Here is a 140063-nt window from a genome sequence, read left to right on the forward strand (position 1 = left end):
AAGATGAGCTCACAAACCAAAATTAAAACACTCATTCTAAAATATTCCTCCAAGAGTCAGGGTCAGCAACCCATAATAATCAGGAGGATTAGAACCCTGGAAACTACAGATAGAACGATCTGGAAAAGGCTCTAGAATAAGATATTAGAAATGAATAAAAACATAAAGGAATTGAATGCTTAAAAAATACTAGTTTAAGAAAAAAATTTAAAAATAGAAGCAAGTCGAACTCTTTGAAACTCTTCATCCGAGAGATAAAAACTAAAAATTTCTCGGAATTGGTAAAAGACACCAACCCTCAGATTCAGGAAGCCCAATAAATCCTGGGCAGAATAAAGGAAAATAAACCCATACCTAGATAAACTATATGAAATCCAGAACACCACAGGCAAAAAGCTTATCTTAATAGTGCCAGAGAGAAAAAACAATTACCTACAAAGGAACGGCAATTTGCCTTACAGCTGGCTTCTCAACTCCACCAATGGAAATCAAAAGTCCTTCAAATAGGAATAGTAGCTCCATATTGCTAAGAATGTAATTGCCATCTTAGAATTCTAAATTCAGCAAAGCCTATTCAAGAATGAGGTGGAATAAAAGCATTTTAAGATGAGGACTGAGAGAATTTCCCACTTTTAGCTCTATTAAAAAAGAAAATCCCATCTATAAAAAGGTCTGAGATTCAAAAAGGAATAGTAAGTAAAGAAATTTAAAAACAGGCTGTTAATCTAAACAAATTCAACTGTATAAAACAGAAATAATGACAAGGTTTGGATACAAAAATAAGGGCTAATTAAAATCCTAAAACTCTATCCAACAATGTAATATTATGTAAGAAGGGGGAGGGGTAATTGGCATTAAAATTTTTCTATTGTTTGGAAGGAGGATAGAGGCACTAATTTTATATTTTACTTCTTTTCTTTTCTTCTCTCTTCTTTCTTTTTTATTTCTTCTTTTCCCTCCCTTTCTCCTTCCTCCATCTTTCAGAATTGAACTATTCTAGATTCTTCATTCATGGCTCATTATCATAATTGGTCCATGAGAGGCCCCTCTCTTGCAGGTATATGTATATACATTTGCATATATTCCCTTTTATTCCCCTTATTCCCTTCCACTCTCTTCCCCGCCATAGATAACTACTGTACCATTTGATCTAACCTTAAATTTGCATGTGTCCTTATAAAATGACACTAGTGTCATTTTGTGTGTGTATTTATTTTAATTCACATACATGGTATAGTACATAGTGCTACAGACAGCTTGATCCTACAATTAGCTGCCCAATCCAGAAACACTTTTGAGAGTGAACAGAAGTGCTCTTATTATTAATACTTCCAGAACAACAGGGAAACCCTGTTGGACCTATAATCATCTTAACTGCAGACCTTGTTCTTTTACTTAGTTTTTTTTTCACTTGGTAGCATGTTTTTAAGATATAATAATGACAATGACAATAATATTACTTGCTATATGGAAAACATCTTTGCAATTCTGTAAGGTAGACATTGTTATTATCCCCATTTAATGGGTGTGTGAACTGAAGCACAGAGAGATTAAGCATATTGTACAAAGTCACACAACCAAAGAGGACTGAGTCAGTTTTGAACCTAAATTAGTCAGCCTGGCTCTGGAGTCTCTGCTATTAACCATAAGACCATAGCTGCCTCTGAATACAAAGAGAATATTCTGAGGGCCTTTGGCAGGACTGGTTGCGTAGTGGTGAGCATAGCTGCCTTCCAACTGTTCTGAGGGTCTTAGTTCATAACTCAGTGGGAAGGCAGCTAAAGTTTCTACATTGCATCTGATGTTTAATATGAGTTTTTGGTATATGACATTTCATTTTCCAAGAATTTTTATTCAAAAATAAGGTTTGATTTCTATAAAATTCTTTTCTGAATTTTTGAGGAAACTATACTTTTCCTTCTTTAGCCTGTCATTTTGAATTACACTGATAGATTTTTCAGAGGTTGTCTTATATTCCTAGAATGAACCTTAACCACGATATATTTACTTTTTTTTTTAAAGAAGATGTTGGGGGTAGGAGTTTATTAATTAATTTATTTATTTTTGCTGTGTTGGGTCTTCGTTTCTGTGTGAGGACTTTCTCTAGTTGTGGCAAGCAGGGGCCACTCTTCATCGCGGTGCATGGGCCTCTCACCATCGCGGCCTCTCCTGTTGCGGAGCACAGGCTCCAGACGCGCAGGCTCAGCAGCTGTGGCTCATGGGCCTAGTTGCTCCGCGGCATGTGGGATCCCCCCAGACCAGGGCTCGAACCCGTGTCCCCTGCATTAGCAGGCAGATTCTCAACCACTGCGCCACCAGGGAAGCCCAATATATTACTTTTTAATACGCTGATTCATTTAGCTGAATTAAGAATTTTTGCCAAATGAGGCTATAATTTACTTTTCTTCTAATGTACTTATTCAGCTTTGAAATATAAGTTACAGACAGCCTCATAAAATTAATTGCACAGTTTTCTCTGTATTTTCTGGAACAACTTGTGTAAGGCAGGAATTTCCCAAAGATGTGGAAAAATCACATCAAACATCTGAGCCTGGAGGTTTGGGGGAGGGACGTCTCATTGATTACCATTTCTATTTCTTTAATTTGTCTATTCCAGTTTCTGTTTCTTCTGGCACCGAAACTGTCATTTCATATTTTTCCAGAAATATGTCCTTTTTGGTCTTGGTTTTCAAAACTTATTAACATATTGTTGTTAATATTTTTATTATAACACATTTTATTATGAACTATACATACAAAGAAGACTATATGTAATGTATATGCACAGGTACACACACACACACACACACATATGTATACAGTTGAAAAAAATAATAGTAAAATGAAGGCCCATATGTATGCATCACCCGTCTTAGGGCTGCTGTGTGCCCCCATCCCTCCCCTCCTGCCAATTCCATACCCCTATATCTCTTCCAGTGATTTAAGAGAGATTTATTCCAGGAATGTAAGATTGGTTTAACATTTGAAAATCAATCAGTAGAATTAACCATTTCAATAGAATAAAAACAAAAACAAAAATATATGATCATCTCAGTAGATGCAGGAAAAGCATTTGACGGAATTCAATTATCCATTCATGATTTTTCTAAACTCTCAGCAAAATAGGAATAAAATATTATTCCTCAATATAATAAAGGCCACTACGAAAAAAATCTATAGCCAAATTCATACTTAATTATGAAGGACTGAATCCTTTCTCCTTAGGCACAAGGTACAGATGTGTACTCTCACATCTTTTATTCAACGTAGTTCTCTGGTGGCTCTCTGGGAGACTAGGTTATTTATGACCCTGGTGATTCTGGTGTTTTTAGTGAGGAAGCTATGGGGATTGCAGCATTATATAGTTATGGTACCTGGTTGGTAATTGTTACGGCTGGTTGCTGTTTATTGGTATTGTGATTATGATGGAGATTATTCGTGGTAATTAAATAAAAGCTAAGGATGAAGGTAATAAGGAATGATAGGAAATATAGTTTGATAAGGGCTTTTTGGCTTGAGACTAGCATGGAGAGCTTTAATTGAATAAGGGATGTGGGTTTTGGTAAAATATTTTCTAGTCAGATTAAGTCTAAGAGGGAGGATGCTGACTTATTGATAGGTTTAGGTAGGGAGATAAACGGTGCATGACAGTGGGGAAATATCCTAAAAGACTAGAGAATTTGAGGGTATTTGAAGGGTAAATAAATTTTAAGTTTTGTGTGTTCAGATTAATTTCAAGTGCTAGTACAAAGCCCAGGATGGTCACTGGAAGGGCAGTTAATTTTAGGTACAGGGGACCGTTGTTGGGAGGATGTTGTTGGAGATAATAAACCTGGCAAAAACACTTCCAATTAATAGGCGTTTGATGGAGTTAATTAGGGGTGGGTTGTTTTCATTTATTGAGGTTAAGGGAGAGAAGTGAGGTTGTCCTAGTAGTGGGAAGAAGATAAGGCAAGCACTATAGACAGCTGTGAGGGAAGTGGCGACTAGAATTATTAGCAGGGCTCAGGCATTGGTATAAGACGTGTTAGCAGTTTCAGCGATCAGGTCTTTAGAATAGAAGCCGGTGAGGAAAGGCATTCCTGTCAGTGCTAAACTTCCAATAACAAGGGCTGTTGTGGTGAAAGGTACAGCTTTGAATAGGCTTCCTATTTTTCGAATACATTGTTCGTCGTTCAGGCTGTGAATAATAGATCCGGAGCATATGCATAGCATGGCCTTAAAAACAAGCATGTGTGCAGTTGTGTAAGAATGCTAGATAGGGTTGGTTGGTGCCAATTGTTACCATTATTCGGCCTAATTGGCTTAAAGTGGAGAAAGCGACAATTTTTTTAATGTTGTTTCAGGTGAGGGTACCTATTGCTGTGAATAGGGTGGTAAGGGCTCCTAAGAATAGTGCTATTGTTTGAATAAGTTTGTTGTTTTCTGTTAAAGGGTAAAATAAAATAAGCAAGAAGATTCCTGCTACAACTATTATGCTTGAGCGGAGTAAGGCTGAGACAGGAGTAGGGCCTTCTATTGCTGACAGGATTTAGGGGTGAAGTCCAAATTGGGCTGATTTTCCAGCTGCAGCTAGTATGAGTCCTACGAGGGGGAGATTTGAGTGATTTAAGTTGAGTATAAAAATTTGTTGCAGGTCTCATGCGTTTAGGTTAAACAGTAATCATGCTATTGGTACAATAAGTTCAGTATCCCCGATGCGGTTATATAGGATTGCCTGGAGAGCGGCCGTGGTTTGCGTCCGCTCTCCCGTATCACCACCCAATGAGCAGGAAAGATATAATTCCGACTCCCTCTCACCCAATAAATAGTTGGAAGAGGTTGTTGGCAGTAACAAGAATTAGCATGGTGATGAGGAAGAGGCGGAGATATTTGAAGAACCAGTTAATGTAGGGATCGGAGTGTGTGTATTATGTTGAGAACTCCATAATGGACCACGTGACAAGTAACGCTACTGGTACGAATATTATTGAGAAGTAATCTATTTTGAAGCTAAGTGTTAATTTAAGGGTTTGAACGGTGATCCAATGTCAGTTTGAAATAACTATTTCTTGGCCTGTGTGGACAAATAGTATTGTTAGAATTAGGCTGGTAATGAAAGCATATGAGACAGTATTTTTTACATATGATGAATATTTGTCGCTTTTGTAAAGATCTGTATTAGTTATTATAATTGGGATTGTTAGTATAAGCAGTGTGACCAGAGTGAAAGAGGAAAATAGGTTTATTACTTTTACTTGGAGTTGCACCAATTTTTTGTTTCCTAAGACCAACGGATAACTACTATCCTTTAAAAGCTTGAAAAAGCCATACTGTTAGGCATGGGAGCATGCATTAGCACTTTTTGCATACTTTCTCAGTAAATAAGAAGCTTCAGTCTTCTGTTACTAGAATCACAATCCAGTGGTTTTTTTTTTTAACTATATTTACAATACAGAGGGCCTAGGATGGTTTTGGGGTTTAGTGACAAGAGTAGGAGGGGTAGAATACGAAGGGCTCTAAGGGTATTTTCTCGTGTGGAAGAGGGTGTAATGTTAATATGGTGTGTGTATTTGCTGCATTGTGCTGTAATTAATATATAGAGAGAGTATAAGGCTGTAATTACAATGTCGGCTCCTATTAAGATAATGGTAAATTTTGATCATAAGAGAGACGATATAAACAGCTCTCCGACCAGATTAATAGCTGGGGGTAAAGCTAAGTTGGTTAGACTCGCTAACACTCACCAAGTGGCTATTAGTGGGAGGAAGGTTTGTAGGCCTTGGGCTAAGATTATCGTTCAGCTAATGGATTCGCTTGTAATTTGAGTTTGCTAGGCGGAATAGTAGAGATGATGTGAGGCCGTGGGAGATTATTAAAGCGGTGGCTCCTATGTAATTTCAAGGCGTCTGGATAAGATTAACTGCAGTGACAAGCGCTCTATGGCTGATGGAAGAATATGCGATAAGTGATTTTAGGTCTGTTTGGTGCAGACAGATTGAACTGGTTATGATTATTCCTCATAGTGAAAGCATAAGAAAGGGGTAAGCTATGAATTCTGTCAGTGGGTTAAGTATTGCTGTAATTCGGAATATGCCGTAGCCCCCAAGTTTTAGTAATACGGCTGCAAGGACTATAGAGCCTGCGATGGGGACTTCTACATGTGTTTTGGGTAGTCAAAGGTGGAGGCCATAGAGGGGTATTTGTACCATAAAAGCTATTATGCAGGCTAGTCATATGAAGACATTAGATCAGGAATTGGGTAATGCTTGAGTTCAATATTGGAGTACTAAGAAATTTAGAGATCCCGTAGTGATTTGGATATATACTAATGCTACTAGAAGTGGGAGTGACACGACTAGTGTGTAGAATAAAAAGTAGAGTCCTGCATTAAGGCGTTCTGTCTGGTTACCCTGTCGAGTGATGATAATGAGCGTAGGAACTAGTGTAGCCTCAAATATAATGTAAAATAAAATTAGTTCTGTGGCGGTAAGTGTTATGATTAAAAATGTTTGTAATGTGATTACTATAGTGATGCATAGTTTTTTTCGAGTCAGTGACTCTTTGAGCAGGAGAGATTGGCTGGCTATTAATATTAGTGGTATGAATCATATTTTAAGATCAATAGCAGTGTAGATGAATCGGAAAAGAACAGTAATGAGAAATTAAGGCTGTTATCATTAAACTGATTAAGGAGAAGCTGGCTTGTGAGGCTAATTTAGTAGGCTATGGGCTGTAACATTAATTCAAATTATATTATTTTTTGATAATCAAGTCAGGGGTATTAATATAATCAAAGGGACAATAAATTTTAGCATTGGAGGAGGTTAAGGTTTTGTATGTAATCAGTGGCGTATGTGTTCGATACTATTGCTAGTAAGGATAATCCGAGTGTGGCCTCACAGGCTGTGAACACTAACAGGATGATGGGTATTATGCTGGCTAAGGTGAAGTGTGAATTTAGGATCATTAGGGTTGCCATGATGAATAATGATAATATTATGCTTTCTAGACATAATGATGAGGATATTAAGTGGGATTGATATATTAGCAGTCCTACAAGAGATACTATGAAAGCTATAATAATATTTATATATACTAAAGGCACTTGGTAATTATGAATTTAGTCATAATCTAATGAGTCGACATCATTTGTTTCATTTTAAACTAAATACCGTATTCAGTTCATTCTAGTCCCTTTTGAGTTCATTCATAGGCCAGGCTAGTTGCCAATAATGAGATTAGGAGCACGGCTATGGTGAGTATTGTTTTTAGATTATTTGTTTGAGTTGCTTAGGGGAGGGGCAGTAGGAGACAATTTCTAGGTCAAAGAGAAGAAATGTGATTGCTACTAGGAAGAATTTTATAGAAAAAGGCAAGCAGGCTGATCCTATGGGGTCAAATCCACATTCATAAGGACTTGTTTTTTCTGTATAAATATTCAACTGGGGGGAGTCAGAAAGCGATGAGTACGAACAATGAGGCTAGTGCTGTGTTTGTCAATAGGGCCAGTGTTAAGTTTATTATTCTTTTTCGGGCTACACCAAAGCTAACTGATTGGAAGTCAATTGTACTAATTAATACTAAAAGAATTATGAGCCTCATCAATGGATAGATACGTAAAGGAAGAGTCATACAACATCTACAAAATGCCAGCATCAAGCAGCGGCTTCAAAGCCGAAGTGATGGTTGGATGTGCAGTGATATTTTAATAGGCGTAGGAAACAGATAACGAAGAAGGTGGATCCAATAATTACGTGCAGTCGGTGGAATCCTGTGGCTATGAAGAAGGTTGATCCGTATACTCTGTCTGAAATTGTAAAGGATGCTTCATAGTACTCTGAGGCTTGTAGGAGTGTAAAATATACGCCTAGGCTGATTGTAATAAAAAGGGCTTGGGGTATATGCTTGCGGTTCCCCTCCATAAGGCTGTGGTGGGCTCGAGTAGTAGACTCGCCAGACGCTCGTAGCACAGAAGTGCTGAGGAGCGGTACTTCTAGTGGACTTAGAGGGCGAAGCCTGTTGGCGGCCAGCACCCGCCTAATTCAGGTATAGGGGCGAGGCTTGAGTGGTAGATGGCTCAAAATAAGCCAATAAAATAGAGGACTTCTGAGATAATAAGTTGGATGATCCCATATTGAAGTCCTTTTTGAACGATTGGTATGTAATGGCCTTGGAAAGTGCTCTCTCGAATGACATCTCGTCATCACTGATATATTGTTAGAGAGTTAGTAGGCCAAATATTAGTAATATTATCGAGTTGAAGTGGAATCACATGATTAGGCCCCATGTTATTAAGAGGACTGAAAGGGCTCTGTGAGAGGTCAAGGACTGGGGTTTACTATATGGTATACATGGGTCTGGTGGGTCATTATGTATTATCATGTAGGTAAAGGCTTACTAGGAGAGTAAATACATAGGCTTGAATTATAGCGATGGCAAATTCGAGGACAGTAAGTAGGATAAGAATGATGAATGTAATAAAAGCTGTAGCAGTACTGATGCTTGTTGGTGCTAGAGTTGTCCCTCCAATTAGATGGATCAACAAGTGCCCTGCTGTAATATTGGCTGTCAATCGCATGGCTAATGCTACTGGTTGGATAACTAGGCTGATAGTCTCGGTAATTACTAGTATAGGGATGAGGTGGGGGTGGGCGGTGTTCCTTATGGTAGGAAGTGAGCCAATGATGCTTTTGTTTTGGTATGGAAACCTGTAATCATGGTGTGGGCTCACTAGGGAACTGCCATTCCTAAATTCATTGAGAGCTGTGTGGTGGGTGTGAGTGAGGGGGGCAGCAGCCCTAGAAGGTTAGTTGACCCAATAAATAGAATAAGTGACATTAGTATTAATGATCAAGGCTGCCCCTTGTGATTGTGGGTGCTTATTATTTGTTTGGATGTGAGTTGGACTAGTCGTTGTTGAAGAGAGATTATGCGATTATTAATTAGTTGATTTGATGTTGGAAATAAAATACTTGGAAATAAAATAACTAAAATGACTACAGGGAGGCCAATTATCGTTGGGGCAATGAAAGAGGCAAATAGATTTTCGTTCATTTTGTTTCTCAAGGGATGGATTGTTTTTGTACTTTGGTGTGTGTTGATTCTGGGTTAGAGTAATGAGTGTATTTTGAGATTTTTAGTTGAAATATAATAAACAGTGATAGAAACATAGATAAAATGGTAATGAATCATGTTGATGTATCTAACTGTGGCATACCATTAAGGAGAGTCTTAGCTCTCAGTCTTTAATTTAAAAAGTAACGCTACTTAGCTTCTTAATGAGCTTATAATATTGATGGGGATCATCTTTCCAAGTATTTTAACGGTACTAGTTTGAGGACGATAGTCATGAAACTGTGGTTTGACCCACAAATCTCTGAACACTGTCCATAACACAAAGCTGGTCATGTTGATATTAGGGTTGTTTGGTTTAGGCATCCTGGGATTGCGTCTGTTTTTAGGCCTAAGGAAGGTATGGCTCATGAGTGCAATACATCTTCGGAGGAAATTAGAATTCGGATTGTTACCTCTATGGGTAATACTACTCAATTGTCTACTTCTAGCAGTCATAATTCCCCTGGTTTTAAGTCTGATGTTGGGATTATATAGGAGTCGAAACTTAAATCTTCATAGTCAGCATACTCATAACTTCAATACCACTGGTAACCTATAGTTTTTAAGGTAAGGGATGGATTATTAATCTCATCCATCATGCAGAGGATTCGTAATGATGGCAGGGCAATTAAAATCAAAATAATGGCTGGTAAAACCGTTCAAATGGTTTCTATTTCTTGTGCGTCTATTGTGCTGGTATGTGTTAGCTTAGTTGCTAACACTAGTGAAATAATATAAAGAACCAGAGAACTAATTAAAAAGACAATTATTAGTGTGTGGTGTGAAAGTGTGGTAATTCTTCCATGATGGGCGATGTTGCATCTTGAAATCCTAGTTGGAAAGGGTATGCCATAGAGATATAGAGGATTTCCACCTGTGATTTAACTCTGACAAAACTACATAAATTTTTACTAATACCTCGTTTATAGAGAAAGAGATAATGGTTATGGTGTTGGTTTGAAACCAGTAAAAGAGGGTTCAATTCCTTCCTTTCTTGATTATTTTATATTGACGTTAAGTCGGTTCTTCAAATGTGTGATATAGTGGAGGACATCCATTTAACCACTCTAAATTTGTAGTAGTAAGTTCTACTGTTAGGACTTCTCATTTGGATGTGAATGCCTCTTAGATAATGAAAATTATCAACATGACTACTGTTATGAGCCTATTGATGAAATAGTATTTCATGTTGTATAGGCATCTGGGTAGTTGGAGTATTGTCGAGGTATGCCAGATAGACCTAAGAAATGTTGGGGGAAGAAGGTCATGTTGACGCCTACAAATATGATTACAAAGGGAATTTTTGCTTATGTTGAGTTGAGTGTATATCCTGACAATAGTGGGAAACAGTGCACAGACCCTCCTGTGATAGCGAAGACAGCTGCTATTGAGAGTACATAGTGAAAATGCAACTATGTAGTTGGTATCATGAAGAACAATATTTAATGATGAGTTAGCTAGGATAATACCTGTTAACCCCCCAACTGTGAAAAGGAAGAGGAAACCTAGGGCCCACATCATGGCTGGGGACCATTTACTATTGTCCTCGTGAAGTGTTGCTAGTCAACTAAACACTTTTACCCCTGTTGGGATAGCAATAATTACAGTGACTGTTGTAAAATATGCTCGTGTGTCAACATCTATACCTACTGTGGGTGTGAGACAGGGGAAGGGTTATCCATTTGTGATAGTGGATAAGAAAACCAAAACTTTAAAGCATCATTGTTTGGGGATCTTTAGCCATAAAAAAAAGTATCAAAATGTCCTAGAATTAAAACTGCTTCATGAAGACAGTGGTGTTGTTCCCAAAGGAAACAAAATAAATGTGTCCCTCTATCAAGTGTTACTTGGGTGTTCTGTCTGAAACATGGGAGATCAGGAGCCTATTCAGGAAGCAAGGGAACTCCTTTGGGGAATGTGATGGGTTTTCCAACCTTAAGTCCAGACTTCTCTGAAGGAGGTAAGGCCAAAATCACAATGAGAAGTAAGGGTGGGGGCTGGGCAGAGTGGAGCTGAGCATTCCTAGAGGGACAGTGTGAATAACCCAACTAGTCTAAAATATAGGTGTTTTTTTTTTCCCCTTGGGGAGGAGGCAGATTTAAAGACTTTTCTCTGGGTTGTGTTTAGATATTAAAGGGAGTGACTAAAAGGAAACAGTGTCACCTTTGAGGGTGTTTCCTCCCAGAAAGTTGGGATCAGCAGCACAAATTGACATGAAAAGACTATTTCTATTCACTTTAAAAATGGTAAATGAGAAACTGTAAAAGCCATGGAGCAAAGAGAATTGTTAAAAGGTGGGAGTCTGAGGTGCAAAGATTTGAGACGTACATTTCTTATTTTATTTTTAACATCTTTATTGGAGTATAATTGGAGTTTTACAGTGGTGTGTTAGCTTCTGCTTTATAACAAAGTGTATCAGCTATACATATACATATATCACCATATCTCCTCCCTCTTACATCTCCCTCCCACCCTCCCTATCCCACCGCTCTAGGTGGTCAAAAAGCACCGAGCTGATCTCCCTCTGCTATGCAGCTGCTTCCCACTACCTATCGATTTTACATTTGGTAGTGTATATATGTCCATGCCACTCTCTTACTTTATCCCAGTTTACCCTTCCCCCTCTCCGTGTCCACAAGTCCATTCTGTAGTAGGTCTGCGTCTTTATTCCCATCCTGCCCCTAGGTTCTTCATGACCTTTCTTTTTTTTTTTTTTTTAGATTCCATATATATGTGTTAGCATACAGTATTTGTTTTTCTCTTTCTGACTTACTTCACTCTGTATGACAGACTCTAGGTCCATCCACCTCACTACAAATAACTCAATTCCGTTTATTTTTATGGCTGAGTAATATTCCATTGTATATATGTGCCACATCTTCTTTATCCATTCATCTGTTGATAGACACTTAGGTTGCTTCCACGTCCTGGCTATTGTAAATAGAGCTGCAATGAACATTGTGGTACATGACTCTTTTTGAATTTTGGTTTTCTCAGGGTATATGCCCAATAGTGGGATTGCTGGGTCATATGGTAGTTCTGTTTTTAGATTTTTAAGGAAACTCCATACTGTTCTCCATAGTGGCTGTATCAGTTTACATTCCCACAAACAGTGCAAGAGGGTTCCCTTTTCTCCACACCCTCTCCAGCATTTATTGTTTGTAGATTTTTTGTTGATGGCCATTCTGACTGGTGTGAGATGATACCTCATTGTAGTTTTGATTTGCATTTCTCTAATGATTAGTAATGTTGAAAATTCTTTCATGTGTTTGTTGGCAATCTGTTTTTCTTCTTTGGAGAAATGTCTATTCAGGTCTTCTGCCCATTTTTGGATTGGGTTGTTTGTTTTTTTGATATTGAGCTGCATGAGCTGCTTGTAAATTTTGGAGATTAATCCTTTGTCAGTTGCTTCATTTGCAAATATTTTCTCCCATTCTGAGGGTTGTCTTTTTGTCTTGTTTATGGTTTCCTTGGCTGTGCAAAAGCTTTTAAGTTTCATTAGGTCTTATTTGTTTATTTTTGTTTTCATTTCCGTTTCCCTAGAAGGTGGGTCAAAAAGGATCTTGCTGTGATTTATGTCATAGTGTTCTGCCTATGTTTTCCTCTAAGAGTTTTATAGTGTCTGGCCTTACATTTAGGTCTTTAATCCATTTTGAGTTTATTTTTGTGTATGGTTTTAGGAAATATTCTAATTTCATTCTTTTACATGTAGCTGTCCAGTTTTCCCAGCACCTTGTATTGAAGAGGCTGTCTTTTCTCCATTGTATATTCTTGCCTCCTTTATCAAAATAGGGTGACCATATGTGTGTGGGTTTATCTGTGGGCTTTCTATCCTGTTCCATTGATCTATCTTTCTGTTTTTGTGCCAGTACCATACTGTCTTGATTACTGTAGCTTTGTAGTATAGTCTGAAGTCAGGGAGCCTGATTCCTCCAGCTCCATTTTTCTTTCACAAGATTGCTTTGGCTATTAGGGGTCTTTTAGGTTTCCATACAAATTGTGCAATTTTTTTTCTAGTTCTGTGAAAAATGCCAGTGGTAGTTTGATAGGGATTGCATTGAATCTGTAGATTGCTTTGGGTAGTAGAGTCATTTTCACAATGCTGATTCTTCCAATCCAAGAACATGGTATATCTCTCCATCCGTTTGTATCATCTTTAATTTCTTTCATCAGTGTGTTATAGTTTTCTGCATACATGTCTTTTGTCACTTTAGGTAGTTTTATTCCTAGGTATTCTATTCTTTTTGTTGCAATGGTAAATGGGAGTGTTTCCTTAATTTCTCTTTCAGATTTTTCATCATTAGTGTATAGGAATGCAAGAGATTTCTGTGCATTAATTTTGTATCCTGCTACTTTACCAAATTCATTGATTAGCTCTAGCAGTTGTCTGGTAACATCTTTAGGATTCTCTATGTATAGTATCATGTCATTTGCAAACAGTGACAGTTTTACTTCTTCTTTTCCTATTTTGATTCCTTTTTTTAATTTTTCTTCTCTGATTGCTGTGGCTAACACTTCCAAAACTATGTTGCATAATAGTGGTGAGAGTGGGCAACCTCGTCTTGTTCCTGATCTTAGTGGAAATGGTTTCAGTTTTTCACCATTGAGAACAATTTTGGCTGTGGGTTTGTCATATATGGCCTTTATTATGTTGAAGTAAGTTTCCCTCTATGCCTATTTCTGTAGGATTTTTATCATAAATCTGTGTTGAATTTTGTCAGAAGCTTTTTCTGCATCTACTGAGATTATCATATGGTTTTTATCCTTCAATTTGTTAATATGGTGTATCACATTGATTGGTATGCATATATTGAAGAATTCTTGCATTCCTTGGATAAACCCCACTTGATGATGGTGTATAATCCTTTTAATGTGCTGTTGGTTTCTGTTTTCTAGTATTTTGTTGAGGATTTTTGCATCTATGTTCATCAGTGATATTGGCCTGTAGTTTTCTTTCTTTGCGACATCTTTGTCTGGTTTTGGTGTCAGGGTGATGGTGGCCTCGTAGAATGAGCTTGGGAGTGTTCTTCACTCTGCTATATTTTGGAAGAGTTTGAGAAGGACAGGTGTTAGGTCTTCTCTAAATGTTTGATAGAATTTGCCTGTGAAATCCTCTGGTCCTGGGCTTCTGTTTGTTGGAAGATTTTTAATCACAGTATCAATTTCAGTGCTTGTGATTGTTCAGTTTATATTTTCTATTTCTTCCTCGTTCAGTCTCAGAAGGTTGTGCTTTTCTAAGAATGTATCCATTTCTTCCAGGTTGTCCATTTTATTGGCATAGAGTTGCTTGTAGTAATCTCTCATGATCCTTTGTATTTCTGCAGTAACAGTTGTTACTTCTTTTTCATTTCTAATTCTGCTGATTTGAGTCTTTTCCCTTTTTTTTTGAGGAGTTTGGCTAATGGTTTATCAATTTTGTTTATCTTCTCAAAGAAGCAGCTTTTATTTTTATTGATCTTTGCTATTGTTTCCTTCCTTTCTTTTTCATTTATTTCTGATCTAATTTTTATGATTTCCTTCCTTCTGCTAACTTTGAGGTATTTTTGTTCTTCTTTCTCTGATTGCTTTAGGTGTAAGGTATTTTTGTTCTTCTTTCTCTGATTGCTTTAGGTGTAAGGTTAGATTGTTTATTTGAGATTTTTCTTCTTTCTTGAGGTAGGATTGTATTGCTATAAACTTCCCTCTTAGAACTGCTTTTGCTGCATCCATAGGTTTTGCGCCATCGTGTGTTCATTGTCATTTTTTTCTAGGTATTTTTTTATTTCCTCTTTGATTTCTTAGTGATCTCTTGGGTATTTAGTAGTGTATTGTTTAGCCTCCATGTGTATGTATTTTTTACAGTTTTCTTCCTGTAATTCATATCTAGTCTCGTAGCATTGTGGTCAGAAAAGGTACTTGATATGATTTCAATTTCTTAAATTTACCAAGACTTGATTTGTGACCCAAAATATGATCTATCCTGGAGAATGTTCCATGAGCACTTGAGAAGAAAGTATATTCTGTTGGTTTTGGATGGAATGTCCTATAAATATCAATTAAGTCCATCTTGTTTAATGTGTCATTTAAAGCTTGTGTTTCCTTATTTATTTTCATTTTGGGTGATCTGTTCATTGGTGAAAGTGGGGTGTTGAAGTCCCCTCGTATTATTGTGTTACTGTTACTTTCCCCTTTTATGAATGTTAGCATTTGCCTTACGTATTGAGGTGCTCCTATGTTGGGTGCATAAATATTTACAATTGTTATATCTTCTTCTTGGATTGATCCCTTGATCATTATTTAGTGTCCTTCTTTGTCTCTGGTAATAGTCTTTATTTTAAAGTCCATTTTGTCTGATAGGAGAATTGCTACTCCAGCTTTCTTTTGATTTCCATTTGCATGGAATATCTTTTTCCATCCCCTCACTTTCCATCTGTGTGTGTCCCTAGGTCTGAAGTGTGTCTCTTGTAGACAGCATATATATGAGTCTTGTGTTTGTATCCATTCAGCTAGTGTATGTCTTTTGGTTGGAGCATTTAATCCATTTACATATAAGGTAATTATCAATATGTGTCTTCCTATTACCATTTTCTTAATTGTTTTGCATTTGTTATTGTAGGTCTTTTCCTTCTCTTGTGTTTCCTGCCTAGAGAAATTCCTTTAGCATTTGTTGTAAAGCTGGTTTGGTGGTGCTGAATTCTCCATCGAATCTGAATGAGATCCTTCCTGGGTAGAGTAATCTTGGTTGTAAGTTTTTCTCTGTCATCACTTTAAATATGTCCTGCCACACCCTTCTGGCTTGCAGAGTTTTTGCTGAAAGATCAGCTGTTAACCTTATGGAGATTCCCTTGTATTTTATTTGTTGCTTTTCCCTTGCTGCTTTTAATTTTTTTTCTTTGTATTTAATCTTTGATAGTTTGATTAATATGTGTCTTGGCATGTTTCTCCTCGGATTTATCCTGTATGGGACTCTCCATGCTTCCTGGACTTGATTATCTGTTTCCTTTCCCATATTAGGGAAGTTTTCAACTACAATCTCTTCAAATATTTTCTCAGTCCCTTTCCTTTTCTCTTCTTCTTCTGGGACCCCTATTATTCAAATGTTGGTACATTTAATGTTGTCCCAGAGGTCTCTGAGACTGTCCTCAATTCTTTTCATTCTTTTTTCCTTATTCTGCTCTGCAATAGTTATTTCCACTATTTTATCTTCCAGGTCACTTATCCATTCTTCTGCCTCAGTTATTCTGCTATTGATTCCTTCTAGAGAATTTTAAATTTCATTTATTGCATTGTTCTTCATTGTTTGTTTGCTCTTTATTTCTTCTAGGTCCTTGTTAAACGTTTCTTGTATTTTTTTCCATTCTATTTCCAAGATTTTGGATCATCCTTTCTGTCATTATTCTGGATTCTTTTTCAGGTAGCCTGCCTATTTCCTCTTCATTCGTTTGGTCTGGTGTGATTTTACTTTGCTCCTTCATCTGCTGCGTATTTCTCTGTCTTCTCATTTTGTTTAACTTACTGTGTTTGGGGTCTCCTTTTTGCAGGCTGCAGGTTCGTGGTTCCCATTGTTTTTGGTGTCTGCCCCTAGTGGGTAAGGTTTGTTCAGTGGGTTGTGCAGGCTTCCTGGTGGAGGGGACTGCTGCTTGTGTTCTGGTGGATGAGGCTGGATCTTGTCTTTCTGGTAGGCAGGACCATGTCTGCTGGTGTGTTTTGGGGTGTCTATGACCTTATTATGATTTTAGGCAGCCTCTCTGCTAATGGGCGGGGTCGTGTTCCTGTCTTGCTAGTTGTTTGGTATCGAGTGTCCAGCACTGGAGCTTGCTGTTCTTTGAGTGGAGCTGGGTCTTAGCGTTGAGATGGAGACCTCTGGGAGAACTCTCGCCAATTGATATTACATGGGGCCAGGAGGTCTCTGGTGGTACAATATCCTGAACTCAGCTCTCCCACCTCAGAGGCTCAGGCCTGACACCCGGCCAGAGGATCAAGACCCTTTGGGCCACACAGCTCAGAAGAAAAGGGAGGAAAAAAAGAATAAATAAATAAAAATAAAATTTTTAAAATAAAAAATAAAAATATTATTTTTAAAAATCCATAATAAACAAAAAAAGAAGAGAGCAGCCAAACCAATAAACAAATTCACCAATGATAACAAGCATAAAAATCAGAAACTAGTCAGTCACATACAGCGAACCCCAAGTCTACAGTTTTTCCCAAAGTCCACTGCCTCAATTTTGGTAAGGTTCATTGTCTGTCCTGGTATTCCACAGATGTAGGTTACATCAAGTTAATTGTGGGGATTTAATCTGCTGCTCCTGAGGCTGCATGGAGAAATTTCCCTTTCTCTTTTGTGTTCGCACAGCTCCTGGGGTTCAGCTTTGGGTCTGGTCCTGCCTCTGCATGTAGGTTGCCCTCTGGCATCTTTTGGAAAGTCTGAGGTCTTCTGCCAGTGTTCAGTAGGTGTTCTGTAGGAGTTGTTCCACATGTAGATGTATTTTTGATGTATTTGTGGAGAGGAAGGTGATCTCCACGTCTTACTCCTCTGCCATCTTGATGGTCCTCGATGAGATGTACATTTCTATGCATTCTTACTTTACATATATTAGAATTACTACTTTGGAAGGAGTTCAGTGGAGGAAATACTTCACATTAAGTACAAAGATGCCACTCTGTACAAATAGCATATGGAATGTTTTTAAGTTTTTATTTAGAAATCCTAACTAGTAAAATCACAAAACTACAAAGTGTTTGAGCTATAATCTAAGTGCAGAAACTAACTACTTAAAATGTCAAGGAATAAAATTCCAAACAATTTTTCATTAAAAAGTAAATCTGCTTCTTAAGACATTTAAAAATGATATAAATGAAAGGACACACAAAAAGTTTGGGAATAAGGTAAAACTACACTTAGAGGGAAAACCAAAGCCTTAAATCTGTTCATCTGAAAAGAAAGAAAAAGGATGACTCTTTCTGCCATCCAGAGCTGTAAGCCACCACTCAGGACCCACTGACCATGGGTCAGATGAGGGTGTCCTTAGCTGAGGTCGGTAACTCACCAGCTCTGAGGTGGTTGGCAGGGTGCTCTGACCTCAGACACTTTGTAGAACCCAGGCAGTGACTGTACATCTCTTCTTTGGTGCCTGAGGCTTTTATAGACCTTTCTAATCATTTCTTCCCTCTTCCAACAACTAACTTCCAATTGGAAAGTGATACCTGATTAGATACCAGAATATCCAGCAGGTTAATCCTGATACTTATTATCTTTCTCCAGATTGATTGAATCAGATTTTCATTTCAGGAAAGAGAAATACTTAGGTTGGAGGGGAAGTCAAAACACATTCCTGGATTCACTCCACAAACATTGATTGAGTTTTACTAATACAGACAGTTGTAGCCCTGGGTGTGATCAGGGAAGGGACTCATCTCTTCCTGACATTGGACAGAAAAAACAAAACCTGAAAGCATCATTGTTGGGGGACCTTTGGCCATATCAATATTATCAAAACGTTCTAGAAATAAAACATCTTCACAGGGACAGTGGTGCTACCCCAAAGAAAACAAAATAAACATCTCCGTGTATCAAGTTGTCACTCAAGTGTTATGTTGGAATCATAGCAGATCGCGAGCCTATTCTGGGAGCAAGGGCAGTGCTTTTGGGGATGTGGTTGGTCCTCCTGGCTTAAGTCATGGCTTCTCTGATGAAGAGCAGTTCAAAATCACAGTGAGAGTGGTGGTACAGTGGTTAAAAATCTGCCTTCCAATGCAGGGGACACAGGTTCGATCCCTGGTTGGGGAACTAAGATCCCCCATGCTGCAGGGCAACTACACCCACGTGCCACAACTACTGAGCCCATGCATCACATCTACAGAGCCCACGCACTCTGGAGCCTGCAAGCTAAAACTAGAGAGCCTGCGTGCCACAACTACTAAGCCCGTGTGCTCTGGAGCCTGTGCACCACAATGAAAGATTCCACCTGCCACAACTAAGACCCAACGCAGCCCCCCCAAAAAAAATCACAGTGAGAAATGAGAGTGGGGTAATGCAGCGTGGAGCTGGGCATTCCTAAAGGGATCCTGTGAATGACTCAAGACAGTGTAAAATATGGGTATATTGTTTCTCAAATATGATTATATTGTTTCCCAGGAGGGAGATTAAAAGATTTTTCTCTGGGTGGAGTTTAGAAACTAAATGGCTGGGCTAAGAGGAGACCGTGTCACCTTTGAGGGTGTTTCCTCCCAGAAAGATAGTATCAGACGAGCAAAATCATTTGAAAGACTAAACCTGAGAATGTGAGCAGAGGGAGAGAGGTGACCAGCCCTGCAAAGTGAGACATTCCCAAGTCTGAGAACCACTAATGGAGGTGCTGTGGGCTCTTTGGGAACTTGGACCAGGGGGAGAAATAAACATGTATCAGTCACACATAACCCTGTCCTCATCATGGCAGCTGCTACCAGAAGTTATCTTCCAGGTTTTTCCCACAGAGGATGCTTCTCAGAGGGCAAATAACACCAGCCATTTTCCAGGGGCCTTGGATGTGGAACCAAAATCCAGTTGGCCCCTTTCCAAGTGTATTTTGATAATTACTCTTTTCTCAAACTTGGGTAGATTCAGTACAGATATTGATCAAGGTGACGCCATTAGGCACAGAAATAGAATTCTGTTTCCCCTTCATATTAAGCACTGTTCACAAATACCAACACTTTTCCCACACAAAATTTAGAAGTTATATTTGCTGTTTAATGGTCTGCCATGTTCAGGGATGTCCCCCACCCTGGACTGGATCACATGGAGATTTGTTGAAGTTCAGGACCCTAAGAAAGTAAGACCCTCCCTCTATCCCCAGGATTTATTATGCTTCTCTCTCCCCGCTCTGTTCAATGTGATGCCCAAACGATTTTTATATACCACTGGTCACCAAGACTAGGATTCTTTGAAGAGTGTTTGCCATCTTGATAACTTTCTGGAAGATTCCTTCCACCACATTTGTAACCCTTGTAGAGCCTTTGTGTAAAATTGGGTTAAACTGAATTGCACTCAATAGACATTTTAACTCCCAGGCCACCAAACACCTTTATTAATAAGCTGCAATAGAGTGAGATTAGTAACAATGATAATCATCAACATCTCTATTTATTGAACACAAACTGGGTGAGCAATGGTGCCAGTACATTTTTTTTAACACTACCTCAAATAACCTTCACAGAAAATGTAAAGTTCTCTGCTTTTTTCCCAATTGTTAGGTTGGTGGATTCGGGGATGGCCTTGGGAGAGGAACCTGCCCACTTCCACCCAGTGAATAACTGGTAGATTCCCTCAGGTGAGGGGTTCAGAAGGTCACCGGAATTGTCAGACAACCTAAGTGTTAGGAAGGACTGACAGATAGACTTCACATGATGTCACTGGAAATGGGGAAACTGCAGACTCCAAGCTGGGGATGTTTCTATGGGATCCCAGCTTCCATGAGATCCAACTAGGTAAGAAGGGTCAAAGTGTTGGAATGTTCTAGAAGTTATAAAAGCCCAGCAACCTCCCTTCCCCCTGAGGGTGGGGACCACCTCTGTCCTCCTTCACTGAGAGCCTGTTTGCTCTGAGGACACACTGTGTTTCTAGGAGGAGGGAGCACGTGTGCACAGAGGCACCATCCTTCCTGCCCAATTCCGAGTCAGCAGGACTCCCAGGGTCTGATGAGAAGCCTGGGTTTGGCATTTCTACCCTGTCCTGATTCCCTGTCCTCATGACCTCATTTGCTGCCCAGGTCAGAGCAGCTGTCTGAGCCCACCAGGGGGACGTCCTGATCCCCTTCTCCAGTCAAAGGGTCTCAAGTGAGATTCCAAAACATCTGCTCCTGGGTCCCTGCTTTGGGTTTTAGAATATTTCTGTGCATCCAGTTTCCTCTCCCAGCATGGACTCAGTAGCCCTCTCTTTCTGCAGCCCACCAACATCACCTCTCCTGGAACCTGAAGCCTGGCTTCAGTGTTAGGACACCCTTCCACCGGGATCAGCAGAAATCAAGGAATTCTTCTCAAGTTCTACTGAGCTATTATGGAAATATGACTAACCCCAAGGCAAAGAGTTTCCCTGATGCATTTCTGGATCAACTGAAGCACCCAGGAATGTTGGAGGTTGACCCTTCTTGGGTTACAGAGGTGGACCCTGACTCCTCTGGTCTTCCTGGAGGTGACAGCTGATGGGAGACCCTGGGAACCAGCCCCCTGCAGAGGCTCTCCCCTCTGTGACTCTCTTGAGCCAGTCCTTGAGCTGACAAAGTTCTCCTCAGGCCCAGTAAGTCCTTTTTCTTTCCCAAGTTAGATCTCTGCTGGCCCTGAAATGTCTTGCCCTCTGTGCCTTTTAAAATGTCCAGGTCCCTGTGTTGACCATCCTTGCCCTCTCCAGTACTTAACAAGGTCTGGCTACACTTTAGATCCACTGTCTTGCTATAAACAAGGAGCTGTTGATCTTTCTTCCTCATCAATAAAGATTTGATGATGACATCACCCTGAGTCCAAACAATCCCAAAGGACAGGCTTATAGATACATGGTGGGTGGGGTGGATGTCTGTGACTCTCTCCAGGCAGGATTGGGCTACAGAGAATGAAGGAACGGAGAGGTGTTACTGAGTCAAAGCTCATACTGCTCACTGCATGACAGCCTAGAAAATTGAGAGACAAGTTGATGGGGCAAGGAATAGTGACTTTATTGGGAAAGCTGGCTGACAGAGAAGATGGTGGACTCATGTCCCAAAGAACCATCTTGCCTGAGTTAGAATTCAGGCTTCTTTTATATTAAGGGGAGGCAGTAAAGTCGAACATTTCCTGGTTCTGTTCAGACTCTGGAGGGAATGTATTAATTTCTTCTGTTCTGTAGTCATTCACAGGTGGGCCTGGTCAGGATGTTTTCTGTGAGCTAAACAAATGTATTTTAGCTTAATGCTCACTACCTGGGAGACAGTGTTCCCAGAGATGTGCCATTATGTATAATTTAAGTTTATAGGCAACATCGCTTTAGTGATTCACTTGTAATAGAATACAAAGCTTCCACCCTGTTACAGAGGGACAAGAGGAGGGAATGTCCATAGGAGCTGGTGTGTTGCCCAGAATAAGGGGGAAGCAGGGAAATCACAGACAACCTGGAGACCATGTCCTCTGGCTGTCACAGAGCTGTGTCCTTTCAAGTCTTGGGACTTGTGTCTAGGTCACTGGGGATCACTGAGGGCCTGGATTTGGGGCTGTGAGTTCCCAATGAACTGGATTTGCTTGCCCTGACCTGCATTAGGCTCCAGTGGCTGCCCCCACCCCCTGCCCAAGGGCATGGAGTCTGGCCAATGGACAGTCTGGAAAGAGAGAGAGTGAATAGCATCCGTTGTGGATGAAAAGATGAGGGGCAGGTTAGGTGGGAAGTGGAGGGTCCCCATCTTGGCATTTAGGCCAGGAAAGGATGCTCTTTGGAAATTTTTCAGTTTAGTCTCCTTACTCATCACAGCCTCCAGACTTTGAGAACTGTGCTTTTTAGGAGGATGTCTTTCTCATCCAAGTGACACCAGATTGCCTACTTTGATCCGTAGAAAGGTCATGGGAGATGAAAGTCAAACCAAGACCTATTGGCTGCCTGGCACAAATGAAGGAGGAGCACAGTGGTCTCAGCGACACTGGCCTTTTGTGGGAAAAATCTTCTAATGTCAGGGTTGAGGACTTGCAGAACCCCCTGGGGGCAGGGACTCTGTGGACCAGTTCCCTGGGATGTCCCCAACACATGAGACACCCCCTAGTACTCAATATCCAATAATGCCCCCTCACATCTCTCTCCTTGATTCATTTAAAGCTTTTATTTATTCTTTTTATAACTGAAGATTGTACCCTTTGGACCTATATCATTCCATTTCTCCCTTCTCCAGCCCCTAGCAACCACCATTATATTCTGCTTCTGAGAAATTTCTTTTCTTTTCTTTCTTTTTTTAGATTGTACTCATAAGTGATACCATATAGTATTTGCCTTTCTCTCTCTGGCTTACTTCTCTTAGCGTAAAATCCTCCAGGTCCAAACATAATTTTACAAATGACAGGACTTCCTTCTTTTCATGGATAAATAATATACCATTATGTATATATACCACTTTTTCTTTATCCATTCATCCATCAAAGGACATCTAGGTTGTTTCCATATCTCGGCTATTGTGAATAATGCTGCAGTGAACATGGGTGTTCAGATATCTCTTCAAGTACCTAATACACCCGCAGTGACTGTAGCTATTAATATAATATTGTATAGTTGAAATTTGCTGACAGTGGATCTTAAGCATTCTCACCCTCCCCCCGCAACACACACACACAAAAAGTCAACGATATGGTGATGTATATCTTAATTATCCTGATCTTGGTAATCATTTCACAATGTATATGTATATCACATCTTCACATTCCACATTTGATATATCTACAATTATATTTGTCAATTATTACTCAATTAGAAAAATGCATTTACTGAGTATCTAGGGTGTGCCAACTGCTATTCTGGGTGATGGGGAAACATCCAATGAATATAACATCGTCCTGCTCTCATGTTATCTCATATGTACAAACCTTACATTCTACTGAGGCAGACAAAAAAAACACATAATCAGAAAAATAAATTTAATACAGGCAGACCTGTACCTAGACTATAGTAGTTCAGAATGAGCCCCTCCATCCCCAAAATGTGCTACTCTGGTATGCATATTATTTTGAGCTATAGACCCAGCAGACTGAAACAAACAAAGAAAACATTTTACCTCTCTCTGAACTACCTAAATAAATTCAGAAGGGGAGCCTGGGCCAGAGAGAGAGCTATTACCAAGAGATAACTTTATCTGAATGAAGTATCTATATGGCAGGACAACTATCTAATTACCAAACATCTGCTCTTCTGTGAATCACCTTCCTGCCCTTTGAAGCCCAGGCCCCCTCTCCCATTCCGTGTTCTGAGAGCACACATAAGCCTCAATTGCTTGGCTTCTCCTTGGTCTTACTGTGCTGAACACTCCCATTTAAACTTCTTTTTTTCTCCTGTTAATCTGTCCTATGTCAACTTGATTATTAGACCAGTTGAAGAACGTTTAAGGGTAGAGGAAACGTGTCTCCTCCCCAACAATGATAAAAATGAATGTGCAAACTGAAACTACAACCCAATCTTAATAATCAAAAAGAAAAACTATGGTTATCCTGTGGCCTTTAAAAAATTTAAGAACTTTCTTGCTGTGGTTATAAATATATAGGTAAATTAAAACTAGTACTTAGTACACTGTAATTTAAAACATTTAGAGCTAAAGTATTTTGTTTCTTTGTGAGAAAATTACCAAGAGTAGTGTGAAAGGGTGACTGCCTTCTTCTTATGGCATAACTGATGACAGGGAGCCAACATCTCTTCTATGCTTTGGAAATTGTCATCCTCCTTTCTAAGTCTGGATCAGCCTCCCAGATTTGGTCTTTCGTCCATCTGGTATCATGGGTTCTGTGAGTGTGAAGGACAACTATTCCTTAAAAGGCTAAATTCCCTAATTACTTTCAGGGAAAGTCTTTTAAAGACAGGAGAGTGTTGTGGGGCGTATGATTAGGCCCTGGACATTCTTCTGATTGGCTGATGGTGATGTAATTGGGAGTCAGCATCATCAAACTTCTGGTTCCAACTGGTCTGTGGTGTATGTGCTTGTGGTCTGGATACAATTAACTTCTTCCACCTGATGGGAGGTTCTGTATCTGCAAAACAGCTCAAAGGCTATGGCTCAGAATATTATCTATAGCTTGTGAGGAGAAACTAAATGTTCTTTACTTTGTTTAATGGCTAAAGTATTATTATTTTGTCTTGCTTGACTGTTTTCCTTTGTTTCTGCATTTTCTCATATTTTGTTATTCAATTTATTCTTTGTAATTTGGGGAAGTCCTAAGAGGCTAAAGATTTTCTGCAAACAAGAGGCAGGAGGAGAATATGGTGGGGATCTGCCCCGGGAAGGCCCCAGAGAGTCCTGCTTGGTTACACTTTCATGTACAATTTATAGGTTCAAATAGAACACAAGTGCTATTTCTTCCATCTCCAACTTGTTTATGTTATCAGTAGCCTGCTAATGTTGACTTTCCCCAATTTGCATTGCAGTGCAAAATAACATTTGGCTATAAACTGATGTTAAATTGTTCCATGCACCTGCAGTTATAGACATTTACTGCCTCACTGGGCTTCTTGTTCAGTTGTGGGACCACAAGATGATAAAGACACAGTCCCTTCCCTTAATGAGATAATCTCTAACAGGTAAGATTGTCAAGGTAGAAAAATAATTGTAAAACATAACTTTTTCATATGATCCAGCAATCTTGGTATCTACCCAAATGAGTTGAAAACTTATGTCCACACCATTGTGCACACAGATACTCATGGTGGCAAACCAAGAAAGCAACCAAGATGTTGTTCAGTAGATGACTAAATAAACTCTGGTATGTTTAGACAATGGAATGTTATCAAAACATGAAAAGACATGGAGGAAGCTTACATGTATATCATTAACTGAGAAGCCAATCTGAAAAGGCTACATACTGGATGATTCCAATTATATAACATTTTGGATAAAGCAAAGCTCTGGGGAAATAAAAAATATAAGTGGTTGCCAGGGTTGCAGGAATGGAAAGATAAATAGCAGAGTAAAGAGGATTTTTACGGCAGTAAAACTACTCTGTAGGGTATACAATTATGTATTTGCCAAAACTCAGAGAATACACAACACCAAGGGTGAACCTTAGTGTAAACTATGATATTTGGGTGATAATGATGTCTCAATGTAGACTCATGATTTATAGTAAATCTTCTACTCTGGTGGAGATGTTGATAGAGTGGCTGTGCATATGGTGGGGTCATGAGTTAAATGGGAACCCTCTGTACTTTCTGCTGTTTCACTATGAATCAAAAATTGCTCTAAGAAATAAAATCTGGGGCTTCCCTGGTGGCGCAGTGGTTGGGAGTTCACCTGCCAGTGCAGGGGACACAGGTTCGAGCCCTGGTCCGGGAGGACCCCACATGCCGCAGAGCAACTAGGCTCGTGTGCCACAACTACTGAGCCTGTGCTCTGGAGCCAGCGAGCCACAGCTGCCGAGCCCGTGTGCCACAACTACTGAAGCCTGTGCGCCTAGAGCCCGTGCTCCGCGACGGGAGAGGCCGCCTCAGTGAGGGGCCCACGCACCGCAGCGAGGAGTGGCCCCCGTTCGCCGCAGCTAGAGGGAGCCCGCGTGCAGCAACGAAGACCCAACGCAGTCAAAAACAAATTTAAAAACTTAAAATAAAATAAATAAATAAAATCTACTATTATAAATATAATTGTAATCCTTCTAGCTCTAAAATTTTATTATTTTAAATGTGTTCTAAAGGAGAAAAAATTAATGCTCATTTTTTGTTTGTTTTTGGCTGCGTCAGGTCTTAGTTGCGGCACTTGGAATCTTCCTTGAGGCATGCGGGATCTTTCGTTGCAGCGCAGGCTCTTGGTTGTGGCGCACGGGCTTCTCTCTAGTTGTCGTGTTCAGGTTTTCCCTCTCTAGCTGTGGCCCGTGGGCTTAGTTGCCCTGCGGCATGTGGGTGGGATCTTAGTTCCCCAACCAGGGATCAAACCCGTGTCCCCTGAATTGGAAGGAGGATTCTTTACCACTGGACCACCAGGGAAGTCCCAATGCTCATTGATTTTTAAAATCAGTTTTTAAGACCTATTTGTTTTGAGACTCCAAACCAAGTTAAACATTTTTTTAAACCCACATGCATTCTTTAAAATACTAAATTTCCTTTATAGTTTTATAAGAATATTTATAACTTTAATATTTAAATGATTCACAGCACAATTATTTAGTCAACTAGCATTTACATAACAGCAGATTTTTAAAAAAATACTGAACCGTGCTGTCCTGTCTGCCAAACAGGCCAAATTTATATCCTCTGACCTGATCAACCAGCAGGTGGCCTACAAGACTTGAGGCTCAGAATGTCTATAACCAGAGATGAATCCAATCACTCCTATGTCCACGCCCAACCCTCCCTGCACTGGCTACTAGAGCAGCTTGGTAAATCATGATTCATTGGTGGCCACATGTAAATGCTGAGACACATTTCATGTCCTGGGTTTGTTCTCCTCCCCTGTTGCAAGGAATAGAGGGTAAGCTAGAGGGATAAAGAATCCTGGGGGCTTCTGCTATGAAGGAAAAGACTCATTTAATAATGTCTTACTGTTTGCCAGGTTGGGTGCCAAGCCCACAAGTGCATCATCTCATTGGATCCTACACAAATCCCAGAAACTAAAAAAAAAAAAAAAAAAAAGTCCCAGAAACTAGGTTTGTAACATTGTCTTTCTTTCACAAGAAAACTGAGCTTTTACCTAAGGTCCCCCCAACCCTACATCCCCTCCCTTACTGAGTCAACAACACCAGCCCCTGAATCCTCAGCAGGGAGCTTTGCTGTGAATGCCCTTTGTTAGGGTCACTATGATGGTTAAAATTTTTCTCTATGAATATTGCTGTGCAAAAAAATGATGGTAAAGAATGAATTCTGGATGAGGGTGTTTCTGGAAGAAATTAACATTGGAAACAGTAGACTGAGTGAAGAGATCTGCCCTCATCAGTATGGGTGGGCATCATGCAATCCTTGGGTTCTGCATGAAACAAAGAGGACAAGTTCTCTCCTCCTCTCTCTTCTTACCCATGAATATCAAAGCTTCTGGCTCTCAAGTTTCCATACTGTGAAACTTAAACCAGTGGTCCCCTGGTTCTCAGGTCTTTGGCCTCAGACTTGGAGTAACACCATCAGCTTACCTGATTCTCAACCTTAATCCTCAGTCTCAGTTATACCACTGGCTTTGTTGACTCTCTAGTTTACAGACAGCACGCTGAGGGACTTCTCAGCCTCTGTAATCATGCAAGCCCATTCCCATAATAAATCTCCTTTAATATATATACAGGTGACCCTGGAAAACACTGGTTTGAAATGATCAGATTCACTTACACACAGAGTTTTTCAGGAGTAAATATAGTTCTACAGGATCTAGTTAGTGGAACCAAGGATGTGGGAATGAGGCTATGCAGGGCAGACAATAAGTTATATGGGGATTTTTCAACTGAGAAGGGGGTGGTAACCCTCACTGACACATTGCTCAGCAATCAGACGTACCCTGTTGGTTACTCAGGAGAACCCTGACAAATACAGTCTTACCAGAGGCAAGTAGGTCACCTACACCCACAAGTGTTTTGTTATACATTATACATTCTGATTATCTGATGGCAAAACATGCTATTCTAGTCTTCCCTGTTGGTGAGAAATAGGTTTTATGGGAATAAATTTAATCTCTCATTGATATAATCTAGCCCCTGAAAGGATATAATTTTTTTTAAATAAATTTATTTATTTATTTTTGGCTGTGTTGAGTCTTCGTTGCTGCTCTCGGGCTTTCTCTAGTTGCAGCAAGCGGGGCTTCCCATTGTGGTGGCTTCTCTTGTTGTGCAGCTTGGGCTCTAGGTGCACAGGCTTCAATAGTTGTGGCACACGGGCTCAGTAGTTATGGCTCACAGGCTCTCGAGTGCAGGCTCAGTAGTTGTGGCGCACGGGCTTAGTTGCTCCACGGCATGTGGGATCTTCCCAGACCAGGGCTCGAACCCGTGTCCCCTGCATTGGCAGGAGGATTCTAAACCACTACTCCACCAGGGAAGTCCTGAAAGGATATAATTTTTAATGAGGTATAAAAACACTAAAACCATGTTACATGCCTGTATGATTTTAGTAGTTAGCTAAAAGAAATTTGTATAACTTCCCTGGTCCAACTGGATTAATTCAGGAAGGACCATTACTCACCATGGGTCCAGAGGTTCAGCTTATCTGCAGTGTGGATGACCCCTTCCAGAACTGGGAGCCATGCCTTGTGCAGTAAAGCCCATTCCCTCCACCTTGAAAAGTCAAGAACTGAGAGTTATGGACCCACCAGGAGAACCGTGAGGACTGCTCATGTCCAGGGTCACGGCCTGAGCCAGCAGTGAGGGCCCTGCCGAGAACTCTTCACTCCAGTGGTTCACTGACCACGGAGTATGTTCCCCTTTGTGTGTATTAACCCACTGAACAGCCACAGAAATAAGCAAGGAAGTATGAGATGCTCCGGACTAAAGAACTGGTGGGAACGGTAAGATCAGAGATCATAGACAATTCAGAGCCATTGTTTTCTTCCATCAGTATCTGGATTCCTGCAGTATAAACTGAGAAATCAGGATAATACAGCATGGAGGGCAGCAGTCAGTTTACACTGAGGGTCTCTTTATTTCTGACCATTCGTTTACAACCATCTACCCAGGGATAACTCCAACACGTGGGTCTCAAGACTCAATCCACCTCCAGAAATTTAGGTTCATATTTCTGACTCTATAAGACACATGTCCCCAAAAGACCTATTACCTGTCAGAGTCAACTTTTCCCTCTGCAATCCTGCACCCTCCCTTAATCACTTTCTCTTCTCCATTCACATTGAGCAGATGTCTGAAACCATGGGTCTGTTTTCCCTTTACGATTCAACTATGTCCTAGATATCAGTTTCCAAGTGCTCAGAAGAAAGCTTTTAGACGTACCCAAGTAGCTAGGGGTATTTCAGCGGTATACGATGGGCTGGGGATGAGAGAATGTGTCATCTCCACAGTGCAGACGGGGGCTGGAACTAATCCAAATGATCCTGGGACGTCCTAAGACTCGCAGAATCTCAAACAGTTCAGCCCGACACTGTGCAAGTCTCCCAGGTTGGAGGATTCGCTGAGAGCTGTAACTCTCCTGAGGGACAGGATACAGCTCCTGACTTAAACTGGGCAGCCCGGAGGTGTGTCGCAGCAGCTTCTCCATGACGGCCATGGAGATGACGTTTCCACGCAGGCTAAAGAACATGAGCTGGGAGCAGCGGCTCAGGGGCAGCAGGATGGTCTCGAGGTGAGAGTCCATGATCCCACATTGCTCTAAATACAGTTCCTGGAGGGTGGCTGCAACTTTCTCCAACAGAACCGGGAGGAGCTCAGGACTCGAGTAGGTCAGGGTGATGCCACTCAGATCCAGGCCCTTTAGCTGACTGATGTTCGGACACTGGGACAGATGGCTCAGGTCTGAATCCGAAAGGAGGCAGTGAGTTATTGCAAGGTTGTCCAAGGGGTTTGTCAGACACCTGGGGAGAAACAGAGCAATTAGGTCTTGGAAACCGAGGTGGAAGTTGACCTCAAGTAGGGAGACAAGTGATTTGCCCAAGCCCAAGGTTAGTCTGATCATCTGATAACGATCAATACCCAGAATGCCCAGTCTCATTTTAACCTGAGTCCTTTCACCTTCCTGTGTGACTGAGTCAAGTTGAAAGCTCTCTTTCCTCATCAGTCAAGCAGAGAAAAACTTACTACACTTCTTATGAGGATGAACGAAGATAATAGAGTACACTAGAACACGCTCAGGGGAGAGCCTGACACCTTGTCTCAGTAAAGAGTGGGCATGACTGAATTTTAATAGTAAGATACATACATAAAATGCTTCCTACTCAGGTTTCCTTCAGCCCACGTTTGGGCCACAGGCACGCATATCTCAGGCCAGGTAAGGCTTCTGGGTGATGTGCATAGTGGAACCACCAGGGCAACATCTCAGGACATCAATTGAGGTTGCCAGTCTGCAGGGGCTCAGTTACATTCCTGCATCATCTGCAAACCATCTACCAGTTTTTATTCTGCTTTAGGCTCCTGATCTATTACCAGCATCTCCAGAATCACGCATTATCCATATATTAATTACCTTATCAGGAGGAAAAAACAACCTTCTGCAAACAGGGAATTTGAGATAGGCTTATTGTGGTCACAACACTGGTGAGCACAGAGCTTCCATTTAGAAATGCTCAGGCCTGATGGAGTTTTCCCTCTTCAATGCCCCCTTCCCTTAGTTATTTTCTTAATTCATCTAAACCAAGCTATCTCTTCCTAAAGAAGAAATCATATACCCACACCACTAGATCCTAACCCCTAGTCCATAGCTTCCTAGCAGGGTGTCCCTTTCTAGAGGCTCTATCCCAGTTTGGGCCCCTACCTTGATTTGCGTGGTTATGTGATACCACAGTTCAGGATAGAGAAGCAAAAGGGACAGTGCTTTGGATATTCTAGTGTTGTGTTCGCTGTTACCTGAACAATGGTGCACACTCACCTGAGCATCTGGTCCAGGCATCCTTCAAGGAAGGAGTGAGATTCCAGATGGAGATCCCGGAGGTGGTGCAGCCTGAGGAACTGAGAGGTAATTTGGACAAAGTGCTGCTGTTCCTGCCCCCCAAGTGCAGACATGTGGATGTTGGAGAGAAGGAGTCTCTGCACTTTATTCATCTGGCCCAGGAGAGGAGCAAACACGGCCAGGGTGGACAGATGCCAGGTGCAGTTCACTTGCACCTCCTGGATACAGTCCAACTGTACCATACTCAGGACCTTCATAATATTTTCCATGGGAAATGAAAGAATCCTCAGCTTCTTACAGCACAGGTGTATGGAAGCTTTCCTCTGCTCTACCCACCTGATGAGGTAGGTGAGGAATCCATCCAAGGTCCTTTCCTTGAGATGAAGTTCTATGAATACCTCCAAGGGAGCCCCGGGCTGTTTTGTCCTTGACCTGTCCTCAGCCACTTGTGCCATCAGTGAGCTTGAACACCCATGGACCCTGTATCCAGACCACATTCTCCAGAAGTCCTGACTGGTATTTCTTAAATCCAGCACCCGCAGTTTGCACCTCCTGTGGGGAAACAGCAGATTGGCAGCGATGGCTTAAGATCCACACATAATGAAACCACAGTCTCAGCATTTAGGCAACACTCAGACTTCCCACCCAAGCTTTTACTTCTCATCCCTGACATCACCTGCTGTCTTGCCCTCTTCTACCCTCTCTGCCTCACATTCCTCCATCTCCTTTCCCCTTCCATCCTTCCTGGCTTTCTACACCTATTACCCTTATGCATCCCTGGCTGAGACATGTACTTTCAGGCTCCCCTGCATCTTAGGCACTCGTACACTGCTGGAAGGCATTTCCCCAAATGAGCTCAGCAACGGCCAAGTCTCTGTGTCTCCTCATTGGCATCATCGAAGCCTCTGTTCCATCCCTTGTCCATCCACTCTCCTGACTTCAGCTTTCTCTTCAGAGCTGCCCAAAACCTTACTAGGCTCCCTTGATCAGACTCACCTGGGATGATCTTTCTGTGCAAGCAGGATATCAAGTCCATCCAGCACTGCTTGTAAGGTTCCCAGATGAGGCATCTTCATCAGGCCCCCCAGAGGCAGGCGGACAAAGGGCCAGGCTTGCACCATGGCCTTCAGGGTCTCGCTGCATCTCCCATAGAAGGCCTCCATGAACACTGGGGGGAAGAGCTCTGTGGGCAGATCCTTCAGAGCCGTGATGGTCGAGGCCTCATCCCTCAGCAAGCTCATTCCCGCCAGGTCCAGGAGTCTCAGGGGGTTCTGCACACTCATCGTGACTCTGCTCCTAAAGGAATCCTGTGGAAACTTGCAGGGAACAAGGAATCTTTCTCAGGTTAAGCATGAGCACCCCTTACTCGGTCCCCCCCCTTCAGAAGAACCAACTCAGAGCCAAAGTCACTGCTCTGGCAGTGGTGGAAGAGCCTCAGTTTAGCAGAATTCCACTCTGGGCTCAGTGGGTCCAAAGCCATAGCTTTGCCCTTGTGGGCACCAGAACAAGCTTCTCACAAGTACCAAGGAGGAAGAAACCCACCCACTCGTCCATCCATTTCCATTCACTGCTTTGCTCAATTAGGTTGCACTGGGAAGTGGGTACCATGAGCCTGAAGGCTGACCCCGGTCTTTTTGGGGGAAACCTTTCAGACCGCCACTTAGGGCCCTAAAACTATGGGAATAGGAGCATCTTGTGGCCCAACACAGTCTCCAATCTCAGTTTCCACAGTTAACTGCACTGGGAAAGATGAAGCAGATATGCCTAAAATGAGTGCCATTTGTGCAAACTAAATCTTTTTTTTTTTTTAATCTTTTGGCCGCACCACAAGGCATAGGGATCTTAGTTCCCCAACCAGGGATTGAACCCGTGTCCCCTGCGTTGGGGGTGTGGAGTCTTAACCACTGGACCACCAGGGAAGTCCCTGTGCAAACTAAAGCTTTTTAATGTAAAAAAATAAAATTCCAAACAGATGTTTTCATTAAAAAATAAAATCTGGTTGCTTAAGAGATTTTTAAATGATATAAACCGAAGTACAAATCAAGGTGTTTGGGATTAAGGCAAAATTACACTTAGAGGCAAAATCAAAGCCTTACATTTGTACATCTGAAAAGAAAGAAAATCTCCCTGCCACCCATAGCTACATGCCATCATTCAAAACCTGCTGGCCATAGATAAGAGGAGAGTGTCTTTAGCTGAGGTCTGTAACTTACCAGCTCTGATGTGGCAGGGTGCTCAGACCTCAGATCCGGGTGGAGAACCCAGGCAGTGACTCCAGAGAAAGAAGTTTCTGCATATCTTCTTTGGTGCCTGAGGCTTTTATAGGCCTTTTTAATCACATCTTCCCCCTTTGCAACTACTACCATCCAATCAGAAAGCGATGCCTGATTGGATTCCAGACTGTCCATCAGGTTAATCCTGATTGGATCTTTGCCTATAGCCAGATGAATTGATTGAATCTGGTATTCATTCAGGAGGGAATGAATGGGGGGAGGGGATTCGAGGACTCAATCATTGATTCACTGCACAAACACTGATTGAGTTTTACTAATAGGGTCAGTTATAGCCAAGGGTGTGTGACAGGGAAGAGATTATTGGTTCCTGACATTGAAAAGATAAAACAAAACCTGAAAGCATCATTGTTGGGGAATCTTTGGCCAGATCAACTTAATCAAAATGTCCCACAATTAAAGCGACTTTAAAAACACATTGGGGTCATTCCCAAAGGAAAAAACATAAACTCCTATCTGTATCAAGTTGTCACTTAGATTTTACATCAGAAACATAGCAGATCATGAGCCTATTCAGGGAGCAAGGGAAATGCAATTGGAGATGTTCACGACCCCCCAGGCTAAAGTCAGGGCTCTTCTGAAAGAAGTCAGGTCAAAATCACAATAAGGAGGAAGGGTGGGGACTGAGCAGTGTGGAGTAGGCCATTCCTAAAGGCACCCTTTGAATGACCCAAACAGTGTGAAATATTTTTTTTTCTCTTGGGGAAGAGGGAGACTAAATGACTTTTCTCTTGGTGGAGTTTAGCAATTAAAAAGGGAAACAGTGTCATGTTTGGGGTGTTTCCTTACAGAAGGATGGGATCAGCACAGCAAACTGGCATGAAAAGATTAAATATGAGAATGTGAGCAGAGGGAGAGGCTGGGAGCCCTGGGAAGTCAGACATTTCCAAGACTGAGAGCCACTGAGGGTGGGCACTGTGGGCTGTTCGGGAACTTGGATACAAGGGGAGACATGAACATGGATAAGGTGCACCAAACCCTGTCCTCATTGTGGTGACTGCTACTAGTAAACATTTTCTTTTAGGTTCTTCCCACAGAGGACGCTCCCCAATGGCAATTAGCCACAGCCATTTTCCAGGACATCTGGCAGCTGAACCACCACCCCATTGGCTCCTGTCCAAGTATATGTTGATAATTACTATTTCCTCAAAATTAAGAAAGTTCAACACAAGTTCTGATCAAAGTGACACCATTAGGCACAGAAAGAAAATTTTGTTCTCCTATTAAGCACTGTTCAAACATACCAACACCTTTCCCTACAAAATTCAGAAGCTATATTTGGTGTTTAATGATCTGCCACAGTCAGGGATGACTCCCACCTTGGGTTTCATCACATGGAGATTTTTTTGCAGTTTCAGGATGCAAAGAAAGTGTGACCCTCCCTCCACCCCTAAGAGTTCTTCTTGCCTTCCTTTCCTCCATTCACTGTGATATCCAGGTAATTCAATTATAAAACTGCCAAAGAAGGCTAGGAGTTTTGAAGAGTGTTCTCCACCTTGGAATCTTTCCAGAAGATTCCTTTCACCACATTTCTGCTATGGGTATGAATAGCCTTTGCATAAAATTGGGGTAAACTGGATTGTACTCAATAGACATTTTAACTCCCAGGCCACCAAACCCCTTTATTAATAAGCTGCAATAGAGTGAGATTAGTAACAATGATAATCATAAACCTCTCTGTTTATTGAACACAACGTGGTGAGCAATGGTGTCAGCACTTTTTATCCACTACCTCGATTAACCTTCACAGGAAATGAAAGGTTCACTGCTCTTTTCCCGTTTTTATGCTGGTGGATTCAGGTGTGGGCTTGGGATAGAAACCTGCCCACTTCCACACTGTGAATAATTGGTAGATTCCCTCAGGTGACAGGTACAGAAGGCCCCCCGAGTTGTCAGACAACCTAAGTGGTAGGAAGGACTGACTGACAGACTTCAGGTTATGTCAGTGTAAATGGGCAAATAGCAGAGTCCAAGCCGGGGATGTCTCTATAGGATCACAGCTTCTGTGAGATCCAAGGAGCTATGAGGGGTCAAAGTGTTGGAATGTTCTAGAAAAAAGCCCAGACCTCTCCCTTCCCCCTGGGTAGAGTGTAACCTCCTCTGTCCACCTCCACTCAGAGCCTGTTTGCTCAGGGGACACACTGAGCATCGAGGAGGAGGGTGCACAGGTGCATAGAGGTGCCGTCCTTCCCACCCAATTCTGTGCCCAGCAGGACTCCCAGGGTCAGGTGAGGAGCCTGGATTTCGCATTCCTACCCTGTCTTGATTCCCTGTCTTCATGACCTCATTTGCAGCCCAGGTCAGAGCAGCCCTCTGAACCCATCAGGGGCACGTCCTGTCCTGCTTTTCCAGTCACAGGATCTCAAGTGAGATTCCAAAACATTGCTCCAGGGTCTTTGTTCAGGGGGTTAGAATGTTTCTGTGCATCCGGTTCCCTTTCCAGGATGCAGCAACTCGGCAGTCCTCTCTTTCTGCAGCCCACCAACATCACCTCTTCTAGAAACTGGAGCCTGGCTACAATGCTGGGACACCCTTCCACTGGGATCAGCAGAAATGCAGGAATTCTGCTTTAATTCCTCTGAGTTATTTTGGAGTTTATGACTAACCCCAAGGCATAGAGCTCCCCACTGCTCCTCTGGATCCATTGAGGCACCCAGGAATGCTGGGGGGAGACCCCTCCCAGGTTACAGAAGAAGATCTAGACTCTTCTGGTCTTCCTAGAGATGACAGCTGATGGGAGGCCCTGGGGACCAGTCCCCTGCAGAGGCTCTCCCCTCCGTGGCTCTCTTGTTCCAGCCCTTGAGCTGATAAAGTTCTCCTCAAGCCCAGTAAGTCTTTTTTCTCTCCCAACTCAGATCCCTTCTTGCCCTGAGATGTCTTGTCCTCTGCGCCTTTTTAAAAGTTCAGGTCTCTGTGTTGGCCTTCCTTGCCCCCTCTAGTTCTCAGCAGGCTCTGGTTCCACTCTAGATCCACTAATATCTTGCTATAAACAAGGAGCTGTTGCTCTTTCTTCCTCATCAATAAAGTTTTGATGAGAACATTACCCTGGGTCCAGGCAATTAATCCCGAGGGACAGGTTTGTAGAGACATGGTGGGTGGGGAGGATGTCTGGGACCCTCTCCAGGAGGGATTGGACCATAGGGACTGAAGGAAGGAAGAGGGAGAGGGCAGAGAATTTCCAGAGGAGCTGCTGTAGGGCCCAGAATGAGGGGGGAAAAGAGAAATGGCAGCTGAGCGGGAGACCATGTCCTCAGCACTCACAGGGCTGTGTCCCTTCAAGACTGGGGACTTGTGTCTGAGGCCATTGGGAGCACTGAGGGCCAGTGCTTGGGGCTGGGAGTTCCCAAGAGACTGGATTTGCTTGGCCTGACCTGCCTTAAGCTCCAGTGGCTGCCCCTACCCCCAGCCCAAAGTCACAGGGTCTGCCCAATGGGCAGTCTGGAGAGAGAGGGTAAATGGCATCCATTCTTGATGCAAAGATGACGAGCAAGTTAGGTGGGAAGTGGAGGGTCCCCGTCTTGGTATTTAGGCCAAGGACAGGGATGCTCTTTGGAAATTTTGCCATTTAGCGTCGTCACTCCACACAGCCGCCATACTTTGAGAATTGTGCTTTTCAGGAGGAAATGAGAAAGAAGGAGGTCTGACACTGTGTCTTTGTCATCCAAGTGACACCAGATTGTCTACTTTGACCCGTAGAAAGGTCATGGGAAATAAAAGTCAAACCAGGATCCATTGCTTGCCCAGCACAAATGAGGGAGGGGCGCAGGGACGACCTGCAGTGGCATCAGGGGCACTGGCCTCCCGTGTGTGGGAAAACTCCTCTAATGACCGGGTTGAGGACAGCAGGAACCCATCGAGGTGGGGACTCTGTGAGCACTTTCACTAGGAAGTATCTAGCACACATGACACCCCCTAATACCCAATACTGCCTCCTCACTCCTTTCTACTTGATCCATTTACATGTACTTATTTATTCTTCATATAACTGAAAATTTTTACCCTTCTCCCCATTCCCCCTGGCCGAGTGCCTGGCAACCACCATCCTATTCTGTTTCTGTGAAATTGTTCTTTTCTTTTTTGATTCTACATATAAAGATTCCATATAATCGTTGTCTTTTGGCAGGATTTCCTTCTTTTTATGGCTGAATAATATACCATTATGTACATATACCACCTTTTCTTTACTCATTCATCCATCAAAGGACATTTAGGTGTTTCCATATTGTGGCTATTGTGAATAATGCTGCAGTGAACATGGGTGTTCAGTTATCTCTTCAAAAATCTAAGACACACACAGTGACTATAGTTAATAATATAATATTGTATACTTGAAATTGCTGAGAGTAGATCTGAAGCATTCTCACTACACACACAAAAAGAATTAACTATTAGGTGATGGATGTCTTAATTATCCTGATCTTGGTAACCTTTTCACAATGTATATGTGTAATATATCACATCATCATCATTGTGCAATTTAAATATCTACGATTATATTTGTCAATCATTACTCAATTAGAAAAATGTATTTACTTAGTATCTAGAGTGTGCCAACTGCTACTCTGGGTGTCGGGGAACCATCCAATGAATGTGACCCACTCTTATGTTAGGCCACATGTACAGACCTTACAGTCTATTGAGGTAGGCAAAAAACACATAAGCTGAAAAATAAATTTAATACAAGCAGAGCTGTACCTAGACCACAGTAGTGCAGGAGGGTGAAGGGATTAAAAACGCCACCCCCAAAATGTGCCACATTGTTATGCATATTTTTGGAGCTATAGGCTATCAAGACACAGCCAATTGAAACAAAGAAAACCTTTTCACTCTCTCTGCACTACCTAAAAGAATTTAGAAAGGGGGCCTGGCCAGAGAGAGAGAGTTATTACCAAGAGATAACTTTATCTGAATGATGTACCTGTATGGCTGGACAAACATCTAATTACCAAACACCTGCTCTTCTGTGAATCACTCTCCTCCCCTTTGAAGCCTGGGGCCCCTCTCGCATTCTGTGTCATGAGATCACACATAAGCCTCCAAAGGCTTCTCCTGGGGTCTCACTGTGCTTGTGGGACTCCTGAACTTTCCCAATTAAACTTCTTTTTTTCTTGTGTTAATCTGTCTTATGTCAACTTGATTATTAGATCAGTTGAAGAAAGTAGAAGGTTAGAGGAATTATTCTTCCCCAACAATACTAAAAATGAATGTGCAAACTGAAACTACAACACAATCTTAATAATCAGTAGAAAAAATTATGATTACCTCCTGACTTCCCTGGTGGCGCAGTGGTTGAGAGTCTGCCTGCCGATGCAGGAGACACGGGTTCGTGCCCCGGTCCCGGAAGATCTCACATGCCACGGTGCGGCTGGGCCCGTGAGCCATGGCCGCTGAGCCTGCGCGTCCTGAGCCTGTGCTCCGCCACGGGAGAGGCCACAACAGTGAGAGGCCCACATACCGCAAAAAAAAACCAAAAAATAATTAAGAACAATTTTGCTGTGATTATAAATATACAGATAAATAAAAACTAGTAAACTACCATTGACTTAGCACACTGTAATTTAAGATGTTGAGAATTAAAGTGTTTTATTTCCTTGTGAGAAACTTATCAGGAGTAGTGTGAGCAGTGGCTGCCTCCTTCTCATGACTGATGACAGGACATCTGCATCTTTTCTATGCTTTGTAAATTGTCATCCTCCTTACTAAGTTGGTATCAGCCTCCCACATTTGATCCTTTGGACTTCCAATGTCATGAAATTCCCCCAGAGTCCTGTGAGTGTGAACTTTCTGAACAGCGTCACCTCGTCTGGAGCTTCTTCATTCTTTTCTTCACACACTTTCCTCTTTCCTGCATCTCTGGGAGATACGGGCTGTGAGCCTGAGAGGAACAGAGGCCATGGAGAGAGGGGATCCCTTGACTGGTTCAAGGTCACACATGGGAAAATGGAGGGAGAAGGGTCTGGATTTACCTGCATTTTATCCACATGAGGCGCCTCACCAGTGCAGGTTGGCTCCATTTGAAGCAGAAAGGTCCTGGATAAGCAAGTCCCTGGAACAGCAGATGGGAAACATTCCTAACAGTATTAATATGGTGTACCTGATCAAAGCTGGCTTCTGTTTCCCGGCGGAAACTCAGGACCGTGGGGATCAAGGACCAGATTGACCAGGGAGTTGGGAGGAGTTTGTTCTCCTTGGGCTGGGAACCCAGGGGATCGGAGTAAGGTTTGAGGCCACACCCACTGGACTCTGGATCTCGGGAAGGGAGAGGATGAGACGCTAAGACCAGGACCCACACCAGGGCCTGCAGTGCAGGTGAGCCCTTTCCCTCTATCAGGCGCAGAGTCAGAGAACAGCTGGCTCTGGGTTCCTCACATATTCCTGTTTCCCTCCTCTAGAGAAGTCTCAGCTGCAGGACAGCTGCACCTGTCCCTGTGCAGGAGAGGACCCCAGCACCCACCTGGGTGCAAAGTCCTTAAGGGGACCAGAGGCATTTGGCAGTGGGTGGGGGAGTGCGGGAGAGGTTGTCTCCCTGGCGCTTTCCCCTCCCTTGAGTTCACGGCAGGTTTCCTTCCCTCCAAGTCCTCCTGGGATACTTGCACCTGGAAGTCAGGCAAGGGTCAGCCAAGGCCCAGTGTGGAGGAGAACTCTACTCAATATTCTTTCATAACCTATATGGGAAAAGAATCTGAAGAAGAATGGATGTATGTGTAACTGAATCACTTTGCTGTACACCTGAAACTAGCACAACATTGTAAGTCAACCATACTCCAATATAAAATAAAAATTAAATTACCGAGAAAGATGAACTGCATAGTAATAAATTATATCCCAATAAAGAGTTTATATTTTTAAAATAAGACGCTTCACATTACTTTAAAAAATTTTTTTATCTATCTATTTATTTATTTATAGTTTTGGAAAACATAAGAACTTTTGGTAAAAATGTGTTATTTATGTCACAGGTTGGTATTGTTATGCATAATTGAATTGATAAATGAGTTTTAAATATTTTCCCATTGTAACTAGATGACAAATATTGATAAATATAACCCAGATACTCAAAAGCTCTTTAGGATCATCGATATATTTTTAAAATATAAAGGCATCTTGAGACTGAAAATTTGAGAACAGTGGCTCTAGGATGAAAATTTACCAATAATGAAAGCAGTGGTTTTTCCCTACTGGTGAGAAAAGTGAAGTTTCTTTCCCCCTTATACTGTCATTTAATCCTGCACACACCATCCAAACACACGTGTTATGGTCTGTGTGGTGAGGGTGAGCACAGGGTGACACAGCCACACTCTCTCTACTGCTTCTCCACTGGCTATCGTAGTTTACACAGCTAAGTCAGTCAGACATGCAAATATTTGTGGGGTTTTTTTCTTTTTCACTGTAAAAGCCCTGTCTCCTTATATTTTTTTTTCATTTTTCTTTTGGCATATTTTCCTAGAAGAATTTTTCCAGTTTTATTGAGGTATAATTGACCTATAACACTGTATTCCTTTTCCAGTGTACAACATAACGATGTGACATGTATACATTGTGAAATGATCACCACAAGAAGTTTAGTTATCATACATCACATCACATAAATGTGTTTTTTTCCATGATGAGAATTTTAAAGATCTACTCTCTTAGCAATTTTCATACACAACGCACAATGTTTTTAACTTTTGTCACTGTGCTATGACAGACACATTCCATCCCCTTGACTTATTTATTTTGTGACTGGAAGTTTGTACCTTTTAACCACTTTATGTCTTTCCCCATAGGTCTTTCTTTACTTATTTCACTTAGCACAATGCTGTCACGGTCCATCCATGTTACCGAAAGTGGCAGGACTTCTTTTTTTTATGGATTTATGGCTGAGTAATATTCATATATATATATATATAAATATATACATTCATATTTTCCCTGTCATCCATTGATGGACCTTCGATTGTTTACATGTCTTGCTACTGTAAACAATGCTTCAGTGAAACGGTGGCTGCAGATATTTTTTGAGATACCGATTTCATTTCACTCATATATGTACCCAGAAGTGGAATAGCTGGATTCTATGGTAGTTGTATATTTAATTTTTTGAGGAACCTCCGTACTGTTTTCCACAGTGGCTGCATCAACTTACATTCCCAGCAACAGTTTCAAGGGCTCCCTTTTCTCCATGTCCTCATCAACGCTTGTTATCTCTTGTCTTTAGAGCAGCCATTCTAAATGTTCCGAGGTGATATCTCCTTGTGGAGTTTTTTCTCTTTTTTAAATTTTTATTGAAGTATAGTTGATTTACAATGTTGTGTTAGTTTCAGGTGTACAGCAAAGTGATTCAGTTATACATATACATATGTCCATTCTTTTTCAGATTCTTTTCTCATATAGGTCATTACAGAGTATTGAGTAGAGTTCCCTGTGTTATTCAGTAGGTTCTTATTAGTTATCTTTTTTATATATAGTAGTGTGTATATGTCAATCTCAAACTTCTAATTTATCCCTCCCTACCCCTTTCCTCCTTGACAACCATAAGTTTATTTTCTACATCTGTAACTCTATTTCTGTTTTTAAAATAAGTTCATTTGTACCCTTTTTTTTAGCTTCCACATATAAGTGATATCATATGATACTGGTCTCTCTCTGTGTGACTTACTTCACTCAGTATGACAATCTCTAGGTCTATCCATGTTGCTGCAAATGGCATTATTTCATTCTTTTTTATGGCTGAGTAATATTCCATTGTATATATGTACCACATCTTCTTTATCCATTCCTTTATCAATGGATATTTAGGTTGCCTCCAGGTCCTGGCTATTGTAAATAGTGTTGCAATGAACACTGGGGTACATGTGTCTTTTCGAATTATGGTTTTCTGTGAATATATGCCCAGGAGTGGGCTTGCTGGATCATATGGTAGCTCTATTTTGAGTTTTTAAGAAACTTTTATGCTGCTCTCCGTAGTGGCTATGCCAATTTACATTCCCACCAACAGTGTAAGAGGGTTCCCTTTTTTCCACATCCTCTCCAGCATTTATCATTTATAGATTTTTTTGATGATGGCCATTCTGACTGGTGTGAGGTGATACCTCATTGTAGTTTTGATTTGCATTTCTCCAATAATTAGTGATGCTGAACATCTTTTCATGTGCTTTTTGGCCATCTGTATGTCTTCTTTGGAGAAATGTCTATTTAGGTCTTCTGCCCATTTTTTGATTCAGTGATTTGTTTTTTTGATATTGAGCTGCATGAGCTCTTTGTATATTTTGGAGATTAATCCCTTATTGGTTTCTTCATTTGCAAATATTTTCTCCTATTCTGTGGGTCGTCTTTTCATTTTGTTTATGGTTTCCTTTGTTGTGCAGAAGCTTTTAAGTTTAATTAGGTCTCATTTCTTTATTTTTGCTCTTATTTTCATTACTTCATGAGGTGCATCAAAAAGATCTTGCTGTTATTTATGTCAGAGGGTGTTCTACCTGTTTTCCTCTAAGAGCTTTATAGTATCCAGCCTTACATTTAGTTCTTTAATCCATTCTGAATTTATTTTTGTGTATGGTGTTAGGGAGTGTTCTAATTTCATTCTTTTACATGGAGCTGTCCAGTTTTCCCAGCAGCACTTACTGAAGAGACTGTCTTTTCTCCATTGTGTTGCTATACTCTTGCCTCCTTTGTCATAGGTTAGGTGACCATTGGCACATGGGTTTATCTCAGGACTTTCTGTCTTGTTCCATGGTTCTATATTTCTGATTTTGTGCCAGTACCATACTGTCCTGATTACTGTACCTTTGTGTATAGTCTGAAGTCAGGGAGCCTGATTCCTCCAGCTCCGTTTTTCTTTCTCAGGGCTGCTTTGGTGATACGGGGTCTTTTGAGTTTCTATACAAATTGTAAGATATTTTGTTCTAAATCTGTGAAAAATGCCATTGGTAATTTGATAGAGATTGCATTAAATCTGTATGTTCCTTTGGGTAGTATAGTCGTTTTCACAATATGGATTCTTCCAATCCAAGAACATGGTATATCTCTCTATCTGTTTGATTTCTTTCATCAGTATCTTACAGTTTTCTGAGTACAGGTCTTTTACCTCCTTAGGTAGATTTATTCCTAGGTATTTTATTATTTTTGTTGTGATGGTAAATGGGATTGTTTCCTTAATTTCTCTTTCTGATCTTTTGTTGTTAGTGTATAGGAATGCAACAGGTCTCTGTGCATTAATTTTGTATCCTGCAACCTTACCAAATTCATTGATTAGTTCTAGTAGTTTTCTGGTGGCATCTTTAGGATTCTCTATGTATAGTATCATGTCACCTGCAAACAGTGACGTTTTACTTCTTCTTTTCCAATTTGTATTCCTTTTATTTCCTTTTCTTCTCTGATTGCTGTGGCTAGGACTTCCAAAACTATGTTGAATAATAGTGGTGAGAGTGGGCATCCTTGTCTTGTTCCTGATCTTAGAGGAAATGCTTTCAGTTTTTCAGCATTGAGAATGATGTTTGCTGTGGGTTTCTCGCATATGGCCTTTATTATGTTGAGGTAGGTTCCCTCTATGCCCACTTTCTGGAGAGTTTTTACCATAAATGGGTGTTGAATTTTGTCAAAAGCTTTTTCTGCATCTATTGAGATGATCGTATGGTTTTAATTCTTTAATTTGTTAATATGGTATATCACATTGATTGATTTGCATATATTGAAGAATCCTTGCATCCCTGGGATAAATCCCACTTGATCATGGTGTATGATCCTTTTAATGTGTTGTTGGATTCTGTTTGCTAGGATTCTATTTTGTTGAGGATTTCTGTGTTTATGTTCAACAGTGATGTTCATCTGTAATTTTCTTCTTTTCGTGATATCACCGGTTTTGTTATCAGGATGATGGTGCCTTGTAGAATGAACTTGGGAGTGTTTCTTCCTCTACAATTTTGTGGAATAGTTTCAGAAGGATAAGTGTTACCTCTTCTCTAAATGTTTGATAGAACTCGCCTGTGAAGCCGTATGGTCCTGGACTTTTATTTGTTGGAAGCTTTTTTATTATTATTATTTTTATGCTCTTATTTATTTATTTTTCGTATTGCACCAATATTTACTTTAAAAATGGTGCTAACCATTTTTTTAACATCTTTATTGGACTATAATTGCTTTACAATGGTGTGTTAGTTTCTGCTTTATAACAAAGTGAATCAGTTATACATATACATATGCTCTTCCCTCTTGCGTCTCCCTCCCTCCCACCCTCCCTGTTGGAAGCTTTTTAATCACAGTTTCAATTTCATTACTTGTGATTGATCTGTTCACATTTTCTATTTATTCCTGGTTCAGTCTTGGAAGGTTGTACCTTTCTAAGAATTTGTCCATTTCTTCCAGGTTGTCCATTTTATTAGCATGTAGTTGCTTGTAGTAGTTTCTTATGATCCTTTGTATTTCTGTGGTGTCAGTTGCAATTTCTCCTTTTCTATTTCTAATTTTATTGATTTGAGTCCTCTCCCTTTTTTTTTTGATGAGTTTGGCTAAAGGTTTATGAATTTTGTTTATCTTCTCAAAGAACCAACTTTGAATTTGATTGATCTTTGCTATTGTTTTCTTTGTTTCTATTTCATTTATTTCTGCTCTGATCTTTAGATTTCTTTACTTCTACTAACTTTTGGGTTTTGTTTGTTCTTCTTTCTCTAGTTGCTTTAGGTGTAAGGTTAGGTTGTTCATTTGAGATGTTTCTTGCTTCTTAAGGTAGGAGTGTATTGCTATAAACTTCCCTCTTAGAACTGCTTTTGCTGCATCCCATAGGTTTTAGGTTATGTTTTCATTGTCATTGCGGTATTTTTTTAATTTCTTCAGTGAGCTCTTAGTTATTTAGCAGCATGTTGTTTAGCCTCCATGTGTTTGTGTGTTTTTACAGTTTTTTTTTCCTGTAATTGATTTCTAATCTCATAGTGTTGTGATCAGAAAAGATGCTTGATATGAGTTCAATTTTCTTAAACTTACCGAGGCTTGATTTGTGACCCAGGATGTGATCTATCCTGGAGAATGTTCCGTGTGCACTTGAGAAGAAAGTGTATTCTGCTGTTTTCTGATGGAAAGTTCTATAAATATCAATTAAGTCTATCTGGTCTAATGTGTCATTTAAGGCTTGCGTTTCCTTATTTATTTTCTGTCTGGATGATCTGTCCATTGGTATAAGTGGGGTGTTAAAATCCTCCAGTGTTATTGTGTTACTGTGAGTTTCCCTTTTTATGGCTGTTAGCATTTGCCTTATGTATTGAGGTGCTCCTATGTTGGATGCATAAATATTTACAATTGTTATATCTTCTTCTTGGATAGATCCCTTAATCATTGTGTTGTTTCCTTCTTTGTCTCTTGTAACAGTCTTAATTTTAAAGTCTATTTTATCTGATATGAGTATTGCTACTCCAGCTTTCTTTTGATTTCCATTTGCATCGAGTATCTTTACCATCCCCTCACTTTCAGTGGGTATGTATCCCTAGGTTTGAAGTGGGTCTCTTGTAGACAGCATATATATAGGTCCTGTTTTTGTATCCATTCAGCCAGTCTGTGTCTTCTGGTTGGAGCATTTAATCCATTTACATTTAAGGTAATTATTGATATGTATGTTCCTATTACCATTTTCTTAACTGTTTTGTGTTTCTTTTTGTAGGTCTTTGTTTTCTTCTCTTGTGTTTCCTGCCTAGAAATGTTCCTTTAGCATTTGTTGTAAAGGTGGTTTTGTAGTGTTGAATTCTCTTATCTTTTGCTTGTCTGTAAAGCTTTTGATTTCTCCGTGGAATCTGAATGAGATCCTTGCTGGGTAGAGTAATACTGATTGTACGTTTTTCCCTTTCATTTCTTTAAATATATCTTACCACTCCCTTCTTGCCTACAGAGTTTCTTTTGAAAAATCAGATGATAACCTTATGGGGATTCCCTTTGTTATTTGTTGCTTTTCCCTTGCTTCTTTTTTTTTTTTTTTTTTTTTTTTTTTGCAGTACGCAGGCCTCTCACTGCTGTGGCCTCTCCCATTGCGGAGCACAGGCTCTGGATGTGCAGGCTCAGCGGCCATGGCTCACGGGCCCAGCCGCTCCGCAGCATGTGGGATCTTCCCGGACCAGGGCACGAACCCATGTCCCCTGCATCGGCAGGCGGACTCTCAACCACTGCACCACCAGGGAAGCCCCATCCCTTGCTTCTTTTAATATTTTTCTCTGTATTTAATTTTTGTTAGTTTAAATAACATGTGTCTCAACCTGTTTCTCTTGTGTTTATTCTGTATGGGACTCTCTGTACTTTCTGGAGTTGATTGACTATTTCCTTTCCATGTTAGGGAATTTTTTGACTCTAATCTCTTTAAATATTTTCACAGACCCTTTCTCTTTCTCCTCTTCTTCTGTGACACCTATTATTTGAATGTTGGTGTGTTTAATGCTGTTCCAGAGGTCTCTGACTCCTCATTTCTTTTCATTCTTTTTTTTTTTATTCTGCTCCCTGGCAGTTATCTTCACCCTTCTATCTTCCAGCTCACTTATCCATTCTTCTGCCTTAGTTATTCTGCTATTGATCCCTTCTAGTGTATTTTTATTTTCAGTTATTGTGTCATTTATCACTGTTTGTTCTTTAGTTCTTCTAGGTCCTTGTTAAACATTTCTTTTCGATCTGTGCCTCCATTCTTTCATCAAGATTTTGGTTCATCTTTACTATTATTATTCTGAATTCTTTTTCAGGTAGATTGCTTATCTCCTCTTCATTTAGTTCTTCTTGTGGGTTTTTATTTTGTTCCTTCATTTGCAACATGTTTCTCTGTTTCTCATGTTTTGTCTAGTTTTCTGTGTTCATGGTTTCCTTTCTGCAGGCTGCAGGATCGTAGTTCCTCTTGCTTCTGGTGTCTGCCCCCTGGTGGGTGAGGTTGGTCCATGGGCTTATGCAGACTTCTCAGTGGGGGAGGATGGTGCTTGCCCTCTGGTGGGTGGAACTGGGTCTTGTCCCTCCGGTGGGCAGGCTGTGTCAAGGAGTGTGTTTTGAGGTAGTTGTGAGAACAGTACGACTTTATGCAGCCTGTTTGCTGATGGGTGGGGCTGTGTTCCTGTTTTGCTGGTTGTTTGGCCTGAGAGCCTGTAGGCTATTGGGTGGGACCAAGTCTTGGTACCAAAACGGGGACCTCTGGGAGAGTTCACACTGATCAGTATTCCCTGGGGCCTCTGTGGCCTGTGTCCTTGCCCCCACAGTGAGTTACAGCCACCCCCCACCAACCTAGGAGACCCTCCAGGACCCCTAGTTAGGCCTACCCTGGTTCCTATGGAAGTATTGCTTTGTGCTGGGTCACAGTGCCTGTGAGTTCTTGTGTGCACCCTCCAAGAGTGGAGACTCAGTTTCTCCCAGCCCTGTGGAGCTATTGCATTCAGGCCCCACTGGCCTTCAAAGCCAAATGCTCTGGGGGTTCTTCCTTTCAATTCCTGGCCCCCAGACTGTCTTGGAGGGCATTTTTTTAGGTGGGAATGTCCCTGTGTAGCCAGCATGGTTTTAATATTTTTTGATGTGAGGGCTGTTTTTAATATGTATATCTGCCTCCTCTTTCCTCAGTGTATGCTGGTTATTATCCCATTGACAGGAGGTGTGACTGATGTTGTGGTGACCTGAGCCTGCACTGGATATTGAAAGGGGCCTCCTTTTTACTCTGTGGTTGTCACTACCCTGTCAGGGGCAGGGCTTGCTCCATAGTTGTTGGAGTAGAGGCCCCCAAATCTGTTTCTGAGCTATGTTTCTGATCTGTGTGTGAGGTAGGTGGGATTGGAGTACTCCCACTGGGAGAGAAGCCACGGAGTTTTCCTCCTCTGGAGATGTTCACCTGTGAGGGTACTCTGTTGTCACTTTTCACCCATTGTGCTGGCCAACACATTACACTGCTTTTGGAATAGCTCTCAGCCCCACCTAACTGTGGGTATGCCGGCAATTGGTCCTGATGTCTGTCAGGTGTTGTTTTCACCAGGCTACCAGTGCAGATCCACCAAAGTCAGGTCCCAGGACTGCAGTAATCATGTACCTGGACCTGCTGTGGGAGCTATAGTGGCAGCTCAGATTCTGGCCTGAACCAATCCCCATGTGTACATGTCCACAAAGACCACAGCTGCTAAAGCTAGACCAGTCTCAGCGGCAGGAGCACTCATTTGTTCAGATGTTCTGCAGGCGCTGAGTTTACAAAGCTGGCCGTGGGTGTGTAAATCCGTGGTTCCTACAGTTGCACAGAAAGATTTCAGCTCTTCTTCCTTAGTTGCACGGCCCCTGGAGCTCAGCTGTGGTTTCAATCCCACCTCAGTTGCACCGAGAGATTTCAGCTCTTCTTCCATAGTCGCACAGCTGGTGGAGTTCAGCTGTGGTTTCAGCCGCACCTCTGCTTGTCAGCCTCCCACCAGCATCTGCTCCAGATGCTGCCCCAGAGCACATGTGCCCACCCAGGTGGACAGTGGAGGCGGCAGCAGGTGGGGAGTGTGAGCCTGCTCAGGTGGGAGCTGCTCCTTGTGCCCATGGAGGCAGGGGTCAGCATGTGTGGAAGAGGGCTCCCATGGGGGGCCCACCCCTTGTGTGCAACTCAGTAGTGGCACCCTGCTTTTATGGTGGTCCAGGCTTCTTCCACGAACATTCCTGGTTGTGGAGCGCCTTACTCCTGTGTCTTCAGGCTGTCTCTTTGCAGCCAACAGCAGTCCCCTCACTGTGTTTGCTCTCCAAACCCCACGTTCCAGAACCCAGCCTCCAACCACAATAGCAGACACATCTCAGGCTGGGGTGTGCAGGGCCATGGCATGGACTTTCAGTGTAGGTCTTACTCTGTCCTGCCTGCCACAGACCGGTTGCTACGCTGTCCTCTGAGTCCGCAAAGCTTCCCTTCTGTCCCAGCTGATCTTCCCGTCAGTGAGGGGGCTTCCCTGGGTGTAGGAACCTCTCGTCTCCTTTAGGTTCCCCCCTCAAAGGTGCAGGTCCCATCCCATTTTCTCTTTTCTTTTTTTTCCCCTTTTTTCATCTTACCTGGTTGCCTGGGTATTTTTCTCGTCCTTTTAGGTGTCCAAGGTCCTCTGCTAGTGTTCAGCAGGTGCTCTGTGAGAACCGTTCCATCATAGATGTAGTCTTGATGTACTTGTGGGGAGAGGCGAACTCCACATCCTCCTATTCTGCCATCTTGACTCCACATCAAGAGGTTTTAAAAGTCCTTGAATTTGATTAATGTCTAAACTATTATTATTTGTCTTGCTTCACTGTTTCCCCATTGTCTCTTATTTTCTGATTAAGTTTTTCTTTGGAATTCAGGGAAGGCCTAGGAAGCTAAGTGTTTTCTACAAACGAGAGGCAGGAGGAGAACATGGGGGCATCTGCCCTGGGACGGCCTCACAGTGTCCTGCTTAGTTACACTTCCATGTTCAATTCACACGCACACAAGGTCTGTTGCTTCCATATCCAATTAATTTATGTAATTGGTAGACAGCTAATGTTGATTTCCCCCAAATTTGCACTGCAGTGAAAAATAACATTTGGGTATAAACTGATGTCAATGATGTCCATGCACCCCCAGTAAGAAGCATTTACTGCCACACCAGGCTTTTTTTTTTCAGTTGTGGGATCACAGGGTGATAGAGTCACAGTCCCTGCCCTTTATGAGACAATCTCTAACAGGTAAAATTGTCAAAGGAGAAAAATAATTGCAATGCACACCTTATTTATTTATTTATATATGTGTATATATATATATATATATATATATATTTTTTTTTTTTGGCGGTACGCGGGCCTCTCACTGTTGTGGCCTCTCCCGTTGCAGAGCACAGGCTCCGGACGCGCAGGCTCAGCGGCCATGGCTCACGGGCCTAGCAGCTCCGTGGCATGTGGGATCTTCCCGGACCGAGGCATGAACCCGTGTCCCCTGCATTGGCAGGCGGACTCTCAACCACTGCACCACCAGGGAAGCCCAATACACACCTTTTTCATATGAACCAGCAATCTCACTCCTTGGTATCTACCCAAATGTGTTGAAAACTTATGTCCATATCAAATGTGCACACAGATGCTTATAGCAGCAAACCAAGGAAGCAACCAAGATGTCCTTCAGTAGATGAATGAATAAATAAACTCTGGTATATTCAGACGATGGAATATTATCAAAACATGAAAAGACATGGAGGAAACTTACATGCTTATTACTAACTGAGAAGCCAATCCGAAAAGGCTACATACCAGATAATTCCATTTATATAATATTTTAGAAAAAGCAAAGCTCTGGGGAAAGCAAAAAGATCAGTGGTTGCCAGGGTTGCAGGAATGGAAGGATAAATAGCAAAGAGGATTTTTAGGGCAGTAGAACTACTCTGTAGGACATTACAACTAAATATTTGCCAAAACTCATAGAATATACAACTCCAAGAGTGAACCTCAGTGTAAACTATGAAATTTGGGTGATAATGATGTCTCAGTGTATGTTCGAGAATTATAACAAATGTATTCCTGTGGTGGAGATGCCAATAGAGTGGCTGTGCACGTATAGGGGCAGCAGTTAGATGGGAACTCTCGGTACTTCCTGCTCAGCTTTACTATGAATCTAAAACTGCTCTGAAAAATAAAGTCTACTTTAAAAACTATAACTGTAATCCTTCCAGCTCTAAAATTTGATTATTCTAAATATTTTTAAGGGAGAAAAATAATCCGTGTTCATTGATTTTTAAAATCGATTTTAAAATCCTATTTGTTTTGAGGCTCCAAACCAAATAAAACATTTTTTTAAATCCACATCTATTCTTTAAAAGTACTAAATATTTTTTATAATTTTAAAATGACACATATCTTTAATAGATAGATCACAGCACAATGATTTAGTCAACTGACATTTACATAGCAGCAGGGTTTTGGATTGTTTTTTGTGTTTTTTAAAAAAATAATTAATTAATTATTATTTTTTTAGATGTTGGGGGTAGGAGTTTATTAATTAATTTATTTTTGCTGTGTTGCGTCTTCGTTTCCGTGCGAGGGCTTTCTCTAGTTGTGGTAAGCGGGGGCCACTCTTCATCGCGGTGCGCGGGCCTCTCACTATCGCGGTCTCTCTTGTTAGAGAGCACAGGCTCCAGACGCGCAGGCTCAGTAGTTGTAGCTCGCGCAGGCTCAGTAGTTGTAGCTCACCTGCTGCCTTGCCCTCTTCTTCCCTCTCCGCCTCACCTTCCTCCATCTTGTTTCCCCTTCCATCCTTCCTGGTTCTCCACTTCTAGTACCTTAGGCATCACTAGAAAGATGTGGGGATATGTTCCTTCAGGTGCCCTTTCATCTTAGGTACTCCTACATTTCTGGAACTCAGCAATGGCCAAGGCTTCTAGTTGCTCCGCGGCATGTAGGATCTTCCCAGACCAAGGCTCGAACCCGTGTCCCCTGCATTAGCAGGCAGATTCTCAACCCCTGCGCCATCAGGGAAGCCCTAATTTATTTTTTTAATACTGAACTGTAGAGTCCTGCTTACCAAACTAATTTTTATCCTCTGGTCTGATCTACCAACAGGTGGCCTAGGAGACCTGAGGCTCAGAATGTCTATCACAAGAGATGACTCCGATCTCTCTTATGCCCTCCCCACGCCCTTCCTGCCCTGGCTGAGACATCTGGACCCACAAGGAGAACCATGAGGGCTGCTCATATCCAGGGTCATGGTCTGAGAGAGCAGTGAGGGCCCTGCCAAGAACTCTCATTCCAGTGGCTCATTGACCACTGAGTATGTTCACTTTTGTGTGTATTAACCTACTGGGCAGCCACAGAAATAAGGATGGAAGAAAGAGATGCCCCAGACAGAATAAAGAACTTGCTTGAATGGTAACGTTTCAGATCACAGACAACTCAGTGCCTTTTTTTTTTTTTTCCATCAGTAACTGGAGTTTGCTGAGTTATAAACTGAGAAAGCTGAATAATACATCATGGAGGGCAGCAGTCAGTTTACACTGAGGGTCTCTTTATTTCTGACCATTTCTTTACAAAATCCACCCAGGGAGAGCTCCAACATGTGTCTCAAGCTCGAATCCACCTAAAGAAACTTAGATTCATATTTCTGACTCTATAGGACACATGTCCCCTAAAGGCCTATTACCTGTCAGAGTTAACTTTTCCCTCTGCAATCCTGCACCCTCGCTTAATCACTTTTTCTTTTCACATTTACATTGAGCAGATATCTGAAACCCTGGGTCTGTTTTCCCTTTACGATTCAACTATGTCCTAGATATCAGTTTCCAAGTGCTCAGAAGAAAGCTTTTAGACGTACCCAAGTAGTTAGGGGGATTTCAGCGGTATACGATGGGCTGGGGATGAGAGAATGTGTTATCTCCACAGTGCAGACAGGGGCTGGAACTAATCCAAATGATCCTGGGACGTCCTAAGACTCGCAGAATCTCAAACAGTTCAGCCCGACACTGTGCAAGTCTCCCAGGTTGGAGGATTCGCTGAGAGCTGTAACTCTCCTGAGGGACAGGATATAGCTCCTGACTTAAACTGGGCAGCCCGGAGGTGTGTCGCAGCAGCTTCTCCATGACGGCCATGGAGATGAGGTTTCCACGCAGGCTAAAGAACATGAGCTGGGAGCAGCGGCTCAGGGGCGGCAGGATGGTCTCGAGGTGAGAGTCCATGATCCCACATTGCTCTAAATACAGTTCCTGGAGGGTGGCTGCAACTTTCTCCAACAGAACTGGGAGGAGCTCAGGACTCGAGTAGGTCAGGGTGATGCCACTCAGATCCAGGCCCTTTAGCTGACTGATGTTCGGACACTGGGACAGATGGCTCAAGTCTGAATCCGAAAGGAGGCAGTGAGTTATTGCAAGGTTGTCCAAGGGGTTTGTCAGACACCTGGGGAGAAAAAGAGGAATTACGTCTTAGAAACTGGGGTGGAAAGTGAACTTAAGGTGGGAGACAAGTGATCTGTCCAAGGCTAAGTTTGGTCTCACCATCTGATAATGATCAATACCCAGAATGCGCAGTCTCATTTTATCCTGAGATCTTTCACCTTCTTTGTGTGACTGGATCAAGTCCACAGAACCCTGAAAGCCTTCTTTCCTAATCTGCTAAAAGGGTACAACATACTCCACTTTCTTTTGAGGATGAATGAAGATAATGGAATGCACTAGAACATACTCAGAGGAGAGCCTGACACCGTGTGTCAACCAAGAGTGGGCATCACTGAATTTTAATAGTAAGTGACATCCCTAAAACTCTTCCTACTCAGGCTTCCTTCAGCCCATGCGTGGGCCACAGGCACCCATACCTCAGGCCAGGTGAGGCTTCTGGGTGACATGCATAGTGGACCAGCGTGGGCAAGATCTCACGACATCAGCTGGGGTTGCCGGTCTACAGGGCCTTAGTTACATCCCTGCATCATCTGCAAACGACCTTCCAATTTTTATTATCCCTTTGGCTCCTGCTCTATTACCAGCATCTCCAGAATCACACATTTTCCATATATTAAGTACCTTATCTGGAGCAAAAAACAACCTTTTACAGACAGGGAATCTGAGACAGGCTCAATGTGGTCATAGAACTGATGAGCACAGAGCTTCCATTTAGAAATGTTCAGACCTGATGGAGTTTTCATTCTTTAAGGCCCCCTATTTTCCTAAGTCATCTAAACAAAGGTATCGCTTCCTAAAGAAGAAATCACATACTCACACCCACTAGATCCTAACCTCTAGTCTATATCTTCCTAGCATGGCGTCCCTTTCCAGAGCCCCTATCCCAGTTTGGGTCCCTACCTTGATTTGTATGGTTATGTGATACCACACTTCAGGATAGAGCAGCAAAGCGGACAGTGTGTTTCACATTCTAGTGTTGTGTTCATCATTACCTGGTCAGTGGTGCACACTCACCTGAGCATCTCATCCAGACAGCCTTCAAGGAAGGAGGGAGATTCCATGCAGAGATCCCGGAGGTGGTGCAGCCTGAGGAACTGAGAGGTAATTTGGACAACGTGCTGCTGTTCCTGCTCGTCAAGTGCAGAGACGTGGATGTGGGAGAGAAGGAGTCTCTGCACTTTATTCATCTGGCCCAGGAGAGGAGCAAACACGGCCAGGGTGGACAGATGCCAGGTGCAGTTCACTTGCACCTCCTGGATGCAGTCCAGTTGCACCATACTCAGGACCTTCATAATATTTTCCATGGGCATTGAAAGTATCTTCAGTTTCTTACAGCACAGGTGTATGGAAGCTTTCCTCTCCTCCACCCACCTGATGAGGTAGGTGAGGAATCTATCCATGGTCCTTTCTTTGAGGTGAAGTTCTATGAACACCACCACGGGAGCCAAGGACTGCTCTGCCTTTGACCTGTCCTCAGCCACTTGTGCCATCAGTGAGCTTGAACATCCATGGACCCTGTATCCAGACCACAGTCTCCAGAAGTCCTGGCTGGTATTTCTTAAATCCAGCACCCGCAGCTTGCACCTCCTGTGGGGAAACAGCAGGTTGGCAGCGATGGTTTAAGATCCACACTGAATGAAGCCACAGTCTCAGCATTTAGGCAGCACTCATTTCCCACCTGAGCTTTTACTTCTCATCCCTGACATCACCTGCTGCCTTGCCCTCTTCTTCCCTCTCCGCCTCACCTTCCTCCATCTTGTTTCCCCTTCCATCCTTCCTGGTTCTCCACTTCTAGTACCTTAGGCATCACTAGAAAGATGTGGGGATATGTTCCTTCAGGTGCCCTTTCATCTTAGGTACTCCTACATTTCTGGAACTCAGCAATGGCCAAGGCCTCTGAGCCTCTTCCTTTGGCATCATCAGAAGCCTCTAGTCCATCAACCGGCCATCCACTCTTATGACACCAGCTGCCTCTCAAGGATGTCTAGGACTCTACCAGGATACCTGGATCAGACTCACCTGGGGCGATCCTGCTGGGCGACTAGGACATCAATACCGTCCAACACTGCTTGTAAGGTCCCCCGGTGAGGCGTCTGCATCAGACCCCCCAGAGGCAGGCGGACAAAGGGCCAGGCTTGCACCATGGCCTTCAGGGCCTCACTGTGTCTCCCATAGAAGGCCAAAATGAACAGTGGTGGGAAGAGCTCGGTGGGCAGATACTCCACAATGGAGATGACCGAGGTCTCATCCCTCAGCAGGCTCATTCCCGCCAGGCCCAGGAGTCTGGGTGGGTTCCAGACAGTCATTCTGACTCTGCTCCAAAAGGAATCCTGTGGAAACTTGCAGGGAACAAGGCATCTTTCTCAGTCAAGCATGAGCACCCCTTAATCTGTCTTCTCACCCTGCAGAGGAACAAACTCATAGCCAAATCACTGCTCCCACAGTAGTGGAAAAGCCTCTGTATAGCAGAATTCTGCTCTAGTCTCTGTGGGCACAAATCCATAACGCTGCCTCTACAGGAACCAGAGCAAGCCTCCTTCCAAGGAGGTAGAAAACCAACGACTTGTCCATTCATTTCCATTCACTACTTTGCTTAATTGTATTGCACTGGGAAGTGGGTACCACGAGCCTGAAGGCTGACCCTAATCTTTTTGGTGAAAACTTTTAGAAAATCACTTAGGTCCCTAAAACTATGGGAATAAGAGCATCATGTGGTCCAACACAGCCTCCATCCACAATTCCCACTGTTAACTTGGGCTGGAAAAGATGAAGGACATACACCTAAAATGAATGCTCTTTTGTGTACAGACTAAATATTGTAAATGTCAAGAAATAAAATTCTAAACAGTTAGATGTTTTCATTAAAAGGAAAATCATCTTGGTTAAGATAATTAAAAATGATATAAACCAAAGGACAAATCAAAATGTTGAGAGTGAGGCAAAACTACACTGAGAGGCAAAACCAAAGCATTAAATTTGTTCATCGGAAAAGAAATAACTAAAGATACCGCTCTCCCTGCCATCCTGAGCTACATGGCACAGTTCAAGACCAGCTGACCATACATAAGAGGAGAGTGTCCTTGACTGAGGTCTATAACTTACCAGCTCTGATGTGGTTGGCAGGGTGCTCAGTCCTAAGACCGGGTGGAGAACCCAGACAGTGACTCCAGAGGAAGAAGTTTCTGCATCTCTTCTTTGATGCCTGAGGCTTTTATAGGCCTTTCTAATCATGTCTTCCCCATTTCCAACTACTAACAACCAACCAGAAAGCGATGCCTGATTAGATTCCAGACTGTCCATCAGGTTAATCATGATTGGATCTTCGCCTACATCCTGATGAATTGATTGAATCTCATTTTCATTCAGGAGGGAATAAATGGGGGTAGGGGATTCAAGGACTCAATCATTGATTCACTGCACAAACATGGATTGAGTTTTCCTAATAGGGTCAGTTATAGCCATGGGTGTGGGAAGAGATTATTGGTTCCTGATATTGGACAGAAACAACAAAACTAGAAAGCATCATTGTTGGAGAATCTTTGCGCAGATCAAACTCATCAAGATGTCCAACAATTAAAACATTATAAAACTTTGGTGATGTCATTCCCAAAGGAAACAACATAAACTTCTATCTGCATCAAGTTGTCACTTAGGTGTTATATAAGAAACATAGCAGATCATGAGCCTATTCAGGGAGCAAGGGAAATGCAATGGGGGATATGCTTGGCACTCGGGGCTTAAGTCAGGGCTTCTCTGAAGCAGGTCAGGTCAAAATCACAATAAGAAGGAAGGGCGGAGACTGGGCAGTGTAGAGCTGGGCATTCCTAAAGGGACACTCTGAAGGAATCAACAGTGTATAGTATGGGTATATTCCTTTTCTCCTGGGAAAATGGAGACTAAAAGACTTTTCTCTGGGTGGAGTTTAGAAATTAAAAAGGGAACCAGTGTTTGTTTGAGGTGTTTCCTCCCAGAAAGATGGGATCAGCACAGCAAACTGGCATGAAAAGATTAAATATGAGAATGTGAGCAGAGGGAGAGGCTGGGAGCCCTGGGAAGTCAGACATTTCCAAGACTGAGAGCCACTGAGGGTGCGCACTGTGGGCTGTTCGGGAACTTGGATACGAGGGGAGACATGAACGTGGATAAGGTGCACCAAACCCTGTCCTCATCGTGGTGGCTGCTACCAGTAAACATTTTCTTTTAGGTTCTTCCTGCAGAGGACGCTCCCCAATGGCAATTTGCTCCAGCCATTTTCCTGGGGGCTTGGTAGCCAAACCATAATCTCATTGGCCCCTTTCCACGCATATTATGATAATTACTATTTCCTCAAAATTAGGAAAGTTCAGCAGAAATTCTGACCAAAGTGACATCGTTAGCCTCAGAAATAAAATTCTGCTCTTCTCATATTAAGCACTCTTCACAAATACCAACACATTTCCCTACAAAGTTCAGAAGCTATATTTGGTTTTTAAGGATCTGCTCATGGGTGACTCCCACCCCGGGCTTCATCACATGGAGATTTTTTTCTCCAGTTTCAGGATACAAAGAAAGTGTGACCCTCCCTCCACCCCTAAGAGTCCTTCATGCCTTCCTTTCCTCCATTCACTGTGATGTCCAAGTAATTCAATTATAAAACAGCCAAAGAAGGCTAGGAGTTTTGAAGAGTGTTTTCCACCTTGATATCTTTCCGGAAGATTCCTTTCACCACATTCCTGCTATGGGTATAAATGTCTTGTGCATAAAATTAGGTTAAACTGGATTGTACTCAATAGGTATTTTAACTCCCAGGCCACCAAACCCTTTTATTAATAAGCTGCAATAGAGTGAGATTAGTAACAATGATAATCACAAACATCTCTGTTTATTGAATACAACGTGGTGAGCAATGGTGTCAGCACTTTTTATCCACCACCTCGATTAACCTTCACAGGAAATGAAAGGTTCACTGCTCTTTCTCCATTTTTAGCCTGGTGGACCTGGGTCTGGGCTTGGGATAGAAACCTGCCCACTTCCATCCAGTGAATAACTGGTAGATTCCCTCAGGTGAGGGGTTCAGAAGGTCCCCTGAGTGTTAGGAAGGACTGACTGACGGACTTCACATGATGTCAGTGGAAAGGGGGAAACTGCAGACTCCAAGCTGGGGATGTTTCCCAGTTTCTGTGAAATCGAAGGAGCTATGAGGGGTCAGAGTGTTGGAATGTTCTAGAAATTATAAAAGCCCAGCCCTCTCCCTTCCCCCTGAGTAGAGGGGACCTCCTCTGTCCAACTCCACACAGAGCCTGTTTGCTCAGGGGACATACTGGGCGGCGAGGAGGAGGGAGCACATGTGCACAGAGGTGCCGTCCTTCCCACCCAATTCGGAGCCTGCAGGACGCCTGGGGTCTGGTGAGAAGCCTGGATTTGACATTTCTACCCTGTCCTGATTGCCTGTTTCATGACCTTGTTTGCTGCCCAGGTCGGAGCAGCTCCCTGAGCCCATCAGGGGGTTGTCCTTCCCGCTTCTCCAGTCACACGATCCCAAGTGACATCCTAAAACATTGCTCCAGGGTCTTTGTTCAGGGGGTTAGCATATTTCTGTGCGTCCAGTTCCCCCTCCCAGCATGAACTGACTTGGCAGCCCTCTCTTTCTGCAGCCCACCAACATCACCTCTCCGGGAACCTGGAGCCTGGTTACAATGCTGGGACACACTTCCAATGGGATCAGCAAAAATCAAGTACTTCTTTTCTAATTCCTCTGTGCTATTTTGGACAAATTGACTAACCCCAATGCATAGAGTTCCCCTGTTGCATCTCTGGATACATCGAAGCACCCAGGAATGCCGGGGGGCGACACATCCTGGGTTACAGAAGAGGACCCTGACTCCTCTGGTCTTCCTAGACATGACAGCTGATGGGAGGCCTTAGGGACCAGTCCCCTGCAGAGGCTCTCCCCTTTGTGGCTCTCTTGGTCCAGCACTTGGGCTGACAATGTTCTCCTCAGGTTCAGTAGGTTTTTTTATCTCTCCCAACTCAGATCTCTTCTTGCCCTGAAATGTCTCACTCTCTATGCCTTTTTAAAAGTCCAGCTGTCTGTGTTGGCTTCCCTTGCCTGCTCCCCCAGTACTCAACAGGGTCTGGTTCCACTTTAGATCCACTAATATCTTGCTATAAACAAGGAGCTGTTGCTCTTTCTTCCTCATCCATAAAGACTTGATGACAACATTACCCTGGGTCCAGGCAATTAATCCCAAAGGACAGGCTTGTAGAGACATGGTGGGTGGGGCAGATGTCTGGGACTCTCTCCAGGTGGAATTGGGCCACAGGGAATGAAGGAAAGAAGAGAGGGGAGTGCAGAGAATGTCCAGAGGAGCTGCTGTAGGGCCCAGAATGAGCGGGGGAGTAGAGAAATGGCAGCCTAGCAGGAGACCATGTCCTCTGGCTCTCACAGGACTGTGTCCCATCAAGTCTGGGGACTTGTGTCTGAGGCCGCTGTGGACACTGAGGCCCTGGATTGGGGGCTGTGAGTTCCCAGGGTCTGGATTGCTTTGCCCTGACTGGCATTAGGCTCCAGTGGCTGCTCTCGCACTCACGCAAGGGCACAGTGTCTGGCCAGCGAAGAGTCTGGAGAGAGAAAGAGCGGTGAGCGTCCAGTCTGGGTGCAAATACCAGGGGCCGGTTAGGAGGGAAGGCGAGGATCCTCACCTTGACATATATGCCAGAGGAAGGGATGCGCTTTGGAAATTTTGCAGTTTTGTCTCCTCACTCATCACAGCTTCCAGACTTTGAGAATTGTGTTTTTCAGGAGAAAATGAGAAATAATGAGGTCTGTTACTGTGTCTCAGTTATCCAAATGACAGCAAATTGCCTACTTTAATCCTTATGAAGGTCATAGCAGATGAAAGTCAAAGCAGTACCCATTGCTTGTCCAGCACAAATGAAGAAGGAGCGCAGGGACTGGTACTGGCCTCCCTCTTGTGGGAAAATCTTCTAACGTCCCGGGCTGACGACCGGCAGGAGCTTCTGGTGGTGGCGGTGGGTGGGGGGAGGGCTCTGTGGACAAGTTCACTGGGTTGTCTCCAGCACATGTGACACAGCCTAATACTCTTACCCAGTATTACCCTCTCACTTTTCTCCTTGATTCATTTAAAAGTATTATTTAGGGCTTCCCTGGTGGCGCAGTGGTTGAGAGTCCGCCTGCTGATGCAGGGGACACGGGTTTGTGCCCCGGTCCGGGAAGATCTCACATGCCACGGAGCGGCTGGACCCGTGAGCCATGACCGCTGAGCCTGCGCGCCCGGAGCCTGTGCTCCGCAACGGGAGAGGCCACAACAGTGAGAGGCCCGCGTACTGCAAAAAAAAAAAAAAAAAAAAAAGTATTATTTATTCTTCTTATAACTGAAAATTTGTACCCTTTGACGTATTTCTCTCCATTCCCTCTGGCCCAGCCCCTGTCAACCACCATTTTATTCTCTGTTCATGAGAAATTGATTTTCTTTTCCTTTTTTTGAGTCTACATATAAATGATACGATGTAGTATTTGTCTTTCTCTCTCTGGCTTACTTCACTTAGCATAACGTCCTCCAAGTTTATCCATATTTTCACAAATGGCAGAATTTCCTTTTTATGGCTGAATAATATACCAATATGAACATATACAACTTTTCCTTTATTCATTCGTCCATCAAAGGACTTTTAGGTTGTTTCCATACTGTGGCTATTGTGAATAACGCTGCAGTGAACATGGGTGTTCAGACGTCTCTTCAAGGATCTAGTACACTCACAGTGACCATAGTTAATAATATAATATTGTATATTTAAAATTTGCTGAGAGTAGATCTTATAAGCATTCTCACCACACACACACAAAAAGAGTTAACTATGAGGTTGTGGATGTCTTAATTATCTTGACCTTGGTAATCATTTCACAGTGTATATGTATATCACATCACCACATTGCACACTTTAAATATCTACAATTGTATTTGTCATTTATCATTCAATTAAAATGTGTTTACTGAGTATCTACAGTGTACCAACTGCTATTCTGGGTATCAGGGAAACAGCCAATTAATGTGATATGTCCCACTACCATATTATCTCATATGTACAGACTTTACATTCTATTGAGACAGACAAAAAACACATAAGCTGAAACATGAATTTAATACAGGCAGATGTGTACCTAGACCACAGTAGTGCAGGAAGGTAAAGGGACTAAAAAAGAGCCCTTCCCAATGTGCAACACTGGTATACTTACTGTTTTGAGCTGTAGGCAATCAAGACACAGCAGACTGAAACAAAGAAAACCTTTTCCCTCTCTCTGAACTACCTAAAAGAATTTAGAAAGGGGGCCTGGGCCAGAGAGAGAGCTATTATCAAGAGATAACTTTATCTGAGTGGTGTATCTGTACGGGAGGACAAACATCTAATTACCAAACAAATTACTAGCTCTTCTGTGAATCACATTCTTCCCCGTTGAAGACCTGGCACTCTCTCCCATCCCGTGTCCTGAGATCACACATGAGCCTCAATTGTTTGGCTTCTCCTTGGGTTTCACTGCACTTGTCTGACTCCTGTAGGTTTGTAATTAATTTTGTTCTTTTGTTCTCTGATTAACTTGATTCTTATACCAGCTGAAGAACATTGAAGGTTACAGAAAACATTTTTCCTCCCCAATAAAAATAAACATGCAAACTGAAGCTACAGCACAATCTTAATAATCAATAGTAAAAATGATGATTATTACATAACCTTTAGAAAAGTTAAGAACTCACTTGATGTAGTTATAAATATATATGTAAATGTAAAAACAGTAAAAGGAATATTTATTTAGTACACTGGATTTTAAAACTTTGAGAATTAAAGTGCTGTATTTCTTTGTAATAAACTTATCAAGAGTAGTATGAGCAGGGACTGCCTTCTTCCCATGGCATAATTGTCAACGGGGAGCCAACATCGTTTCTATGCTTTGTAAATTGTCATCCTCCTTTCTAAGTTTGTATCAGCCCCCAACATTTGATCCTTCATGCTTCTGACATCATGAAATTCCCGGAGAGTTTCGTTAGTCTGAAATTTCCAGCCCGTGTCACTTCCTCCGGGGCTTCTTCATCTTTTCTTCAGGTGCTTTCCTCCTTTCTGAATCTCTGGGAGAAGAGGGGTGTGAGCCTGAGAGGAACAGAGACCATGGAGAGAGGGTCGCCCTTGACTGGTTCAAGGTCACATGCAAGAAAATGGAGGGAGCAGGGTCTGAATTTACGTGCCTTTTATCCACATAAGGCACCTCACCAGGTTGTCTCCCTGTGAAGGTTGGCTCCTTTGAAGGAGAAAGGGCTCTAGTCAGCAAGTGGCTGGAACAGCAGGAGGGAAATATTCCTACCAGTATTAGTGTGGTGTATCTGACCAACCAGAATAATATATATTGTATATTATTCACATTTTCTTCATCATCCATTGACAAGCACTTAGATTGTTTCCATATCTTGCTACTGTGAATAATGCTTCAGTGAACATGGGGGTGGAGATTCTTTTTGAGACAGTGACTTCATTTCCTTCCCAGAAGTGGAATTGCTGGATCAAATGGTAGTTCTATTTTTTATTTAAAATTCACATCCATGCTGTTTTCCGTACTGGCTGCACCAAACTACATCCCCAACAACAGTGCAGGAGGGTTCCCTTTTCTCCACACCCTCACGTCACTCGTTATCTCTTGTCTTCTTGATAACAGCCATTCTAAATTTTGTGAGGTGATATTTCATTGTAGTTTTGATATGCATTTCCCTGATTAGTGATGCTGAGCATTTTTTCAAGTACCTGTTGGCCATCTGCATGTCTTCTTTGCCAGAATGATATTTAGTATGAATTGTGAGGTCAGAAACATGCAGTCCCCTGCAAATAGGCAGAATGTAGAGAAATATGGGATGCAGGTGAACTTGAAATGTGTTTTCTGTAGGATAAGGCAAACCAGGCAGAAACTTGTGGTCTGGGGTAAGAGGGTAACTCCCCCTGGAGGCCTCTCCATGGAGGGACCCAAGAGACTCTGTTCCAATCCCTTGGCTCTGACCCAGACCACACACCTAGCCTGGTGGTGCCTGAACTAGTCACCTGCACTGCAATTTTATTACTGTGGATTACTCTTGGGACACACATTCCTTCCTGGAGCACCACCAAAACAGCAATTCAACAAAAGTCACTGGTCTTGGGAAGTAAATTATGCCCCCTGAACTTATTAATAGAAGCACAAATCCTCATCTCTATAACTGAAATTTCATCCTCAGCACTCCTAGATCTCACTGTGCACAGTCATTGAGGCCACCTCAGAACACTTCTCATCCATGTTCTCAGGACACAGTTCTTCAGACTTTGGAAAAGTGGACACATGAGGAGTGATGGGATGCTGCAACATTGCTGATGAGTCAGCCCCAAACTCCCATCCTCCATTCCTGTTAGCATCATTGACCCCCTGTGTAGTATTCTGATGATACCTCTTTTTTCAGGAGCCCCTCATACCAGCCTCTGTCCATTGAAGAGAAGAACCTGCAGGAAGAAGGTGACTTAGAGCCCAGGACCCAGGATGTGGTTGACAACTAACACAGACACAGCCCAGTGTGCTCTCCTGCATAGACATAAATGCTGCTCTGATGGAAGGTTCTTGAGAAGAGCTTTAGGTCCACCTTGAGGTCAACTGTTCTCCAGTTCCAGCTTTATTTCCATAACCACAGCAATCTGACACCACTCCAGAGGGGACTGAATTAGACGTTCCTCACTCAGTAACACTCTTGGTCTTTTTCTAAGCTTTTGCTCTTCCAAGGCCTGTCCCTAGTCCAGTGTCCTCTCCTCTCTCATCTGGCTACCTCTGAGCTTCACCCCTTGCCCAGTTGTCCAGAAGATCTTGGGTCTCCAGCCAGAAACTAACACAAACAGATGTAAAGATATACCATGTTCATGGATTAGAAGAATCAATATTGTGAAAATGACCATACTTCCCAAGGCAATCTAGGAATTCAGTGCAACCCCTATCAAAATAACAACAGCATTTTTCATAGAACTAGAATTATTTTAAAATTTGTACAGAAACAGAAAAAGACCACAAATAGCCAAAACAATCTTGAGAAAGAAGAACAGAGTTGGAGGTATCATGCTGCTGCTTTAGACTACATTGCACAGATACACTAATCAAAACAGTATGGTACTGGCAAAACAAACAAACAAACCCAGAAACATAAAAATATGGAACACGGGCTTCCCTGGTGGCACAGTGGTTGAGAGTACGCCTGCCAATGCAGGGGACACGGGTTCGGGCCCTGGTCTGGGAGGATCCCACATGCTGCGCAGCAACTAGGCCCTTGTGCACCACAACTACTGAAGCCCATGAGCCTAGAGCCCATGCTCCGCAACGGGAGAGGCCACCGTAGTGAGAAGCCTGTGCACCGCAACAAAGAGCCCCCGCTCCCTGCAACTGGAGAGAGCCCATGTGCGACAGCGGGGACTCAACGCAGCCAAAAATAAAATAAATAAATTAAAAAATATATATATGGAACAGAATAGAGAGCACAGAAAAAACCCTACACACTTATGGTCAATTGATCTACGACAAAGGAGGCAAGAATATACAATGGAGAAAAGACAATCTCTTCAATAATTGGTGCTGGTAAAATTGGACACCTACATGTAAAAGAATGAAATTAGAACATTTTATAACATCATACACAAAAATAAACAAAAAATGGATTAAAGACCTAAATGTAAGGCCCCAAACCATAAAACTCCCAGAAGAAAACTTAGGTGGAACACTCTTTGACACAAATCATTGCAATATTTTTTTGATATGTCTCCTAAAACAAAGGAAACAAGAGCAAAAATAAACAAATGTTCCCTAATTAAACTTAAAAGCTTTTGCACAGCAAAGGAAACCATGGACAAAATAAAAAGACAACCTTCTGAATGGGAGAAAATATTTGCCAATGATATGACCAATAAGGAGATAATATCCAAAATAACATAGAAACAGCTGATACAACTCAACAGCAAAAAAAAAAAAATGGGCAGAAGACTTGAATGGACATTTTTCCAAAGAAGACATACAGATGGTCAACAGTCACAGTGAAAGATGTTCAGTGTTGTTAATCATCAGGGAAATGCAAATAAAAAACACAGTGAGATATCATTTCACACCTGTCGGAAGGACGATCATCAAAAAAACCACAGATCACAAATGTCGGCCAGGGGTGGAGAAAAGGGAACCCTCATACACTGTAGGTGGGAATGTGAATTGGTGCAGCCACTGTGGAAAACAGGACAGAGGTTTCTCTAAAAACTAAAAATATAACTATCATATGACTCAACAATTTCACTACTGGGTATATACCTAAAAACCCCAAGTACAATAATTCTAAAAGATACACGCATCCCAATGTGCACAGCAGCATTATTTAAAAAGCCAAGATATGGAAGCAGCCTAAGTGTCCATCAACAGTTGAATGGATAAAGAAGTGGTATATTCCACACGCACAATGGAATACTACTCAGTCATAAAAAAGAAAGAAATTTTAACATTTGCAACAACATGGATGGACTTGGAGTGTATTATGTATAATGAAATGTCAGACAGAAAATATAAATACTGTATGACATCACTTATATGTGGAATCTGAAAAATAAAATAAACTAGTAAATATAACAAAAGAGAAACAGACTCACAGATACAGAGAACAAACTAGTGTTTACCAGTAGGGAGAGGGAAGGGAGAGGGGTAAGACAGGGTTAGGGGATTAAGAGATACTAAGTACAACGTATAAAATAAATAAGCTAGGAGTATATATTGTACAGCACAGAGAATATAGCCAATATTTTATCATAATAACTATAAAAGTAGTATAAACTTTAAAAATTGTGATTTAGTATGTTGTACACCTGAAACTTATATAACATTGTACTTCAACTATACCTCAATTAAAAAAAAAAATAAAGCAGCTCAGCTTACTGATAGAAGCACTGGAGGATGATTTGAAATCCAGTGACATTTTCTTTTCCCCCTTTTTGCTAATTAAAAAAATAGAATATAGTGGTGAGCTTGACATAAGTTGAGGAAAATTATCTTCTAAGAGGATGAAATGGATAATTCAGGAACAACAGGGCTATATACAGGGAGAAAGCATTGAGAAACCAAAGAGAAGCTTTGGGGAGTACAAGGATTTTTATTACTCTATGGTTGGCAAGAACAGCAAAACATTGGAGCAACCTAAATTTACATAAGGAGACAAAGTGTTAAATTGTGGGCCATTCATTTTATGGACTACTATATGCCCGCTGATATGAAGAGTACTGATCCTTAAGACCCACCCTTAAACGTAAAAAAGCAAGATGATCTGAATCACTAAGACACCGTTTCTATAAGGGAAGCTGAACCAGATGTTAGCACATGCAAAAATAAATGTACAGAAAGTCAGAGAGAAGTCTGGAAAGTACACTAAACTGAACTCTCTGGAGAGGGGCCTGGGATGAAGAGGAAGTTCAGGGGAGATGTTTCTTCTCTCTGTATTGTTGGGATGTTTTACATTGAGAGTATAGTCCTGTCTTACTTGGGCAAAACCAACAAAAGTATGGGAAACAAATGAAGGTTTCTTTTGTTACTGAGCCAAACTCGGGTCCACTGATCTGTGTGCAGTGAAGCCAATCTACTGATACTGAGAGTGATGAAGGAAAGTGTAGCATTTATTGCAGGCACCAAGCAAAGAACGGGGGCAACTGTTGCTCAAAAGACCCTAATTCCCTGATGACTTTCAGGAAAAGATTTTTAAAGACAGGGTGAGAGAGAGTTTTGTAGGGTGTGTGATCAGCTCATGGACATTCTTCTGGTTGTTGGTGATGAGGTAATCAGGAATAAACATCATCAAGCTTCTGCTTCCGACCCCTCTGGTCTCTATGTGCTTGTAGCAGCCTGGAGTTCACTTCATTCAGTGTTTTCAAAGTAGCTCAAGGATATGGCTCAGAATGTTATCTATAGCCCTTGAGGAGGAACTAAAGGTCTTTGAATTTGTTTAATGGCTAAGCTATTATTATTTTGTCCTGCTTGATTATTTTCCTTTGTTTCTGCATTTTATCATATTTTCTGTTTATTCTTTGGAACTCAGGATAGGCCTAGGAGGATAAAGGTTTTCTACAAACAAGAGGCAGGTGCAGGACATGAGGGGGAGTCTGTCCTGGGAAGGGCCCATAGGGTTCTGCTCAGTTACACTTCCAAGTACAACTTATATGTCCAAATGCATTGACCACAAGTGCTGTTTCTTCCGTATCCAATTTATTTGTTATTGGTAGACAGTTAGTGTTGACTTTCCCCAAATGTGCATTTCAGTGCAAAATAACATTTGGCTATAAACCGTTGTTAAATATGTCCATGCGCCCACAGTTATAAGCATTTACTGCCACACCAGGCTTCTTGTTCAGCTGCAGGACCACAGGGTGATAGAGACACAGTCCCTGCACTTTATGAGACTATTAATGTTGTTGATGAAAATTCAATTAACTCTCAAGTTAAGAAGAAAAAAAAGGGAATTTTATTTGAGCCAGACTGAGGATTATAACCCAGGAAGCAGATTCTCAAAAAGCCCTGGGAACTGTTCCATGTGTTAGACGTCAAAGGCACAGTCATGTACATTTCTGAGTCAAAGGATCACTCATCAGAATGACATCCTGATGTTTTACATGAAGTTCACCAAGGATACATAGTCCAGGTAAGCACGTACAAGGTGAGCAGCAAGTCACCATGAACCCCTACAGAGCTGGGAAAGAGCACTGTTCTTTTAAGAAGTTACATTGCTGACATCAGAAGAAAAAAAATTGATCTTTAATGTTGAGCAGGCGCTCCCATCTTTGAGGAGCTCATTGCATATTAGGCAGGCAGGAGGCCCAGACAAACACAGAGAGAGACTTTTCTGTTTAATGTTTTTCTTGTCCTGCCTTAAAATATAAGTTTTATTTCATCATTGTCTAACAGGTAAGTTTGTCAACAGAAAAAATTGTAATACGTACCCTTTTCGTATGATCCAGCAGCCTCGTTCCTTGGTATCTATCCAAATGAGTTGAAAACGTATGTCCAAACCAAACATGCACATAGATGATTTTAGCAGCAAACCAAAGAAGCAAGAAAGCTGTCCTTCAGTATATGAGTGAGCAAATAAACTGTGGTGTATTCAGACAAGGAATGGGATCAAAACATGAAAAGACATGGAGGAAACTTAGTAAGTGAAAGAAGTCAATCTGAAAAGGCTACATACTGTATGAGTCCAGAAATATGACATTTTTTCTTTTCTAAAAATTTTTATTGGAGCATACATGATTTACAATGTTGTGTTACTTTCTGCTGTACAGCAAAGTGAATCAGTTCTACATATACGTATATCCACTCTTTTTTAGATTCTTTTCCCATATAGGTCATTACAAAGTATTGAGTAGACTTCCCTGTGCTATAAAGTGGGTTCTTACTAGTTATCTATTTTATATATAGCAGTGTGTATATGTCAATCCCAATCTCCCAATTTATCCCTCCCCCACCTTTCCACCCTGGAAACCATAACATTGTTTCCTACATCTGTAACTCTATATGACAATTTGGAAAAGGCAAAGCTCTGGGGAAAGCAAAAATATCAGTGGTGGCCAGGGACTGGGGGGTGGAAAAGATAAATAGGCAAAGCAAAGAGGGTTTTTAAAAAAAAAGTTTATTGGAGTATAGTTGATTTACAATGTTATGTTAGTTTCAGGTGTACAGCAAAGTGAATCAGTTACACATATACATATATCCACTCTCTCTCTTTTTTTTTTTTTACATTTGTTTCCCATACAGGCCATTGCAGAGTATTGAGTAGAGTTCCCTGTGCTATACAGCAGGTTCTTATAAGTTAGTGCAGTGAAAATACTCCATATGATACTGCACTAGTAGATACATGCAACTATACATTTGTCAAAACCCATAGAATGTACAACCCTAAGAGTGGACCTTGGTGTAAACGATGAAGTTTGGTTGATAAGGATGTCTCAGTGTAGATTCATAAATTATAACAAATGTACTCTTCTGGTGGGAGATTTGGATATCCAGGGAGGCTGTACACGTGGGGGCAAGAGACAAATGGGAACTCTCTGTACTTTCTGCTCAATTTCACTGTGAATCTAAAACTGCTCTAAAAAATAAAGTCTACTTTAAAAAATATAATTGTAATCCTAGCTCTAAAATTTTATTATTGTAAATATTTTTAAAGGAGAAAAAATCTCATTCATTGATCTCTAAAATCAGTTTTCATGTCTTATTTGTCTTGAGACGCCAAAGGAAGTTCAACATTTTTTTAAAAATCCACATGCATTCTTTACAAGTACTAAATTACCTCTATAATTTTCAAAGAAATTTCATGTATTTAATATTCATATAAATGTGCAAATATTTAAACTCAGCTAGTATTAACAGGACAGCAAAATTTTTAAAAAGTACTGACGTATACAGTCCTGCTTACAAAACCGATTTATATCCTCCTGTCTGATCTACCAGCTGGTGGCCTAGGAGACCTGAGGCTCAGAATGTCTATCACTAGAGATGAATCCAATCTCTCCTATGCCCTCCTTTCCTCCTCCCTGCACTGGCTGAGAGAGCAGCTTGAGTGAACCATGATTCATTGGTGTCCACATGTGAAAGGTGAGACCCATTTCAGGCCCTGGGTTTGCTCTCCACCCTGTTGTAAGGAGTAGAGGGTAAGCTAGAGGAATGTAGATACTGAGGTTTCCACTAGGAGAGAAAAAGAAGGGAAAGACTCATTTAGTTATCTCTTAGTGTATGCTAGCTCCAGGGCCAAGCCCTCAAGTGCATTATCTCATTGGAACTTACAAATGTCTAATGAGCTGGGTTTGTATCATTATCTTCCTTTTGCAAGGCAACCGAGGCTTTTGATTCATGTTCCTCCACCCCTATATCCACTCCATCCCTGGCGCACCAACACCCTGAATTTCCCATCAACTCCTTGAGTCAACTTTTCCCCTTCAACCTTTTTTTTTTTTCACTTTGAGACAATTATATATATTTTTTTCTTTTAACATCTTTATTGGGGTATAATTGCTTTACAATGGTGTGTTAGTTTCTGCTTTATAACAAAGTGAATCAGTTATACATATACATATGTTCCCATATCTCTTCCCTCTTGCGTCTCCCTCCCTCCCACCCTCCCTATTCCACCCCTCCAAGCGGTCACAGAGCACCGAGCCGATATCCCTGTGCCATGCGGCTGCTTCCCACTAGCTATCTACCTTACGTTTGTTAGTGTATATATGTCCATGCCTCTCTCTCGCCCTGTCACAGCTCACCCTTCCCCCTCCCCACATCCTCAAGTCCGTTCTCCAGTAGGTGTCTTTATTCCTGTCTTACCCCTAGGTTCTTCATGACATTTTCTTTTTCTTAAATTCCATATATATGTGTTAGCATACGGTATTTGTCTTTCTCTTTCTGACTTACTTCACTCTGTATGACAGACTCTAGGTCTATCCACCTCATTACAGATAGCTCAATTTCGTTTCTTTTTATGGCTGAGTAATATTCCATTGTGTATATGTGCCACATCTTCTTTATCCATTCATCCGATGATGGGCACTACAAATAGAACTACCATGTGACCCAGCAATCCCACTACTGGGCATATACCCTGAGAAAACCAAAATTCAAAAAGAGTCATGTACCAAAAGATTCATTGCAGCTCTATTTACAATAGCCCAGAGATGGAAACAACCTAAGTCCCCTTCAATCTTGTACCCCTGCTGGGTCACCTTTCCTTTTCACATTCACGTTGAGCAGATGCCTGAAACCATAGGTCTGTGTTCTCTTCACAATGCACCTATTTCCTAGGTTTCAGTTTCCAGGGACCAGAAGAATGCTTTTCATAGAGGCAACCAACTAGGGAGGGACAAAACAGCAGTATATAATGGTTTTCTCATGACAGAATATCTCATTGCCCCAGCGAGGACAGGGGCTAGAGCTAATCCAGATGGTCCTGGGCCTTCCTAAGTTCCTCATAATCTCAATCAGCTCAGCCTGAAGCTGGGCAAGTCGTCCCAGGTGTAGAATTCTCTGAGAGCTGTAACTCTCCCTTGGGGCAGGATACAGCTCTAGGATTAAACTGGGCAGTCCATCAGTATGACGCAGCAGCTTCTCCATGATGGCCATGGAGAGGAGGTTCCCACAAATGCTGAAGGTCCTGAGCTGGGAGCAGTGGCTCAGGGCAGGCAGGATGGCCTCAAGTTGACAGTCCATGATTCCACACAGATTTAAGTCCAGTTCCTGGAGCGTGGCTGCAACTTTCTCCAGCAGAACTTGGAGGAGCTCAGGACTAACGTCAGTCAGTGGGACACCACTCAGATCCAGGCCCTTTAGCTGACTGATGTTCAGGCACTGGGACAGATGTTTCAAGTCTGATTCTGTAATCAGGCAGTGAGTTATTGCGAGGTTCTCCAAGGGAGTCTTCAGGCACCTGGGAGAGAAACTGAGGAATTAGGTCTTGGAAACTGGGATGGAACGTGACCTCAAGGTGGGAGATAAGTGATTTACCCAAGGCCAAGGTCATTTTGACCATCTGATAACAATCAGTACCCAGAAGGCCCAATCTCATGTTAGCCTGACTCCTGTCATCTTCTTTGTTTGGCTGAGATAAGTACACAGAATCTTGAAAGCTCTCTCTCCTCATCAGTCAAGCAGGGTACAACATACTGCACTTCCTTTTGCGGATGAACAAAAAGAGTGGAATTCACTAGAACATGCTCAGAGGAGAGCCTAGCACAGAGTCCCAATCAAGAGTGGGCATCACTGAATTTTCATATTTAGAGTTGAAGCAAACAAAAAATACTCTCAAATCAGGGTGCCTTTAGCTCACTACTTGAGCCCCAGGTGCCCATATCTCTGGGCCAGATGAGGCTGGAGGGAGACATGCACAGAGAACCAACCTGGACAAGATCCCACATCATCAACTGGGGTCTCCAGTCTGCAGGGGCTCAGTTACATCCCTGCATCATCTGCAAACCACCTACCACTTTTTATTTTGCTTTTGGCTCCCCATTCCTTACCACCAGAATCATGCATTTCCCATATATTAATTACCTAATCTGGAGCACAAGCAACATTTTACAGATGGGGAATTTGAGACAGGCTCACTGTGGTCACAAAACGGTTGAGCGCAGAGTTCCTCTAGAAATACTCAGGTCTGAGGTTCTTTCCCCTCTTCAGTGCCCTCTTACCTGTTTTTTTTTTTTAAGTCACCTGAACAAAGACATCTCTTTCTGAGAAAGAAATCACAAACACTGATACATCTGAACCCTCCAATCTATAGCTTCCTAGCATGGTGTCCCTTTCCAGAGCCTCTATCGCACTTTGTCCCTCTACCTTGATTTGTGTGGTTATGGGATGCCACACTTCAAGGTAGAGCAACAAAGGAAACAATGCACGTGACGTTCTAGTGTTGTGTTCTCTGTTACTCGGTCAGCATCTGAGCATCTGGTCCAGGCGACCTTGGAGGAAGGAGGGAGATTCCATACGGAGACCCCGGAGGTGGTGCAGCCTGAGGAACTGAGAGGTAATTTGGACAACGTGCTGCTGTTCCAACTCCTCAAAGGCAGACACAAGAATGGGGGAGAGAAAGAGTCTCTGCACATTACCCATCTGGCCCAGGAGAGGAGCAAACACGGCCAGGGTGGACAGATGCCAGGTGCAATTCACTTGCACCTCCTGGATACAGTCCAGTTGCACCATATTCAGGACCTTCATAATATTTTCCATGGACATTGTAACAATTTTCAGCTTCTTACAGCACAGGTGTATGGAAACTTTTCTCTTCTCCACCCACTGCATGAGGTAGATAAAGAATTCATCCATGGTCCCTTCACTGAGGCAAAGTTCTATAAACACCTCCAAGGGAGCCAAGGGCTGCTCTGTCCTTGACCTGTCCTCAGCCACTGGTGCCATTGATGAGCTTGAGGACACACGGACGTTGGATCCAGACCACATGCTCCAGAAGTCCTGGCCAGTATTCCTTAAATCCAGCACCCGCAGTTTGCACCTCCTGTGGGGGAAACAGCAGATTGGCAGGGATGGTTTAAGATCCACACATAATGAAACCACAGTCTCAGAATTTAGGCAACACTCACTTCCCACGTGTGCTTTTACTTCACGTTCCTGACGTCACCTGCTGCCTTGTCCTCTTCTTCCCTCTCTGCCTTTCTTTCCTCCATCTCCTTTCCCACTTCCATTCTTTCTGGTTTTCTACTTCTAGTACCTTTAATCATCACTAGAAGGCTGTGGGGGCATGTTCTTTCAGGCTCCCCTGCATCTTAGGCATTCCTACACTTCCAGAAGGCATTTCCCAAAGTGAGCTCCGCAATGGCCAAGGCCTCTGAGCTTCTTCCTTGGCATCACCAGAAGCCTCTGGTCCATCCCTTGGCTACCCACTCTTACGACACCAGCTGTCTCTTCAACAATGTCTAGGACCCTACCAGCCTACCTGGCAGACTCACCTGGGGCAATCCTTCTGGGCAAGCAGGACATCAAGCCCATCCAACACTGCTTGTAAGGTCCCCACATGAGGCATCTCCATCAGGCCTCCCAGAGGCAGGCGTACAAAGGGCCAGGTTTGCACCATGGCCTTCAGGGTCTCACTGTGTCTCCCATGGAAGGCCTCCATGAACAGTGATGGGAAGAACTCTGTGGGTAGATCCTCCAGAGCAGCAAAGGCCAAGGCCTCATCCCTCAGCAGGCTCATTCCCACCAGGTCCAGGAGTCTGGGTGGATTCCAGATACTCATTCTGATCTTTTCCAAAAGGACCTGTGGAAGCCATCAGAGAACAAGACATCCTTTTCATGCCAAGCATGAGCAAGCCTCCATTGTCTCCCCACCCTTCAGAGGGACTTAGCACAGTGGTAGAAGTGCCTCAATTTTCCCCAATTCCACTCTAGTTTCAGCGGGCACAAAGCCATAACTCTTTCCTACTAGCAGCAGAACAAGTATCTCACAAGTACCAAGGAGAAGGAAAGGCAACCACTAGTCCATCCATTTCCACCCACTGCTTTGCTTAATTCATGTCCCAGTGGTAAGTGTGCACCATGAGCCTTAACATTGTCCCTTATCTTTCTTGGGGGAAAACTTTCAGACCATCACTTAGGGCCCCAGAACTATGGGAATAGGAGCATCATGTGGTCCAGAACAGCCTCCATCTTCAATTCCCACAGTTAACTTGGCTGAGAAAGATGAAGGAGATGCCCCTGAAATGAATGCTATTTGCACAAAGTAAATATTTTAAACGCCAAGAAATAAAATTCCAAAGAGATACTTTTCATTAAAAAGAATATCTGTTTGGTTAAGACATTTAGAAATAATATAAACCAAAGCACAAATCAAAGTATTTTGGATTAAGGCAAAATTACACTTAGAGGTAAAACCAAAATCTTAAATCAGTTTATCTGAAAAGAAATAAGAAACCTTCCATACCAAGCTACATGCCACCATTCAAGACACAGAGATCATGGGTAAGATGAGGGTGTCCTTAGCTGAGGTATGTAACTGACCAGCTCTGATGATATTGGCGGGGTGGTGCTAGGACCTCAGACTCCTCGGAAAATCTGGGAAGTGACTGGATTCTGCATCTCTTCTTTGGTACAGGAAGATTTTATATACCTTTCTAATCACAACTTCCTTCTTTCCAACTACTAACTTCCAATCAGAAAGCATACCTGATTAGATTCCAGACTGTCCATCAGGTTAATCCTGATGGGATCTTTGTCTATCTCAAGAGGAATGGATTGAATCAGATATTCATTCAGGAAAGAGAAAGAACGAAGGAGGGGTATTGGAGTCAAAGGCACGTTCCTTGATTCACTCCACAAATATTAATTGGGTTTGGCCAATACCAATAGTTATACCTGTGGGTATGAGACAGGGAAGGGGCTATTGATTTGTGATATTGGATAGGAAAAACAAAAATTTAAAGCATCAGTGTTGGGGGATCTTTGACCGTATCACAATTATCAAAATGTCCCAGAATAAAAAGAGCTTCATGAAGGCAGTGGTGTTGTTCCCAACGGAAACACAATAAATCCATCCCTGTATCAAGTGTCACTTAGGTGTTATGTCGGAAACATGGGAGATCATGAGCTGATTCGGGCAGCAAGGGAAGTTCTTTGGGGGATGTGGTTGGTTTTCCAGCCTTATGTCAAGGCTTCTCTGAAGGAGGTCAGGTCAAAATCACAGTGAGAAGGGTGGGGCTGGGCAGCATGGAGCTGGGCATTCCTAAAGGGACCATGTGAATGAGACAAACAGTGGAAAACATAGTTGTTGTTGTTGTTGTTTTTTTCTCCTGAGAAGGGAGAAGATTTAAAGGCTATTCTCTGGGTGGAGTTTAGAAATTAAAAGGGAGTGGCTAAGAGGAGGCAGTGTCATCTCTGACGGTGTTTCCTCCCAGAAAGATGGTATCAGCACAGCACACAGGCATGAAAAGGCTAATCTGAGAATGTGAGAAGAGGGAGAGGCTGGGAGCCCTGGGAAGTCAGGCATTTCCAAGACTGAGACCCACTGAGGGTGGGCACTGTGGGCTGTTTGGGAACTTGGAACCAGGGGGAGACATGAACATGGTCAGTCACAAATAACCCTGTCATCCAGGGGCAGCTGCTAAGAAGAGATGTTTTCCTTTAGGTTTTTTCCCCGCAGAGGATAATTCCCAGATGGCAAATAGCCCCACCCATTTTCCAGGGGTCTTGGAAGCTGAACCATAGTCCCATTGTCCCCTTTCCAACTATATTTTGATAATTACTGTTTTCTAAAACTTAACTAAGTTCAGCACAGATTCTGATCAAGGTAATAGCAATGGGCACAGAAATAAAATTCTGTTTTTCTCTTCATATTAAGCACTGTTCACAAATACCAACACCTCTTCCAAACAAAATTCAGAAGCTGTATTTGGTGTTTAAGGGTCTGCCACGTTCAGGTATGAGTTCCACCCCAGCTACACCACACAGAGATTCTTTTGAAGTTTCAGGACACAAAGAAAGCTGGACCTTCTCTCCACCCCCAGAATTTTCCATGCCTCCCACCCCCGATTCCATACAGTGCCCAAACATTCTTGTATACCACCGGTTGCCAAGGCAAGGATTATTTGAAGGTTGTTCTCCATCTTGGTATCTTTCCTGAAGATTCTTTTCACCATACTTCTACCATGGGTATAAATGGCTTTTACATAAAATTGGGCTAAAGTAAATTGTACTCAATAGACTTTTAACTCCCAGGCCATCAAGCACCTTTACTAATGAGTTGCAGTATAGTGAGATCTGCAACAACAGTAATCATAACCATCTCTGTTTATTGAACACAAACTGGGTGAGCACTGGTGCTGACACTTTTTATCCACTAGTTCAGACATTAACCTTCACAGAAAATCTAGAGGTCACTGCTATCTCTCTGCATTTTTAACCTGGTGGATTGGGGTCTTACTCAGTAGAGGAATCTGCCCACTGCCATGCAGTGAATAACTGGTAGATTCCCTTTGTTGACGGGATCAGAAGGAACCAAGGAACCCTGAGCTGTCAAACAACCTAAATTTTGGAGAGGACTGACTGAGAGACTTCACTCGAATGTTAGTGGAAATGGGGAAAGTGCAGTGTCTCAGGTGGGGATGTTTCTATGGGTTTGCAGCTTCCATGAGATCCAAAAAGACCATTGTTTTATTTTATTTATTTATTTTTGAGGTACGCGGGCCTCTCACTGTTGTGGCCTCTCCTGTTGCGGAGCACAGGCTCTGGACGGGCTGGCGCTGAGCGGTCATGGCTCACGGGCCCAGCCGCTCCACGGTATGTGGGATCTTCCCGGACCGGGGCACGAACCCGCGTCCTCTGCATCAGCAGGCGGACTCTCAACCACTGCGCCACCAGGGAAGCCCAAGACCACTGTTTTAAAGTGGCAGGTTGTAACTAATTCTCTGAAGAAAACTCCAGGGATGAAATGGAAAGGTCCAAAGTGGGCAGACTCGAAGTTGAGCCTCTCTGGGATATTTGGGAATTTGCAGGGTACTGGGAAGGAGCTTTCTTGCCTGAGCAGTAATCAACTGTGGGAGCTGTGTCAAAGAAAACCAGAGACAGACACAGGTTTATACGGTAAAGGCGAATTTTATTCAGGATTATTGCAACAGAGGAAAAGTTACACCAGTATGGAACTGGTCTCCGTTCACAATACAATGAAGACATTTGGGAATTCACAACCAACAAGCAGGGGGTTTTGTGGCTGGAAAATTACTATGAGGAGACTTCAGATCTGGGGGAAATCTGGCTAAACCAGTGTAACAGGATTCCTACCGAATCCTGTGATCAGATACCAAGAGTGGGGAGTGAGGAATTTGGATCAGATATTATTGGAATAGCAGGTATCTAAGGTGCGGATTCTTCTAAAACTGACTAATCAGGGTTCTTCCTAAAGCTGGATTTTACAAGGATGTGCACAGATCGGCCTAGCAGAAGGTCAGGAGACTGACTTAGAGTTTTCAAGTGTACATGCCAGTTGAGGGGATCGTGTTGGAGCCATGGGTGCATTGTGCAAATCCTGATGTAGTGAAGAGCTTGGCCAACTTGAGAACAGGAAGAAAGCCACTGAGGCTGGGCAAAGAGGTGCAGGCAGTTCAGGAAGGATCCATCAGAAGATTTTCATGATCTTATTAATTCTTTCCCTACTGGTGAAGAAAGTTAGGGGAAGATTGTTTTATTCTTATATTGTTATTTATTCTGGTACACACAATCCAAGCACACCTGGTATGGTCTGAGTGGTGAGGGTTAGCACAGGGTGATACAGCCACCCTCTGTCTATTCCTTCTCAGTTGGTTCCTTTAAGTTTATACAGCTAAATCAACCCTAAGTGCAAATATTTGCTCTTCTCTTTTCCATTGTAAAAGCCTTGACTCTTCTTTTTTCAGTTTTCTTTTGGCATATTTTCCTAGAAGATTTTTTCCAGTTTTACTGAGATATGATTGACCTCTTTTTTGGTGTACAACATAATGATTTGATATATATATACACTGTGAAATTATCACCACAATAAATTTAGTTATCATCCATCACTTCACGTAGTTAAAATTTTTTCCTGTGGTGAGAACTTTAAAGATCTACTCTCCTAGCATTTTTTTTCAAGTACACAATACAGAATTGTTAACTTTTGTCACTGTGCTATACATTACATCCCTATGACACATTTATTTTATAACTAGAAGTTTGTACCTTTTGACCGCCTTTATTCATTTCCCCATAAATCTTTATTTGACTTGTTTCACTTAACATAATGCCCTAATGATCTGTCCATATTTGTTGAAAATGGCAGGATTTTCTTCTTTTTATGGTTTTAATCCTGAATAATATTCATATATATATATGAATATATATGTATTATATATATATTCACATTTTCTTCATCATTCATTGATGGACCCTTGGGTTGCTTCCCTTTCTTGACTATTGTAAATAATGCTGCAGAGAGCTTAGGGCTGCAGATGTCTTTTTGAGAAAGTGATGTCATTATCTTCAGATATATACCCAGAACTGAAATTGCTGGATCTTATGGTACCTCCATACTGTTTTCCACATTGTCTGCACATTCTTACATTCCCAGCACAGTGGCTACACAAGGGCTCCTTTTTCTTCACACCCTCACCATCACTCGTTATCTCTTGTCTTCTTGATAACAGCCATTCTAAAAGGTGTGAGGTGATATCTCCTTGTGGTTGTGATGTACATTTCCCGAGCATCTTTTCAAGTACCTGTTGGCCATCTGCATGTCTTCTTTGCCAGAATGAAGTCAGCAATGGGCAGTCCCCTGAAATTGGTAGAGTGTAGAGAAATACAGGATACAGGTCAACCAGAAGTGTGTTTTTTCTGTAGGATACGGCAAACCAGGTGGAGAACTTGGGGTCTGGGATGGGGGGTAGTTCCCCTGGAGGCCTCTCAACAGTGGGGCTCAAGAGACTCAGTTCCATCCCCTGGCTTCAAGCCAGCCCGGGAGTACCTGAACAGCTCATCTGTTCTGCCCTTTCATTATTGTGCTTTACCCTTGGAACACACACTACCTCCTGGGATGCCACCAAAAAAGCAAATCAACGAAAGTCGCAAGTGTCTTGGGAAGTAAATGCTGTCCCCTGAACTAATGAATAGAAGCACAAGACCTCATCTCTATAATTGGAATTTCCTCCCAAGCATCCCTGGTCCTCACTGTGCACGCTCACTGAGGCTGCCTCAGAACTCTTCTCATCCCTGTTCTCAGGACACAGTTCTTCAGATCTTGCAAAATCAGGCACATGGGGAGGGTTGCAAGGTTGTCCTCAGGGCTGTCTCAAATCCCCAAACTCCCATCCCCCATTCCTGTTACCATCACTGACCCTCTGTGTAATATTCTGATAAAGAAGGAGGTGACTCAGTCCAAGACACAGAAAGTTCCTTGATAACTGACCCGGACACAGTCCAGTGTCCTCTCCTGCACAGACATGGGTGCTGGTCTGATGGGAGGCCCTGGAGAAGAGCTATAGGCCCATCCTGAGGCCAACAGCATTCTTGTTCCAGCTCCATTTCCGTAACCCAGAGAGTAGGGCCATCCCAGAGGGGACTCAGTTAGACTTTCCTCTCTGTCTGACGCTCTTGGTCTTCTCCTAAGCTTTTGCTCTTCCAAGTCTTTTCCCAAATCTACTATCCTGTCCTCTCTCACCTTTCTTCCTCCAGGCCTCACCCCTTGTCCAGCAGTCTAGATGATCTTGCATCTCCAGCCACCAGGGGACACTGTGGGCCCAGAATTGGCTGCAGTGCAGGGTTCCAGGAGGGAGGCGAGAGAGATTGCATCACCTTGAACTAGGGGGCAGCCAGGGAGTGGAGGCTGGGGTGATGGGGGGAGACTGCCCAGGCAGGGGCTTGTTAGGGGACCCTGGAATTTTGTAAGTAGGGTTGTGACATAACCTGATGGGTGTTTCCCAGCCCCCCTGGTTGCTGTTGGTTAGTGTTCTGGGGGAGTTAACAAGGAAGCAGGGATGCCAGAAAGAGACCGTTGGTGGCTCCTGGCGGCAGATCCTGGCTTGCACTTTAGGTACCTTGGGGACAACTTCAGGGATACTTGGAGGCAGAATCAACAGCACTTCGCTCTTAGAGTGAAGGTGGGGCATGAGGGTAAAACAGGGATTGACGGACCTCCTAGAGCCTTGTGGTGACTTCTTAAAATTGGGAGGAATGGGGAAGGAGCAGGTATGAAAAAAAAGTAAAGAGTCTGCTGGGCCATGTTATTCTTCAGATGATTACATCATTTTATGAAAAAAGATGAAGTACAGAGTAACACCTGAAATATATATATATATATATATACACACATACATATATAATCATATATATTCTTATTCAAGAGCTATTTGCAAATGCCTCCCATGGACTTTATATTTATACATGGTGTTGCACTACTGTGGGGTGCAAAGGGGATTATAGGCCCTGCAGTTTCAAAGCCAGGCTCCTGAGTAAGGTCAATCTCTGGCCCAGAAAAACAAAGTCATGTGGTTTCTTTTCTGTTGTCTTCAGCGTCACTGTGGGTCAGGTCAGAATGCTATGCAGGACATTTTTGTCTCCATATTAGAGGCTGCAGTGTGGCACTCCAGAAGCCAAATGTGTCCTACAGACATGTTTTGGGACAATGTTTTAACAAATAAGATTTGTGGCCAGAGGTTAAAAATCAAGTTTTGTATCATAATTTACTCCCCAATATCCCTTGAAGAAAAAATCTTAAAAGAAAAATGTAGCATCACTGAACCCACATCCCTAAGGGGTATCACTGGGCACGAACTGCGAGGCAGCTTCCCTGATGTGGGGGCCCGTGCCCTCCAGGTCTCCATGGTCCCTGCCTGTAATCCTTCACTCACCCCCTGCCTGACCCTGGGTTCTGTGGAGTTTGTGTCTCATGTAGGAAGATGCCCAGGCAATTTGACCTGAGACTGGGAGAGAAGGAAACTGTTCACCTACTCCTGCAGTGGGAAAAGGGTAGGAAGACCCCAAAGTGGGATGTGGGGACCTGGGATACAGAAATTGCATGTGTCCAAGTTGTTCCTGCTCCAGTGACTATGGGAACCTTAGTTCAAGAAAAAAAAAAAAAAAAAGAAATCTAGCACAAAATCCAGATTCAGGAGTGTATCTGGAAACTCCAGTGAACTGGGGACCTCAGAGACGGTTTCTTTTCAGACAAAGAACCGGAGGCCCAGAGCATGAAATGTGTCAGCAAGAAATGTCTGACCAGAACTGGGACCTCGGAGTGAGCCCCACAGGGTTTGCAGGTCAACACGGCTATGCCTTCAAATTCATGGATGAATTATCTGAGCATTGGCACACCCGAGTTCACCAACAGCCCCTCAGACGTTTGCCAAGAAGAAATAGAAAATCGCTGGGGGCAGGGGGCAATCAGGTGTTGACTTATTTTCACATCTGCTCCCATGAGTTAGCGCCAAATCAGACAGACCCTGATCCTGAAGCCATAGCCACCTGCACATTGGTGTCAAATTGGCCACCAGGGGGCTTGTGCCAGCCAATGGGCTGAACTCTAGGGGGTCATCCAGGCTTGGCTCCTAAGGTGCCGGGCTCCACAGTCAAACCAGCACATCTTGGCAGAGGGACCAGCTGGCAGGTTACTGGACGCTGCTGCAGAGCCGGGCCATTCCCTGGGGCCTGGCTATTTATGCCTGTGGTCTTTGAATGTCAAGAAACAGCTGCTGCCATTTTTGGAGGATTTATTCGGCAACAAGTTCTGGGCTCAGTGTTTGTATCTGAGTTAGAGATCATCATGGTACCCATTCAATAGCGGAAGACATAGATTCAGAGAAGGACAGAAACTTCTTCAAGGACACACAAGAGTAAGTGTTAAAACTGGAATTCTGGGGCTTCCCTGGTGGCGCAGTGGTTGAGAGTCCTCCTGCCGATGCAGGGGACACGGGTTCGAGCCCGGTCTGGGAAGATCCCACATACCGCGGAGCAATTAGGCCCGTGAGCCACAACTACTGAGCCTGCGCGTCTGGAGCCTGTGCTCCGCAACAAGAGAGGCCGCGATAATGAGACGCCCGCGCACCGCGATGAAGAGTGGCCCCCGCTTGCCGCAACTAGAGAAAGCCCTCGCACAGAAACGAAGACCCAACACAGCCAAAAATAAATAAATAAATTAATTTTAAAATAGTATGGAAAACAAAACTTTTCTTTCATGTACATTTACATGTACAAATATATAGACTACAATTGCTATTTCTTCCATATCAACTTATCTACGTTATTGGTAGCCAGAAAATGTTGATTTTGCACAAATCTGCATTTCAGTGAAAAGTATCATTTGGCTATAAACTGATGTTAAAGATTTCCACACATCATGCAGTTCAGGCTTTGTGTTCAGCTATACTACCACAGTGTGAGAGACACAGTACCTGCCCTTTATGGGACAATCTCTAACAGGTGAGATTGTCAAGGTAAATAATTGTAATACGCACCCTAATCATACAATCCAGCAATCTCACTCCCTGGTAGCTACCCAAATGAGTTTAAACCTTATGTCCACAACAAATGTGCACACAGATGCTTATAACAGCTTTATTGATAATTGCCAAAACTTGGAAGCAGCTAAGATGTCCTTCAGTAGGTAAATGAATAAATAAACTGCACTATATTCAGACAATGGTATGTTATCAAACCATGAAAATACTTGGAGGAACCTTAAATTTGTATTAATAATTCAAAGAAGCCTATCAGAAAAGGCTACATATTGTATGATTCCAACTATGTAACATTGTGGAAAAGACCAGTCTCTGGGGACAGCAAAACAGATCAGTGGTTGCCAGGGAATGGGGGAGAGGGAGAGATGAAAAAGAGCAAATAGGACTTTTATGGCAGTGAAATTTCTCTCTATGATATGATAATGATGGATATATCTCATTATATGGTTGCCAAAACCCATAGAAACTACACCACTAAGAGTGGACTTTGGCTGATAATGATGTGTCAATGTAGGTTCATCAATGTAACAAATGTACCAACCTGGTGAGGGAAGTTTATAGTCCTGAAGGCTGTACATGTGGTGGGGTAGCAGTTAAATGGGAACTCTTTGTACTTTCTGCTCATTTTCAAGATGAACCTAAAACTCCCCCAAGAAATAAAGTCTACTGTAAAAAAATATAATTGTAAACTTTCCAGCCCTAAAATTTTATTATTCTAAATTTTTTTAAAGAAGAAACCATTCTTGTTCATTAATGTTTAAAATCAGTTTTAAAGTCTCATTTGTTTAGAGGCTCCAAATCAAGTTAAACTTTTCCTAGAAGTAAACATTCATTCTTTAAAAGTACTAAATTTACATTATAATTTTTTTCTTAACATTTTTATTGGAGTATAATTGCTTTACAATGATGTGTTAGTTTCTGCATGTATCCAAGTTTTTGTATTCACTTTGTTGTATAATAAAGTGAATCAGCTATACATACACATATATCCCCATATCTCCTCCCTCTTGCGTCTCCCTCCCACCCTCCCTATACCACCCCTCTAGGTGGTCACAAAGCACTGAGCTGATCTCCCTGTGCTATGTGGCTTCTTCCCACTAGCTATCTATTTTACATTTGGTAGTGTATATATATATGTCCATATGTACACTACCACTCTCTCACTTTGTCCCAGCTTACCCTTCCCCATCCCCATGTCCTCAAGTCCATTCTCTAGTAGGTCTGTGTCTTTATACCTGTCTTGCCCCTAGACTCTTCATGACCCTTTTTTTTCTTTTTTTTTTTAGATTCCATGTATATATTTTAGCATGTGGTATTTGTTTTTTCTCTTTCTGACTTCACTCTGTATGACAAACTCTAGGTCCAACCACCTCACTACAAATAACTCAATTTCATTTCTTTTTATGGCTGAGTAATATTCCATTGTGTATGTGTGCTGCATCTTCTTTATCCATTCATCTGTCAATGGACACTTAGATTGCTTCCATGTCCTGGCTATTGTAAATAGAGCTGCAATGAACATTGTGGTACATGACTCTTTGAATTATGGTTTGTTCAGAGTATACGCCCAGTAGTGGGGTTGCTGGGTCATTTGGTAGTTCTATTTCTATTTTTTTAAGGAACCACCATACTGTTCTCCACAGTGGCTGTAACCGTTAACATTCCCACCAACAGTGCAAGAGGGTTCCCTTTTCTCCACACCCTCTCCAGCATTTATTGCTTGTAGATTTTTTATGATGGCCGTTCTGACCAGTGTGATATGATATCACATTGTCATTTTGATTTGCATTTCTCTAATGATTAATGATGTTGAGCATTCTTTCATGTGTTTGTTGGCAATCTGTATATCTTCTTTGGAGAAATGCCTGTTTAGGTCTTCTGCCCATTTTTGGATTGGGTTGTTTGTTTTTTTGATATTGAGCTGCATGAGTTGCTTGTAAATTTTGGATGTTAATCTTTTGTCAGTTGCTTCATTTGCAAATACTTTCTCCCATTCTGAGGGTTGCCTTTTTGTCTTGTTTATGGTTTCCTTTGCTGTGTAAAGCTTTAAGTTTCATTAGGTCCCATTTGTTTATTGTTTTTAGTTTTTTGTGGGTTTTTTGCAGTATGCGGGCCTCTCACTGTTGTGGCCTCTCCCGTTGTGGAGCACAGGCTCCAGACGCACAGACTCAGCGGCCATGGCTCACGGGCCCAGCCGCTCCGCGGCATGTGGGATCTTCCCGGACCGGAGCACAAACGTGTGTCCCCTGCATCGGCAGGCAGACTCTCAACCACTGCGCCACCAGGGAAGCCCCCCATTTGTTTATTTTTGTTTTTATTTCCATTTCTCTAGGAGCTGGATCAAAAAGGATCTTGCTGTGATTTATGTCATAGAGTGTTCTGTCTATGTTTTCTCTAAGAGTTTGATAGTGTCTGGCCTTACATTTAGGTCTTTAATCCATTTTGAGTTTATTATTGTGTATTGTCTTAGGTAGTGTTTTAATTTCATTCTTTTACATGAAGCTGTCCAGTTTTCCCAGCACTACATATTGAAGAGGCTATCTTTTCTCCACTGTATATTTTTGCCTCCTTTATCAGGACACATATTAATCAAACTATCAAAAATTAAATACAAAGAAAAAATATCAAAAGCAGCAAGGGAAAAAAAACAAAGAATATACAAGGGAATCCCCATAAGGTTAACAGCTGATCTTTCAGCCGAAACTCTGCAAGCCAGAAGGGAGTGGCAGGACATATTTAAAGTAATGAAAGGGAAAAACCTACAACCAAGATTACTCTACCCAGCAAGGATCTCATTCAGATTTGATGGAGAAATTAAAACCTTTACAGACAAGCAAAAGCTAAGAGGATTCAGCACAACCAAACCAGCTTTACAACAAATGCTAAAGGAACTTCTCTAGGCAGGAAACACCAGAGAAGGGAAAGACCCACAATAACAAACCTAAAACAATTAAGAAAATGGTCATAGGAACATACATATCAATAATTACCTTAAATGTAAATGGATTAAATGCTCCAACCAAAAGAGTAGACAGGCTGAATGGATACAAAAACAAGACCCGTATATATGCTCTCTACAAAAGACCCACTTCAGACCAAGGGACACATACAGACTGAAAGTGAAGGGATGGAAAAAGCTATTCCATGCAAATGGAAATCAAGAGAAAGATGGAGTAGCAATTCTCATATCAGACAAAATAGACTTTAAAACAAAAGCTATTACAAGAGACAAAGAAGGACACTACATAATGATCAAGGGATCAATCCAAGAAGAAGATATAACAATTGTAAATATTTATGTACCCAACATAGGAGCACCTCAATACATAAGGCAAATGCTAACAGCCATAAAAGGGGAAATTGACAGTAACACAATAATAGTAGGGGACTTTAACACCCCACTAAGATCAGGAACAAGACAATGTTGCCCACTCTCACCACTATTATTCAACATAGTTTTGGAAGTTTTAGTCACAGCAATCAGAGAAGAAAAAGAAATGAAAGGAATCCAAATTGGAAAAGAAGGAGTAAAGCTGTCACTGTTTGCAGATGGCATGATACTATACATAGAGAATCCTAAAGATGTTACCAGAAAACTACTAGAGCTAATCAATGAATTTTGTAAAGTAGCAGGATACAAAATTAATGTACATAAATCTCTTGTATTCCTATACACTAATGATGAAAAATCTGAAAGTGCAATTAAGAAAACACTCTCATCTACCACTGCAACAAAAAGAATAAAATACCTAGGCATAAACCTACCTAAGGAGACAAGACCTGTATGCAGAAAATTATAAGACACTGTTGAAAGAAATTAAAGATGATACAAATAGATGGAGAGATATACCATGGTCTTGGATTGGAAGAATCAACATTGTGAAAATGACTCTACTACCCAAAGCAATCTACAGACTTAATGTAATCCCTATGAAACTACCACTGGCATTTTTCACAGAACTAGAACAAAAAATTTCACAATTTGTATGGAAACACAAAAGACCTCGAATAGCCAAAGCAATCTTGAGAAAGAAAAACGGAGCTGGAGGAATCAGGTTCCCTGACTTCAGACTATACTACAAAGCTACAGTAATCAAGACAGTATGGTACTGTCACAAAAACAGAAACATAGATCAATGGAACAGGATAGAAAGCCCAGAGATAAACCCATGCACATATGGTCACCTTATCTTTGATAAAGGATACTTTATAATTTTTAAGGAACCTTTATAACTTTATTATTTATAGAAATCACAGTGTAATTATTTACTCAACTAGCATTTACGTAATATAAGATTGATAGGGACAGAGTAAAGGGACAAAGTAGGTAATTAAATAGTTAATCCCACTAGGGGATTAAGTAAAAAAAATATATGGGGAACCCCTGTAAGTTAATGATCACTTAAGAAAACAGGTTTGCTTGACCACAAAACCAAGCAGGCATGCTTAGCAACAGAACCACGTGACAGAAACATGAGCCATGCCCCCAAACAATAAAAAAATGGTGGCATGAGACCCACATCCTGCCCAGTGAGCTCAGTAAGTTAATGGCCCCTAGGACATGCTCTCTACCCACATGAAAAACAATAATTTATGGAAAGGTGGCATTTCAAAGTGAAAGACCCTCATTGTACTGAGACCTAAAATAATTTTTCCATAGTACCATGACAGTCCAGGCTTGACCTTGTAGGAACAAGAAAACTCCCCTGTCCAACCTGGAGGAGGAGCTGATGATGGAGGCATGACATCTACTCAAGAATGAAGAAGAAGGTCGTCTTTTCTTCCTCCCCACTTTTCCTTTGATTATTAAACTGTAGCCCACTAAGTTCTCCAGGGCAGCATCCTGTTGCCCACCCACTTATAAGCCTCATAAGCATCCTATTCTAATAAATCACTTCTTATCTATCACTTTGCCTCTCACTGAATTCTTTCTGCATGGAGGACATAATGGACCCGAGCTCTTCAGAGCCCCCCAAAATGCCACACAGCGGTTTCAAGATTTTTTTAAAATACTGAATTATATAGTTCTGCTTGCAAAACTAATTTATATCCTCTGGTCTGGTCTACCAGTAGGTGCCTAAAAGCTCTGAGGCTCAGAATGTCTACCTAATAATCAGTAGAGATGAATCCAGTCTCTTCTCTGTCCCCCTCTCTGCACTGGCTGCTGAAGCACCCTGGGTGAATCAGGATTCTTTGGTGCCACAGGTATAAGCTGAGTCCCACTTCACACCCTGGATTCTGCTCTCCCTGAGGTTGTCAGGAATAGAGGGTAAACTAGAGGATGAAGATAGTGGGTGTGTCCACCAGGAGGAAAAAACAAGAGAAACACCCTGCTGCTGAACTCTTACTGCATGTCAGGTCCTATGCCAGGCCACCAACTAACATTGTCTCATCGATTTGTACTGAAATCCTGTAACTTGAGTGTGCTCCATTATCTTCATGTTATGGGGAAAATGAGGCCTTTGCCTAAAGTCCTCCCACCCTTATATCCTATTCCTCCCCCGAGGCAATAACACCAGTTTTTTATTTTGTAACGAGGAGTCTTCATTTTGGTGCCTTTGGTTTAGGGCGACTGTGATGGTTAATTTTGAGTCACCTTGGTGAAGGAATGCCCAGATATCTGGTAAAACAATAATTCTGGGTGTGTCTGGGAGGGTGTTTCTGGAAGAGATTAGCATTTTAATCCATAGACTGAGGGAAGAGATCAGCCTTCACCAATGTAGGTGGGCATAATCCTATACTTTGGGGGCCTGAATGGAACAAGAAATCCAATTCTCACCTTCTCTCTCTTCTTGCCCATGAACATTGAAGCTTGTGGCTCTAGAGCCTTCATACTCTGAACTTACACCAGGGGTCCTCTGGTTCTCAGGCCTTCAGCCTCAGACTTGGAATAACACTGTCAGTTCCACCATTTTTCAGCCTTAAACTTTGGTCTGAGTTATACCATCAGCTTTGCTGTTTGTCTAGCTTACAGACAGCAGACTGTGGGACTTCTCAGCCTCTGGAACTACGTAAGCCCATTCCCATAATAACTCCCTTTAATACATAACTATATATACAGCTGACACTGGAAACATGGGTTTGAACTGCTTGGGTCCACTTACATGAAGATATTTTTCAATAGTAAATATAGCACTAAACCATCTGAAGTTGGTTGAATCCAAGGACATGAAACTGATGGTGGAGACAGCAGACTATGAGTTGTATGAGGTACATAACAGGTATTTGATATATATCTTGATATGCTGATGTCAAAACATTCTATGCCAGTTTTCCATAACAGGGAGAGTCAGGAGGTATTAAGGGAATATAGTCAATCTCTAACTGACATGAACTAGTCCCCCCAGATGGTATAATTTTTTTTTTTAGAAGATGTTGGGGGTAGGAGTTTATTAATTCATTTATTTATTTTTGCTGTGTTGGGTCTTCGTTTCTGTGCGAGGGTTTTCTCTAGTTGTGGCAAGCAGGGGCCACTCTTCATCGCGGTGTGCGGGCCTCTCATTATCGTGGCCTCTCTTGCTGCGGAGCACAGGCTCCAGACGCGCAGGCTCAGTAGTTGTGGCTCACGGGCCTAGTTGCTCCGCATTAGCAGGTAGATTCTCAACCACTGCGCCACCAGGGAAGCCCAAATGGTATAATTTTTAACACACTATAAAAATACTAAAAACATGTTACATGCCTACATGGTTTTAAATTTTTGCTAAAAGGAATTTGGATGTCTATACTGACCACAACTAGATTAATTCAAGAAGGACCACTACCCACCCATGACAGGCATGGGTTGGTGAGGACCAGAGGCTCAGCTTAGCTGTATAGATACACCTTCCAGAACCATGGGCATTGCCTTGCGTAGTGAAGCTTTTTCCCAGCACACACAAAGACCAGAAACTGAGACTAAAGAACCCACCAGGAGAACCGTGAGGACTGCTCATGTCCAGGATCACGGCCTGAGCCAGAAGTGAGGACCCTGCCAAGAACTCTTCACGCTATTGGCTCATTGGCCACTTAGTATGTTCCCCTTGTTGTGTTTATTAACCCACTGAACAGCCACAGAAATAAGCAATGCAGTAAGAGATGCCCCAGATAGAATAAAGAATTTGCAGGAAGGGTAAGGTTTCAGATTATAGACAACTCAGTGCCTTTTTTTTTTTTTAACCAGTAACTGAAGATGACTGAGGTATAAACTGCAAAAACAGAATAATACATCATGGGGAGCAGCAGTCGGTTTACACTGGGGGTCTCTTTATTTCTGACCATTTATTTACAGCCATCCACCCAGGGATAACTCCAACATGTGTATCTCAAGCCTGAACTTCCTTCCAGAAATTTAGATCAATATTTCAGACTCTATAAACACATATTCCTGAATGTCCCATCAACTACCTGAGTCAAGATTTCCCCCTGCAATCCTGCACCCTTGCTGGATCACCTTTCCTTTCCCCATTCACATTGATCAGATGTTGGAAACCATGGGTCAGTTTTCCCTTCAGGATGCAGCTTTGCCTAGATTTCACAGTCCAGGTGCTCAGAAGAAAGTTTTTGATAGAGAACTAGGCAGAATACCAACTAGGCAGGGGTATTGTAGCTGTATACAACAGGCTCGGGATGATAGAATGTGTTTTCTCCACAGGGGCTAAAGTTGGCTAAAGTTGGTCAGAGTGACGCCACTCAGATCCAGGCCTTTTAGCTGACTGATGCTCGGGCACTGGGACAGATGGAGCAAGTCTGAATCTGTAAACAGGCAGTTGGTTATTGAGAGGTTGTCCAAGGGGGTCTTCAGGCAGCTGGAGAGAAACCAATGAATTAGGTCTTGAAAACTGGAGTGACAGGTGAACTCCAGGTGAGAGAAAAGCCCAAGGTCAAGGTTGTTCTGACCATCAGATAAAGGTCAATACCCAGAATACCCAATCTTATTTTAGCCTGAGTCCTTTCATCTTCCTTGTGTGACTGGGTCAAGTTCACAGGATCTTGAAAGCTCTCTTTCCTCATCTGTCAAGCAGAATAAAATTTACTCTACTTCCTTATAAGGATGAATGAAGATTATGGCATGGACTAAAACATGCTCAGAGGAGAGTCTTACACAGAGTTTCAATCAAGTGGCACCACTGAATTTTAATATTGGGAGACACGAAAAAAAATGCTTTCAACTCAGGTTCCTTCAGTCCATGCTTGGGCCCCTAGCACCTATATCTCAGGCCAAGTGACAGTCCTGGGTGATAAGCATAGAAAACCAACCTGTACAAGTTCCCAAATCATCAACTGTGATTTTCCAGTCTACAGGGGCTCACTTACACCCCTGCATCACCTGCAAATCACCTACCCCCCCCTTTTTTTTTTTGCGGTACGCGGACCTCTCACTGTTGTGGCCTCTCGTGTTGCGGAGCACAGGCTCCGGACGGGCAGGCTCAGCGGCCATGGCTCACAGGCCCAGCCGCTCCGCAGTATGTGGGATCTTCCCGGACCGGGGCACGAACCCGTGTCCCCTGCATCGGCAGGTGGACTCTCAACCACTGCGCCACCAGGGAAGCCCATCTACACCCTTTTATAATCCTTTTGGCTCTAGCTCCTTAACCATCCTCTCCAGAATCATGCATTTCCCATATGTTAATTACCTTATCTGGAGCACAACACAACTTTTGCTGAAATGAATTTGAGACAGGCTCACTGTGGTCACTAAACGGGTGAGCACAGAGCTTCTCTTTAAAAATGTTCAGGTCAGCTTACATATTTTACTAGGTCATCTGATTAAAGACAGATATCTCTTCTTAAGGCAGAAATCACAAAATCTCCATTGATAGATCTGAATGGTCTAATCTGTACCATGGTGTCCTTTTCCAGAGCCTCTCTGCCAGTTTAGCCCTCTACCTTGATTTGTGTGGTTATGTTATACCACACTTCAAGATAGAGCAGCTGGGGCTTCCCTGGTGGCGCAGTGGTTGAGAGTCCACCTGCCGATGCAGGGGAAGTGGGTTCGTGCCCTGGTCCGGGAAGATCCCACATGCCGCGGAGCGGCTGCACCCGTGAGCCATGGCCGCTGAGCCTGCGCGTCCGGAGCCTGTGCTCCACAACGGGAGAGGCCACAACAGTGAGAGGCCCGCATACCGCAAAAAAAAAAAAAAAGATAGAGCAGCAAAGGAGACAATGCATTCACATTCTATTGTGTTTATTGTTATTCAGCCAGTGTGGCCACACTTACCTGAGCATTTGGTCCAGACAGTCTTCAAGGAAGGAGGGAGATTCCATACGGAGATCCCGGAGGTGGTACAGCCTGAGGAACTGAGAGGTAAATTGGAAAACATGCTGCTGCTGCTGCTCCTCAAAGGCAGACAAGTAGACATGGGAGAAAAGGAGTCTCTGCACGTTACTCATCTGGCCCAGGAGAGGAGCAAACACGGCCAGGGTGGACAGATGCCAGGTGCAATTCACTTGCACCTCCTGGATACAGTCCAGTTGCACCATATTCAGGACCTTCATAATATTTTCCATGGACATTGTAACAATTTTCAGCTTCTTACAGCACAGGTGTATGGAAACTTTTCTCTTCTCCACCCACTGCATGAGGTAGATAAAGAATTCATCCATGGTCCCTTCACTGAGGCAAAGTTCTATAAACACCTCCAAGGGAGCCAAGGGCTGCTCTGTCCTTGACCTGTCCTCAGCCACTGGTGCCATTGATGAGCTTGAGGACACACGGACGTTGGATCCAGACCACATGCTCCAGAAGTCCTGGCCAGTATTCCTTAAATCCAGCACCCGCAGTTTGCACCTCCTGTGGGGGAAACAGCAGATTGGCAGGGATGGTTTAAGATCCACACATAATGAAACCACAGTCTCAGAATTTAGGCAACACTCACTTCCCACGTGTGCTTTTACTTCACGTTCCTGACGTCACCTGCTGCCTTGTCCTCTTCTTCCCTCTCTGCCTTTCTTTCCTCCATCTCCTTTCCCACTTCCATTCTTTCTGGTTTTCTACTTCTAGTACCTTTAATCATCACTAGAAGGCTGTGGGGGCATGTTCTTTCAGGCTCCCCTGCATCTTAGGCATTCCTACACTTCCAGAAGGCATTTCCCAAAGTGAGCTCCGCAATGGCCAAGGCCTCTGAGCTTCTTCCTTGGCATCACCAGAAGCCTCTGGTCCATCCCTTGGCTACCCACTCTTACGACACCAGCTGTCTCTTCAACAATGTCTAGGACCCTACCAGCCTACCTGGCAGACTCACCTGGGGCAATCCTTCTGGGCAAGCAGGACATCAAGCCCATCCAACACTGCTTGTAAGGTCCCCACATGAGGCATCTCCATCAGGCCTCCCAGAGGCAGGCGTACAAAGGGCCAGGTTTGCACCATGGCCTTCAGGGTCTCACTGTGTCTCCCATGGAAGGCCTCCATGAACAGTGATGGGAAGAACTCTGTGGGTAGATCCTCCAGAGCAGCAAAGGCCAAGGCCTCATCCCTCAGCAGGCTCATTCCCACCAGGTCCAGGAGTCTGGGTGGATTCCAGATACTCATTCTGATCTTTTCCAAAAGGACCTGTGGAAGCCATCAGAGAACAAGACATCCTTTTCATGCCAAGCATGAGCAAGCCTCCATTGTCTCCCCACCCTTCAGAGGGACTTAGCACAGTGGTAGAAGTGCCTCAATTTTCCCCAATTCCACTCTAGTTTCAGCGGGCACAAAGCCATAACTCTTTCCTACTAGCAGCAGAACAAGTATCTCACAAGTACCAAGGAGAAGGAAAGGCAACCACTAGTCCATCCATTTCCACCCACTGCTTTGCTTAATTCATGTCCCAGTGGTAAGTGTGCACCATGAGCCTTAACATTGTCCCTTATCTTTCTTGGGGGAAAACTTTCAGACCATCACTTAGGGCCCCAGAACTATGGGAATAGGAGCATCATGTGGTCCAGAACAGCCTCCATCTTCAATTCCCACAGTTAACTTGGCTGAGAAAGATGAAGGAGATGCCCCTGAAATGAATGCTATTTGCACAAAGTAAATATTTTAAACGCCAAGAAATAAAATTCCAAAGAGATACTTTTCATTAAAAAGAATATCTGTTTGGTTAAGACATTTAGAAATAATATAAACCAAAGCACAAATCAAAGTATTTTGGATTAAGGCAAAATTACACTTAGAGGTAAAACCAAAATCTTAAATCAGTTTATCTGAAAAGAAATAAGAAACCTTCCATACCAAGCTACATGCCACCATTCAAGACACAGAGATCATGGGTAAGATGAGGGTGTCCTTAGCTGAGGTATGTAACTGACCAGCTCTGATGATATTGGCGGGGTGGTGCTAGGACCTCAGACTCCTCGGAAAATCTGGGAAGTGACTGGATTCTGCATCTCTTCTTTGGTACAGGAAGATTTTATATACCTTTCTAATCACAACTTCCTTCTTTCCAACTACTAACTTCCAATCAGAAAGCATACCTGATTAGATTCCAGACTGTCCATCAGGTTAATCCTGATGGGATCTTTGTCTATCTCAAGAGGAATGGATTGAATCAGATATTCATTCAGGAAAGAGAAAGAACGAAGGAGGGGTATTGGAGTCAAAGGCACGTTCCTTGATTCACTCCACAAATATTAATTGGGTTTGGCCAATACCAATAGTTATACCTGTGGGTATGAGACAGGGAAGGGGCTATTGATTTGTGATATTGGATAGGAAAAACAAAAATTTAAAGCATCAGTGTTGGGGGATCTTTGACCGTATCACAATTATCAAAATGTCCCAGAATAAAAAGAGCTTCATGAAGGCAGTGGTGTTGTTCCCAACGGAAACACAATAAATCCATCCCTGTATCAAGTGTCACTTAGGTGTTATGTCGGAAACATGGGAGATCATGAGCTGATTCGGGCAGCAAGGGAAGTTCTTTGGGGGATGTGGTTGGTTTTCCAGCCTTATGTCAAGGCTTCTCTGAAGGAGGTCAGGTCAAAATCACAGTGAGAAGGGTGGGGCTGGGCAGCATGGAGCTGGGCATTCCTAAAGGGACCATGTGAATGAGACAAACAGTGGAAAACATAGTTGTTGTTGTTGTTGTTGTTTTCTCCTGAGAAGGGAGAAGATTTAAAGGCTATTCTCTGGGTGGAGTTTAGAAATTAAAAGGGAGTGGCTAAGAGGAGGCAGTGTCATCTCTGACGGTGTTTCCTCCCAGAAAGATGGTATCAGCACAGCACACAGGCATGAAAAGGCTAATCTGAGAATGTGAGAAGAGGGAGAGGCTGGGAGCCCTGGGAAGTCAGGCATTTCCAAGACTGAGACCCACTGAGGGTGGGCACTGTGGGCTGTTTGGGAACTTGGAACCAGGGGGAGACATGAACATGGTCAGTCACAAATAACCCTGTCATCCAGGGGCAGCTGCTAAGAAGAGATGTTTTCCTTTAGGTTTTTTCCCCGCAGAGGATAATTCCCAGATGGCAAATAGCCCCACCCATTTTCCAGGGGTCTTGGAAGCTGAACCATAGTCCCATTGTCCCCTTTCCAACTATATTTTGATAATTACTGTTTTCTAAAACTTAACTAAGTTCAGCACAGATTCTGATCAAGGTAATAGCAATGGGCACAGAAATAAAATTCTGTTTTTCTCTTCATATTAAGCACTGTTCACAAATACCAACACCTCTTCCAAACAAAATTCAGAAGCTGTATTTGGTGTTTAAGGGTCTGCCACGTTCAGGTATGAGTTCCACCCCAGCTACACCACACAGAGATTCTTTTGAAGTTTCAGGACACAAAGAAAGCTGGACCTTCTCTCCACCCCCAGAATTTTCCATGCCTCCCACCCCCGATTCCATACAGTGCCCAAACATTCTTGTATACCACCGGTTGCCAAGGCAAGGATTATTTGAAGGTTGTTCTCCATCTTGGTATCTTTCCTGAAGATTCTTTTCACCATACTTCTACCATGGGTATAAATGGCTTTTACATAAAATTGGGCTAAAGTAAATTGTACTCAATAGACTTTTAACTCCCAGGCCATCAAGCACCTTTACTAATGAGTTGCAGTATAGTGAGATCTGCAACAACAGTAATCATAACCATCTCTGTTTATTGAACACAAACTGGGTGAGCACTGGTGCTGACACTTTTTATCCACTAGTTCAGACATTAACCTTCACAGAAAATCTAGAGGTCACTGCTATCTCTCTGCATTTTTAACCTGGTGGATTGGGGTCTTACTCAGTAGAGGAATCTGCCCACTGCCATGCAGTGAATAACTGGTAGATTCCCTTTGTTGACGGGATCAGAAGGAACCAAGGAACCCTGAGCTGTCAAACAACCTAAATTTTGGAGAGGACTGACTGAGAGACTTCACTCGAATGTTAGTGGAAATGGGGAAAGTGCAGTGTCTCAGGTGGGGATGTTTCTATGGGTTTGCAGCTTCCATGAGATCCAAAAAGACCATTGTTTTATTTTATTTATTTATTTTTGAGGTACGCGGGCCTCTCACTGTTGTGGCCTCTCCTGTTGCGGAGCACAGGCTCTGGACGGGCTGGCGCTGAGCGGTCATGGCTCACGGGCCCAGCCGCTCCACGGTATGTGGGATCTTCCCGGACCGGGGCACGAACCCGCGTCCTCTGCATCAGCAGGCGGACTCTCAACCACTGCGCCACCAGGGAAGCCCAAGACCACTGTTTTAAAGTGGCAGGTTGTAACTAATTCTCTGAAGAAAACTCCAGGGATGAAATGGAAAGGTCCAAAGTGGGCAGACTCGAAGTTGAGCCTCTCTGGGATATTTGGGAATTTGCAGGGTACTGGGAAGGAGCTTTCTTGCCTGAGCAGTAATCAACTGTGGGAGCTGTGTCAAAGAAAACCAGAGACAGACACAGGTTTATACGGTAAAGGCGAATTTTATTCAGGATTATTGCAACAGAGGAAAAGTTACACCAGTATGGAACTGGTCTCCGTTCACAATACAATGAAGACATTTGGGAATTCACAACCAACAAGCAGGGGGTTTTGTGGCTGGAAAATTACTATGAGGAGACTTCAGATCTGGGGGAAATCTGGCTAAACCAGTGTAACAGGATTCCTACCGAATCCTGTGATCAGATACCAAGAGTGGGGAGTGAGGAATTTGGATCAGATATTATTGGAATAGCAGGTATCTAAGGTGCGGATTCTTCTAAAACTGACTAATCAGGGTTCTTCCTAAAGCTGGATTTTACAAGGATGTGCACAGATCGGCCTAGCAGAAGGTCAGGAGACTGACTTAGAGTTTTCAAGTGTACATGCCAGTTGAGGGGATCGTGTTGGAGCCATGGGTGCATTGTGCAAATCCTGATGTAGTGAAGAGCTTGGCCAACTTGAGAACAGGAAGAAAGCCACTGAGGCTGGGCAAAGAGGTGCAGGCAGTTCAGGAAGGATCCATCAGAAGATTTTCATGATCTTATTAATTCTTTCCCTACTGGTGAAGAAAGTTAGGGGAAGATTGTTTTATTCTTATATTGTTATTTATTCTGGTACACACAATCCAAGCACACCTGGTATGGTCTGAGTGGTGAGGGTTAGCACAGGGTGATACAGCCACCCTCTGTCTATTCCTTCTCAGTTGGTTCCTTTAAGTTTATACAGCTAAATCAACCCTAAGTGCAAATATTTGCTCTTCTCTTTTCCATTGTAAAAGCCTTGACTCTTCTTTTTTCAGTTTTCTTTTGGCATATTTTCCTAGAAGATTTTTTCCAGTTTTACTGAGATATGATTGACCTCTTTTTTGGTGTACAACATAATGATTTGATATATATATACACTGTGAAATTATCACCACAATAAATTTAGTTATCATCCATCACTTCACGTAGTTAAAATTTTTTCCTGTGGTGAGAACTTTAAAGATCTACTCTCCTAGCATTTTTTTTCAAGTACACAATACAGAATTGTTAACTTTTGTCACTGTGCTATACATTACATCCCTATGACACATTTATTTTATAACTAGAAGTTTGTACCTTTTGACCGCCTTTATTCATTTCCCCATAAATCTTTATTTGACTTGTTTCACTTAACATAATGCCCTAATGATCTGTCCATATTTGTTGAAAATGGCAGGATTTTCTTCTTTTTATGGTTTTAATCCTGAATAATATTCATATATATATATGAATATATATGTATTATATATATATTCACATTTTCTTCATCATTCATTGATGGACCCTTGGGTTGCTTCCCTTTCTTGACTATTGTAAATAATGCTGCAGAGAGCTTAGGGCTGCAGATGTCTTTTTGAGAAAGTGATGTCATTATCTTCAGATATATACCCAGAACTGAAATTGCTGGATCTTATGGTACCTCCATACTGTTTTCCACATTGTCTGCACATTCTTACATTCCCAGCACAGTGGCTACACAAGGGCTCCTTTTTCTTCACACCCTCACCATCACTCGTTATCTCTTGTCTTCTTGATAACAGCCATTCTAAAAGGTGTGAGGTGATATCTCCTTGTGGTTGTGATGTACATTTCCCGAGCATCTTTTCAAGTACCTGTTGGCCATCTGCATGTCTTCTTTGCCAGAATGAAGTCAGCAATGGGCAGTCCCCTGAAATTGGTAGAGTGTAGAGAAATACAGGATACAGGTCAACCAGAAGTGTGTTTTTTCTGTAGGATACGGCAAACCAGGTGGAGAACTTGGGGTCTGGGATGGGGGGTAGTTCCCCTGGAGGCCTCTCAACAGTGGGGCTCAAGAGACTCAGTTCCATCCCCTGGCTTCAAGCCAGCCCGGGAGTACCTGAACAGCTCATCTGTTCTGCCCTTTCATTATTGTGCTTTACCCTTGGAACACACACTACCTCCTGGGATGCCACCAAAAAAGCAAATCAACGAAAGTCGCAAGTGTCTTGGGAAGTAAATGCTGTCCCCTGAACTAATGAATAGAAGCACAAGACCTCATCTCTATAATTGGAATTTCCTCCCAAGCATCCCTGGTCCTCACTGTGCACGCTCACTGAGGCTGCCTCAGAACTCTTCTCATCCCTGTTCTCAGGACACAGTTCTTCAGATCTTGCAAAATCAGGCACATGGGGAGGGTTGCAAGGTTGTCCTCAGGGCTGTCTCAAATCCCCAAACTCCCATCCCCCATTCCTGTTACCATCACTGACCCTCTGTGTAATATTCTGATAAAGAAGGAGGTGACTCAGTCCAAGACACAGAAAGTTCCTTGATAACTGACCCGGACACAGTCCAGTGTCCTCTCCTGCACAGACATGGGTGCTGGTCTGATGGGAGGCCCTGGAGAAGAGCTATAGGCCCATCCTGAGGCCAACAGCATTCTTGTTCCAGCTCCATTTCCGTAACCCAGAGAGTAGGGCCATCCCAGAGGGGACTCAGTTAGACTTTCCTCTCTGTCTGACGCTCTTGGTCTTCTCCTAAGCTTTTGCTCTTCCAAGTCTTTTCCCAAATCTACTATCCTGTCCTCTCTCACCTTTCTTCCTCCAGGCCTCACCCCTTGTCCAGCAGTCTAGATGATCTTGCATCTCCAGCCACCAGGGGACACTGTGGGCCCAGAATTGGCTGCAGTGCAGGGTTCCAGGAGGGAGGCGAGAGAGATTGCATCACCTTGAACTAGGGGGCAGCCAGGGAGTGGAGGCTGGGGTGATGGGGGGAGACTGCCCAGGCAGGGGCTTGTTAGGGGACCCTGGAATTTTGTAAGTAGGGTTGTGACATAACCTGATGGGTGTTTCCCAGCCCCCCTGGTTGCTGTTGGTTAGTGTTCTGGGGGAGTTAACAAGGAAGCAGGGATGCCAGAAAGAGACCGTTGGTGGCTCCTGGCGGCAGATCCTGGCTTGCACTTTAGGTACCTTGGGGACAACTTCAGGGATACTTGGAGGCAGAATCAACAGCACTTCGCTCTTAGAGTGAAGGTGGGGCATGAGGGTAAAACAGGGATTGACGGACCTCCTAGAGCCTTGTGGTGACTTCTTAAAATTGGGAGGAATGGGGAAGGAGCAGGTATGAAAAAAAAGTAAAGAGTCTGCTGGGCCATGTTATTCTTCAGATGATTACATCATTTTATGAAAAAAGATGAAGTACAGAGTAACACCTGAAATATATATATATATATATATACACACATACATATATAATCATATATATTCTTATTCAAGAGCTATTTGCAAATGCCTCCCATGGACTTTATATTTATACATGGTGTTGCACTACTGTGGGGTGCAAAGGGGATTATAGGCCCTGCAGTTTCAAAGCCAGGCTCCTGAGTAAGGTCAATCTCTGGCCCAGAAAAACAAAGTCATGTGGTTTCTTTTCTGTTGTCTTCAGCGTCACTGTGGGTCAGGTCAGAATGCTATGCAGGACATTTTTGTCTCCATATTAGAGGCTGCAGTGTGGCACTCCAGAAGCCAAATGTGTCCTACAGACATGTTTTGGGACAATGTTTTAACAAATAAGATTTGTGGCCAGAGGTTAAAAATCAAGTTTTGTATCATAATTTACTCCCCAATATCCCTTGAAGAAAAAATCTTAAAAGAAAAATGTAGCATCACTGAACCCACATCCCTAAGGGGTATCACTGGGCACGAACTGCGAGGCAGCTTCCCTGATGTGGGGGCCCGTGCCCTCCAGGTCTCCATGGTCCCTGCCTGTAATCCTTCACTCACCCCCTGCCTGACCCTGGGTTCTGTGGAGTTTGTGTCTCATGTAGGAAGATGCCCAGGCAATTTGACCTGAGACTGGGAGAGAAGGAAACTGTTCACCTACTCCTGCAGTGGGAAAAGGGTAGGAAGACCCCAAAGTGGGATGTGGGGACCTGGGATACAGAAATTGCATGTGTCCAAGTTGTTCCTGCTCCAGTGACTATGGGAACCTTAGTTCAAGAAAAAAAAAAAAAAAAAGAAATCTAGCACAAAATCCAGATTCAGGAGTGTATCTGGAAACTCCAGTGAACTGGGGACCTCAGAGACGGTTTCTTTTCAGACAAAGAACCGGAGGCCCAGAGCATGAAATGTGTCAGCAAGAAATGTCTGACCAGAACTGGGACCTCGGAGTGAGCCCCACAGGGTTTGCAGGTCAACACGGCTATGCCTTCAAATTCATGGATGAATTATCTGAGCATTGGCACACCCGAGTTCACCAACAGCCCCTCAGACGTTTGCCAAGAAGAAATAGAAAATCGCTGGGGGCAGGGGGCAATCAGGTGTTGACTTATTTTCACATCTGCTCCCATGAGTTAGCGCCAAATCAGACAGACCCTGATCCTGAAGCCATAGCCACCTGCACATTGGTGTCAAATTGGCCACCAGGGGGCTTGTGCCAGCCAATGGGCTGAACTCTAGGGGGTCATCCAGGCTTGGCTCCTAAGGTGCCGGGCTCCACAGTCAAACCAGCACATCTTGGCAGAGGGACCAGCTGGCAGGTTACTGGACGCTGCTGCAGAGCCGGGCCATTCCCTGGGGCCTGGCTATTTATGCCTGTGGTCTTTGAATGTCAAGAAACAGCTGCTGCCATTTTTGGAGGATTTATTCGGCAACAAGTTCTGGGCTCAGTGTTTGTATCTGAGTTAGAGATCATCATGGTACCCATTCAATAGCGGAAGACATAGATTCAGAGAAGGACAGAAACTTCTTCAAGGACACACAAGAGTAAGTGTTAAAACTGGAATTCTGGGGCTTCCCTGGTGGCGCAGTGGTTGAGAGTCCTCCTGCCGATGCAGGGGACACGGGTTCGAGCCCGGTCTGGGAAGATCCCACATACCGCGGAGCAATTAGGCCCGTGAGCCACAACTACTGAGCCTGCGCGTCTGGAGCCTGTGCTCCGCAACAAGAGAGGCCGCGATAATGAGACGCCCGCGCACCGCGATGAAGAGTGGCCCCCGCTTGCCGCAACTAGAGAAAGCCCTCGCACAGAAACGAAGACCCAACACAGCCAAAAATAAATAAATAAATTAATTTTAAAATAGTATGGAAAACAAAACTTTTCTTTCATGTACATTTACATGTACAAATATATAGACTACAATTGCTATTTCTTCCATATCAACTTATCTACGTTATTGGTAGCCAGAAAATGTTGATTTTGCACAAATCTGCATTTCAGTGAAAAGTATCATTTGGCTATAAACTGATGTTAAAGATTTCCACACATCATGCAGTTCAGGCTTTGTGTTCAGCTATACTACCACAGTGTGAGAGACACAGTACCTGCCCTTTATGGGACAATCTCTAACAGGTGAGATTGTCAAGGTAAATAATTGTAATACGCACCCTAATCATACAATCCAGCAATCTCACTCCCTGGTAGCTACCCAAATGAGTTTAAACCTTATGTCCACAACAAATGTGCACACAGATGCTTATAACAGCTTTATTGATAATTGCCAAAACTTGGAAGCAGCTAAGATGTCCTTCAGTAGGTAAATGAATAAATAAACTGCACTATATTCAGACAATGGTATGTTATCAAACCATGAAAATACTTGGAGGAACCTTAAATTTGTATTAATAATTCAAAGAAGCCTATCAGAAAAGGCTACATATTGTATGATTCCAACTATGTAACATTGTGGAAAAGACCAGTCTCTGGGGACAGCAAAACAGATCAGTGGTTGCCAGGGAATGGGGGAGAGGGAGAGATGAAAAAGAGCAAATAGGACTTTTATGGCAGTGAAATTTCTCTCTATGATATGATAATGATGGATATATCTCATTATATGGTTGCCAAAACCCATAGAAACTACACCACTAAGAGTGGACTTTGGCTGATAATGATGTGTCAATGTAGGTTCATCAATGTAACAAATGTACCAACCTGGTGAGGGAAGTTTATAGTCCTGAAGGCTGTACATGTGGTGGGGTAGCAGTTAAATGGGAACTCTTTGTACTTTCTGCTCATTTTCAAGATGAACCTAAAACTCCCCCAAGAAATAAAGTCTACTGTAAAAAAATATAATTGTAAACTTTCCAGCCCTAAAATTTTATTATTCTAAATTTTTTTAAAGAAGAAACCATTCTTGTTCATTAATGTTTAAAATCAGTTTTAAAGTCTCATTTGTTTAGAGGCTCCAAATCAAGTTAAACTTTTCCTAGAAGTAAACATTCATTCTTTAAAAGTACTAAATTTACATTATAATTTTTTTCTTAACATTTTTATTGGAGTATAATTGCTTTACAATGATGTGTTAGTTTCTGCATGTATCCAAGTTTTTGTATTCACTTTGTTGTATAATAAAGTGAATCAGCTATACATACACATATATCCCCATATCTCCTCCCTCTTGCGTCTCCCTCCCACCCTCCCTATACCACCCCTCTAGGTGGTCACAAAGCACTGAGCTGATCTCCCTGTGCTATGTGGCTTCTTCCCACTAGCTATCTATTTTACATTTGGTAGTGTATATATATATGTCCATATGTACACTACCACTCTCTCACTTTGTCCCAGCTTACCCTTCCCCATCCCCATGTCCTCAAGTCCATTCTCTAGTAGGTCTGTGTCTTTATACCTGTCTTGCCCCTAGACTCTTCATGACCCTTTTTTTTCTTTTTTCTTTTAGATTCCATGTATATATTTTAGCATGTGGTATTTGTTTTTTCTCTTTCTGACTTCACTCTGTATGACAAACTCTAGGTCCAACCACCTCACTACAAATAACTCAATTTCATTTCTTTTTATGGCTGAGTAATATTCCATTGTGTATGTGTGCTGCATCTTCTTTATCCATTCATCTGTCAATGGACACTTAGATTGCTTCCATGTCCTGGCTATTGTAAATAGAGCTGCAATGAACATTGTGGTACATGACTCTTTGAATTATGGTTTGTTCAGAGTATACGCCCAGTAGTGGGGTTGCTGGGTCATTTGGTAGTTCTATTTCTATTTTTTTAAGGAACCACCATACTGTTCTCCACAGTGGCTGTAACCGTTAACATTCCCACCAACAGTGCAAGAGGGTTCCCTTTTCTCCACACCCTCTCCAGCATTTATTGCTTGTAGATTTTTTATGATGGCCGTTCTGACCAGTGTGATATGATATCACATTGTCATTTTGATTTGCATTTCTCTAATGATTAATGATGTTGAGCATTCTTTCATGTGTTTGTTGGCAATCTGTATATCTTCTTTGGAGAAATGCCTGTTTAGGTCTTCTGCCCATTTTTGGATTGGGTTGTTTGTTTTTTTGATATTGAGCTGCATGAGTTGCTTGTAAATTTTGGATGTTAATCTTTTGTCAGTTGCTTCATTTGCAAATACTTTCTCCCATTCTGAGGGTTGCCTTTTTGTCTTGTTTATGGTTTCCTTTGCTGTGTAAAGCTTTAAGTTTCATTAGGTCCCATTTGTTTATTGTTTTTAGTTTTTTGTGGGTTTTTTGCAGTATGCGGGCCTCTCACTGTTGTGGCCTCTCCCGTTGTGGAGCACAGGCTCCAGACGCACAGACTCAGCGGCCATGGCTCACGGGCCCAGCCGCTCCGCGGCATGTGGGATCTTCCCGGACCGGAGCACAAACGTGTGTCCCCTGCATCGGCAGGCAGACTCTCAACCACTGCGCCACCAGGGAAGCCCCCCATTTGTTTATTTTTGTTTTTATTTCCATTTCTCTAGGAGCTGGATCAAAAAGGATCTTGCTGTGATTTATGTCATAGAGTGTTCTGTCTATGTTTTCTCTAAGAGTTTGATAGTGTCTGGCCTTACATTTAGGTCTTTAATCCATTTTGAGTTTATTATTGTGTATTGTCTTAGGTAGTGTTTTAATTTCATTCTTTTACATGAAGCTGTCCAGTTTTCCCAGCACTACATATTGAAGAGGCTATCTTTTCTCCACTGTATATTTTTGCCTCCTTTATCAGGACACATATTAATCAAACTATCAAAAATTAAATACAAAGAAAAAATATCAAAAGCAGCAAGGGAAAAAAAACAAAGAATATACAAGGGAATCCCCATAAGGTTAACAGCTGATCTTTCAGCCGAAACTCTGCAAGCCAGAAGGGAGTGGCAGGACATATTTAAAGTAATGAAAGGGAAAAACCTACAACCAAGATTACTCTACCCAGCAAGGATCTCATTCAGATTTGATGGAGAAATTAAAACCTTTACAGACAAGCAAAAGCTAAGAGGATTCAGCACAACCAAACCAGCTTTACAACAAATGCTAAAGGAACTTCTCTAGGCAGGAAACACCAGAGAAGGGAAAGACCCACAATAACAAACCTAAAACAATTAAGAAAATGGTCATAGGAACATACATATCAATAATTACCTTAAATGTAAATGGATTAAATGCTCCAACCAAAAGAGTAGACAGGCTGAATGGATACAAAAACAAGACCCGTATATATGCTCTCTACAAAAGACCCACTTCAGACCAAGGGACACATACAGACTGAAAGTGAAGGGATGGAAAAAGCTATTCCATGCAAATGGAAATCAAGAGAAAGATGGAGTAGCAATTCTCATATCAGACAAAATAGACTTTAAAACAAAAGCTATTACAAGAGACAAAGAAGGACACTACATAATGATCAAGGGATCAATCCAAGAAGAAGATATAACAATTGTAAATATTTATGTACCCAACATAGGAGCACCTCAATACATAAGGCAAATGCTAACAGCCATAAAAGGGGAAATTGACAGTAACACAATAATAGTAGGGGACTTTAACACCCCACTAAGATCAGGAACAAGACAATGTTGCCCACTCTCACCACTATTATTCAACATAGTTTTGGAAGTTTTAGTCACAGCAATCAGAGAAGAAAAAGAAATGAAAGGAATCCAAATTGGAAAAGAAGGAGTAAAGCTGTCACTGTTTGCAGATGGCATGATACTATACATAGAGAATCCTAAAGATGTTACCAGAAAACTACTAGAGCTAATCAATGAATTTTGTAAAGTAGCAGGATACAAAATTAATGTACATAAATCTCTTGTATTCCTATACACTAATGATGAAAAATCTGAAAGTGCAATTAAGAAAACACTCTCATCTACCACTGCAACAAAAAGAATAAAATACCTAGGCATAAACCTACCTAAGGAGACAAGACCTGTATGCAGAAAATTATAAGACACTGTTGAAAGAAATTAAAGATGATACAAATAGATGGAGAGATATACCATGGTCTTGGATTGGAAGAATCAACATTGTGAAAATGACTCTACTACCCAAAGCAATCTACAGACTTAATGTAATCCCTATGAAACTACCACTGGCATTTTTCACAGAACTAGAACAAAAAATTTCACAATTTGTATGGAAACACAAAAGACCTCGAATAGCCAAAGCAATCTTGAGAAAGAAAAACGGAGCTGGAGGAATCAGGTTCCCTGACTTCAGACTATACTACAAAGCTACAGTAATCAAGACAGTATGGTACTGTCACAAAAACAGAAACATAGATCAATGGAACAGGATAGAAAGCCCAGAGATAAACCCATGCACATATGGTCACCTTATCTTTGATAAAGGATACTTTATAATTTTTAAGGAACCTTTATAACTTTATTATTTATAGAAATCACAGTGTAATTATTTACTCAACTAGCATTTACGTAATATAAGATTGATAGGGACAGAGTAAAGGGACAAAGTAGGTAATTAAATAGTTAATCCCACTAGGGGATTAAGTAAAAAAAATATATGGGGAACCCCTGTAAGTTAATGATCACTTAAGAAAACAGGTTTGCTTGACCACAAAACCAAGCAGGCATGCTTAGCAACAGAACCACGTGACAGAAACATGAGCCATGCCCCCAAACAATAAAAAAATGGTGGCATGAGACCCACATCCTGCCCAGTGAGCTCAGTAAGTTAATGGCCCCTAGGACATGCTCTCTACCCACATGAAAAACAATAATTTATGGAAAGGTGGCATTTCAAAGTGAAAGACCCTCATTGTACTGAGACCTAAAATAATTTTTCCATAGTACCATGACAGTCCAGGCTTGACCTTGTAGGAACAAGAAAACTCCCCTGTCCAACCTGGAGGAGGAGCTGATGATGGAGGCATGACATCTACTCAAGAATGAAGAAGAAGGTCGTCTTTTCTTCCTCCCCACTTTTCCTTTGATTATTAAACTGTAGCCCACTAAGTTCTCCAGGGCAGCATCCTGTTGCCCACCCACTTATAAGCCTCATAAGCATCCTATTCTAATAAATCACTTCTTATCTATCACTTTGCCTCTCACTGAATTCTTTCTGCATGGAGGACATAATGGACCCGAGCTCTTCAGAGCCCCCCAAAATGCCACACAGCGGTTTCAAGATTTTTTTAAAATACTGAATTATATAGTTCTGCTTGCAAAACTAATTTATATCCTCTGGTCTGGTCTACCAGTAGGTGCCTAAAAGCTCTGAGGCTCAGAATGTCTACCTAATAATCAGTAGAGATGAATCCAGTCTCTTCTCTGTCCCCCTCTCTGCACTGGCTGCTGAAGCACCCTGGGTGAATCAGGATTCTTTGGTGCCACAGGTATAAGCTGAGTCCCACTTCACACCCTGGATTCTGCTCTCCCTGAGGTTGTCAGGAATAGAGGGTAAACTAGAGGATGAAGATAGTGGGTGTGTCCACCAGGAGGAAAAAACAAGAGAAACACCCTGCTGCTGAACTCTTACTGCATGTCAGGTCCTATGCCAGGCCACCAACTAACATTGTCTCATCGATTTGTACTGAAATCCTGTAACTTGAGTGTGCTCCATTATCTTCATGTTATGGGGAAAATGAGGCCTTTGCCTAAAGTCCTCCCACCCTTATATCCTATTCCTCCCCCGAGGCAATAACACCAGTTTTTTATTTTGTAACGAGGAGTCTTCATTTTGGTGCCTTTGGTTTAGGGCGACTGTGATGGTTAATTTTGAGTCACCTTGGTGAAGGAATGCCCAGATATCTGGTAAAACAATAATTCTGGGTGTGTCTGGGAGGGTGTTTCTGGAAGAGATTAGCATTTTAATCCATAGACTGAGGGAAGAGATCAGCCTTCACCAATGTAGGTGGGCATAATCCTATACTTTGGGGGCCTGAATGGAACAAGAAATCCAATTCTCACCTTCTCTCTCTTCTTGCCCATGAACATTGAAGCTTGTGGCTCTAGAGCCTTCATACTCTGAACTTACACCAGGGGTCCTCTGGTTCTCAGGCCTTCAGCCTCAGACTTGGAATAACACTGTCAGTTCCACCATTTTTCAGCCTTAAACTTTGGTCTGAGTTATACCATCAGCTTTGCTGTTTGTCTAGCTTACAGACAGCAGACTGTGGGACTTCTCAGCCTCTGGAACTACGTAAGCCCATTCCCATAATAACTCCCTTTAATACATAACTATATATACAGCTGACACTGGAAACATGGGTTTGAACTGCTTGGGTCCACTTACATGAAGATATTTTTCAATAGTAAATATAGCACTAAACCATCTGAAGTTGGTTGAATCCAAGGACATGAAACTGATGGTGGAGACAGCAGACTATGAGTTGTATGAGGTACATAACAGGTATTTGATATATATCTTGATATGCTGATGTCAAAACATTCTATGCCAGTTTTCCATAACAGGGAGAGTCAGGAGGTATTAAGGGAATATAGTCAATCTCTAACTGACATGAACTAGTCCCCCCAGATGGTATAATTTTTTTTTTTAGAAGATGTTGGGGGTAGGAGTTTATTAATTCATTTATTTATTTTTGCTGTGTTGGGTCTTCGTTTCTGTGCGAGGGTTTTCTCTAGTTGTGGCAAGCAGGGGCCACTCTTCATCGCGGTGTGCGGGCCTCTCATTATCGTGGCCTCTCTTGCTGCGGAGCACAGGCTCCAGACGCGCAGGCTCAGTAGTTGTGGCTCACGGGCCTAGTTGCTCCGCATTAGCAGGTAGATTCTCAACCACTGCGCCACCAGGGAAGCCCAAATGGTATAATTTTTAACACACTATAAAAATACTAAAAACATGTTACATGCCTACATGGTTTTAAATTTTTGCTAAAAGGAATTTGGATGTCTATACTGACCACAACTAGATTAATTCAAGAAGGACCACTACCCACCCATGACAGGCATGGGTTGGTGAGGACCAGAGGCTCAGCTTAGCTGTATAGATACACCTTCCAGAACCATGGGCATTGCCTTGCGTAGTGAAGCTTTTTCCCAGCACACACAAAGACCAGAAACTGAGACTAAAGAACCCACCAGGAGAACCGTGAGGACTGCTCATGTCCAGGATCACGGCCTGAGCCAGAAGTGAGGACCCTGCCAAGAACTCTTCACGCTATTGGCTCATTGGCCACTTAGTATGTTCCCCTTGTTGTGTTTATTAACCCACTGAACAGCCACAGAAATAAGCAATGCAGTAAGAGATGCCCCAGATAGAATAAAGAATTTGCAGGAAGGGTAAGGTTTCAGATTATAGACAACTCAGTGCCTTTTTTTTTTTTTAACCAGTAACTGAAGATGACTGAGGTATAAACTGCAAAAACAGAATAATACATCATGGGGAGCAGCAGTCGGTTTACACTGGGGGTCTCTTTATTTCTGACCATTTATTTACAGCCATCCACCCAGGGATAACTCCAACATGTGTATCTCAAGCCTGAACTTCCTTCCAGAAATTTAGATCAATATTTCAGACTCTATAAACACATATTCCTGAATGTCCCATCAACTACCTGAGTCAAGATTTCCCCCTGCAATCCTGCACCCTTGCTGGATCACCTTTCCTTTCCCCATTCACATTGATCAGATGTTGGAAACCATGGGTCAGTTTTCCCTTCAGGATGCAGCTTTGCCTAGATTTCACAGTCCAGGTGCTCAGAAGAAAGTTTTTGATAGAGAACTAGGCAGAATACCAACTAGGCAGGGGTATTGTAGCTGTATACAACAGGCTCGGGATGATAGAATGTGTTTTCTCCACAGGGGCTAAAGTTGGCTAAAGTTGGTCAGAGTGACGCCACTCAGATCCAGGCCTTTTAGCTGACTGATGCTCGGGCACTGGGACAGATGGAGCAAGTCTGAATCTGTAAACAGGCAGTTGGTTATTGAGAGGTTGTCCAAGGGGGTCTTCAGGCAGCTGGAGAGAAACCAATGAATTAGGTCTTGAAAACTGGAGTGACAGGTGAACTCCAGGTGAGAGAAAAGCCCAAGGTCAAGGTTGTTCTGACCATCAGATAAAGGTCAATACCCAGAATACCCAATCTTATTTTAGCCTGAGTCCTTTCATCTTCCTTGTGTGACTGGGTCAAGTTCACAGGATCTTGAAAGCTCTCTTTCCTCATCTGTCAAGCAGAATAAAATTTACTCTACTTCCTTATAAGGATGAATGAAGATTATGGCATGGACTAAAACATGCTCAGAGGAGAGTCTTACACAGAGTTTCAATCAAGTGGCACCACTGAATTTTAATATTGGGAGACACGAAAAAAAATGCTTTCAACTCAGGTTCCTTCAGTCCATGCTTGGGCCCCTAGCACCTATATCTCAGGCCAAGTGACAGTCCTGGGTGATAAGCATAGAAAACCAACCTGTACAAGTTCCCAAATCATCAACTGTGATTTTCCAGTCTACAGGGGCTCACTTACACCCCTGCATCACCTGCAAATCACCTACCCCCCCCTTTTTTTTTTTGCGGTACGCGGACCTCTCACTGTTGTGGCCTCTCGTGTTGCGGAGCACAGGCTCCGGACGGGCAGGCTCAGCGGCCATGGCTCACAGGCCCAGCCGCTCCGCAGTATGTGGGATCTTCCCGGACCGGGGCACGAACCCGTGTCCCCTGCATCGGCAGGTGGACTCTCAACCACTGCGCCACCAGGGAAGCCCATCTACACCCTTTTATAATCCTTTTGGCTCTAGCTCCTTAACCATCCTCTCCAGAATCATGCATTTCCCATATGTTAATTACCTTATCTGGAGCACAACACAACTTTTGCTGAAATGAATTTGAGACAGGCTCACTGTGGTCACTAAACGGGTGAGCACAGAGCTTCTCTTTAAAAATGTTCAGGTCAGCTTACATATTTTACTAGGTCATCTGATTAAAGACAGATATCTCTTCTTAAGGCAGAAATCACAAAATCTCCATTGATAGATCTGAATGGTCTAATCTGTACCATGGTGTCCTTTTCCAGAGCCTCTCTGCCAGTTTAGCCCTCTACCTTGATTTGTGTGGTTATGTTATACCACACTTCAAGATAGAGCAGCTGGGGCTTCCCTGGTGGCGCAGTGGTTGAGAGTCCACCTGCCGATGCAGGGGAAGTGGGTTCGTGCCCTGGTCCGGGAAGATCCCACATGCCGCGGAGCGGCTGCACCCGTGAGCCATGGCCGCTGAGCCTGCGCGTCCGGAGCCTGTGCTCCACAACGGGAGAGGCCACAACAGTGAGAGGCCCGCATACCGCAAAAAAAAAAAAAAAGATAGAGCAGCAAAGGAGACAATGCATTCACATTCTATTGTGTTTATTGTTATTCAGCCAGTGTGGCCACACTTACCTGAGCATTTGGTCCAGACAGTCTTCAAGGAAGGAGGGAGATTCCATACGGAGATCCCGGAGGTGGTACAGCCTGAGGAACTGAGAGGTAAATTGGAAAACATGCTGCTGCTGCTGCTCCTCAAAGGCAGACAAGTAGACATGGGAGAAAAGGAGTCTCTGCACGTTACTCATCTGGCCCAGGAGAGGAGCAAACACGGCCAGGGTGGACAGATGCCAGGTGCTATTCATTTGCACCTCCTGGATACAGTCCAGCTGCACCCTACTCAGGACTTCCTTGATGTTTTCTGTGGGCATTGTAATGATCCTCAGCTTCTTACAGCACAGGTGTATGGAACCTTTTCTCTGCTCCACCCACCGGAGAAGGTAGATGAGGAATTCATCCAGGTTACTTTCCTTGAGGTGAAGTTCTACAAACACCTCCAACAGAGCTAACGGCTGCTTTGTTCTTGACCTGTCCTCAGCCAATTGTGCTATCAGTGAGTTTGAGTGCACATGGTAACTGGCTCCAGACCACATGCCCCAGAAATACTGCCCAGTGTGCCTTAAATCCAGCACCCGCAGCCTGCACCTCCTGTGGGGAAACAGCAGATTGGCAGCGATGGTTTAAGAGCCACACATAATGAAACCACAGTCTCAGCATTTAGGCAGCACTCGTTTCCCACCTGAGCTTTTACTTCTCATCCCTGACATCACCTGCTGCCTTGCCCTCTTCTTCCCTCTCCGCCTCACCTTCCTCCATCTTGTTTCCCCTTCCATCCTTCCTGGTTCTCCACTTCTAGTACCTTAAGCATCACTAGAAAGATGTGGGGTCATGTTCCTTCAGGTGCCCTTTCATCTTAGGTACTCCTACATTTCTGGAACTCAGCAATGGCCAAGGCCTCTGAGCCTCTTCATTTGGCATCATCAGAAGCCTCTAGTCCATCAACCGGCCATCCACTCTTATGACACCAGCTGCCTCTCAAGGATGTCTAGGACTCTACCAGGATACCTGGATCAGACTCACCTGGGGAGATCCTGCTGGGCAACTAGGACATCAATACCGTCCAACACTGCTTGTAAGGTCCCCCGGTGAGGCGTCTGCATCAGACCCCCCAGAGGCAGGCGGACAAAGGTCCAGGCTTGCACCATGGCCTTCAGGGCCTCACTGTGTCTCCCATAGAAGGCCAAAATGAACAGTGGTGGGAAGAGCTCGGTGGGCAGATACTCCACAATGGAGATGACCGAGGTCTCATCCCTCAGCAGACCCGTTGCTGCTAGGTCCAGGAGTCTGGGTGGGTTCCAGACACTCATGCTGACTCTGCTCCAGAAGGAATCCTGTGAATATTTGCAGGGAGTAAGTCATCCTTCTCAAGCCAAGCATGAGCAGACCTTCACGTGTCTCCTTACCCTTCAGAGGAACCAATTCAGGGCCAAAGTCACTGCTCCAGCAGCAGTGGAAGAGCCTCTGTTTATCCGAATTCCACCCTGGGCTCTGTTGACACAAAGTCATAGCTCTGCCCCTTCTGGCACCATAAGAAGAGTCTCACAAGTACCATGGAGATGGAAATATCAACCAGTAGCCTATCCATTTCCATCCATTTCTTTGCTTATTTATGTCTTGCTGGGAGGTGGGAATCATGAGCCTGAAAGCTGACCCTAATCTTTTTTGGGGGCAAACTCTCAGACCATCACTTAATGTCCTAAGACTATGGGAATAGGAGAGCTCTGTGGACCAACACAGCCTCCATCTTCAGTTCCCACAGTTAACCTGGTTGGGAAAGATTAAGGAGATACCCTTAATATGAGTGTCATTTGTGCACAAACGAAATATTTTAAATGTCAAGAAATAAAATTCCAAATAGATAGATGTTTTTCATTGAAAAATAAATCTTGTTGGTTAAGATATTTTAAAATGATATACATCAAAGTGCAGATCAAAATGTTTGGTATTAAGGCAAAGCTACACTTAGAGGCAAAACAAAAACCTTTAATCCATTCATTGAAAAGGAAGAAAAAGGAAAATCTCCCTGCCATCCTTAGCTGCATGTCATCATTCAAGACCAGATTACCATAGATGAGATTTGGGTGTCCTTAACTGAGATTGTTAACTTACCAGCTCTGATGTGATTGGCAGGGTATTCAGACCTCAGTTCTGTTGGAGAGCCCAGGCAGTGACACCAGAGCAAGAAAATTCTGCATCTCTTCTTTGGTACCTGAGGCTTTTGTAGAACTTTCTAATCACATCATCCCCCTTTTCAACTACTATCTTCCAATCAGAAAGTTATACATAATTAGATTCTAGACTGTCCATCAGGTTAATCCTGATTGGATCTTTGTCTTTCTTCAGATGAGTTGACTGAATCAGATATTCATTCAAGAAAGAGAAAGAATGGGGGGTGGGGGCGGCAAGAGAGTCAAGGAATCATTCCTGATTCACTCCACAAACACTGAGTTTTACTAATATGGACAGTTGTAGCTCTGGGTGTGAGACAGGAAGGGTTTAATCTCTTCCTGAATGAGAATAATAATACCAAAAGCATTATTGTTGGGGGATCTTCAGCCAGATCAAAGTAATCAAAATGTCCCAGAATTTTTAAAACTTTCTAAAAACAGTGGTTTCTTTCCCCGCAAAGCCCCAATATAAAGAAGTCCTAAGGAGGAGATATGGGGATATATGTATATGTATAGCTGATTCACTTTGTTATAAAGCAGAAACTAACACACAATTTTAAAGCAATTATACTCCAATAAAAATGTTAAAAAAAAAAGTCCTTGTGTCAACTTGCCATTTAAGTGTTATGTGGATAACGTACCAGATCATGAAATGATTCAAGGAGCAAGAGAAATGCAACTGGGGATGTGTTGGTCCTCCAGGCTTAAGTCATGGCTTCTCTGATGGTGGTCAGGTAATAATCACAATGAGAAGTAAGGGTGGGGGCTGAGGAGTATGCAGCTGAGTATACATTAAGTGACCCTGTGAATGACCCAAACAGTGTAAAATATGTTTCTTTTCTTCCCTATTCGGCAGGCTTGAGATTAAAATTTTTTCTCTGGATGGAGTCTAGAAATTTATAGGGAGTAACTAAGAGAAGACAATGTTATCTTTGAGCTCCTTACTTCCCGGAAAGATGGGCTCAGCTCAGCAAATTGGCTTAAAAACACTAAATCTGAGAATGTGAGTGGAGAGTGAGGCACCCAGCCCTGGGAATTTGGACATTTCCAAGTCTAAGAGCCACTGAGGGTGGCGCTGTGGGCTCTTTGGGAACTTGGAGCCAGGGAAAAAGTAAACATGGGTCAGTTGCAAATAACCCTGTCCTCATCATGGCAGCAGCTACCAGGAAGTATTTTCTTCTAGGTTCTTCCCAAAGAGGATGATTCCCAGATGGCAGTTAGCCCCAGCCATTTTCCAGGGACTTTGGGAACCAAACCATAATCCCATTGGCCCCTTTCCAAGTATATTTTGAGGAATTTTTTTTTTTTTTTTTTTTTTTGTGGTACGCGGGCCTCTCACTGCTGTGGCCTCTCCCGCCGTAGAGCACAGGCTCCGGATGCGCAGGCTCAGCGGCCATGGCTCACGGTCCCAGCCGCTCCGCGGCATGTGGGATCTTCCCGGACCGGGGCACGAACCCGTGTCCCCTGCATCGGCAGGCGGACTCTCAACCACTGCGCCACCAGGGAAGCCCCAAGTATATTTTGATAATTCCTGTTTCCTCCAGCTTAGCTAAGTTCAACACAGGTTCTGACTGAGGCAATGCCATTAAGCACAGAAATAAGATTCTGTTTTTCTCCTCATATTTAGCACTGTTCACAAATTTCAACCCATTTCCCTCACAGAATTCAGAAGCTATATTTGGTGTTTAAGTGTCTGTCACTTTCAGGGATGACTCCCACACTGGGCTGCATCACAGGGAGATTCTTTTAAAATTTCAAGACACAAAGCAAGTGAGAACCTTCCTCAACCCAAAAGAATTCTCCATGCCTCTCTTTCCCCCATTCAACGTGATGCCCAAACATTTCTTATATACCACTGGCCACGAAGGCTGGGATTCTTTGAAGGGTGTTCTCCATCTTGGTAGCTGTTGGAAAGATTCCATTCGCTACATTTCTATCCTGGGTATAAATGGTCTTTGCATAAAAATGAGGTAAGCTGGGGCTTCCCTGGTGGCGCAGTGGTTGAGAGTCCGCCTGCCGATGCAGGGGAGACGGGTTCGTGCCCCGGTCCGGGAAGATCCCACATGCCGCGGAGCGGCTGCACCCGTGAGCCATGGCCGCTGAGCCTGCGCGTCCGGAGCCTGTGCTCCGCAGCGGTAGACGCCACAGCAGTGAGAGGCCCGTGTACCGTAAAAAAAAAAAAAAAAAAAAAAATGAGGTAAGCTGGATTGTACTCAACAGACATTTTAACTCCCAGCCTTTCAATTGTCTTTATTAATGAGGTGCTGTAAAATGAGATTAGTAACAGTGATAATCATAAACATCTCTGTTGAACACTCACACGGTGGGCACTTTTCATCCACTTCTTCAAATAACCTTCACAGAAAATGTAAATGTCACTGCCCTTTTCCCTATTTTTAGGCTGGTGAACCCGGTTCTGGGCCAGGGAGAAGAAACTGCCTACTTCCAGGCAGTGAGCAATTGGTAGGTTCCCTCAGGTGAGAGGCTCAGAAGGACCCCCCCACCACCACCACCACCACCACTGAGTTGTCAGACATCCTAAATGTTGGAAAGGACTGACTAACAGACTTCCCATGAAGGTCAGTGCAAATGGGGAAATCCACAAGGACAGACAGTGCATCAGTGGTTGTCAGGACCTGAGAGGTTTGTGAGAAGATGGGGCATTACTCTCAGTGGGTACAGAGTTTCACTTGGGTGTGATGAAAGTGTTCTCAGATTGTGGTGACGTATCTGCACTTCCGTGAATACGCTCAGAAGCACTGAACTGTGTGCTTGAATTGGATGGATTGCACGATATGTAAAGTTTATCCCAATAAAACTATTATATTTTTTAAAATGTGACACTTCACGCTATGTTTTTTTTTAATTTTGGAAAACATAACTACTTTTGGTAAAAATGTATTATTTATATTCACCCGTAATGGGTTAGGAGTTGTTATGCATAATTGAATTAATAAATGAGTTTTTAACATCCTCCCACTTTAATTAATATTGAAAATGTTGTAGATATAACCCACATACGCAAAAGCTCTTTGGGATCCTCAATACATTTTAAGAAAATAAAGGAGTCATGCGATCAACAATTTGAGAACTGCAGAGCTAGGAAAAAGTTTAGCAGAAATGAAAGCAGTGATTTTTCCCTACCAGTGAGAAAGTTAGGTGACCCTTCTTTCCATGTTTGACTGTTATATAATCCTGCACACACCACCCAAGCACACCTGGTATGGTCTGAGTGGTGAGGGTGAGCACAGGGTGACACAGCCACACTCTCTCTGCTCCTTCTCAGTTGCCTGTCTTAGTTTATACAGCTAAACCAATCAAAAGTGCTAATATTCGTTACTGTCTTCTTCATGGTAAAACCCTTGTCTCTCTCATTTCTTTTTTCTCTCTTCCTTTTGCCATAATTTCCCAGAATAATATTTCTCCAGTTTTATTGAAATATAACTGACATATAACATTGTATTTGTTTTATGTGTACAAATGAATGATCTGATATATGTATATATTGCAAAAAGATTATCACAATAAATTTACTTAACATCCATCATGTCACATCGTTACAAATTTTTTTCTTGTGGTGAGAACATTTAAGATCTACTCTCTTAGCAGTGTTCAAATGCAAGATATAGTATGGTTAACTTTTGTCACCATGCTGTACATTACATCCTCATGACTTATTATTTTATAACTGGAAGAGTATACATTTGGATCACCTTTATTCATTTCCCCTAACCCTAATCCTAACTATATATGCCACAAAAGAAGGCATTATATATATATTCACATTTTGTCCATTACCCTTGATGGAAACCTAGTTTGTTTCCATATCTTGGCTATTGTAAATAATGCCGCAACAAACATGGGGGTGCAGATATCTTTTTGAGAGAGCGATTTCATTCCCTTTACATTTATATACCCAGAAGTGGAATTGCTTGACAATTTGGTAATTCTATATTTAATTTTTTGAGGAACCACCGTACCGTTTTCCACACTGGCTGCATTGTTATGTTCCCAACAAGAATGCAAAGGCTTGTTTTCTCCACATTCCCCCCAATACTTGTTATCTCTTGGTTTTGTTTGTTTTGTTTTTTGATATCAACCATTCTGAAAGGTGTGAGGTGATATCTCACTGAGGTTTACGTTCGCATTTCCCTGATTAGTGCTGTTGAGCTCCCTTTCATGTACCTGTTGGCCATCTGTATGTCTTCTTTGCCAGCATAATGTTTAGTATGAATTCTGATGTCAGAAACATGCACTTACCTTCAGTTAGGCAGAATATAGAGAAATTAGGGATGCAGGTAAACCTGAAGTGTTTTTTGTAGGTCAGGTCAAACCTGGGGTCTGGGGTGGGGAGTGGTTTCCCCAGGAAGCTTCTCATCTGTGGGACCCAATAGAATAAGTTCCATCACATAGTTCTGACCCAGGCCCGACAACCAGCCCAGTGGTGCCTGAATGGGTCATCTGGGCTGCCCTTTCGTCGTTGTGCTTTACCCTTGGAACACAGAGTGCCTCTTGAAGTACTGCCAAAAAAACGAAGTCAACGAAAGTATTAGGGGTCTTGGAAAGGAAATGAGGTTCCCTGAACTTATGAGTAGAAGCCCAAGTCCTCATCTCTATGATTAGAATTTCCACCCCAGCACCCATGGTTCTTACTGTGTACAGTCACAGAGGCCGCTTCAGATCTCTTTCCACCCATGTTTTCAGGACATAGTACTTCAGACCTAGGAAAAGTGGACACGTGTGGTGGGCTGAGATGCTGCAACATGGTCCTTAGAGCTGAGGGACCTCCAAATCCCATCTCTCATTCCTGTTAGTGTCACTGACAACCTGTGTATTATTCTGACGTCACCTCTCTTTTCAGGGACCCCTCATACCTGACCTCTGCCCATGGAAGAGATGAGCCTGCAGGAAGAGGTGACTCAGAGTCCAGGACCAAAGATGTCATTGAGAACTGACCCAGACACAGCCCAGCATCCTCTGTTGCACATACTGGATGACAGTCTGATGGGAATTCCTACAGTAGATTTTTAGGCCTGAAGGCAGCTGCTCTCATTTCCAGCTCCGTTTCCATAACCCAGCCAGCAGGTGTATCTCAGAGGAGACTCAACTAGATTTTCTCTCTTGGTAACACCCTTGGTCTTCTATGCTTTTGTTTGTGGACAAAGAATGTCACCTGCCATTTCAGAAAAACTGTTGCAGCCAAAAAGCCATCAGCCACTGAAGCAGCCCCAGACAGTGCCCCCTGAGGGGAATTCAGGATGGAGAAAACAGAATACTGGTCCTAAATAGTTAAGATGCATATCAAAGGAATGGCTCCAATAAGCCCAGACTCTTACATCTTCTCATACATAGAAAAGCCGTAGGATCACTAACTTGAGATGTCTGGTTTTTGTGATTAGCAGTAAACTTTTGATGTTTGACTACATTTTTTCTTTTTTTTTTTGAGCAAAAACTCCTGTATATCCTTGTTCATTCCTTACCTCTGGATCAGTTCCTCAGAGCTATCTGAAAAGTTGTTTCCCTGGGCTATAAGTAAGGGCACTGAATAAAACATAATTCTCAACTCTTAGTTTCTGCACTTTTTTTTTTTTCTCTCGGTATGCGGGCCTCTCCCGTTGCGGAGCACAGGCTCTGGACGCGCAGGCTCAGCAGGCATGGCTCACGGGCCCAGCCGCTCCGTGGCATGTGGCATCCTCCCGGACCGGGGCACAAACCCGTGTCCCCTGCATCGGCAGGCGGACTCTCAACCACTGCGCCACCAGGGAAGCCCTTTACTTTTTTAAGGCAATAGTTTTGGTGACCATGAAAGGAATGAGAGTTGACTTCTTTCACCTGAACTCTGCAAAAACACAGATCCTTGGTACCAGCAGAGGCCACTTGTGACTGTCCCCCTCCTCGGCATGTCCAGACTCTTTTGGGTTAGTCTCTCCTGGTTCTTGGATCTCCTGATTATTGGTTGATGATCCTGAGTTTTAGTTGGTGGTATATAACGGTATCTGGCCTCCCAGTTGAAAGATACTGGGGAGTGGCCCCTGGTAAAAATACTGAAGGAGGTGGTTTGAAAGACACTGGGATTTGCTCAGTTGAAAGACATTTAGCAATCTCGGCTGAGCAGTTATGTAGGAGGCTAACCTGATATTTTTCCTCAGTGCGGCTGCCTTAATAGAATTCTTCAGGATAAAAGTAAAAATACTACATGAGAGCTTTGCACTGAAGAGGGAATAGACTCCTCCCCTCCATTACAGCTTCCCCAAGCAACTGAGAAATTTATGGAGTGGTGGAGGCAGAGTCCTCATATCATGCAGTAGTCCCATAGGGAAAACCACTCATTAATTAAAAGACTTGCTTGTCCAGGGATTATATATAAGATTGGCCATTCAGTGATTTGAGTACCCACAGCAGTTTTAGATGGCCAGAGGGAGAAACTGAGACCCGTTAGAGACCTGAATCCACTTTACAGTGACTCCTAGAATACGTGAGCTGGCAAGCAGCACATTGGCCCATCACACAATATCATTAGTAATTTTATCCCCGACAAAGTCAGCTATAAAATGGGAAAGAGTGTCTCCCAAACAGAGAAAGAAGGAGTGTTTTAGAAAGCCGACCTTAAACTAATGCCCCAGCCTGATTCACTTACTATACGTATGGAGCTTATAATTGCAAGTAACTTCTTAATTGGAGAAATTATACTAAAAGAGATTTCACTCTCAAATGGCCATTAATTGCTAAAGAGGTCTAAGTTTACCTAGTTTTGTCTCCTTATGACATAAAATCTAATGATGTTTGGGTTTATTAGACAAAAGTCTTCTACCACACTGAGGAAAGAAGTTCTACTGTGAGTAAATATATTGTTCTAGAGGTTATGGGATGGATACCTACATTTGCCAATCAGAAATGGGGGTATGTTCACAATTGCTTGCTTCTTGGTTTTTGCTAGAGATTAAGGTTTTTTAAGTGTTGAGAATTCCAATTGAAATATGTAATTAAAGCTACTAGAAATTTTCAGTATGCAAAGAAAGTAGGATGTGTGTTTTCAGAAAAAAAATAAGGCATGGGGAATAGAAATGCATTTAGCTACGGGAAAAGAAAGTGATTTTGTGCTAAAGCTGGTTGTTTCTGGATGGGAAAGAAAATAAGGGATAGACTAATATAAATACAGAAAGCTATGAAAATTTTATGAAAAGAGATCCCTGAGAAGAGAGTTTTGTACAAAGTCAGGCTGTAACTGGATTGAATTTAATTAGGTAAATAAACTTTGTTATTGAGGGTGGGCTGCTGCAGGTCTGTATTTTATTTTTCCCTCTCTGTAAGAGAACAAAGTTTTCTTGGAAAGTTGAACTACTTTTGATAACAGATTGTGACTTTCTTTGCCTTCTAATGATCTGTCTTTGCCTTTAAAATCTTCTATTGTCACTTTGGTTGAATGAATAAATATTGTCTCACATTTACCTATGACTCTATTTGACCATGTGTTTTAAACCTTTTGGTGCTTTTAACAAACTCCCCCAAGCCAAATTCTAAATAAAATTCTTTTGACGTCCAGCTAACTTTGGGCTGCTTCCAAAGGCTCCCAAAGCACCCCACAGAGAGCTATTAAACTAATTAAGTTTATCTGGTGTGTTAAATTACATGGAAACATTGTCAAATAAGTGGTGATAAAAAACTTCTTAGGTTACATTGCGTGGGTAAATGTCATTAATATAGATATGCCAAAATTTATATGGAATCCCTAAAAATCTGATATGTCTTGATACAATGTTATCAGTTATAACTCTAGTCCTTATCTATATACAAAATTCTGTATGTCACAGAAAAAAACAAGTTTCTTCTCAATTGCGTTGTAATCAGATCTTTAACCATGCCATCTGAATTCTTATGTTGTTTATAGATAATCATTGTTTTACTCCAATACTGCTACAAAATGAAGACCTTGAAGAAGATCCAGAGGTGAAGGGTCAGGATCAAGATGGTGGAGGAGTAGGAAGCAGAGTTCACCTCCCTCCACAGAAACACTGAAAATGCATCTACAAGTGGAACTATTCACACAGAACAGCTACTGACTGCCAAGATCTCAGATGTCCAAAAAGACAAGAAAACCTCCATGTAACGAGGTAGAATAAAAGGAAAAAGAAAAAGAAGGAAACAGGATGGGGCCTGTGCCCCAGGGAGGGAGCTCTGGAGGAGGAGAGCTTCCTGCAACTTGGGAAGTCTCCTAACTAGAGGAGAGATTAGACTGGATGGAGGGGTAGTTTTGGAGCCTAAGAGGGGAGAGCAGCAACCGGTTTGTAGCAAGCAAAATGGAGAGTAACCTGCACAGAGGGTCAGGCCCACCACCTTGTGCTCCCCAAACTGAGATACTCTTCTGTCCGTTGGGGCGCGGGGGTGTGCTAAAGCGTAGACTCTGAAGCTCAATCCCAGGGAGAGGACCAGGGTTAGGTGCAGAAACAACCTGAAGAGGTTGGGCTGTGGCAACTGAAGTTGTACTAGGAAGAAGCCTGGGCTCACCAGAGAGGTAAGGCACCATTACTGGGAGGTGCACGAGGAGAGGGGTGGGACCACCATAAGAATTCTTTCCCTGTGAGCACTCCCAGGCAACAGGGCACCACCTACAGGAGCTCCAGGGGCAGTCGCCAGTCACTGTCACCACCTTGGGCTCCAGAGGTGGGCACTGGCGGCCTCTTCCGGACCCATGGGCAGACACCAGACACCGCCCCTGCTGTCCCAGAAGGGCACAGACAGCTTTCCCCACTAGGAATTGTGCCAGCAGACCACAGGACCTGCCCCTGGTGACCCAGAAGGATGTGGACAGATCCAGCAACTAGGAATTCCACTAGTGGGCCCCAGGACCTGCCTATGCTGTCCCGGGAAGGGGCTGAGGGCTTCTGCAACTAGGAAATCCATCAGTGGGTGCCAGAACCCACCCTGCTGTCCCAGGAGTGTGCAGATAGCTCTCCCCACTAAGAAATCTGCCAGTGGGTGCTGGGACCTGCCCCACTGTCCTGGGAGCATGTGGAAATTTTCGCTACTAGGAAATCCACCAGTGGGTACTGGGACCTGCCCTGTTGTCCTGGGAGGGCACAGAAATATCTTGCTATTAGGAAATCTGCCAGTGGGTGCCAGAACCCACCCTGCAGTCCTGGGAGGAGGTGGATATCTTCCACGACTAGTAAGTCTGTCACTGGGGGCCAGAACCCACCCTGCTGTCCTAGGAGCATGCAGATAGCTCTCACTACTAAGAAATCTGCCAGTGGATGCTGGGACCTGCCCTGCAGTCCCAGGAGGGCATGGATAACTCCCTAGTAGGAAATCCATAAGCGGGTGCCAAGATCTGCCCTGCTGTCAAGGAGGGTGCAAATAGCTCCTCCCACTAGGAAATCTGCCCAGAGGAGAGGCTGAAACTGCAGCTGAGCCCCAGGGGCTGCGTGACTAAGGAAGAAGAGTTGAAATCTCTTCTCATGGCTGCACAAATTGCAGAATTACACCTCTGCTGATGGCTTCTTAAATCTAGCACCTGCAAAACATCTGAAAGAACAACAAGTGCTCTTGCAGCTGGGACGGGGCTGGCTTTAGCAGCTATGGGCTCTGTGTGTACATATACATGGGGGTTGGGACACACCAGAGTCCAAGCTGCCTCCATAGCTCCCACAGTGGGTCCAGGTGCATGACTACTGCAGTCCTGGGAACTGATTTCAGTGAATCTGTGCTGGTGGTAAGGAGAAAACAATGCCTGAGGCTCACCAGGGCCAATTGCCAGCATACCCACAGCTAAGGTGGGACTGAGAGCAGTGCCAATAAGAGTATACTTTGTGAGCCTGAACAATGGGTGAAAGGGGACACAACAGAGCACATTCACAGGTGAACAACTCCAGAGAAAGAATACTCATTGGCTTCTCTCCCAGTGGGAGTGCTCCAATCCTGCCTACCTCACACCACTGATCAGAATTACAGCTAAGAAACAGATCTGGGGACCCCTACCCCAACAAATAAGGAGCAGACCCTGACCCTGACAGGGCAGTGACAACCACAGAGCAAAGGGGAGGCTCTGCTCAATATCTAGGGCAGACTCTGATCACCACAACACAAATCAAACTCCCTATCAAGGGGATAACAGTACAAGCCTCTGGATCAAGCCCAACCACTAGGGAGCAGACACCAGAAGCAGGAAGAAATATGATGCTGCAGTCGGTGGAAAGGAGACCACAAACACAGTAAGCCTGACAAAATGAGACAACAAAGAAATATATTGCAGAGGAAGGAGCAAGATAAAAACCTACAAGAACAACTAAATTAAGAGGAGATAAGCAATGTATCTGAAAAATAATTCAGAGTAATGATAGTAAAGATGATCCAAGATCTCAGAAATAGAATGGAGGCACGGATTAAGAAGAAGCAAGAAAAGTTTAACAAAGACCTAGAAGAGCTAAAGAACAAACAGAGATGAACAAGACAATAACTGAAATGAAAAATACACTAGAAGGAATCAATAGCAGAATAACTGAGGCAGAAGAAGGGATAGGTGACCTGGAAGACAGAATGGTGGAAATCTCTGCCACAGAACAGAATAAAGAAAAAAGAACGAAAAAAAAGAATGAGGACAGTCTCAGAGATCTCTGGGACAACATTAAATGCACCAACAGTCAAAGTATAGGGGCCCCAGAAGAAGAAGAAAAAGAGAAAGAGAAAGGGTCTGAGAAAATATTTGAAGAGATTATACTTGAAAACTTCTCTAACATGGGGAAGGAAGTCCAGGAAGTGCAGAGAGTCCCATACAGGATAAATCCAGGGAGGAAGACACTGAGATAGATATAAATCAAACTAACAAAAATTAAATACAAAGAAAAAATATTAAAAGCAAAAAGGGAAAAGCAATAACTAAAATACAAGAGAATCCCCATAAAGTTATCAGCTGATTTTTCAGCAAAAACTCTGCAGGTCACAAGGGAGTGGCATGATATATTTAAAGTGATGAAAGGGGAAAACCTACAACCAAGAGTACTCTATCCAGCAAGGATCTCATTCAGATTCGATCAAGAAATCAAAAGCTTTTCAGACAAGCAAAAGCTAAGAGAATTCAGCACCACGAAACCAGCTTTACATCAAATGTTAAAGGAAGTACCCTAGTTAAGAAACACAGGAGAATAGAACAAAAGAGGAAGGGAAGAAAAAAGACCTATAAGAACAAGCCCAAAACAATTAAGAAAATATCTTTAGGAGCATACATATTAATAGTTACCTTAAATGTAAATGGATTAAATGTTCCAATCAAAAGACATAGACTGACTAAATGGATACAAAAACAAGACCCGTATATATGTTGTGTATAAGATACCCACTTCAGACCTAAGGACACATACAAACTGAAAGTGAGGGGATAGAAATAAATATTCCATGCAAATGGAAATAAAAAAATATCAAAACCAAAAAACTGGAGTAGAAATACTCATATCAAAAAAAATAGACTTTAAAGTAAAGACTGTTACAAAACACAAGGACACTACATGATGATCAAGGGATCAATCCAAGAAGAATATATAACAATTGTAAATATTGCTGCACCCAATAAAGGAGCACCACAATACATAAGGAGCACCACAATACATAAGGCAAATGCTAACAGCCACAAAAGGGGAAATCAACAGTAACACAATAATAGTGGGGGACTTTAACACCCCATTTACACCAATGGACAGATCATCCAGACAGAAAATTAATAAGGAAATATAAGCTTTTAATGACTCATTAGACCACATGGACTTAATAGATATTTATAAGACATTCCATCTGAAAACAGAATAATACACTTTCTTCTCAAGTGCACACAGAACATTCCCCAGAATAGATCGCATCTTGGGCCACAAAGCAAGCTTCAGTAAATTTACAGAAATTGAAATCATATCAAGCATCTTTTCTGACCACAAGTTATGAGATTAGAAATCAGTTACAAAAAAAAAACTGTAAAAAATCACAAACACATGGAGGCTAAACAATATGCTACTAAATAACCAAGAAATCACTGAAGAAATCAAAGAGGAAATTAAAAATACCTAAAAACAAATGACAATGAAAACATGATGACCCACAACCTATGGGATGTAGCAAAAGCAGTTCTAAGAGGGAAGTTTATAGCAATACAATCCCACCTCGAGAAACAAGAAAAATCTCAAACAACCTACACCTAAAGCAACTACAGAAAGAAGAAGAACAACAACAAAAAAGTTAGTAGAAAGAAAGAAATCATAAAGATCAGAGCAGATATAAATAAAATAGAAATGAAGAAAACAATAGCAAAGATCAAAGAATCTAAAAGCTGGTTCTTTGAGAAGATAAACAAAATTGATAAACCTTTAGTCAGATTCATCAAGAAAAAAAGGGAGAGGACTCAAATCAATAAAATTAGAAATAAAAAATGAGAAGTTACAACTGACCACTGAAATACAAAAGGTCATAAGAGACTACTACAAGCAACTATATGCCAATAAAATGGACATCCTGGAAGAAATGGACAAATTCCTAGATAGGTACAACATCCCAAGACTGAACCAGGAAGAAATAGAAAAAATGAACAGACCAATCACAAGTAATGAAATTGAACCTGCAGTTAAAAATCTTCCAACAAACAGAAGTCCAGGACCAGATGGCTTCACAGGTGAATTCTATCAAACATTTAGAGAAGAGCTAACACCCATCCTTCTCAAACTCTTCCAAAAAATTGCAGAAGAAGGAACACTCTCAAGATCATTCTACAAGGCCACAATTATCCTGATACCAAAACCATAAAAAGACATCACAAAAAAGGAAATTTACAGACCAATATTACTGATGAACATAGACACAAAATCCTCAACAAAATACTAGCAAACAGAATCCAACAGCACATTAAAAGGATCATACACCATGATCAAGTGGGATTTATCCCAGGGATGCAAGGATTCTTCAATATATGCAAATCAATCAATGTGATACACCATATTAACAAATTGAAAATAAAAACCATATGATCATCTCAATAGATGCAGAAAAAGCTTGACAAAATTTAACACCCAGTTATGATAAAAAAAATATGTCTCCAGAAAGTGGGCATAGAGGGTACCTACCTTAACTTAATAAAGGCCATATATGACAGCAAACATCATTTTCAACAGTGAAGAACTGAAAGTATTTTCTCTAAGATCAGGAATGAAACAAGGATGTCCACTCTCACCACTATTATTCAACATAGTTTTGGAAGTCCTAGCCATGGCAATTAGAGAAGAAAAGGTAATAAATGGAATCCAGATTGGAAAAGAGGAAGTAAAACTGTCACTGTTTGCAGATGACATGATACTATACATAGAAAATCCTAAAGATGCTACCAGAAAACTGAGATCAGCAATGAATTTGGTAATGTTGAAGGATACAAAATTAATACAAAGAAATTTCTTGCATTCCTATAAACTAACAATGAAAGACGAGAAAAAGAGATTAAAGAAACAATCTCATTTACCGTCGCATCAAAAAGAATAAAAAACCTAGGAATAAACCTACCTAAGGAAACAAAAGACATTTATGCAGAAAATTATAAGATTTTTTAATTTTTTATAATAATTATAATTATTATTAATTATAAAGACAACACAAACAGATGGAGAGATATACCATGTTCTTGGATTGGAAGAATCAGTATTGTGAAAATGACTATACTACCCAAAGCAATCTACACATTCACTGCAATCCTTATCAAATTATCAAGGGCATTTTTCACAGAATTAGAACAAAAATTTCACCATTTGTATGGAAACACAAAAGACCCCAAATAGCCAAAGCAATCTTGAGAAAGATAAATGGAGATGGAGGAATCAGGCTCCCTGACTTCAGACTATACTCCAACCCTCAGTAATCAAACAGTATTGTACCAGCACAAAAACAGAAAAACAGATGAATGGAAAAGAATAGAAAGCCCAGAGATAAACCCACACACCTATGGTCAATTAATCTATAACAAAGGAGGCCAAAATATACAGTAAAGAAAAGAGTCTCTTCAATAAGTGGTGCTGGGAAAACAGGACAGCTACATGTAAATGAATGAAATTAGAACACTCCCTAACACCATACAAAAAAATAAACTCAAAATGTATTAAAGACCTAAATGTAAGGCTGGACACTATAAACTCTTACAAGAAAACATAGACAGAACTCTCTTTAACATAAATTGCAGCAAGATCTTTTTGATCCACCTCCTACAGTAATGAAAATAAAAACAAACTAAACAAATGGGATCTAATTAAATGTAAAAGCTTTTGCACAGCAATGGACACCATAAACAAAACAAAAAGACAACCCTTAGAATGGCAAGGTGGTTGCATACCTGCTCTGGATCCATTATGTCTCTCAATGCTTGATCTTGGTAGCCCAGTTATTTCTTTCCTTTTAGGGGGTTCTGTTAGTAGGATACTTGTCAAGGACTGACAGTCAATTCTAATAAGGTCTATCCAATAGACCTTATTTTAATGTTAACTTTTATGTACTTTTTGTATGTCCAATACCTTACGTAGAACTATAGATGTGATCAGTAGTTACAATTCATTTAAGCATTGCTATTTTTCTCATCACAGAACTTTAGAAGTAGTCTATTAACTAAATGCAGTAAGCAAACATAGAAATACATATGTATATATGTGTATATCTGTGTGTATATTAGAGAGAGAAAGAAGTTTTGTAGTTATACGCTAGTTCAATCATCTCAGTTTGCTGTACAATCATTGTATGTGTGCTTTTGGCAGCAGCCTTAAAGCAAGCAGTGGTATATATCATGAGTAAGTTGATAGCTAGGAAATGAGTAATAATACATATTATGAAAATAACTACTGTCTGTAAAGCAGAGCAGATAACGTTGCCTGGACCGGAGGGGAACCATCTGAACAGGTCATCCAAAGGGTAAGGCTTTCTTACATGTTGTAACCTTTTTGCCTTTTGGAAATTTTTTTCTAAGCATTCTCAACTTCTTCAGAGTTATTGATGAAGGTGCAACAAGTAGTGTGAGCAATAGCACAAATGTGTTTGGGTTTGGCCAGTAGAAAGTCTAAGGCAATTCTATTATCTAACACTACTTGGGCTAAGGAATTTACACATTTCAGTTGTCCTGGAATGCTTTTTGTGGTTTCTTATGCCATTTGACCAATGGTGACTAATTGATTTCTAAGCGTATCCCTGTTTACATATACTCATGCACTTGGAACCTAGATTACCAAAAGACTTTGCAATCAGGTATCTTAGTATCCTGCTAGCATGGATCTCTTGACTCTGTAATGGGGGGAAAAAAGTAGGTCCATCTGTCTCTTTGTATTTAGACAATGGGGTAACATAATGTCCCAATAAGCATAAACCTTCTACTTGCCATCTATTAAGACACATATGTGTCCACCCTTGGGAAGGTGGGTCATTTCCCATACCACATATAAAGGCAAAGTCTGGAGGAGCATAACTGATTCCTCCCTGAATGCTTTCATTGATAGTTTTGTTAATTGAAAATTTTGTTAAGACAGTATGAGACCATTGGTCATCTCACTTGCAGGCTTTCTAAGAGCTATCAGTATGATATTTGATGCGAGACAGTTGCTGACACGAGTGACTGGTATTTTTCTCTTTAAGAAGTCAGATATGGAGCGAGGTCCCAGAGTAAATTGTGACTGATCTCTAAGAACAAGTGTCAGACAAGAGATGGACATATTAATATGTTGGAGAATTTGAACCTGAAAGGTTAAGCCAGACAGAGGCTGATCTAAATAAGTGGTAACATTAGGAACATTTGAAAAGTCAGTGACAGGAATTATGAGGTGTTTAAATCGACCTTGTATTGACCAAGGAATTTGATGAAATATCAAACTATCAGTTAAACTGTCCTTAGTAGCTATCCTTTGTGATGTTTTACTAAAGAGTTTTCTTTCCATCCCAAACATTGGGAATAAAACATAGCTAGTAAGTAAGCAATAACTTTCAATTTTGATAGAGAGCAGACATTTGATAAATAGTACACTTCAAACCAGTAAGATCGATCTTACAAGCCCGGTCCAGACTCTTGGGTTAGCTGTCTACAATTGCTGTAATCTTCTCGTCCTGGCATGGTGGGACTTTTCTTAGTTAATCATATCCAGGTGTCAGAAATAGGAGTTGCAGCCCATTCAGGGCAGGAGGCTTTTTGAGGTGAGAAATGTGAATCCAAGACCTTACTTCTTTTTTTTTTTTGCGGTACGCGGGCCTCTCACTGTTGTGGCCTCTCCGGTTGCGGAGCACAGGCTCCGGACACGCAGGCTCAGCAGCCATGGCTCACGGGCCCAGCCGCTCCGGGGCATGTGGGATCCTCCCGGACCGAGGCACGAACCCATGTCCCCTGCATCGGCAGGCGGACTCTCAACCACTGCACCACCAGGGAAGCCCAAGACCTTACTTCTTTAAAGAGGTGCTGACTTTTTTCAGTACAGGGTTTTGTTAACAATACCTGATATGATTCTTTCCAATGAGGTTGTAAAGTGTCCTTTATTTGGTGTATTTTTCCAATAGACAAAATCTCCATGTTGTAACCCATGGTCCTCAAGGTCTTGGCCTCCCAGGAGCTCACTGTGGAAGGAACTGGTTACTAATTTTTCATATTCATTAAGTGCTTTGATGAGTCCCTGATAATAATGTGAAATATCACATTCAAGAAGTGCTGGTTCATCAGATGCATAGGTTGCCCAGTCATTATTTCAAAAGGAGACAATTGATGTTTATCAAAGGGGGTGGACCTCAGGTTAAGGAGTACCAAAGGAAGAGGTTTTGGCCATGGAATATTAAATACCTCTCAAAATTCAGCCAATTGTATTTTAGTTGTGATACTCTTCCTTTCTACTAAGCCTTAGGTTTGAGGGTGATAGGCACAGTGAAAATGGTACATTTTAGGCCAAATCTTACAATTGTATTAAATAATCTGTCCAGTAAAATGGGTTCCCTGGTCACTACACAGCTCCGAAGGAGTTCCCCAAACTGGAAATATTCTTTCCAATAGTAATTTGCCTACTGTTAAGGCCACTGTTCATCTGCAAGGAAATGCCTCCACCTAGTGTGAAAACATGTATACCAGGATGTATTTGTAGCTTTGAGAGGAAGGCACCTAAAGTCCAGTTGCAAAACTTCAAAAGGTCCCTTGGGGAGGGGAAAGTGACCTTGAGAACCATGAAGGAGTTTACCAGGATTACATTTAGGACAAATAGAACATTGGTCATAAACCTTATGGGCTATAGTGAGAGAAGTTCTTCAAATATATTGCTTTCAGGTGCCCAATGAGTCAAGGAATGTACATGCTGGAGGAAGGGTATTGGGGTATTTATAGGTATTATAGGCCTTTTATTTGGTCCAGACCTCATCTGTGTTATGGGATTGACAAATCCCCCTTTTTTCTTCCAGGTCTACTTTTTATTTTCTGAAACAAGTCCTTGAGCCTGAAAAGGAAATTTCCTAACGGTTTCATAACAGATATGTCTGAGCAGAGGACATCTTCTAAACTGGGCAGAGGTAAGGCTTAAGACAGCTTGTTTAGCTGCAGCGCCAGCCCATCAATTTCCTTTGGCTTCTGTTGAATCATATTTTTATTGGGAATGTCCAGGTATTTTAATGATGGCCAGCTGTTTGGGCAATTGAACGGACTTTAATAGTTTTGAGACTAGCTGTCCATTCTTTATGGGCTGGCCAGAAAAGGTGAGAAATCCTCTCTGTTTCCATAGCATTCCCAAATTCTGAGCTACTCCGAAGGCATAGCAGCTGTCAGTATAAATATTTGCGCGTTGATCCTTGACTAATTGACAAACCCTAATTAATGAAATCAATTAAGCTTTTTGGGTCAATTTGGTGTCCAGTAAATAAGAACTTCTGATTATTTCTACTATGGAAGTTATTGCATACCCAGCTTGATAAGGTCCCTGCTCATCCTTTAAATAGGATCCGTCTGTAAACCGACTTAAATCAGCGTTAGCAATGGAACTTCCTGTAAGTCAGTCCTAGGAGTAAGAAGATAGTTAGCACAATGCAGTCATGGTTATTGTCATCTTGAGTTGTGGGAAGTAAAGTTTCGGGGTTAAGCCTATGAAATCAAACCAAAGTACCATTGAGTGAAGAGAGTAACAATACTTCATAAGGGGCCAATCAAGTCACAGAATATTTTTGAGTATCATGAGAATTGAAAAGAGATTCAACTGAGTGAGAAACATAAACTCTATTATGAGTTCTGCAGTAGCTTTGCATAAGAGATATGTCATTGATATACCCCTCATACAGCAACTAAACATATGGACTATAACATCCTATGGGTTGGAGCTTGGCACAATACCACTGAGTTAATACACCCAGGGCATTTCCTCTATCTTCATGCACAAAGAGGAAAAATGGAAAAATTTATCATTAGGATGGCCTAATGCTGAAGCCTGGGCTAATACAGATTTTAAAGCATTTATAACCTTTTCTTTTTCCATTGTCCTTTCAATTGGGTCTAGTTGGTCAGACCTAAGTAATGCATAGAGAGTTTGGGCAATGAGGGAATAAATTGGTACCCAATTATGTCAATACTTGGTTAGACCTAGAAATCTTCTTTGTTGTTTCTTTTGGGAAATGAGAAAGCTAGGATTCCCTTAATTCTTTCAGAATGAATCAATAACCCTTCTTTAGATATTAAATGACCTAAATATTTCACAATTGATAAGTAGAAATGCAATTTGTCTTTGGACACCTTATACCGCATAGAAGCTAATTGTTGAAATAGGTGAATAGTGTCTCTTTGAGAGTCCTGTTCAGTTCTAGAACACAAAAACAAATCACCTGCCTATTCAATTAAAGCAGAGACGTTAAGAAAGTGTACATCAGCTAAATCAGCTTTAAGTGTTTGAGAAAAATAAACAGGGCTCTCAGTATAGCCTTGTGGCATAACCGTACAGGTACACTGACAAGCTTTGCATGTATTGTTTTCTTGTTCTCCTGGAGTACTAAAGGATGCACTACATAGGTCTGTTACTGAAAAATAACAAGTGTCTGCTGGAACGGCTGAGAGCAGAGAGTGAGGATTAGTAATCTCAGATTGGCGAGGGATCGCAATGTTATTTATAGCTCTCGGGTTCTGAACAATCTCCAGCCTTTTCCATTTGGCTTTCTTACTGGTAAAATGGGAGTATTGCAAGGACTGGTGTAACGGATTATAAGTCTTTCTTAAGGAATTTCTGAAAAATGGGTCTTATTTCACTTAATGCCTCTGGTCTGAGTGGCTATTGTCAGATATTGGATAGAGGCTTGGAATTATCAATAGTTACTTTAATAAGAATAGCTCTTTTAATTTTCCCAGTACCCGATGAAAGAAGGTGACCATAATTCCTCAGGCATTTGTAACAGTAAATCATTAACCTCCTCTTGATTTGTCTGAATTTTCATTTTCATAACCATCGATTTATCAGTAATTCTCTTCTGATCTGCACCTACATCTTCTAAATCTAAAATCATATCACCTTATTATATGCCTCTAAAAATTCTCTTCCTAAGAAATGAATTGGAAGACATTTCACTAAAAGGAACACGTGTCTTTCTGTGACAGATCCTAGCTGAAAGGTTATTAACTCTGATTTTAAAACCTGCATAGAAAAATTTTAAACCCCTATAATTTGAATAGATTGATTATTCTGAGGGAGAGGGCAATGAATAAGGGAAGGGTTAAAAACAGATAATGTATCCTCCGTGTCTACAAGAGTTTTAAAAGTTTCTCCTCTAATTGTTATTTCAATTTCCCCTAAGGTATTCATGAAGAGGAACAGGGGAATGCCCTCTCACAATCCTCAAAGGGTTCGGATTCCTTTTTAATTTTGCCTGTTTAAAGTCTCGCTTGAATTTGTGGCAAACTCTTTTTAAATGTCCAGGTCTCTTGCAATAAAACAGGTGCACTCATGTCCAGCCTGGCTGGAACTTGGGCTGGTTAGTTTTGGAAGGCCCCCAAACTGCTGTATCTGTACATTCATAATTTTGGCAGTTCTTTCATTTTCTCATTTCTGTAAGGTTTTAGAAATTTACCAGCAATTGTGATAAGGGCATTAGTACGCACGGTAGTACAATAAAGTTCATGCCTTTTATTTTTTTGTTTCTTTTCTTTTCCTTTTTTTTTTTTTTTTTTGGCTGCATCGGGTCATAGTTGCAGTACACGGGATATTTGTTGAGGCATGTGGGATCTTTCCTTACGGTGCATGGTCTCTTCGTTGGGGTGCTCAGCTTTCTCTCTATTCATGGCGTGAGGTTTTCTCTCTCTAGTTGTAGCGCACAGGCTGAATAGTTGTGGCGCGTGGGTTTAGTTGCCCTGCAGCATGTGGGATCTTAGTTCCCCAACCAGGGATCGAACCCACGTCCCCTGCATTGGAAGGTGGATTCTTTACCACTGGACCACCAGTGGGAAGTCCCATAAAGTTCATGTCTTTTCAATAGTCTGGACAATTATTCATCTAATCCTTCTAGAACAATGGAATTTAATATTGGATCATTCTGATGGTTCAAGGAATTCTCTGGATCAATGCCAGAGTGCTGTTTGTATGTCTTTTCAAACCTTTTAAAATAATCAAATAGTTTCTCCTGGCCTCTGATTGTGTTGATCGACCTTGGCCCAATCTATTTTCTGAGGGAAAATTTGGGGGATAGGCTGATACAAGTTTTGGGCTTTATTTAAATTTCTGGTGATCTGTAGCCTCATGTTTATAAAAATCCTTCATAGGTGTCTTTCAGTTTATGTCTTGGAGCCATTCTTTTGCTCAATGAGCTGGTACCAGTCTGAATATCCAGGCTCCAGAGTTCTTAATGTAAGATCAAATTCCTTAGCAAAATCTAACGGATCACGTAAAGGATTTGGAAAGTCCTCAGTTAAATTCCTAAGTCCTGTCCTTGTCCAAAGGGTATAGGTAATGGCAGTTCTCCCCTCTGCTTGTGCCCTTTAAGGGAGCTGCCATTACCTTGGAATTCCTTTCATTTTCTACAGTGGACTCAATAATTTTTTTTTCTCTTGGTGGGAGGGAGGGCAGGAAGGTCAGGGCTGGGGAACTCATAGAGGAGAGGATATAAAGAAGCCTGAGAAGGAGGTTGAGGATAAAGTTGTAGAAAAGAAACACTGGTTCTGAGGCTTTTTCCAATTTAGCCACCATTTCTAAAAATTTTCAGTTTGTTTCTTGCAGTGAAGCCATTTTATTATTCCCTCACTGAGGTTTCCAGGTAACAATTAAAATATACCTCCCATTCTGGTTGTTTGATTTTATCGCTGGCTCTTTTTAATTTATCATACAAATAAATCAATTCAGATAAAAAAGAAATGTCCAGTTTTGGCCATCTCAGGGAAAAGTTATCTTTGGTCAGATTTTCCCATTTAGTTAAATACTTGCAAGTGTCTGTTCCATAAGTATTATATCTAAAATTAGCTGGTGTTTCCATAGGTGGCTACCCCTCTGGGAGCTGTTTGGCTTTCAAGGCACAGTTTCCCTTTATTCATTTGGTAGTCTAATTCAGATATGAAATATGATCTGAACAAATTTCTAGGACAATGTGATGGATTGGATATGTGCTGCTTCTGAATCTAGCTCACAATGAGTTACTTTTGGGTCAGTTCAACTGTCTTAAATGTCTTCGTTTCTCCCTCTGACAATCTAAAACTGCCATGGGTGCCTGGGATACTAGGTGATCAGCATTTTTATGTCACGTGGCAAGCAGAATTTACTTAATGATTGTAGCGGGATCCTCTGTGGGACTGTTAAATGTCATGAGAATTGACCCTCAGACACTTCAGCGCTAGGTTCTCAATTGCCTGAGAATGCCTTGTGGTCAGAAGGGGCAGATGTCACATTTTCTTTGGAGCTGAGCAGGTACAGTCTCTTATTTCAATAGCAAATAGTTTGTTCTGACCGTATGATACTTTGTTCTCAATTTAAGCCAAAATTAACAAAGATTTTATGTTTCTCTAGGCTTCCTGCCCAGCTCCTCCTAGGTCCCCATTTTGGGAAATTCACTGGTGACCCTTAAGATTCCAAGTTAAAGCAAAAACATTTCAAATGAAATTCAGGATGTCCTTTAAAACAGGTATCAGGAGAACTCACCAAAGCACCAGAGGAGTATGAAGAAGCCACTGGAATCCAAAGGTCCCATGCTGACACCAAGTGCCGATTTGGGATAGACTCCAGGTATCCTCTGGTGGGTGTCTCTGATATCCTGCCAACTATGCTAAGAAGATGTTGACAATAAGGCAAATAACAAACCAACTAAGAAGAAAGAAAAGAGATTTTTATTTCAGCCAAACTGAGGATTATAACCAGGAAACAGATTCTCAGAAGCTCTGAGAACTCTTCCATTGCTCAGGAGGTAAGATGCAATTTTATACATTTTTGTGACAAAGAATTTGTGTGTCATATTGACATGTTATTATTGTACATAACGTTCTTCAAAGATTTTTTTTTGGTCAGTCATGCATGTACAGAGAAAGCCTTTGATCAATGTGACCTGCTTTATGAGTGAAAAAACTTAATCTTAAAATTGAAATGCTGGCATCTGAAGAAAGGAACCTTTGTTCTCAAAGGTGGAGTAGAAAAAAACATGATTTTTTTCTTCTTCAGGTTACAACATAATGATTTGATATATGTATATATTGCAAAATGATTACCACCATTAATTTGCTTAACATCCATAACCTCATACAGGTACAAAAACTTTTCTTTCTCCTGATGAGAACTTTTAAGATCTACTCTCTTAGGAACTGTCAAACACACTATAGAGTACTATATACAGTACATCCCCATGACTTTTTTTTTTTTAGATTTTTTTTAACATCTTTATTGGAGTATAATTGCTTTACAATGGTGTGTTAGTTTCTGCTTTAAAACAAAATGAATCAGTTATATATATACATATGTTCCCATATCTCTTCCCTGTTGCATCTCCTTCCCTCCCACACTCCCTATCCCACCCCTCCAGGCAGTCACAAAGTACCAAGCTGATCTCCCTGTGCTATGCGGCTGCTTCCCAGCAGCTATCTGCCTTATGTGTGGTAGTGTATAGATGTCCATGCCTCTCTCTCGCTTTGCCCATGACTTACTTTTTAATAACTGGAAGTTGGTATCTTTTGACCACCTTCATTTATTTCCTACATCCTCCCATCCTGCCTCTGGCAACCACCAATCTGTTCTCTGTCTCTATGATTCTATTTTTCTTAGATTTTACATATAAGTGAGATCTTACAGTTTTTGTCTTTCTCTGACTTATTTCCCTTAGCATAAAGCCCTCAAGGTCCATCCATGTTGATGCAAATGGCAGGATTTCTTACTTTTTTATAGCTGAGTAATATTCTTACTTTTTTATAGCTGAGTAATATTCCTCTATATTAATATATCACATTTTCTCCAGCATCCATTGATGGGCACTTAGGTTGTTTCCAAATCTTGGTTATTGTAAATAATGCAGCATTGAATATGAGGTTCCCGAAATCTTTTTGAGATAATGATTTAATTTCCATATTTCCCTGGTATTAACAGAATTTGTAGGGATAAAAGTGAAAATATGACATGAGAGACTTGCTCTGAAGAAGAGGGACTAGATTCCTCCCACTCAGTCACAGCTTTCTCTGGAAACTGAAAAATTTGAGGGAGTGGTGGAGGCAGAGTCCTCATACTGTGCAGTGGTCCCATAGGGACAACCATTCATTAATTAAAAGACTTGCTCATCCTCAGATCATGTATATGAATTGACTATTCAGTGATCTGAGCTCCCACAGTGGTTTTAGATGGCCAGAGGGAGAAACAAAGACGCAAAAGACAGTTGAAATCACTCTACAGTGACACCCACAGGAGGTAAGCTCACAAGCAGCACATTGGCTCACCACACAATCTCTTTAGTAAATTTTATTCCCAACAAATTCAACTTTAAAATGGGAAACAAAGTCTCTCAAATAGAGAAATGAGGGGTGTTAGAAAGCCGACTTCCGACTAACACCCGAGCCTGATTCACTTACAATATGCATGGAGCTTACACTTGCAAGAAACTACTTACTTGGGGAAATTATATTAAGGGAGATCTCAATTTTATTTCTTTATTTTATTATTATTATTATTTTTTTTTGTGGTACACGGGCCTCTCACTGTTGTGGCCTCTCCCATTGCAGAGCACAGGTTCCGGACGTGCCGGCTCAGTGGCCATGGCTCACGGGCCTAAGTCGCTCCGCGGCACGTGGGATCTTCCCGGACCGGGGCACAAACCGCGTCCCCCACATCGGCAGGCGGACCCTCAACCACTGCGCCACCAGGCAAGCCCGAGATCTCAATTTTAAATGACCAAATGGGGTTCTTTTGACATTCCAAATTTGATCGTTTTGCACACACAGTCAGGAAAAGCCAGCTTGATAAAATATCTTTTCAGAATCCTAAACTTACAGAAACAAAAGCCCTTCTAGGAGTAAGGTGCATTTATCTCCCCATTTCTTTGAGAGGTAAATGTTCTATCTGATCTTCTTAGCTGTTTGTTTTTTCTTCTGGGTTTTGAGAGCTTGGTCTCTGCCATTCAAAAAGTACACATATTGTGTCCATATGACAACCAGTCAAATAGAGTGGGGTTCTGAGCAGCATTTTTGGCTGTGCCAACTTTCAGAGGTCTTTGTCATCTTAACCTTTGTTGCCTCCACCTATACAACAAAGACTTTTTACTTTCTTAGACTATTTTTAGGAGTAAACGTTCTAGACCTTGTGAAGCCTACATCCTTTGCATTGTCTTGTGGGGACTACTCTTGCATCTTATTTCTTTAAATTGCTATTAAAATATCAATACTACTGGAGGGAGCTTCAAGATGGTGGAAGAGTAAGACGCGGAGATCACCTTCCTCCGAACAGACACACCAGAAATACATCTACACATGGAACAACTCCTACAGAACACCTACTGAACGCTGGCAGAAGACCTCAGACTTCCCAAAAGGCAAGAAAGTCCCCACGTACCTGGGTAGGGCAAAAGAAAAAAAGAATAAACAGAGACAAAAGGATAGGGACGGGACCTGCACCAGTGGGAGGGAGCCGTGAAGGAGGAAAGGTTTCCACACACTAGGAAGCCCCTTCGCGGGCAGAGACTGCGGGCGGCGGAGGGGGAAGCTTCGGAGCCGCGGAGGAGAGCACAGCAACAGGGGTGCGGAGAGCAAAGCGGAGAGATTCCAGCACAGAGGATCGGTGCCGACAGGCACTCACCAGCCCGAGAGGCTTGTCTGCTCACCTGCCGGGGCGGGCGGGGCTGGGAGCTGTCCTCACCAATGTGGGTGGGCATCATCCAATATCTTGGGGGCCTGAGTGAACAAGACAGTCTTCTCTCCCTCTTTCTCTTCTTGACCATGAACATAGCAGCTTTGGGCTCTTGAGACTTGAGACTCCAGGACTTACATGAGTGGCCCCTGGTTCTCAAGTCTTTAGCCTCACACTTGGAGTTACATCATCAGCTCCCCCAGTTTTCAGCCCTAAGCTTTGGCCTGAGTTATAAAACCGGCTTAGCTCGTACTCTAGCTTTCAGACTGTGAGACCTCTGTCTCTGTAACCATGTAAATCCATTCCCATAATAAATCCCTCCTAATATATATCTGTATATACAGATGACTCTTGAACAACATACCCTTGAACTGCTCAGATCCACTTACCCGCGAATATTTTTCTATAGTAAGTGTAGCCCTACACCATCTGCAGCTGGTTGAATCTGAGGCTGTGGAACTGAGGGTAGGGAAGGTTGACTATGGGTTATAAGAGGTATATAGGAGGTGTCGTTTTACACATGCTGATATGTTGATAATAAAGCATGCTATACTAGTCTTCCCTGATAGGGAGAGATAGTAGGTGTTATAGGATTAATGTCAGTCTTTCAATGACATGACGTAACCCTACAAAAGGATATAATTTCTTAATGTGGTTTGGAAATACTAAAACCCTGTTATTTGCCCGTAAGATTTTAGTATTATGCTAAAAGGAAATTGTATGTCTTTACTGGTCACAACTAGTTTAATTCAATGAAGACCACTACCCCCTCATGACAAGCATGGGTTGACAAGGACAAGAGACTTTGTTTCATCTGCAGTGTGGACGACCCCTTCCAGAACTGGAGGTCTTGACCTGTGTAGTGAAGCCCTTTCCCAGCACACACAAAGGCCAGGAACTGGGACTAATGAACCCACTTAAAGAACTATGGGGACTGCTCATGTCCAGGGTCATGGCCTGAGTCAACAGTGAGGGCCCTGTCAAGAGCTTGTCATTGACCACTGAGTATTTTTCCCTTGTTGTGTGTATTAACCCACTGAACAGCCACAGAAGTGTGTAAGGAGGTCAAAGATGTCCAAGACAGAATAGAGAACTGATGGGAATAGTAGGGTTCCCAATCATAGACAAGTTGGTGCATTTTCTTTCATCAGTAACTGGAGGTGAAAACAGGATAATATACCATGGAGAACATTAGTACATTTATACTGAAGGTCTCTTTATTTCTGACCATTTCTTTACAATCACCCCCCCTCAGGGATAATGCCAACATGTGTGTCTCCAGCCCAAATTTCCATCCAGAAATTTAGATT

General features: G+C 42.3%; 5 protein-coding genes and 3 pseudogenes across 5 annotated transcripts; all 8 read right to left on the reverse strand.

Annotated features, from left to right (window-relative positions):
* Positions 1–3365: 3365 nt before the first annotated feature.
* Positions 3366–5323, reverse strand: LOC132516478 (NADH-ubiquinone oxidoreductase chain 5-like; annotated as a pseudogene).
* A 2260-nt stretch (positions 5324–7583) lies between these two features.
* LOC132515215 (cytochrome c oxidase subunit 3-like) lies at positions 7584–8351 on the reverse strand (annotated as a pseudogene).
* A 933-nt stretch (positions 8352–9284) lies between these two features.
* LOC132515216 (cytochrome c oxidase subunit 2-like) lies at positions 9285–9949 on the reverse strand (annotated as a pseudogene).
* Positions 9950–29689: 19740 nt separating this feature from the next.
* LOC132516479 (PRAME family member 12-like) lies at positions 29690–32562 on the reverse strand. The gene is made up of 3 exons (XM_060142877.1): positions 32276–32562; positions 31259–31831; positions 29690–30248 (listed from the first exon to the last, which is right to left on the reverse strand). The coding sequence occupies exons 1-3, from the start codon at positions 32560–32562 to the stop codon at positions 29690–29692; spliced, it is 1419 nt and encodes a 472-aa protein (XP_059998860.1).
* A 20267-nt stretch (positions 32563–52829) lies between these two features.
* Positions 52830–55651, reverse strand: LOC132515610 (PRAME family member 8-like). The gene is made up of 3 exons (XM_060141975.1): positions 55407–55651; positions 54402–54974; positions 52830–53388 (listed from the first exon to the last, which is right to left on the reverse strand). Exons 1-3 carry the CDS (start codon positions 55649–55651, stop codon positions 52830–52832), a joined length of 1377 nt encoding a protein of 458 aa, XP_059997958.1.
* A 6800-nt stretch (positions 55652–62451) lies between these two features.
* LOC132515611 (PRAME family member 27-like) lies at positions 62452–74182 on the reverse strand. Its single transcript, XM_060141976.1, has 4 exons — positions 73896–74182; positions 72878–73444; positions 71393–71875; positions 62452–62509 (listed from the first exon to the last, which is right to left on the reverse strand). The coding sequence occupies exons 1-4, from the start codon at positions 74180–74182 to the stop codon at positions 62452–62454; spliced, it is 1395 nt and encodes a 464-aa protein (XP_059997959.1).
* Positions 74183–90531: 16349 nt separating this feature from the next.
* On the reverse strand, positions 90532–93405 carry LOC132515612 (PRAME family member 27-like). Its single transcript, XM_060141977.1, has 3 exons — positions 93119–93405; positions 92095–92667; positions 90532–90682 (listed from the first exon to the last, which is right to left on the reverse strand). Exons 1-3 carry the CDS (start codon positions 93403–93405, stop codon positions 90532–90534), a joined length of 1011 nt encoding a protein of 336 aa, XP_059997960.1.
* Positions 93406–97126: 3721 nt separating this feature from the next.
* Positions 97127–112609, reverse strand: LOC132515613 (PRAME family member 27-like). Its single transcript, XM_060141978.1, is given in 4 exon segments — positions 97127–97238; positions 109750–109905; positions 111318–111890; positions 112323–112609. Coding segments are annotated over 4 exon segments (1128 nt in total).
* Between the last annotated feature and the right edge of the window lie 27454 nt (positions 112610–140063).

Source organism: Lagenorhynchus albirostris, chromosome 2 (genome assembly GCF_949774975.1).
Source record: "Lagenorhynchus albirostris chromosome 2, mLagAlb1.1, whole genome shotgun sequence".
Classification (NCBI taxonomy): Eukaryota; Metazoa; Chordata; class Mammalia; order Artiodactyla; family Delphinidae; genus Lagenorhynchus; species Lagenorhynchus albirostris.

Excerpts from the sequence above, each read along its gene's own strand:
- LOC132516479 (XM_060142877.1), bottom strand. The coding sequence starts at position 32,562 with ATGAGTGTGCAGAACCCCCTGAGACTCCTGGACCTGGCGGGAATGAGC. Across the intron at positions 31,832-32,275 it reads GCACAGAAAGATCATCCCAG|GAGGTGCAAACTGCGGGTGC; the intron begins GTGAGTCTGATC and ends GTTTCCCCACAG. Across the intron at positions 30,249-31,258 it reads TGCCTGGACCAGATGCTCAG|GTGTCTGACAAACCCCTTGG; the intron begins GTGAGTGTGCAC and ends GTTTCTCCCCAG.
- LOC132515610 (XM_060141975.1), bottom strand. The coding sequence starts at position 55,651 with ATGAGCCTGCTGAGGGATGAGACCTCGGTCATCTCCATTGTGGAGTAT. Across the intron at positions 54,975-55,406 it reads GCCCAGCAGGATCGCCCCAG|GAGGTGCAAGCTGCGGGTGC; the intron begins GTGAGTCTGATC and ends GTTTCCCCACAG. Across the intron at positions 53,389-54,401 it reads TGTCTGGATGAGATGCTCAG|GTGTCTGACAAACCCCTTGG; the intron begins GTGAGTGTGCAC and ends TTTTCTCCCCAG.
- LOC132515611 (XM_060141976.1), bottom strand. The coding sequence starts at position 74,182 with ATGAGTATCTGGAATCCACCCAGACTCCTGGACCTGGTGGGAATGAGC. Across the intron at positions 73,445-73,895 it reads GCCCAGAAGGATTGCCCCAG|GAGGTGCAAACTGCGGGTGC; the intron begins GTGAGTCTGCCA and ends TTTCCCCCACAG. Across the intron at positions 71,876-72,877 it reads CAAGGTCGCCTGGACCAGAT|TTTCTCTCCCAGGTGCCTGA; the intron begins GCTCAGATGCTG and ends CTAATTCCTCAG.
- LOC132515612 (XM_060141977.1), bottom strand. The coding sequence starts at position 93,405 with ATGAGTATCTGGAATCCACCCAGACTCCTGGACCTGGTGGGAATGAGC. Across the intron at positions 92,668-93,118 it reads GCCCAGAAGGATTGCCCCAG|GAGGTGCAAACTGCGGGTGC; the intron begins GTGAGTCTGCCA and ends TTTCCCCCACAG. Across the intron at positions 90,683-92,094 it reads TGTCTGGACCAAATGCTCAG|CTGCCTGAAGACCCCCTTGG; the intron begins GTAAGTGTGGCC and ends GTTTCTCTCCAG.